At 43.0% G+C, this 137,008-nt stretch overlaps 5 protein-coding genes across 9 annotated transcripts in view; 1 reads left to right on the top strand and 4 right to left on the bottom strand.

Annotated features, from left to right (window-relative positions):
• Nucleotides 1-984, bottom strand: part of STN1 (STN1 subunit of CST complex) — a 7,899-nt gene extending 6,915 nt beyond the window's left edge. Inside the window, exons 1-2 of the mRNA XM_075288242.1 lie at nt 876-984; nt 610-705 (exon numbers count right to left, since the gene is read on the bottom strand). Of these exons, the coding sequence (XP_075144343.1) occupies nt 610-705; nt 876-984 (205 nt within the window). The remainder of the gene's footprint in view (nt 1-609; nt 706-875) is intronic.
• Nucleotides 985-11,803: 10,819 nt separating this feature from the next.
• SLK (STE20 like kinase) lies at nt 11,804-50,043 on the top strand. Of its 4 annotated transcripts, XM_075288238.1 has the most exons (20): nt 11,804-12,846; nt 24,126-24,290; nt 25,949-25,997; nt 26,178-26,327; nt 28,037-28,109; nt 28,856-29,050; nt 31,362-31,443; nt 31,530-31,661; nt 32,059-33,306; nt 33,412-33,542; nt 35,822-35,945; nt 36,875-37,054; nt 39,216-39,308; nt 40,618-40,689; nt 42,714-42,843; nt 43,548-43,672; nt 44,533-44,721; nt 44,911-45,036; nt 45,222-45,335; nt 45,975-50,043. In XM_075288238.1, exons 1-20 carry the CDS (start codon nt 12,697-12,699, stop codon nt 46,119-46,121), a joined length of 3,675 nt encoding a protein of 1,224 aa, XP_075144339.1. In that variant the 5' UTR covers nt 11,804-12,696; the 3' UTR covers nt 46,122-50,043. The 4 variants fall into 4 exon arrangements, with proteins under 4 accessions (XP_075144339.1, XP_075144340.1, XP_075144341.1 ...); XM_075288239.1 differs by lacking the exon at nt 40,618-40,689 and having other exon boundaries at nt 11,805-12,846; XM_075288240.1 differs by lacking the exon at nt 39,216-39,308 and having other exon boundaries at nt 11,805-12,846.
• A 2,627-nt stretch (nt 50,044-52,670) lies between these two features.
• COL17A1 (collagen type XVII alpha 1 chain) lies at nt 52,671-86,005 on the bottom strand. Of its 2 annotated transcripts, none has more exons than XM_075288237.1 (56): nt 85,842-86,005; nt 77,263-77,327; nt 77,125-77,175; nt 76,518-76,658; nt 75,893-76,039; nt 75,728-75,775; nt 75,577-75,612; nt 75,414-75,461; nt 75,123-75,266; nt 74,874-75,032; nt 74,719-74,790; nt 74,177-74,278; nt 73,998-74,075; nt 73,327-73,488; nt 72,723-72,803; nt 72,602-72,640; nt 71,740-71,919; nt 71,422-71,613; nt 70,908-70,946; nt 70,312-70,338; nt 69,715-69,741; nt 68,841-68,903; nt 68,600-68,704; nt 68,246-68,308; nt 68,025-68,060; nt 67,463-67,516; nt 67,177-67,212; nt 67,047-67,082; nt 66,365-66,427; nt 65,590-65,625; nt 65,411-65,482; nt 64,223-64,249; nt 63,037-63,072; nt 62,887-62,919; nt 62,439-62,516; nt 62,146-62,181; nt 61,950-62,009; nt 61,553-61,615; nt 61,250-61,354; nt 60,649-60,762; nt 60,509-60,565; nt 60,336-60,371; nt 60,186-60,239; nt 59,982-60,095; nt 59,536-59,583; nt 58,829-58,972; nt 58,627-58,737; nt 58,066-58,149; nt 57,740-57,838; nt 55,708-55,863; nt 55,372-55,515; nt 54,887-55,213; nt 54,381-54,533; nt 54,220-54,291; nt 54,049-54,111; nt 52,671-53,353 (listed from the first exon to the last, which is right to left on the bottom strand). In XM_075288237.1, exons 2-56 carry the CDS (start codon nt 77,315-77,317, stop codon nt 53,304-53,306), a joined length of 4,656 nt encoding a protein of 1,551 aa, XP_075144338.1. In that variant the 5' UTR covers nt 77,318-77,327; nt 85,842-86,005; the 3' UTR covers nt 52,671-53,303. The 2 variants fall into 2 exon arrangements, with proteins under 2 accessions (XP_075144338.1, XP_075144337.1); XM_075288236.1 differs by having other exon boundaries at nt 58,817-58,972.
• Nucleotides 86,006-112,134: 26,129 nt separating this feature from the next.
• SFR1 (SWI5 dependent homologous recombination repair protein 1) lies at nt 112,135-114,522 on the bottom strand. Its single transcript, XM_075288091.1, has 3 exons — nt 114,448-114,522; nt 112,493-112,858; nt 112,135-112,323 (listed from the first exon to the last, which is right to left on the bottom strand). The coding sequence occupies exons 1-3, from the start codon at nt 114,520-114,522 to the stop codon at nt 112,135-112,137; spliced, it is 630 nt and encodes a 209-aa protein (XP_075144192.1).
• Nucleotides 114,523-128,076: 13,554 nt separating this feature from the next.
• Nucleotides 128,077-131,487, bottom strand: RPL6 (ribosomal protein L6). The gene is made up of 6 exons (XM_075258492.1): nt 131,317-131,487; nt 131,117-131,215; nt 130,862-131,005; nt 129,161-129,209; nt 128,721-128,905; nt 128,077-128,270 (listed from the first exon to the last, which is right to left on the bottom strand). Exons 1-6 carry the CDS (start codon nt 131,464-131,466, stop codon nt 128,118-128,120), a joined length of 780 nt encoding a protein of 259 aa, XP_075114593.1. The 5' UTR covers nt 131,467-131,487; the 3' UTR covers nt 128,077-128,117.
• Nucleotides 131,488-137,008: the final 5,521 nt, after the last annotated feature.

Here is a 137,008-nt window from a genome sequence, read left to right on the forward strand (position 1 = left end):
TGGCCCGAAAACAGGAGGGTAGTAAATGAAATGTAAAATCAGAAAGGGTGTATTGGTTGGGTAGTTAAGCAAACGTGCAAGCGATCTGTTCCCATGTTATTGTCAGGTGCCATTTCTTACAGTAACAGAGATGATATTTTGCAGTTAGACAAGGGATGAAGTTTCTACTTCCAGGGCATTTACTATAATGTTACTCTGGGTATACAATATGGATATTTTAGATCATAGATGCTAATGGCGTGTCCCACATAGAACAATAATCCTGTGATTTGGTTCGTTGTGATAGACATTGATTTGTCCACATATCACCGGTTGTGGGGAGTAAGGTCACAGATTCACGGCAAAGCTGCATGACATATTAAGGGATTGGTTTATAATACAATAAATATACTATCGTTTTGGGATTACTGGGGAATTATCAGCAGACACCAGTCGATAAGGAGTAAGGATTTATAGACGTGTCATAATGTTTACCCTGAGTATTTGCATACGGTGCAGTGATACAATGTAACAGCCAAGCAAACAGGAAGATTATTTGCTATGTGCTTATCTATCCATCCGGAGAAGAATACACAGCCAGGTAAGGCATACAATAAGGAATACACACACCTCCATAGCTGTAGAAAGCCTCCTTCTCTTGGACGCAGACAATGGTTCCTAATATATCTACTTGTCTGATAGGATGTCCATTGTAGAAAAAGATTCCTGTAATGATACAGATATAGGTTACCTGCAGAGATGGATGGCAGGGGACACATGTGCTGGTTATTAGGGAAAAACAAGGAGCATGCCCTATCCTGGCTACACGACTGAAAAAGCAAATAAAACATTAAAAAGGCAGCCAAAAAAAGAGAGGAACAATGTCTAACACTTACCAGGGACTTGATGAGACTCCTTTAGTCCCAAAATGTCTCTAATGTACAACTTGGCAAACACTAGGAACACCGGATCCAATCCCCATAATAGTGATGGTAATTCTTCCATGAAACACGTGGGGGTCTGGGATCTAAAGAGCAAGAGGTACAAAATGAAATGATCTAAGCTGGTGTGGATACAATGCACATATGAGGTCTCTACTGCTATAAATACCCAATATAGTGGCCACCGGTTGCAGAATTATACAGGGAAGCAGAGCTATCTACCACCATGATTGTGCAATCCTTGGTAGCAGCAGGTTTACACCTGTGCTTGGATTTGGGGAATGGAATCCTAGCACAGGTGTGAATCCAGCCTGAATGTGTGCATCATACACACTGAATGACAATCTAATCTGTGTGGGGATCTCCAGATATTGGACCGGCCATGTTAGACTTCAAGACTTTTCTTGTGCGCTATTTTGACACGTGTTCGTTTTCCCTGATGCATTTTGTGCTACGATTGATAAATTGCCTCTTTTGTTGTGTCTGATCTGGCTAGGCCCAAAGAAACAACCCAGAAGGTAATAGGAAGGCAATGAGTACACATGGCTGAACGACTAAATCTGAGGAGAAGTATTTACAAGTAGTCAACGCCCATTTTTAAACATTTTATAAATATCCCAAGCAGTAAGAACTACTAACCAGAGGCGGCCATGGTGGTACTGGTTGTCTCCATGGCACATACTGGTCTATTACACTGCTGTGTTGTTCCCGGAGATATGCCGAGGTATAATTTGATACAATGTCCCCAACATGGACCCCACCTACCATTTGCTAACACTCCTAAAAGCTCCTGAAAAAAGGGTTGACCTCCCGGACATGCTGTCAAATCTCCAGGGCAATCTGGTTGGCAGTCTTTTTGCGCTGTGCTTTGGGCCCTATTCTCCTGGAGTCCCCTATCAAAATGTTGGCAAGTACGATTATATTATTTTTGGGTGGCAGATAGGCCTTTAGATTTCTCAGGTGAGAGGGCCGTAGTGAAATGGCTACCTCCATTTTTTTATAGTTTATTCTTGGGTTATCTGATCAGATAGCGGACTCCCACATGGATAAAGTTTTGGGGCTGCATCTCATCTCTGTATTATACAGTACAGAGATAGCTCTGTATACTGTATAGTGGCCAGGCATTGTTACTACAACTCATCTCCTGTTGACATGTGGTAAGACCAGATCTCATCTTCTTGCAGAGATGACTGTTTAGACCAAAAAATCCATTACTATTGGCAGCTTCCTATATCTGACCCTCTTCTTGACGATGACTCAAGTATTCATGCAGAAAACAAGTGCTCATCAGGAATGTTTTCAGCCAAGATTTGTTTGCTCAAGTTTCTAGAAGAAAAAGAGGCATCCGCAGATTTGCTCAGTAAGCTGCCAATCCGAATATTATGAACAAATGGAAATTGGTTCTAATCCAAAAATGTATTAGAGTAGCTGTGAGCTTACAAATGCTCGGTGTCCATGTGACATGCGCTCTGACTCAACTGGCAACTACTAGGTGTTTGCTCTTAAATCTGTATTGTATATGAACTTGACGTTGGACCTCATGTTTCTCCAACTTGATGACATCTTGCCCTTGAGACTGTTTGCCGGATACCCCTTGTTCTTCCTGGGTATCCCCTGCCTACGATCCCTTCTCATTCTCCGGCCTTTTGCCTCCTTGACCACTTCCCTTGGATCTGTTCTTGACTACCCTACTGCACCTTCAGCAACTGGTGGCTATTGTGGGGACCAAGACCCAAGATTCTCGCTGGAAATGCCCATAAACAAGAAAGGAATAAAAGATCCTTTAGACTCCGCAACCCAGTCCAGGCAGAACCAAACACATGGTGGCTTAGAGGATCCAGATTCTCTTTAAAGGAAACCTGTCAGGACAATTTGGGACACTAGGTTCCTTATTTGGATCTTCCGATTAGGGATCCAAAGATCCTTATGAACCAGGTTTTAGTGTCCCAAACCACCATGGTGTAAAAATCCATCTGTGCCTGCCCTGAAAATAAAAAACCTCACCCCGCTGCTGTGAAGAACCCATCTCTGGTAAATATAAAGGTTTGTTTGGTTGGCTTTACAACAGGGTGACCTTTGAGTGGTTTAGTGTCCCAAATCCACCTGACAGGTCTCCTTTAAGAAGCAGGCTAACATAGAGGTCTGAACACATAGAGGGGCAGAAAACTGGTGTATAGGGATAATATTGAGGCACACATTTGGCACAAGGCCCTTTCTTGTGCCAAATGTTAGACTCAAGCCCCGATGGGCCTCACCCATAAAATGGGCAAATATGGGCAGTACGGGGATGAGGGGCGGGTTTTCTGGTGTGAGTTACGACGGAAACCTACGCTAGCTCCTAACTTCCATTCTGGCGTAGAGACTGTAGACAGATTTATGAAGTGGTCGTAGCTTCTCAGAAATCTCCCGTTCTCTGTGCCACTGAGCCTGCCATATCATACGCTAGTCTTAATAAATTTGACACTGTAGGGAATCAGATGTAAAAGGGGCTGTGCAGCTAGTGCAAGTTATATCCACAGAATGATCATAACTTTCTGATCGGTGGGGGTTTTGACAGCTGGGAACCCCACCGATCCTGAGGAGCAGGGTAAGAGACTGTTAAAAGTTGAAGCTAACATTATATATCTGCCTGGCTTAGCCTGGAGAAGATTAGAAGCTCAGCAGCAGTGTATCTGCATGACATATGTGTGGTTCTCTACAAGAAGCTCATTGTGCTGCAGTCAAGCTCCCTGGTGCATTGCATATATAGAGAATACAGTGTTTCCCGGCTCATCTGAGACTTGTGGTCTGTGCAACCGCTGCTCTTCACCCTTGTCTACAATATAGAAAGGTTGGTAAAAGTTCACTTTATAAAAAGTGACACAGGCACAAAGCTAATAAAATGATATTGTTAAGTATGAAACTGCTCCCAAAAACTTGTGTAACGTCTCAATATTGTCTCAGCGTGAGCACATGGTGGGGTCTACATTCTGTGACGGTAATTCCAAGTCTATAGCCATGATAAAGGTAAAAAGAAACGTACACAAGTACACAATGGCTGCTCTGACCTCGGCATAGGGCTGATGATAAGGTTATGTGGGCTCATTCTGGGCCCAGAAGCCAAAGGGACCCACAAATCAGCCCCAACACACTAGGGCTGGAGAAACTTCTTTGCTCTCCTTTCTGATTTCCTTTGATGGCTGGCAGTCTGTGTATTGTAAAATGTATCCCCCCTCTGGTGCTCTGGAGCGAGACAATGTATGTTACACAGCCCTCCACTGTCAGAAAGGAGAAAATTAACCCTTCCACTGCAAAAATAGCAATTAGAAATAAGCAGATAGTTGAGGAACGAGGATGTGGCACGAAAGAGGGCACTGACATGGGAGAAGTTTGTATGCACAGACTTGTTGTGATAGTTTGGGCCCAGATACAGAAGGAAAGGGAAATGCAAATATGTGTGGACGGGACACAGCTTTTGCATCTGGGCTACTGAAACTTTACACCCTTGATAGTGGTGATGTTTCAGAAAAATGTCCTTCTTCAGGCTTACCGAGAGCAATGGCCGAAATTCTCATTAGGCAGGGACATGGGGTGAGTGGTCACAGGGTTAGTCACATGATGGGGCATTTCAGACCTAGCGCAGGTCATCTTTAAATATGGATGCTGGTAAATGGTGTGAACGCAGTCACAGGCCGCACAGTGGTGTGCATTGTGTATAAATGGGTGTATTTATACTCCAGGAGCCAATGTTCATTGTATATCACCTATTTTTATGACAGGTAATATAATTAACCCTAGTAATTAATCATCCTAGAATATCAGGCAGGGTTAGAACAGGTTGAGCCTCCGTAAACACCTAATGGCGACGGGCACTGCCCTACTCTGCCTAATGATAAGTGTGGCCCTGTGATATACGATGCCCGCTACACTACACTAGAGTTTTGTTAGTAGACACTCCTCTTAATTTTCGGATACAAGTTTAGGTTTGCTTTCCTTGGAAGCGCCTCTTCCTGTTCATGAATCAGTTTTACCTTATTATTTATTTTGCTTACTTATATAACGCCATCCTATTCCTCAGCGCTTTATGGACATTGTCAGTCACTGTCCCATATAGGGCTCACAAGCTGCATTCCCTATCAGTACGGCTTTGGAGGGTCCGAGGAAAGCAGAGTACCCGGAGGAAACCCACACAAACACGGGGAGAACATACAAACGCCCCATGTTGTCCTTGGCTGGATCCAAAGCCATGAACGTAACCACTGAGCCACCGGGATGACCATATATCTATGCTATGATGGATTCGCTAGGCTTGGAGCGTATAACACAATATCTGTCTTATTTAACATTAAGGCACAAGACCAATCCGATTTTCTAGATGAATGTAAATTTGAGTATGATCCGAATTCCTCCCCTCCTCCACTGATGTCAATGGTGGGGGGATTCTGCTCCATTCCATTGTCCTCGAGCTGGTTAGGCGACGTTCCATATTGTATGGAACGGAGCATCGGGACCCCCTTTGGACAGCGCTTTCAGTTGTGTCCATGGGGCCTGTAAATGGGCGGTTATCAGTTTCCATTTTCAACAGTTTTATTGTATCCATAAATCTGATCAATTAAACTGATGATCAAAACGTGATGTGAACAGTCTCTTACTATAGGTCACCCCCAGAAAGCTGGTGCAAGGTGACTTTACACTAGTTCCCGACTGGCGTAGATCTTAATTCTGGCATGGGAGCCCTTTAAGAATTTAGGCAGATCATGGACCCTCTGGGACTCGATTAAGACCTCATGCACATGATCAAGTGCGCATGCTGAGTCTCCGATGCACCGTTTCGATGATTATACAGAAGGTCTTATCCTGCTCCCTGTCACTGGAAAGGAGTGAAATGGAATTTCAATGGGGGGATTGAAATTAGTGGGGGATGGATGACACTCGGGTACGGATGCTTACAGATATGAAATTGGTCTCCCCAGTAGTCCCCTAGTCATGTAGCCCAAGACTGATGTGCAGAACACCAGTCTTAAAAAAACTTTCCCTCCAATGTCTATATTTGTAACCTATAGAGTTCTATTTAGATCAGGACGCTGCGCTGTATATGGCGGCACGCGTGCTCAGAGAGGGTGGTCATTACAGTAACCTTAAAGGATCGTGACTTATATGATCCGGTGACCCAGATGAGAACACAACCACAATAATCCAAAGTGACTTTGATGTAAAGAATGAGGGCTGTGATCTGTAATGGAGTGAATAATCGCACAATTATCACAGATTGGACACTGACATACACAACAAGCCAAAAGTGGTGACCCTCAAAGAGATTCCTCTGCCGGGCGCAAGAATGTAAAGAGGAACGGCTAATTTCAAGTGACACCATGAAGAAGAGGAGAAAAAAAAACATCACAGAAGATAAAGTCAGGCGCCTGTGAGAAATGAGGAAGAAAGCAACATGTAGGCTGTGTAATAATAGATATATATATATATATATATATATATATATATATATATATATATATTATATATAAAATTATATATACAGTACGGTATGGTTTATATTCATACATTGCTCAAAAGTAGCAACTAGGCCGTGTTCACGTCACATTACAATACGGTTTTAGCAGATATGTCAGGTAAGCTCCAGACAGACGTGTGATGTATCCAAGGGGCCTATGACGGAAGCCAAAAGACTATCCCTGAGGCCTAAGCTGGGCCGGTATGTGTCAGCATGGTATGTTCTCTGTATACAATAGATTATGCAGAGCTCAACGTATACAGTTTTTGCAATAAGACCCTAAGGCCAGAAGGTAGGTACAGAAGTTTCTAATATAGTATCATACATGTGGAAATAGTCCTGATGTAAATCTTTGACATGGTGTGAACCATGTACCTGGGTGTCGGACGTTTTTGGATTGCTCGTACATTTTTTAACCTATTGTATGCTAACTTTTTGTGAATATGAGTAATGCGGCGTTCACACTAGCCCCGCTGTCCACCCTTCGTGTTTCCATCTAAGTCCCCGGAACGGCTTGCTGGTGGTCAGTTTAAAAACCCATTCAGACAGACTCTGGGCAGATATGTGCGTACCCTTAGAGAGGTGAAGCTATTCCTATAACGCTGGCAGCTCAGGTCAATGTACTTGAATGGGATCGAGCTTCATATGGGATATGTGACTAATAGATATGATATGACATGGCAGAGAACTGCTGCTGCTTCGACCAGCTGATCTGTGGGAGTCCCAGGTGGCGGACCCCCACTAATCTGTTATGAGTGAAGGATGTTGCAGTTCTGGAAAACCCCTTGAAGTAAGACTGGAAGACTTCTAAGTAGCCAATGAATGGCTTTCTATATATGCTAATAAGCGTACATGATTTCGTTGCAGCTCAAAGTAGGGATTCTTGCTGCAGTTAAGGAGTCTTGGGTAGAAGACAAACCCTTTGGGGTCGAGGGGCATTACTGCTCCTGTATCTCTAATTTTGAGGACATTATAGAGATGTCCCTAAAATAGGGCCAGTACTTTACACAATGACAACCACACCGCACCCTTAAGGGATTACATATCTACGTAATGACATAATATAGAACAAATTCTCAGATTAACATTCCATCGGGTTAATGCTTTAAAGGACTCCAAATGTAATTTTGTGAATTATCGGAGAAGCTCTTAAACTAGACGGAATAAAGATACAAAACCTGCATGAGCAACCTAAGACGGCGGCGAGGTTTATATGACACCCTGGAATCTCCCAGACTTTGCCACGGCTTGCTCTCATGAGTCAGTGAGATGCGGAAGGCGTTTCCTCGATGTGTGAAATGGATGATAATAGACAATCGCTGCCTTATTATTTATGCAAGACACAATGATGTCGGTTGCATAATGTGACATGTAGTGTGATCAGAGTCCCCAAGAACAATGATGGATTCAATACAATTGTGAAAGAGCGGCTGCGTGCAATAAGGGATGAGCACAGCTGTATATACTATATATATACATGACATAGTATGGAGCTGAAGACTCAGAGTCTCCCTACAGGTTCTGTGTATAAGAGTCCTTTGTTTAGCTGTACAATCACATTGTAATGGCGTATTACACAACGGCGGGGGAACATCTGAGGTCACCTAAACCTGTTGGAAAATGTTTACTAAAGATGTAAATGATGTGTGAAGGAAAGGTTGTAGAAATTACATCTGACAATGTGAACATGACCCAGGAAGCAGCCGGTGTACACAACAGCACTGATCTTTATCTGCAGGCTGTGTACATAGGACGTTCTGGTTAGGAATCTCTTATGCTGGTCTCGTGCGGTACTTGGGGGAGGGTAATTGGCCTAAGGAACTACAAGTCTCAGGGGTTTAGTGCCTGAGGAACTACAAGTCCCAGGGGTTTAGTGTCTGAGGAACTACAAGTCCCAGGGGTTTAGTGCCTGAGGAACTACAAGTCCCAGGGGTTTAGTGCCTGAGGAACTACAAGTCCCAGGGGTTTAGTGCCTGAGGAACTACAAGTCCCAGGGGTTTAGTGCCTGAGGAACTACAAGTCCCAGGGGTTTAGTGTCTGAGGAACTACAAGTCCCAGGGGTTTAGTGTCTGAGGAACTACAAGTCCCAGGGGTTTAGTGCCTGAGGAACTACAAGTCCCAGGGGTTTAGTGCCTGAGGAACTACAAGTCCCAGGGGTTTAGTGCCTGAGGAACTACAAGTCCCAGGGGTTTAGTGCCTGAGGAACTACAAGTCCCAGGGGTTTAGTGCCTGAGGAACTACAAGTCCCAGGGGTTTAGTGCCTGAGGAACTACAAATCCCAGGGGTTTAGTGCCTGAGGAACTACAAGTCCCAGGGGTTTAGTGCCTGAGAAACTTCAACTCCCAGGTATTTTGTGCCTGAGGAACTACATGTCATTGTTATTTAGTGTCTGAGGAACCACAAGTCCCAAGTATTGTCTGAGGAACTACGAGTCCAAGGGGTTTATTGCCTGGGGAACTATAAGTCCCAGGTATTTAGTGCCTGAGGTATTTAGTGTCTGAGGAACTACAAGTCCCAGGTATTTAGTGCCTGAGGTATTTAGTGTCTGAGGAACTACAAGTCCCAGGTATTTAGTGCCTGAGGTATTTTGTGTCTGAGAAACTACAAGTCCCAAGTGTTTAGTGCCTGAGAAACTTCAAGTCCAAGGGGTTTAGTGTCTGAGGAACTACAAGTCACCGTTATTTACTGTCTGAGGAACTACAAGTCCCAGGTATTCAGTGCCTGAGGTATTTTTATTGTCTGAGGAACTACAAGTCCCAGGTATTCAGTGTCTGAGGAACTACAAGTCCTAGGTATTTAGTGTCTGAGGAACTACAAGTCACCGTTATTTACTGTCTGAGGAACTACAAGTCCCAGGTATTTTGTGCCTGAGGAACTACAAGTCCCAAGTGTTTAGTGCCTGAGAAACTACAAGTCCCAGGTATTTTTATTGTCTGTGGAACTACAAGTCTCAGGTATTTACTGTCTGAGGAACTACAAGTCCCAGGTATTTAGTGTCTGAGGTATTCAGTGTCTGAGGAACTACAAGTCCCAGGTATTTAGTGTCTGAGGTATTTTTATTGTCTGAGGAACTACAAGTCCCAGGTATTCAGTGTCTGAGGAACTACAAGTCCTAGGGGTTTAGTGTCTGAGGAACTACAAGTCCCAGGTATTTAGTGTCTGAGGAACTACAAGTCCCAGGTATTCAGTGTCTGAGGAACTACAAGTCCTAGGGGTTTAGTGTCTGAGGAACTACAAGTCCTAGGGGTTTAGTGCCTGAGGAACTACAAGTCCCAGGTATTCAGTGTCTGAGGAACTACAAGTCCCAGGTATTTAGTGTCTGAGGTATTCAGTGTCTGAGGAACTACAAGTCCCAGGTATTTAGTGTCTGAGGTATTTTTATTGTCTGAGGAACTACAAGTCCCAGGTATTCAGTGTCTGAGGAACTACAAGTCCTAGGGGTTTAGTGTCTGAGGAACTACAAGTCCCAGGTATTTAGTGTCTGAGGAACTACAAGTCCCAGGTATTCAGTGTCTGAGGAACTACAAGTCCTAGGGGTTTAGTGTCTGAGGAACTACAAGTCCCAGGTATTTAGTGTCTGAGGAACTACAAGTCCCAGGTATTCAGTGTCTGAGGAACTACAAGTCCTAGGGGTTTAGTGTCTGAGGAACTACAAGTCCCAGGTATTTAGTGTCTGAGGAACTACAAGTCCTAGGGGTTTAGTGTCTGAGGAACTACAAGTCCTAGGGGTTTAGTGTCTGAGGAACTACAAGTCCTAGGGGTTTAGTGTCTGAGGAACTACAAGTCCCAGGTATTTAGTGTCTGAGGAACTACAAGTCCTAGGGGTTTAGTGTCTGAGGAACTACAAGTCCTAGGGGTTTAGTGTCTGAGGAACTACAAGTCCTAGGGGTTTAGTGTCTGAGGAACTACAAGTCCTAGGGGTTTAGTGTCTGAGGAACTACAAGTCCTAGGGGTTTAGTGTCTGAGGAACTACAAGTCCCAGGTATTCAGTGTCTGAGGAACTACAAGTCCTAGGGGTTTAGTGTCTGAGGAACTACAAGTCCCAGGTATTTAGTGTCTGAGGAACTACAAGTCCCAGGTATTCAGTGTCTGAGGAACTACAAGTCCTAGGGGTTTAGTGTCTGAGGAACTACAAGTCCTAGGGGTTTAGTGCCTGAGGAACTACAAGTCCCAGGTATTCAGTGTCTGAGGAACTACAAGTCCCAGGTATTTAGTGTCTGAGGAACTACAAGTCCTAGGGGTTTAGTGTCTGAGGAACTACAAGTCCTAGGGGTTTAGTGTCTGAGGAACTACAAGTCCCAGGTATTTAGTGTCTGAGGAACTACAAGTCCTAGGGGTTTAGTGTCTGAGGAACTACAAGTCCTAGGGGTTTAGTGTCTGAGGAACTACAAGTCCTAGGGGTTTAGTGTCTGAGGAACTACAAGTCCTAGGGGTTTAGTGTCTGAGGAACTACAAGTCCTAGGGGTTTAGTGTCTGAGGAACTACAAGTCCCAGGTATTTAGTGTCTGAGGAACTACAAGTCCTAGGGGTTTAGTGCCTGAGGAACTACAAGTCCTAGGGGTTTAGTGTCTGAGGAACTACAAGTCCTAGGGGTTTAGTGTCTGAGGAACTACAAGTCCCAGGGGTTTAGTGTCTGAGGAACTACAAGTCCTAGGGGTTTAGTGTCTGAGGAACTACAAGTCCCAGGGGTTTAGTGTCTGAGGAACTACAAGTCCTAGGGGTTTAGTGTCTGAGGAACTACAAGTCCCAGGGGTTTAGTGTCTGAGGAACTACAAGTCCCAGGGGTTTAGTGTCTGAGGAACTACAAGTCCTAGGGGTTTAGTGTCTGAGGAACTACAAGTCCTAGGGGTTTAGTATCTGAGGAACTACAAGTCCTAGGGGTTTAGTGTCTGAGGAACTCTAGACTGGTCACTTATCAGAAACCCCAAGCACAAGCCCAGCCGTAGGACTGATTCATGGCCATGTCTATGGTGAGATCAGAACAACAACTGTTCTCCACCACAGAACCTCTCCGCATCCTCCCTGCCGCCATGTCACTTCTCCTAAACCTAGTTATAAATAGTCTGGGCGGGAGCAGGACCCTGACTGGACTGGACTGGGCACTGTCCGCTGCGCCTATCATTGCTAATAAAGTTCCTCAAAAAAAAAAAAAAAATGTTGCTACGGAAACGGGCGCGCGCCTAGGCAGAGAGCGAGGCTGCGCAGCCTGCGGCCTAGTACTGAGCCAGTGTCCTCGGCGCCTACACTGAGCGATTACCCGAGAACCCCTCACTGTTCCCCGTCAGCCTGCTGCACTCAGCCCCCTCACATACTGAAAGACAGGAGCTGTGCTGTGTACTGTATCCTTGTTCATAAAGTTTACACAAAAAAAAAAAAAAAGTTGTTGCTAGGGAAACGTTCGCGCTCGCGGCTGAGGCAGTGGAGAGGTGCCGCGTGCACGCGCAGAGCTTGGCCGTGCACGAGACGGGTCGTGGCCAGCGCCGCTCACAGGGTCGCATTGCCAGGTTTTTGTTGCACGTTACCTGCCGCGGTGTGGTTGGGGTATCCGGGTGCTCCGAGTCGCTCGGGTAACTCCCCCTCCTCCGCCCTCTCCGTCCGGGCCGCGTCCCTGTGATGGGCTGGGCCTGACAGTAATGTGTGAGCCACCCGCGGCCTTCGGATAGGACTTACAGCAGGTGTATATCGCTAGGCGCTCCTCCTTATCTCACAGGCGTTATCCCCGGGCTCTGCTGATGAGGAGCCTTCATGTGGATGGGATCTGCTAGACTCAACCCGATCTGATTGGTGCAAGGGTGTACCGGGCGATCCAGGACCGATCAGAGACCACCGAGGATCTAGTCAGTCCTCACAGGGATCAATTACAATCTACAGCTCTGTATGGTCAAAGGAATCAAGTAGGACCTATCATCAGAGGGATCTAGTAGGATCTGCTATCATCAGAGGGATCTAGTAGGATCTGCTATCATCAGAGGGATCTAGTAGGATCTGCCATCATCAGAGGGATCTAGTAGGATCTGCTATCATCAGAGGGATCTAGTAGGATCTGCCATCATCAGAGGGATCTAGTAGGATCTGCCATCATCAGAGGGATCCAGCCTAGTCTGTCATCGGTGGAATTGAGCAGGATCTATCGGTGCATTTACCATCAGAGGGATCAGCTGGATTCCCCACTTGATCCTCAGGGCACCCCCCCATTTCCCTTTAATCGTCTATGAAGCCAGCAGCGCCCCGCTGACCCTCTGCTCCACACGTTACGGTTTGGGGAGCGGCCACCAAAAAGCAAAGGAAATGTCTTTCTTTAACTTTCGTAAGATCTTTAAGCTTGGAGGGGACAAAAAGAAGAAGCAGTACGAACACGTCAAGAGGGATCAAAACCCGGAGGAGATCTGGGAGATCATAGGCGAGCTGGGGGATGGAGCCTTTGGAAAAGTTTATAAGGTGGGTAATGGTTGGGGTGTTATCTGTATATTCAGCAGGCGATTGCTTATAATTCGTGGGTGTTTGGGAACAAGAAAGACCGGTCTGGTCTGTGGGACAGATTTATAGGTCAGAATTGTCCTGGACATCTGGTTTTCATCATTGATCAGTCCCAGTATGGGACAATACCAGTATACACCAGTAATAGCTACTGCCTCAACCAGAGTGATGTCCAGTGAGGTGTTCCTATAAGGAGGTGACTTTGGCCGCAACTCCTCCGTTACATTGTGACGGCGCTGCCACAACAAAAATCCATCACTGCTTGATGTTTATGCGACTAGAAATTGCAGCACCTTTGGGTTCTCAAGGCGCCTTCATTCATTTACATTAGTGAAGGAGTCGGCGCGATCTTGAGTCGTGGCCAAATCCACTGAGCAGCCCCAGTCTAAAATATTGTTGGCTGAGCCGGTCGGCAGCTCTTTGATACCTACATTGTACATTGGTATCTGTAGTTGTGTGTAGTACCTGTTTGTTTGATGACAGACAACTTGCTGGAGAATAGATGGGTTTATGGGGGTTTGCAATGGGCCATTTTGGAAAGGTCAGGAGTACCAATATATATCCAAGGTGTCAGGAGGCTGCAGCACATCAGGGACGTACTGACACTTTGTAGGGTTGTTTTGCTAAAATGTATCATCTTTTCTCTTTATAACTATGTTACTATTTGTGTATATACTCTAAGTATATATTATGTATTTACATCGCTTCTTGAAAGAGAAACATACAATAGAAAATGCTGAATTAGTTTTACCAACTTTGTAAGGCCCTTGTCATGGTCCTAGTACCTGGACATCTCCCCCTTGGAGCCCTATAGAGTTCTCTAGTCACAGGAATTTGGTTCAGAGGAGCCATTGGATGGTCCTGGTGATGCAGTGGGAAGGCCTCATGCACACATCCATTTTTTTCACATGGGTTTCCGTTTGGGGATCCCCCCCCCCTTCCCTGAATGGAATGGAATGGAAACCTAATCTGTGGTTACCTAGGAAAACCCGTGGACTCCATAGACTATAATGGGGTCCGTGTGGTGTCCGAACAAAAAATACGGAGCGAAATGTGGAGAGGGAAACAGAATGGCCCGAATGCAGATGTGAACAGGGCCTGACCCATTTGAGTGTACGGGGTAATGCACACATCAGTTCAGTTTTTGGCTTTTTTTTTTTCCTTTAATTCGTTTTTATAGCATGCACCCTATTTTGACTCAGCCCATTAAAACTTGTAGGATCGGTAAAAAAAAAAAAGCGGACACGCGAATCGGTGAGAAATGGATGAAACTTGGACACTAAAAGCATTTTCCAGAGTAAAAATATCGATGGCCTATCCTAAGGATTAGTTATCAATACCAGATTGCTACTGGGCCGACACTTGACACCCCTGTTTTTCAGGAACAGGAAGCAGACAGTGCTGTTCTCTGTGTTGTGGACAGACCAGATACTGCAGGCCAACACCAAGTCATTTGAAAGGGCCTGGTGTGGCCACTACACAGAGAACAGCGCTGTCTGCTTCCTACTCCATTCTCTGTGTATCAGCTGCTGAGAACAGGGAATGCATGGGGGGGCTCCTGGTGTCAGATCCCCTCCGATCTGATATTGACGACCTTTCTTTAGGTCATCAGTATTTTTAGTCCGGAATACCCTGTTCCAAAAGGAGGGTCAGATCTGTTTGGGGTTTTTTTGTTTGTTTGTTTTTAAACAGAGGAGAAAACTGAAACTGTTGTGTGCCCTACAAAGTCATCATAAACCTAAAAACTGAAAAAAGAAAAGCATTGGAAAAGTGCTTGGCTCGTGATGAGTCTCCAGTATTAACAAGCTTTGCTCCAGGTCTGACCTGTAGGGCTCGATTTTTGTCAGTCAAAATACTATTTTTTTTTTTTTCATACTAACATTACCAAATCGATTGCATGTGTGTGATTAGCAAGCCACGCCCCATTATATTATTGTCACGCCCCCTTTGTAAAAAACGGAAGTGTAGCAAAGGGTCCTATGAAGCAGACGTGTCCCAGCTGTATTATTTGTCAGGATCCCTGTACCCTGCATGGGAATAACCCTATGCTGTGGAGTTGTCAGTAAACCCCATGTGACTGTCAGAAAGTCTCACAGCAGAGTAGAGGGGATGTGACAGCTGTTAGCTTAGTTTCAGACTCTAGAAAGTGACTCCATCTGTAAGGTCTGGCGCTTGTCGGTGGCCACTTCCCTCTAGTGACTGGTCACATACAGATAACAGGCCAGCCGGAGTCTCAGCCACATGAAGGATTGTTTAGCGTCGGCCTCTTCTAAGGGTTACTGACTTGTAATGGACGTCTTTCCATAATGAGTCAGACGACCTCTCCCTTCCTCCTCCTAACACGCCCCAAATGCCAAGATCATACACATGACAGCACAGGAGGTTTCTTCATGTCAGAGATGTTGTGATCCTGCATTAGAGGCCGGGTGGAAACCTTAAAGGGGGTGTCCGGGTTCTAGAAGCAGGGCCACACCTGTCCTTGGCTTGTGTCTGGTGTTACCTTAAAGTGAATAGAGCTGAGCTGCAATACCACATACTACCTGTGGATAGGAGTGGTGCTGTTTTTATAATCCTGGACCCTTAGGACTGGTTTCACATTACAGAGTCTTGGCCATGCAATTCGGCCCGTGTATGTGTCAGATTTGAAAATGGAGCCCTAGTGTTAGTTTTCTATGATGCTATCATGTCTCTTGTCCTGTACGGTAACCATTATGGGACATAGATTTCAATACCGATGCACAAGAGTGCGCCAGGATTAGGAGGCCGCAACGTCTTAATAGTTCAGGCAGTGAGGATATTGATCAGGACTGGCAGAGGAAGTGTCCGGCTTAATAAGTTCCCCCCAGTGTTTCCTGTAAGATCAGGAGGTCACACTCACAGTGCAGGTCTACGGGAGTCACATCGAGGCTTTAACTTACATTGTAAGATTGACCTTCTGCTCATACAGGAAATAGTGTGCGGCAGGGGAGCCCCGAGCCTCGGAGGATATCACCGTACAATAAAGCGGTCACTAAGTTATTCAGTAACGTTGCCATACACAAGGGCTCGTCTTCATTTATTTTTTTTTTTACTGGATGCAAAGAACGAGTTAGTGGAGCAGGGGTCTACGGGTGATACAACCACGTGTTTGTCATGTGGCTCGGGGGCACAATGGAGGGGTCCGAATGAGACTTGTATGATAATATCTTCATTCTTTGAAAAACTCTCCTAAAAATGTTTTTTTCCCCTGTGTATTATTACTTATTGGTTATTCATTCATTCTGCAGCATTTTCCAGACCTTGTCGCCCCTCGCTGTCCCTCGTTGGGATCACGGTGTAAATCCCCTATCGGGAACACTCTTTAGTAATGGCCGTTCTGGGGATTGCTATGTTTTCCTATTCACTTCTGAGTGCACAGACATCCCTGGGGTCCTTTTTAGGTCTTCCAGACTGACTACTATAGGGACTTGAATGAAGGGGAATATCCCCACCTGGTATTATCTGTTGTTGCTGATGATCCTGATGATAAAGGGTTAAATGATTGTCATTTCCACCGATCACAACCTTAGAGGGGTCTGTGACATGGCACGGCGGCGCCTTAACTGCCCTGTAAAATCCATATGGTTGGCTTCTGTGTGAGTTTTATTGCCTATATAGATGCACGGTTTATGTTGTCCCTGTATTTTATAGGTATGATGTCACTTATGTTATGATGTTACTGCTTCCCCAGCGTTGGAGCCGCCATCCTTGTGCAAACCTAAAGCACATCAATGCAGAGGAAATGGCATCTCCCCCCCCCCCCCAGACTGCAGCGTCCTCTCTCATGTGCGCCCACAGCTGATCCCTCGTCTTGGGAGGCGACACTTCCTGAGCGCTGCCCCTGGCACATTATGCAGCACAGCAGCTTGCAGGGGGCTAAGGAAAGTGTGGGAAAGTCATAGAAGTCTGTAGGAAGAAACCAAATCCCCCAAGGAAAGATTGATGTGCTGCGCGGCTCCCCACCCCCTGCTTCCTTTTCACCTCCGCCTGCCTGAGCCTCCAGTTTCAGTCATTCAATCTTCTGGCAGGAGTTCACTTCATGTAGCCATGTGATTGTCTGGAGCCGATCACAGATAGGAACATCATCACGGCGGCGGTGGCGGCGACAGACACGGTTACTGGAAGTCGGAAGGACGGGCCTTCCTGGGAGATGATCCTGTGATCAAGGGGCGACGAAATAGGGTCGGCATTTATTTAAGTGGAGGATATTTTAGGAGGTTCCCTAGAACGTTTTAGGGGTCTTCCATTCTATAAAGGTTGGAATTGCGTTATAAATCACTTAAAGGACGTGATGAAGTAGGGACATATAAGAGATCAGACTCCTGCGTCTGATGTCATAGAAAGTGAGCGCGGATATGTCGCCAGCACATTGGGGAGTCCATGTTTTTATCTTTACATCTACGCTCCCTGTCCCAAGTAGGGGTCGTGTTGTACATTCCCTATTAGTCTGTCTATGGGGTGTGTAAAGATCTGGTAATATACTGTCCATATATAATAAGTAGCCGGACGGCGCTTGCCTGTTCCAGTTGGTGCCAATGACTTTGAATGGAGTGACAGGGCACATACATATCTGTTGTTTCATTCAGTCCCCTCCTAGGTGTGGTCTTGTGGTGGGGGGCCAGCGCTCCCCCAATATGATCATCAATATTCCAGCATTTAGCACCAATCCAGTGAATATGTGATAAATGCATCAGGCTGGAATTCCCCATTGGGGGCACCGCGAAAAAATAAAACCCGTACTGTCAGGGGAGGAGGGGTGAGGGGACGGTAAGTCCCACCAGCTTCCTATTGTCAAGGTACCCCTTCAATTGTTACAGCTATTCTATGCTATCCTCTTCAGAGGAGGGGGGTCAGTGACCATCTTGTAAGTGACATGGCTGAGTAGAGAAAAAAAGAGAGACAAAAGACGGGCGCCCCCTGTGAAGAACCTTTATTACATCTGCACTTCCCCATAAAAGGTTCTGTGTGAGAATCTGGTGACCTGGTCAGTGTTTTAGGCTTTTGATCTTTGCCATTAGTGCTGTGTGCACGCAACCCTGGTTTATATAACACGTGTATGGCCGATCCAAATGAAGACCACGTGTCATTTCGCAGTCTGGTTGGAGCAGGTCCTTGTTGTACATGTGCAGATCATTACGTCTTTGCCACCGCGACATGTTCTGTTTTGATTTTTCTAAACCCGAGCGCGCGCACATGCTGTAGTTTTATTATAGGGCGTGCAAGAGTTAATTAAAGGGTAACTGCAGAACGAAAGTTCCCCATGTAATTAATTGCTAGAGATTCTCTCCGAATGTCTAACGACGGAATTTTACTAGTGCGGTGCTAGCCCCACATAAGGACGGGCGCATTTGGGTATCATCATCGTAGTCTCTGGCGGTGAATCACTAATACGAGTCATGGCAGCGTCCTAAGAGCTGACTGTCCCATAAAGTTTCTGATGCAACTATGTAGATGTAAATCTGATGACACTTTAGGAACAGATGTCCAAAAATATCAGAAAGCTACGTATGACATGGTCCTCCCTCAAAACTATGGCCACCTTATTGTTGTAGAGTCTGTGTTACTTCTGTATATAGCGGATTGTCCTGCTGCTTCTGAAATACATGCGTCAGCACACTGCTCCTGACTAGAGATGAGCGATTACTGTTCGGATCAGCTGATCTGAACAGCACGCTCCATAGAAATGAATGGATACACCTGGTACTTCCGCTTTGACGGCGGCCGGCCGCTTAACCCCCCGTGTGCCGGCTACGTCCATTCATTTCTATGCGAGCGTGCTGTTCAGATTGGCTGATCCAAACAGTACTCGCTCATCTCTACTCCTGACTTTCTTTCTCTATTCTTTAGCCTTCATACACATGAATGTGTGCACAGTTAGTGTGCTCGCCCTACTTTTCACGGCTAGCACTCCGACCCACTCAGTTTCCATGGCCCCGTACATACGACAGTGCAAGGTGCCGTGAGCAAATCTAAGGACATGTCCTATTCCGGCCCATCCAATATATAGCCTGTGTGTTTGGACGGCGTTGTGCAGCCTGCTATGTATTAGAAGACATGTCCGCCTCAGTGACTAAACCCATCAACATGTATAATATAAACCACTTAGAAAAGGTGGATGATACGAGATTGGTAACAATTGTGATCAGCAGTGTACAATACCTTTAACCTAATCTCTTTCTCCGGTCATAAAGCGGTATTTGCATTTTCCCAGCAGTTGCTGATAATTTACTATAATAATCTATTTCCCTTATCACTTTTCTATCACCTTTAGACACGGTTCTGCAGCAGTGCACGACAAGGCTTATAGTGAAGTCTCCTCCAATGAGCGCCGCGTCCAGTTCGTAGGTTTTGGGAAGTTGATTAGTCACATGATCTGTTTGCAGCTCAGTCCCATTCAAGAAAATGGGACTGAGCTGCAGCACCAAGCAGAAAGTATTGGGTACGGTGTGGGCTGCAGCCCCATTACTCTCCTATTTACTCTACATCTGGCCTGCTCCTTGTTAATATGTGACAGGTCCTGGACAATGGATTGCAGTACAGAGGTTGTTTCCAGATGGAGATCAGTGACATGTATAGGGAAATAACCTATATTGTATTACAGAGGGGTCTGTACTGGGTGACTGTCCCTGGTTGGCTGCATACTGGCTGCATCTATATACATGGCGATCACCTACAGTACTATATAAGCATCTTCTACATGTGTAGCTCAGATCTACTACTAGTATAGTTATACCAGGGCGATGTGTCGGCCATGTTTCCCGAGGAGGGCCAACATTTACCCCTAGTCCTCTCTAATGACATTATACAGTAACAGAAGGGCATGTCCAGCAAGAGTTAATAAGCGCCAAAAAAATCAAACAAACCCCCAAAACTTGCTTTGGGAAGTCTACACTGTACATATTTGTCCTGGTATCTCGGAAGGTGTTCATTGAGACTGCATGAGCCAAAAATGGTAAATTAAAAAAAAACAAAAAAAACAAACATGTTTTTGCTATTTATGAGGGACATGCGGACACCCAATAGAAATCAATGGGTCCACTTCTATGTGTATTAGATAATAATTGGCGCTGGATTGTGGCCTATATTTTTATTGTAATGTATAAACCAGCAAGGCTTTGTGTTTTGCCGCTACATGATGGGACGTCGCTGTGACGGGCAGGACTATGATGAATGTGTTATTCATAGGAATGACAGGGACGTCCCCATCTGATGTGTCGCCATACTGTCCCTCTTCCTGCCTAGGCATTTCCTGACAGTCCTTAGTAATGCAGCTTGTAGGATCGGCCACTACTATTACTATTACTTCTATGGCTGGGCTTGGTGACGGCTCAGTCCGCTCACTGTTATCCTGTTTTGTCAAGAAGATGGTTGGATCAGATAAGATGAGCACATCCTGGAATGGTCATGTTAGCATTTGGCTCTCCAGAGTCCGCATGGGGACCCGAAAGATGGAGAGCCTGTCAGCTTAAAAAGCTATTGGCGGGCAGCATAGACTATAATGGGGTCTACTGGGTTTTCCTTGTAGGACCTTTCTTTTCTGCCGATTTTAGGTGGAATCTACTACAGAGACGCCAACGCAGATGTGAACCTAGCCTTAGAGGGGTTGTCCAGGAATTTAGGGCACCCTCCGGGGTGACCATGGTGGGTGGAAAATAAAAGGACATTCTCACCTCTCCCCAGCCCTCCATTATACTGTCCCGCTCCCGTTTCTCTCTCATGTCATGTCCCATTGCATGATCAGAGACCAAACCGTGTCCCCAACGGCTCCTGGTAAGGAACCTATGACGTTTCAGGGACATCACTGGTCCCTCAACGTCCCCTGAGTTCATACGAGCTTCTCCACTTCCAGAGCGACAGGTTCCCAAGTGGGTAAAATCAGGTGCTGCCTGGTATGCCTGTATCCATTAGGGGGCGCTGTCTCCTGTGAGTGTTAGTATGACACACCACCAGCTGTATCCACATCAAACCAGATGGGTTAAGGTTAGTGTTGCATATAGGAGAGGCATAGTCAGCCTCTACTTCCCAAAGCTGAGGCAGCGCCACCTAATGGAGCCACGACACACCTTATTTACACCACTTCATTCTAGACTCAACCCTGGAAATAGCTGAGTGTGTTTTGATTTTTTTTTCTTTTAAACCCACCCTAGCCATCCCTGGGTTTATTCTAAGTCTGGACATCCCCTTTAACTGCTGAACCCTGCTGTTTTGCATTGTGGGAGATGTAGTGTAGGCTTTTCATTATATGTTAATGGTCGCAAAACAAGCGGCATTTCCCACAATGCAATGCAGCACACCTGCTTCTCCTACTCTATATACAAGTCCATTACAAGTCTTCCCTGATCTCTGCGCCGGTCCTCATCCATCCAGACCTGTAATATCCTTATAACTTTCAGCCATGGACTCGTTCTCCCATGTTGGTGTGAGATGATATCATGGAAAATGTTTGCTAGACAGAATGCAGTGAAAAACTGGCATGTGAACGCCGCCCTATAAATAGACAGCTGCATTACATAATGGCTCCTGCCACAGAGATGGCATCTGTTAGCTGGTGTCAGAGGAAAGACTTAGTCATAGTGTACACCCGGCCGTACTGGGGAGATCTATCCGAGCAGGGGGCGCCTGTACCAACCAGTCACATGCCCACCTATGGGTTGGGGGCAATGGATTCACTTATCCCTTTTACTTAAAGGGGTGGCCCAAGTTTTAAAGTCCTGAGCATGGTATTATACTCTGGTCACACTGTGTATAAGACCTATATTTAGGAAGCGCTCCTGGTATATCGTTTATTAAACCTCGCTACCTTTCCCACCGCACTCTACTATGAATCAGGCAGCCCAGGATGAACATTGCGTTGTCCCTCCAGATAGCAGAGGCCATTGACAGCTGGTGGGGGTTTCCTAGGTCTTAAAGGAGAAGTTGTCATGTAGGTGCAACAGTGTGAAAACCAAACAGTTGCTTGTCTTTACTGACACGAGGGCCGACATGTTTTACTAACTCTATAGGAAGCAATGACAAGTAATTGCTAGTATTTGTAGTGCCCTGCTGGGTCACTATGGGGCCGGCCGCCATGACACCTGCCCAAACAGCTTGGTACAAGTCGTCTATTGAGTGTTACATTTGGAGGTGGACAGAGAAGCATGTGAAGGTAGGGAAGGTAACGCCAAGTGTGACCTACCAGTATCTGTCTAACTACTGGTCCCAGAATAACCTTAGGCCCGGTTCACTTCTGCGTTCAGGTTTCCGTTTGGGGAGTCCTCTTCGGGACCCCCCGAATGGAAACCTATCCACATAAAAAAGCAGTTACCTGGGAAACCCATGGACCTCATAGACTATAATGGGGTCCATGTGGTTTCCACACGTAAAATGCAGAGAGAAAATCCACAGTGAAATTGTCCTGTGTGGACATACCCTTAAAGGGGTGATGGAGACTCTGGAAATCTCTGTGACCACTTTATGTATGAGATGTTCAGAGATGTTATACCGTATGCCATTGTACATGTGCTGGGCAGTATTATATCATACTAGATATCTGGACCTACCTCTATGTGCAGTTTGAGGGGAGGATGAGGGGTGCCGGCTGTTTGTTCTACTCGTGTTGCTATGTACATATACACGTATGGGGCCCGGCCTGCAGGTTTCATCACATGTTTACACTGCACTAGACATGACTTCATTGTACCTGCAGGGTATGAGGAAGGCGGCCATCCTGTATGTGAGTCATCTGACTCTAGTCAGTAGTCAGCGCCTCTAGGTTAGTGAATATAGGACGGGCCTTCTGTTAGGCAGCCCCTTCCGAATAGAGATGCGCTCTATATTGGTTTGTTTAGCGGACCGCGGGGCGCCATTCTTGTCTGTAGGTAGGTGGCGACTTCTTTGTGCTATCCGATTTTTTAACAGACCTATGGACATAGAAAAACATAGGAAATGGGCAAAAAATCGGATCAATGGTGAAAAATGGATCAGCACACAATCCGAACATAAGCAGAGCTGTGTGCCGTCTGTAAAATGTCAATGTGTGAATAAGCCCTACCCTTTAACCCTCGGCTCTCCTGCTCTTCTAGAAGGTACAGTGGTCGCTGTAGGTTTTCTTCCGGTCATACAGAGGATTTTATCAATCACCGTGCGGCCCTATGGAGACCCCACATACAGATGTGGCCAGGTTATTAGTACAATAGTATTTCACCGTCTAGGAAACCTCAGATGTGACCGCCATCAGTACAGCACCGCTCCCTGTTACTTACTAATGTACATTCAGTAGGGTCACAACCTCCGGCTGTTGTGGTCGCAGATGATTGACAGGCGGACATGATGACTATACATAACAGATGGTGTCCTGGGGTTACGGCTGAGCTGTATGTGCTGCAGTCAGACGGCTGGTAGAGTCAGGATCGTGTCAGTCTTAGGGCTGCATTCACATTAAGAGGTTTGTTGCTAAGGTGAGAACAGGAGAAATGTTCCCGCCCTATAGAAGAGGCTCCCGCTGTTCTCCGGAATGAGACGTCTCTTCTTATCACCATTTCCAATAATGATCTTGGGGACGGGATGAGGGTACTTTGTATTCAGTGGTGGGAATAGGATGGATGGTTATAATAGAGATTAGGAGGTCCGCTGGGATGTATAAAACCTATAGAGATGAGCACAGGTATGGCGGTAGTATTAGTATATACCTGGCCTGGCCCTCCATAGAGGATATGACTAAGCTGCAGCCACTTGGAACAGAATATTTAGGATCCCTTAAAGATTACTATACAACTACCGTATATTTCTAATTCATGTGACTTGTGATATGATGTAAAGGGGCAAGAGGGGGGAATACATTGGGAGACAATGATATGCTGATAGAGAGGTGATGGTGGAGATGGCGGAGTCACAGGTACTTCAGATACCAGTCTGATCTGTAAGTGGGTGTATGTGAATAAGAAGAGCATTGTGTCCTATACAAACACTTCAGACGCTCATTCCTCTCCGCCAGCTATACGTGAACACATGTACTCTGTATATCATACCGTAGTGCACTCTCTCTGTATATCCTAGTACTCTCTATATCCTAGTACACTCTCTGTATATCATAGTACACTCTTTCTGTATACCATAGTACTCTGTATATCCTAATACACTCTATATATTATAGTACACTCTCTCTATATCCTAGTACTCTCTATATTACAGTACACTCTCTCTCTGTGCTATGCTAATATGACATATATTTCTGTATATTTCAGGCCCAGAATAAAGAGACTGGCATATTGGCCGCAGCCAAAGTCATCGATACCAAATCTGAAGATGAACTTGAAGATTATATGGTGGAGATTGACATCTTGGCGTCTTGTGACCACCCACATATTGTTAAACTGCTGGATGCTTTTTATTATGAGAATAACCTGTGGGTAAGTGGCGCTGCTCTGGGGTTATATATGACCACTGTAGTGGGATATACTGGTGACTTGTGGGTAAGTGGCGCTGCTCTGGGGTTATATATGACCACTGTGGTGGGGTATACTGGTGACTTATGGGTAAGTGGCGCTGCTCTGGGGTTATATATGACCACTGTGGTGGGATATACTGGTGACTTATGGGTAAGTGGCACTGCTCTGGGGTTATATATGACCACTGTAGTGGGATATACTGGTGACTTATGGGTAAGTGGCGCTGCTCTGGGGTTATATATGACCACTGTGGTGGGCTATACTGGTGACTTGTGGGTAAGTGGTGCTGTTATGGGGTTATATATGACCACTGTGGTGGGCTATACTGGTGACTTATGGGTAAGTGGCACTGCTCTGGGGTTATATATGACCACTGTGGTGGGGTATACTGGTGACTTATGGATAAGTGGCACTGCTCTGGGGTTATATATGACCACTGTGGTGGGGTATACTGGTGACTTGTGGGTAAGTGGCACTGCTCTGGGGTTATATATGACCACTGTGGTGGGGTATACTGGTGACTTGTGGGTAAGTGGCGCTGTTATGGGGTTATATATGACCACTGTAGTGGGATATACTGGTGACTTGTGGGTAAGTGGCGCTGTTATGGGGTTATATATGACCACTGTGGTGGGGTATACTGGTGACTTGTGGGTAAGTGGCGCTGCTCTGGGGTTATATATGACCGCTGTGGTGGGCTATACTGGTGACTTATGGGTAAGTGGCACTGCTCTGGGGTTATATATGACCACTGTAGTGGGATATACTGGTGACTTGTGGGTAAGTGGCACTGCTCTGGGGTTATATATGACCGCTGTGGTGGGGTATACTGGTGACTTATGGGTAAGTGGCACTGCTCTGGGGTTATATATGACCGCTGTGGTGGGGTATACTGGTGACTTATGGGTAAGTGGCGCTGCTCTGGGGTTATATATGACCACTGTGGTGGGGTATACTGGTGACTTATGGGTAAGTGGCGCTGCTCTGGGGTTATATATGACCACTGTGGTGGGGTATACTGGTGACTCAGTGTATGATGAGTGGGATCATTTCCTCTACTCTTAGATCAGGATGGCAGATGTTATACGTGTGGTCAACGAGTCCTCTGCAAGTCACATTGACAAGTTAAAGGGATATTCTAGACTCTAGGCCATACGTGCCCATACGTCACCTCTGAGACCCTTTACTCCCACTCTCCTGTTCGGTGCTGCAGCCACTTCTCCATTTATAGTATTTGTGGCACCAGGTACCTCTTTACTTGCCAACAAATGGAAATGTCTTCCTGTGCCGGTCCTGTTCTTAGGATAGGTCATCAATAGAGGATCCGTGGGGGTCTAATGCTTGCTTCACAGGCCATGTGACACCACGTTCATCGGTCACAAGGCCTGACCGCAGCTCAGTCCCTCAGTCGGGGTATTAAACCCTGCCAATCTTTGATTATCTATCCTAAGGATTGGTCATCAAATCAATAAGTCCTAAAAACCCCTTTAAGCTTGTCATAAGAATCCTCTAATAGGAGGCGCTCTTTTCTTACCATTCCCTGCACTGGTTAATAGACAAGGGTTAGACATTATTTCCTTATGTAACTTGTTGTCTCTACTTCTTTGTGTTCTTCACAGATTCTTATAGAGTTTTGTGCTGGAGGAGCCGTAGACGCTGTTATGCTCGGTAAGTCTCTTACTCAAGAAACTGTAAGGAATGGGACAGTCCTGTAATACCAGACATTGTCCATGAACAGGAAGGGGCGCTGTTTGGGTCAGAATCCAATACCAGGCCCAGCCTTTAGTGTTCTTTCAGTCTATAATTCGTTGCTTGTTCCACATAGTTATATTGCCTTTCCACCTGCAGAGCTGGAGCGCCCATTGACAGAGCCTCAGATCCGTGTGGTTTGTAAGCAGACCCTGGAAGCCCTGGTGTACTTACACGACAACAAAATTATCCACCGAGACCTTAAAGCAGGAAACATCCTCCTGACCCTTGATGGAGACGTCAAGCTGGGTGAGTGTACATTACAGGATATATTAAAAACCTCTATATTGGTGAACGTTACTTCGCGGCCCATTTAGCGGACTTAGTTTCGCCTCTCCACTGCGAACACTGTGCTGGGCCCCGTTGGTCTCTGTTTACTGACGTACGGCAGTGACATTCTGTACATGCGCACTTGACCGCTACAGATAACCACTGGCCGCTGCAAGAGGTTATATATATATATATATATATATATATATATATATATATATATATATATATATATATATAGCATGGGATCACTTTTTTTTTTTTTCCTACAAATTTTGTGAAGCATACCACCAATTATAAAATCGCTTGTCATAAGTGAATAGTGCAGGTGAATATAAGAAACTCTGTAATATATCTTATTAAAGGGGTATTCCATTCCCATAGTTCTTGTTCTGCAGCCTGAAGGCTCTGTACTCTCTTCACTTCCTGGATTTCTCGCACATTGGTGGGCAGGGTTTCACTTGCTCTGCTATCTGCTATGATCCACAGTATGACGCTGATGTGGAAACTGATGTAGCAGATCTGGATTTGAGTCAGCTTGTATTACATACAGAGGTAATGGAATCCTTATCTCAGCCCTTATCAGCCAAATTAAATTAAACCGGCTGATAAGTGGAAAAGCTGAAGATAGGCAGCACAGTAATCTCTGAGCTCTCACCTCCCCCTTCCCCTTTATGAGGAGCTCTGTTGCTTGTCAGCCCCTCTCTCCCCCCCTGAGAGCAGGCAGCTAAGTCACTTGACAAAGGAGCAGATAATCCCAAGGGCCATTGTCAACAATGAAGTGAATAAATTAAGATAGCGGCCAAACAAAGCAGTTTTGATAAAGCAATGTATTTAGGAAATGTCTTATATCCACATAAATTAGCAGTATAGATAGGATCCTTGTTACGGGACAACCCCTTTAAAGAAATGTCTTTACTTCTCCCTTTATCAAGCCGCTCTCCTCCTCCTTCATACCATCATTCAGACTATCTGTATGGAATCTGTTTTCATACTTGCATCACAAACAGAAGTCTATGGAAAAGGGAAGGGGGGAAAAGTGGCTGCTGCAAGCTAGTTATTTGCTTCATTGCCTTATTCTGTGCAATATTAGCTTGAGTGAGTGTTAAAAGGGGTTATCTCACTCACAGTGCAGCTGTCTTTTCCAGCAGCCTCCCTCCTCCCCTCTCCATAGACGTCTATGTAAAGAGTAACTCTGCTTAATAAATAGAGAAGGAGACAGATTTGTTTAATAAGATATATTAGAAAGTTCCTTATATTCACCTGTACTATGCCTTTATGTTTTATAATTGGAGGTACACGTTAAGATTTTGGACAGTTCCTGTAAAGAGGCTATGTTTGTTTTAATTGTAATGTAACTTTAAGGCTAATGCACCCAAATGGACAAATGATTTTGGACACTTTTAGTTTGGTAGAACACAATGGATTACTCATATTAACTTTGTTCATGCTACCGAGAGGTGACACTGTGGTAACCACGGACAAAGAAAATAGCAGACGACACGACGCGTACCTTGCTTGTGTATAGGCCTAAGGGCTATGGTGGAAAGTGACGTTAATCTGGCCTGATACTGTCCTGAATGTCTTGTGGACTTGGTTTCTAGTCCATTAACCCCAAAGAACCTTCAGAAACTGTTTGTTATGTGAAGGTATCATAAATAGCTTATATGGCTTCTATTTTCTTACAGCGGACTTTGGAGTGTCTGCTAAGAACACCAGAACATTACAGAGAAGAGACTCTTTCATCGGCACACCATACTGGTATGTGTATTATATTACGTATTTTATTCCTTCTGTGTCTTACATTGTGGAACGAAATGCATTTAAAGAGGTTTCCAAAAGGTTCTACTTTTTGTTTCCAAAAACCGCGCCGCTCTAGACCTCCGGTAGTATTTTGGTATTACAGCTCCATCACATTTAGTCTATTAGGATTGAGCTGCATTACCAAACACAGTCAAATGGGGCTGAGCTGCAATACCAAACAGAACCCATTAACTAAAGTGGTGCTGTTTTTAGAAAAAAAAACAAAATACCCATACTCTCCTGCCCCAGTGCTCTGGTGTCTCCCACTACGGTCCGGTCCTGTTGCTCCTGGTGTCTTGTTCTGGCAGAAGTCTTCGCCATAGGTGACTACAGCATATAAGGGGTAAATGGCAAGCATGCTTCTGATTGATAATGGGGGATGATATCATGTGCAGTGTCCCTGGTCCCCCCTCTCCTGGGGTTATCGGAAGTCAGGACAGGAAAACATATAATATAATAAGGCAGCTGGATCTGGTCCCTGTATAGTGGCCAGGTGTTGGTACTGCAGCTCAGCTCCCGAATGGACAGGAGCATTGAAGCTGGGGACACCGGAGGGCTGGGGACAGTTGAGACAACCCATTTAACTCTTTTTCAATGTGTGTCAATTTTTTTCTAAACCCGTGTTCAGTATGTGCAAAAAATACGCCGCTTCTTGCAGTTTGTGTGCTATAAACACATTTTCTTTCTGTCTCGGTGCTCAATAGGATGGCCCCAGAAGTGGTGATGTGTGAGACCTCTAAGGACAGGCCATATGACTTCAAAGCTGACGTTTGGTCTTTGGGCGTTACTTTAATCGAGATGGCTCAGATTGAGCCCCCTCATCACGAGTTAAACCCTATGCGTGTCTTGTTAAAGATTGCTAAATCCGAGCCTCCGACATTAGCACAGCCATCGAGATGGTAAGTGTCATGTGATTGTGGAACAGCATTGACTAGGGCCAGGGCTACACTGCCACATTTTGGAGTTCTATACTTATTACTTTTATCTGTTTACTTACACCAGTCGTCTACAATTTTGCATACAGCTCCATGCATTTATTTGGAACGTAGACTCAATAGTTAAAATCCATTAGTTGCACTTTAGAAAGTCACAGCATAGCCCTGTCTGCAAACCTTGTGATAAACTCTGCACAGCAAGTTAAGGGCAGTGTTTAGGATTTAATGTGCACCTCCAGTTATAAACACCCTTTCAGAAATGAATAGTACAGGTGACTATAAGACATTTTTTAATATATCTTATTAAAGAAATCTGTCTCCTTCTCCACTTATTAAGCCATTCTCATCCTCCTCATCTTCAGTCAGACTGTATATTTACATGGAGTTGTGTCTCTGTATCCAGTTCACTGATAGAACTCTATGGAGAAGGAAAGATGGAGGAGAAAAGACTGCTATCGGCTGCTTAATTGATTCTTTGCACCAGCAGCCTCTTATCTACAAGCATAGCAGACTCTGAGTCACAGAGAGGAGCAGCAGATATTATTTAACTGCGTTCTCCTCCCCCCCCCCCCTCTTCATAGACTAACGTATTGAAAGTAATTCAGCCTGAAAAGAAGGAAGCACACTTCCTTAATAAGATATTACAAAGTTTCTTGCATTCTTTTCTGTACTACTGCTATTCTTGGAACTACTGCAGTACGGCTCCTATAACTTGAATAGGAGTTGAGTGCAGCTGGTGCTAAGAGGAAGCCACATCAGCGGATCTGTGCAGTGCCTAGGTGTCGGACCCCATATTTGGGGCTGGAAAACCCCTTTTAAGTGTAACTCTAGGTATATTTTTATGATTAGTCACAGCAGATTTACCAGGGAAACTTAAAGGGGTTGTCCCATGAAAAGCATCCTATCTATACTGCTAGTTTATGTGGATTTAAGACATTTCCTAAATACATTGCTTTATCAAAACTGCTTTGTTTGGCCGCAATCTTAATTTATTCACTTCATTGTTGACACTGCGTTTCTATGGCCACTGGGCTTATCTGCTCATTTCCCAAGTGAGTAGCTGCCTGCTCTCAGGGAGGGAGGGGCTGACAAGCAACAAAGCTCCTCAGATAGGGGAGGGGGAAGGTGAGAGCTCCGGGATTACTGTGCTGTCTATCTTCAGCTCTTCTACTTATCAGCCGGTTTAATTGAATTTAGCTGATAAGGGATGAGATAAGGAGTCCGTTACCTCTGTATGTAATGTAAGCTGACTCAAATCCAGCTCTGCTACATCAGTTTCCATATCAGCTTTATACTGTGGTAATGCATTTACAACCAATCCCTCATTACTGACTGCAAACATAGCAGAGCAAGTGAAACCCCGTCCACCAATGTGCCGAGAAATCCAGGAAGTGAAGAGAGCACGCAGCCTGCAGGCTGCAGAACAAGAGTTATGGGAATGCCCCTTTAACGTACATGCAATATTATATCTAATTCTAAGGTGCTCTGTAAAATTTAGGATCTTAAAACCGCCAGTAACAACAAACACCTCTGCATGATACTGGGCTGTACAGCAGTTCTCAAAACCACAGGCACTCTGTGACCCAGCGCTGTGCAGCCATTGGCTGAGATGGCACTACACTCACTTCCTGTTCTGCCGGCCCCCTGTATACACTCTGCACGTATTATGATGAGATCTATTCCCTTTCATCCCAGTAACAAAAGCTGCTTTTACCTGTACGAATATGGACCTAAACTGTAGAGTGAACTTAATAAATCAGCATTTTGGATCCCAGTGTGAAATATACGGTAGAACAGCCCTGATATCTTACGCGCTTGCATTTTACTTATTGCAGAAAACCTACCCTTTTACATAGGATCACTCATGTGCAGCCGAGGTCTTGTACCTCTGGGAGCTTTGAGAATTTGTATTCTAGAAGAAGGCCTCATGTCCATGCCGCCTGCAGAGACTGTGTCCTGAACGTCCTGAGAGACCGTCACTTATTAGTTATGCAAATTACAATTTCACACATTCCCATGTGATGAGAAAATCTGTTTGTCTTGGCAGAACTAGAGAACCCCTTATGGTTTCCATAACAATAGTCACACATCCGTGATTTGGTTAGATAAAGGGGATGGGGAATGAGATGGAGAAAGATAAAGGTAGAGAGGTGCAGATTGGTAAGGAAAGGGATTGAATATACAGTTTGATGCGATATGTGTGCAAATATGGGACGCTGCAAGGTTTGTGTTTCTTCTTTAAGATCACTGCCAACATAAAATCTGTCTTCTCTAGGTCAAGAGATTTTAATGATTTTCTGAGAAAATGCTTGGAGAAGAATCTGGACGCCCGATGGACTACGGTGCAGTTGCTGCAGGTAATACAGACCCCAGTTACAGTTTGTTGAACCATCAGGATCTCGCAGGGATCGAATATAAATGTCACTCTGCTCTTCCCCTACAGCATCCATTCGTATCAGTGGTGCACAACAACAAACCATTGCGAGAGCTGATCGCAGAGGCCAAGGCTGAGGTCTTAGAAGAAGTGGAAGAAAGTAAAGAGGATGAAGAGGAGGAGGAGACTGAGAGCTCCTTGGTTAGTGGTCTTGTTATATTTTGTGCATCAATCCTCTAGTTACAAATGCGTCTTGGCTTATCCTTCCTCTTGATCTGGCCGGTCAATCCGGCTCCCCATGGACCAAGTTTGACCCAACAGATAACACCTGAACATAAATGGAGATCTATGGTCTGTTTAGTGTACGCGCCAGTAAATTTCCTGGTATAGATGATATACAGACACATGTAAGTGTAGCCATGTTTGGTTGGAATTGGTCTGGACTCTTAGAATTGAGATTCCTAAGTGAGAAGACAATGCTTGGCTCGCACCCGCGTCTCTCTCGTTGTACGAGGTGCTGCCGTTCCTTTCGGTAATGATGGATGTGATATAAATAACACTATTCTAATATATTTCTATATTTATCTCTTTCCTTTAGCCTGTTCCAGACAGTAAAAGGGCTTCCTCAGACCTCAGCATTGCTAGCTTGGAAGATGATAAACTTTCCCAAAATGCCTCAACACTTGAAACAGTTTCTGAGGCAATCGTGCCTCCTTCAGTAGACAACAAAGTCTCCGAACCAGAACCCAAGAAGGAGAAAGTTGAGGAACCTCTTGAAGTTAAGAAACCAGTTAGTCCAGTTGTCTGCAAAAAAGACGTTGAAGTTCCAAATGCTGACGAGAAAGTCGTACCAGAAAACAAAGATGTGGCTGCTGTACCGGTGCCGGAACCATCTATTGAGGCTAAAGAACCAGAAACGGTGCCCTCACACCCTGAAGAGGTGGCTGAGGAGAAGCCAGAAAAGAAGGATGATGTCCTTCCATCTGAAGTTAAAGATAATGTTGTTGAAACACCTGATGAGAAGGAAATACAAAGTGAAGAGGAAAATAAGAAACCTGATACTGTATGTGAACCAGAAGAGGGTACGAGCTCCAACACCAAGGATGAGCTGCCTCAGGAGCAGGCTCCAGAAGAGCCGAAAGAAGAGTCCGAAACACAAGTTAAAGAAAACGGTACAAGCGAAGAACCAGTTGCTGAAGTTTTGGTTTCTTTGGCGGACACAAATGTTTCTGGTGAGGAAGTTTCTGAAGCTCCCAAAATATCAGAAGAGATAAAGGTCTCTGAGCAAGAACCTATTGAGAAACCAGAATCTTCAGAAAGTCCTTCTGTAGAAGATATTAGCCAGGAAAAGAAAGAGGAAGCTTCAGCAGATGACACACAAACTGTCAATGAAGATAAGAAAGTACTAGAAACCCCCGATCAAGTAAATCATATCGCTAAAGATGAAGTTGTTGTGACTCCATCACCGGTGGTGGTAGAAGACAAGACACCTGAGAACGACAACCAAGTTCCTACTGACTCTGAGAAAGAAACATCCACGGTTCCTGATAAAGAACCAGTGCAAAATCAGCCTGAGGACAAGGCTGTCATCTCAGGTGAAGGTGCCGCCACCTCAGAGAAGGAACCTCAAGGCAGTGTGCCCAGTATCAGTGTTATCTCTGCCGAAGGGGAACAGAAGGACAATGTGAAGACTGAGACCTCTTCTTCAGGAGAGACTGAGATTTCAAAGGAAGGCGATTCAGATTCTGGAACAGGGTCTACAGCTGACAGCGGAAGCATGGACCTCAACTTATCTATATCCAGCTTCCTGAGCAAGGGTAAGGAGTCCGGCTCCATCTCATTACAGGTAAGGTTTCTTTCCGAGCCTTGGCTTTTTATGAGCAACGCCTTTGATGTTTTTTATTTATTGCAGTATTTTACATCAGTTCTCGCTTTGTGACTTGTTCACTAGGATACCAGAAGGCAGAAAAAGACACTGAAGAAGACTCGTAAGTTCATGGTCGATGGTGTGGAAGTGAGCGTCACAACCTCTAAGATAGTGACCGATAACGATGCCAAGAGCGAAGAGATGAGATTCCTCAGGTAGGGACTTGAAGGAAATTGGTTTGCTCCAGGATAACCCAAGACCTTGTTGTAGTTCATATTATATTTTGCTCCACTTTTACTCTACAGTTACTATACTGAGTCACCTGACGTGGCCAAGCACAGAGACCGCTACAGCCAATGGTGCACCTTACCAGTGCACCAGTCTCCTGAGCCTCATCAGTCAAATACACTGTCTAGTTGATACATACAAGGCTTTCCCATGAATATAACCATATCTACATTTGTAGACCACTTCTGGTTAACCTCCTTGCTAATATAATTCATAAAAAATTTTCTCCGACCATCTTGGTGGTGACATCTGTTGTCTTGATCAGTCACGTATGGATACAATCATGAATGCAGGAAGTTTCTATTCTCTGAAACCCGGCCATGACTTCCTTATTGTGGCCGGGTTATCTTCTCATACATGTAGTGTCCTCCTGATCACCTGTCCACAATAAGGACATCATGGTTGGGTGTCTAACAAGTTCCAGACCAAAGAAAGTTCCTGCATTCGTATTGGTAACTGCTTAAGACAACAGAGGTCACCATTAAGATGTTTAGAGGAAACGTTTTAAATTCTACAAAATTGTTAATTTTTCATATTTACAAAAATATTTTTACGTGGCTACAAATTTATATATAGTTGTGTTCATGGCAAAAGCTCTTTAAGCGTGTGGTGGTCACTGGGGCACATTTGGGGCAAGTTTGAAGCCCTCTCCTCTCTTCCTGATACAATGTTTTTCACTGCATTTAACCTGCAAATGAGTGCAAATACATTGGTAAATTTGCCCTAATATTCTGCTTGGAGCAATGGGATTTTCCAGAGTATCTCCAGGGTGCGCCATGTTGCCATTCTGTGCAGACTCCAACCATTTGGTTCCTTAGTGCCCATGTGTCGTCCATGTGACAGATAAGGAGTGGCACATGGGCAGAATCTGAGTTATTACTAATGGTGCACTGTGTGCGGCCACCCCTTGGATCCCCATACTTTAGCAGAATGGTGGACTCCTGTCCTGTGCGACACTCCAGAAAAACTTGGCTCCTTCAACAACTCATAAAGACTATGATGGAGAGAACCATGTTTTTGGTTTCTTCCTTTTTGGAGTGTGAATAGGGGAAAGGGCGACCCCCGTTTTCTTGTTAAGTCCTGGTTCAACTTCCAGGACTCTCTCCTATCAGATATTTATGATATTGACTGAACTTTTAAAGGGATTTTTTGTCTTGAAATGCATTTCTGATATTGATGGCCTACAGACTAGGTTATCAGTATTTGATCTGCCATGATCCAGCACTTGGACCCCGCACAGATCCGATTATACATCTGCCTCTGAGTGCTGAAACCTACAGGAGCGGAAACAGAGTCTTCTATTATAGTCCTCTCTACATCGGGCTGACGAGATGCAACAACATCGAAACGGCCGTCCTCGATTGAGAGACTATACCTGGTAATAATCCCAGCGTCATTGCAAAACAAAGGCCTCTTGGAAGATCGAGCATGATGCTGAAGGGAGCAGCCTTTATTGGGTTGTTTCACTGAAATCCTGTCTTCCTAACTAAATCAGGGAAGACAGGCTTGCACATTCCAGTGAGCGCCCTCTATTGGTTTGCAACACTGAGGCAGCAACTGACTTCCTAATTACATCATGGAAGACAGATTTGCATATTCTTCCCATAGTCTTCTATTCAAGTAATAGAAGCAGAGATGCAGTTCCCCAGCACCGCCACTAGACTGTGGATGGCGCTGTATCTTTGCTCCTATTACTTAATAAGGAGCAGAGCTGCTTCTGCTCACCATGCACTGCTGTATCCTTCAGCGCCCAGAAGGCAGCCATATTAGCAGATCTGTGCAGGGTTCTGGATGTCAGACATGTACTTATGACCTATCTGTCAATAAGTTATCAATATAAAACATGAATTTGAGGCTGGAAGATCCCTTTAAGGAGCCATAAATGATGGGAATACTTTATTTCGGCCCTTGGGATTGCTTCAGTCCTGCAGTGTGACCCTGGGAATAGAAAAGGTAGCGGATCCCGGTGCCAGAAGTGACGCCTATAACATATTGTACATCAGAGCGTGTTACATGTTGTAGCCTTGTGGTTTAACCGACAGCTTCCTGCTTCTTTACATTGCAAAATGGGAGAAAAACTGCTCGGCAGTAGCAGACGGCCTGATCTGACAAAGAAGAGGAAATTGTACAATATTTGGCAGTGATTAGAACATGGCTAGGTTTCCTGGCGGAGAGTCTTTGATTCATTGCTTTTGTTTTCCTGTAGGCGACAAGAGCTGCGGGAACTCCGACTGCTGCAGAAAGAAGAACAGAGAGCTCAGCAAACCCTTAGTAACAAATTGCTGCAACAGAGAGAACAGATCTTCCGAAGATTTGAGCAGGAAATGACGGTGATTACCCGAAAATAAGCCATTTATAAGCCGTGCACATACGCCGGGAATATTCTTACCTAAAACTAAGCATATGCTCCGGGGGGAAGCGGAAGCAAAACCAGGGAACGCACTCGCACATCAATGTATTAATATTAGATTGTCATACATAGTCACATGTAAAGGAAATCATTCACAATAAGCCGATGTGGCTAAAACAAGTGTCGCAATGACCCGGTGGCTGACACTGTATTGTTTGTTCCGAGCCCAGCGTGGCGAAAAGAGTTGCAAAGGGGCTTCATATCATCCAGGAGTATTGTCCTCTACATCAAAAAATTGCAATACATGCCTTATCACTAGAGCTTTGTTTTAACTGTTACATAACGCCAAATTCCCTATAACAACCACTAGGGGGCAGTTGACTATGGATTTACTTTATACAGCTCCCATTGAATTCAATAGTAAATTCACATTTAGTAAGCACCCCGCCAGTAATGGCAGCAGGATTCGGAGCTACCCATCTGAAAAACAGAGCTCCAAGGATATTCCTGAAATCAATCTGCACAGAATTCGGACATTCACTTTAAAGGGGGCTACAGCTTACACAACTGGTGACCAATCCTTAGGATAGGTCATCTATTAAAGATTGGCAAGAGTCTGACACCCAGGACCCTGGCTGATCAGCTGTTTGAGGAGGCCGCAGGGTTGAGTTAGGTGGAGCATCTACTTCAGTACATACTGTTTGATTCAGTAACCTAACTAGGATAGACTGGGCTCTGGTGGCAGACTCTCTGTAAATAGACAATACATGGTGACATGTCTCAATGACTCCTTTGGATAGTAAAACATTTCCAGGGTCATTTGGCACGGTCTGGGTTGGAGTCTTTTGCTTTAAAGAGTTAAACATAATTTTAGAACAATAAAACAAATAAGTTGTATTCTCCTCTTAGAATAAAAAGCGACAGTATGATCAGGACATAGAAAACCTGGAGAAGCAGCAGAAGCAGACCATAGAGCGGCTGGAGCTGGAGCACACGGTGCGCTTGAGAGACGAGGCAAAGAGGATCAAGGGCGAGCAGGAGAGGGAGCTGTCCAAATTTCAGAATGTCCTAAAAAACAAAAAGAAAGAGGTAAGAGAGTCGCTGACTTTATGGATCGGACATTTCACTAATCTCTAGAGGTTTCTATGGCTGGGGCCATGAATTTGCAGTCTAGTCTGCAGGCGGCATGTTATAGAGCAGGAGGAGCTGAGCAGATCCATGTATAGCTTTGTGGGAAAAGCTTCCATATAACCTGTAACATACTCCTTTATATCTCTGCTCTGTCTAGGCTTAGGACCGCCCCTATGACTAGATGACTATTTCTATCAGTGACTGACAGCTATCCATATGCACAGTCCTACACGGAGATCTGGCATTCACTGAGCGGACCATACCCATGCCTAGAAGAGCAAAGATATAAATGAATAAAACACAAGACATACTGAATATTTTCCCACTAAGTCCGTTCACCTGTCCTATGACTCTCTGTCAGCAGACGGCCCAGCACTTTCATAGTGACAGGCTGCCTTTACACATGGTTGGGTCTCTGCAGCTTTTATTACCTCTTATATATGTCCACATTGGATCTATAGTGCGGTATTCATCTGTAAACCCCCACACTGGACACTCTTCTGGTGATCAGCTGATCGCTACTGGTCAAATTGTGGACAGCCGTTCATTTAAACTATAGTGACCTCTGCAGGGGAAACCTGGTATTACATGGTTTAAATGAATAATCGAGTAATGCAAAGTTGTGCTGGGTCCTCCAGAGAATCTTTTGCAGTGTCTCTCCACTTTTACTAAGGGCTCATTCACATCATAGGGTTCCTCGCCTAGCACAGGGCCCCATGACTTCTAATGGATCTATCAAACGTCCGTGTGAATGATTTGAGAAAATATGGAACATACGATGAGCGATCCATGAAATTGAACTACCCGTGAGGGTGCCATGACAAGGAACTTATGACCAATTTCAGGAACCTGTCTTGTGACTGTAGCCCAATGTTGTATCTTTTGAACAGTGGGTGTCCATACGTCCCAATAATACACACACAAAATGTCATATTAGACTCCCTTTGATCTCTTACATAGCCATGTGCTCCTACTTTACAAGCAGTATACGTTTCGCTATGTTAGTATTTATTCCATTGAACTCCATGTATTTTATTGCTGTATGTTTGTAGACCTGTAATAATCTGATATTTTATCTTCCTCTCCATTGTTTGACTTGTGTATGAGTCTTTTTATGCTTTTACCTTGGTGGTTGGGCTTTATGCTCTGGTGACAGCTGCCATGATGGATACTGGTACTGACAGGGGGCCTCGGCCGGGGGCTCTATATGGTGAATGGTTATCGTTCTGCTGCTGTTTCTGGTGCACAAGTTTAACACGTCCTAGAGATTTATCCTTGTCTATGCAGAATACGGATGTGTGTTTTTCCAATTCTGCATATTTCTTGTGTTAAACTTTGTGGACGGGTCCATTCCTATCACTGGTCTCTTTCTGCCATCGCACAAGCATTTCTTCAGCTTTGCACTTGGTTCTTTGTTACTTGGGTTTCAGCAGTTGTTTCCCACATTACACATTGCACTATAAGTGAATATTTAACATACAAAGCTTGGTAAAGGTGCCTGTGAATGAAATCACAACGCACAATCCGGGCTCAGTTGCGGTTATATATTTGTAACCCTTTCTCGATCTGGCAACCACCAGACCGGATTTCTGCCCCACCCTGTGAGCGACGAGATTACACAATCTCCTATGAAATCCCTCCTGGCAGTTTTTTGATGCCTTTCATCCCTACCAAGCACCGCCCTGCTTGGGCCTTTTTATATACCTCTGTTCATAAAGGGGCACTGAAAATATTTCTTCCCTAAGAGACCCGGAGTGCAGTGATATAGTAGATGGGTCCATACAGTACTTAGCTATAGAGTTCTTAAACTCCTCACACTCTTTATACCATCTGTGAGTGCTGTTTGCAGAGGTTGCAGTGTATCTTATGAGATGCGGCTTAACCTTAAAACAGAATTAACTTCATATTAAAAGTGTCCTCTTGACATGACAAAGACTGCACGTAGGTATATGTAACATTTTCATGATCACTCCTTGATTAACAGCATGAGCCTATCTGATATGTGACATGTAACCGGTAACCGCCTGGGGCATCTATCACATGGTGGCTTTGCTCTTCCTCATGCGCTTGCTCTTAAGAAACGGGTCACATTTCCCCACCTTCTGCATGCTTATACCAGGTAATAAATGAAGTGGAGAAAGCACCTAAGGAGCTGCGAAAAGAGCTTCTGAAACGCAGGAGAGAGGAGCTCTCACAAAGCCAGCACGCGCAGGTAACCGCAGAACGCTTCGTGCTACTAAACCTAGAGAAGTCGCCTAATGCTTTCCACGTAGGACATCAACTAACCCGTCGTATTGCACTAACACAGCCGATTTCTGATCTATTAACACCTAGTGACATCATTCCATGTAGACATATGTTGTACTCCTCTATAGCAGGTTGCACCGACATGTTGATGTTGATCTGCTACATGTTTGACTTCTACAGTATTTAAAGGTAACAGGTAGGTTGTCCTAAAGTGCAGTGACACCGTGATAGTTCTTATTGTTGATTGATTTCTATGTCCGGTCACCCTATGAGAGTATGATGGGATTCCACTCTGAAACAAGGGATCACAGCTTGCAGAAATGTAGGTGAAAACACTTAAGGGGTACACCAGTAATAATGGTAGGGGGAGCCAGTGCTGGGACCTCCGACCTCCCATTCATAAGAACTGCATATACATGACTGCCGCTACATTCAGATGGATGGGGAAGGGGGGGACTCACGCTCTCTATTATTGTAATTGGGTGTCCCTGCAGATGGACCCTCATCGATCTAGCATTATCCCCTATCCATACAGGATAAGTTACTATTGCCAGAACACCCTTTTGGTTTATCTTGTGCCCGTCTTCAGTGACATCATGTCCTAAAGCCCGAGATCATCCAGAGCTGTATTCAGAGTTCTGTCTTTTCCATAGCACTGAGCTCTCTTTTTCTTCGCCAGTCCAAGGTCTTTAATAGCATTATTGCTGTGGAGCGCTATTGGGGATCTGTTAAGCACGTATATAGCAGGGTAGAAGAGCCTGATGGAGAAAAAGGAATGTTTTTCCAAATCTGATTCCACCCCAAACTTGCCCCAACTCCTCAATTCCAACTTAGACTCCACAGACCTGGTCGGAAAGCCTCATAGGGCCTCATATTACCTTGTAGGATCCTGACCAGCAGAATATAAAATCAGGTCAGAACAATATAAATAAGCAGCTTCAATTTCCAGGTTACTCAACATTATATCCAGAATATATACCGCAAATAATTCGATATTCCATTTATTTTGGATCAGTCTCAATAAAGAACAATGGTACATGGATTCACATCTTCTTTGTATTGCACCAGACGCTCTCCCTCTATAGCGATGGGCATATGGGTCTCACCCAACCGTGCGTCAGTGATATATACTGAACTATGTGTCTGGAATAAGTGAAGGGGTGAAGTTTGTGAAAGCTATGACATTTAGTTATGGTTTATTTCCTATGTGCCAGCAGCAGTCTCTGGGTGACGCTTGGCCTCTCACTCTGTGGCTATTATATTCTGATCCGCAGGGTGTTGCCCAGGTTATGATTCAGTCTTTTCAGCTTTCGTCTTGTACTCTTTTCAACGCACAAATGCAAGATGTAAGTGCCGCATGGCAGGTGTATTGAGAATGAAGGTTTGCAGTTGATTTTTGCATGTGAGAGTGCAGTGCGGATATATAGACATGAGATACTTTCTATGCATTCTCAATAATGGATTCTGTTCAATGGAAATCTAACAAGTGCTGATACTTCCTGCTGGGATAGGGAAAGAGAGCTGCTTTTTATGAATTCTTACCATTTTCAATTAACTACTGTGCAGACAATACAATGGGAATTTTTACTTAGGTTTAAAGGGGACCTGTCACATGGAAAAGCACATGGGAAAAGATTGACAGTGTTCTAAACTATGTATTATAGATAGGTTCCTAGGAGCCCTGACAGCGTTATACACTATGTTTTATATATAGGTTCCTAGGAGCCCTGGCAGTGTTATACACTATGTATTATAGATAGGTTCCTAGGAGCCCTGATAGCGTTATACACTATGTTTTATATATAGGTTCCTAGGAGCCCTGGCAGTGTTATACACTATGTATTATAGATAGGTTCCTAGGAGCCCTGACAGTGTCATACACTATGTATTATAGATAGGTTCCTAGGATTCCTGACAGTGTCATACACTATGTTTTATAGATAGGCTCCTAGGAGCCCTGACAGTGTTATACACTATGTATTATAGATAGGTTCCTAGGAGCCCTGACAGTGTTATACGCTATGTATTATAGATAGGTTCCTAGGAGCCCTGACAGTGTTCTACACTATGTATTATAGATAGGTTCCTAGGAGCCCTGACAGTGTCATACACTATGTTTTATAGATAGGTTCCTAGGAGCCCTGGTTTTGTTTTGTTTTTAATATTCAATGTCAGTCTTGGCCTTCAATTGAACACATTATGAATCAGATTCAGGACAGAATATAGAACTGATGTAGAGCAGGAATCGACCTCAAAATCAGCTGCAGATTCCTCCATGTGAACTTGCCCTTAGTGGAACCATAGCTGTTACAGAGACCTCACAATGAAAAATATTGGTCACATAACAGAAGAAACGGTGGGTATTTTTTCCTCTTCACAACCCCTTTCAGTGTAGTATTAGCATATAAATAATATATTAGTCTTTATAGCAGTGAATATACAGCGGTTTCAGCCGTATTGAGCTCCTGATCCTTTCTGTACATAACCAGGGTTTAGTGCTATTCTAAGCTTGATCCATTCTTTGGGTTGTCATATAGATTGTCATTGCTTCTGCCCACTGTACAATGAGATTGTGACAAGTCAGAAATCTCCATGATGGCAGGCTCACTGTAGGAACATGTGGGTGGAAGCGATTGGGGAGTAGCTATAGCGTGTATGGCTCGGAGCCTGTTATTACACCGCCTTGACATTTCCATTGAATAGACGCCACGCTGGAGATGCCATTTGCATTCTCTCTCTGAACAAGGTACGTTTCTTCACATGTAGCGTGAAGTGATTCATGTGTGCTGTGGGGTTTTGTGTTATAGATACCCTCTGGGCTATATTAATGAATATCTCTCCTTAAAGAGGCAGTCATTGTATTATAATAGTGCAGGAATCGGCAAATTGCAACCATGACGCTCACCAGCACTCCGAAATCTTCATTGACATCCTTAGAAATACATTGTGTCAGGGCTCAACAGCAAAAGAGACATGAATGCAGGTGCAATATAAAAGGAACTTTGTGCAAATTTTGGACCCCAAAACACCCACCTGTACTATGAACCGTCCCTAAATACCTCTTTAGAAAGTTCCGGATTGTACAGTATATTGCTCTTATCCAAAGGGGAAAAACACTGCTGTGTGAGGTCTGTCAGCGACTTATTCTCCTCTCCACATTGAAATTCATGCTCAGCCAAGTGTGCATGTGTAGGTGGAGTTGGGAGGAGTAGCTGTCAGATGAACCACCTACACAATTCCTTACATGGTTCCCAATGGTTTGATGAGTTTTGAGTGTGCGGCACCTGGTGTGGTGTACGGCTGACCTATATATCCTATAGCTGCGACCTCTAATGTTATTCCATATTAATAGTGTCATGGTTTACTCTAGGAACAAGAGTTTGTACTAAAGCAGCAGCAAGAGTTGGACGGATCCCTGAAGAAGATCATTCACCAGCAGAAGATGGAACTCGCCACCATCGAGAGGGACTGCTTGAGTCGCAAACAGCAGCTCATGAGAGGTAAGTACGTCACGTTAGTGCATTCACTTCGGGGTCTTAAGATCTATCTAGTTTTTGACCCACCCTTTAAAAAGTGAGTGAATTTGTACATGGCCAAAGATGTGGAACAGAATATGTCTTTGAGCATTAAAGGGGTTAAGTGGGCATTTACCTGATTGTCCACTGCCCGATATGAGCAGTCTTACTGATATACAGGACGTTCTTGCACCTTGTTACACCATTTGATAAATTTGCAGAGTACTGCAGGGGTCAGATGTCTCTGCTGTTGACAATCTCTAGGCCATGTGACCATCGCAACGCTACTTATTCTGCCCAGAGACTTCTGTCTACCCACATCACTCTGCAAATCTAAGAATGGAATTGCTCATTACCCCTCCACCGTTTGTCAGGGAGATATCAGTGCCTCTACAGTAGTATGATAGTACAACCGAGAAGACTAGTTCTGCTGGAGAAGTAAGTAGGGACTGTCAGAGGGGGAAGGAGACTGATTCTGAACTGAACCTGCCCTCAGCATCACAGATAATCAGCAGCACCAAAGGGACACATGGAAGAAAACATGATGTATCTGTGGTCTCCTTCCTGCGGCTGTCAGTGCATGTTGTAGTCTTGCCAAGGAATGGATAAAGACTAAGACTGATCATAAATATTCTATATATACTTAAATAACTGAATACTACCTAAATAATACATGTGTTTCCCTACAGCACGAGAGGCTGCTATTTGGGAACTTGAAGAACGTCATCTCCAGGAGAAGCATCAGCTACTGAAGCAGCAGCTGAAGGATCAGTATTTCATGCAGAGACATCAGCTTCTGAAGCGGCATGAGAAGGTACGGTTCTCTCATAGGAAGAGATGTTTCGGTACATTTGCCTAATATAAATATACTAGCAATACCCGCGACTTCGTCCGCGACCCCCTCCCTCCTTGCGCGACCCACCTGCAGCGCGGCTCTGGCCCCTCCTCTATTGCTTTGCGGTTGCCACTACCCCGGCCTCCCTTTTCTACCCCTGGCGCGAAACCCTGCCCCCCCTGACACCCCGGCCTTCTCTCCCACTTCCCCTTCCCCACCTCTACCCGCGACCCTGTGCTCCTCACCCCCGCCACTCCGGTCTCCCCTTCCTCCCCCCGACTCGTACCGCGACTACAGCCTCCCCCTCCTAATTGCTCCCAGCCGCAACCCTGGTGGCCCCCCCACCCCCCCCACCCCCCGCCCCCCAAAGCCCACTCCCGTGGTGCGACCTTGCTTCTCCCCGGGCGGCGCCCCGGGTAACCTGATGTAGCTCCGCCCCCTGTATCGGCCGGTCCAATGTCATATTGGCGTGAAGGGTCCGCGGCCAGCCTCCACAGTACCGCCCCCTCCGTCGCATGGTCCAATGGGGGTAACAGCACGCATGGCGGCAATGATGTCATCGCAGGTCCTTCAGCCTCCGCTGGCCGTGCTTTGTGGGCTTGCTGTTGGAAAACCCGCCATCCTATGGTGATGTTAATGCACCTATCTTTCTTTCCGGGTGCCATTGGAGGTATGTGTGAAATTTCACTGTAATCCGTTGGGGCACTTCAGCGTGATTCAGGAACAAACATCCAAACAAACTTTCACGTTTATAATATTAGTAGGATTCTATCTTGAGGTTCACTACAAATGTTGCAGTTTATCCGATTTTCATGTGGGTCTTCCATCCTGCCCTGTAGGAAATGGAGCAGATGCAGCGGTATAACCAGAGGCTGATCGAGGAACTGAAGAACAAGCAAACACAAGAGAGGGCCCGGCTGCCCAAGATTCAGCGCAGCGACGCCAAGACCCGTATGGCCATGTTCAAGAAGAGTTTGAGGATTAATTCTGCCGGGTCTCCAGAGCAAGACAGAGAAAAGATTAAGCAGGTAGAGACATCTGAAGGCATACATGCTTTGTCGTCTTAGTCTTCATTTACCATATACAAGTATAATATACAGTATATACACATAGATACTAGAAGAGATTGCAGCCCCGTAAATTTGTGTTGTGGCCATACTTTATATCACAGCTCAGCCCAAATACTTGTGATCAGTGAATTTGTCCTTGTTTTTCAGTTTGCTGTCCAAGAAGAGAAAAGACAGAAGAATGAAAGATTAGCCCAGCACCAGAAGCATGAGAACCAGATGCGGGATCTGCAGCTTCAATGTGACGCCAACATCCGGGAGTTACAACAGCTACAGGTATATATGAAGTATCCCGCTGATATAGACGGTGTACCGTGCTTAGAAGGGATGCTCATGTATCTGCTCTATGTACAGTAGACCTATGATCTGCCCTTGTCCCAGAAGACCCCAGAGATGTATGTCATATCCAATCCATATGCTACACGTATGTGACATTGTCCATTGTCTGAATGTCTTCTTAGAATGAGAAATGTCACCTGTTAATTGAACATGAAACCCAGAAGCTGAAGGAGCTGGATGAAGAGCATGCGCAGGAGCTGAAGGAATGGCGGGAGAAGCTAAGACCACGAAAAAAGGTATCCTATGTCCGGTGCCTTTTGTCATGTTATTGGCCCCGTATCACAGGCTACCCCTTGTTCCGGAATAGTGGGGAGTCCCTTACACTGTATAATTAACTGTTTACTGTCGGGATCAGTGGTTTTCCAATGCAGTGCTATTGAGTTGTCAGAGATTACAGTCCTTGCATCAATTATGCAAATACTCATTCAGTCCCCCATTTTCCTCATAGCTGGTGCTTCGATATCCAGCAAAGTAACTCTTAGGCAGCATTCACACTGAGTAACGCTGGCGTTTTTTGTGCTTATTTTGGCATGTAGCGCCGCGTTTTGCAAAAAATACGTGCTAAAATAAGCACAAAAAACGCCAGCGTTACTCAGTGTGAATGCTGCCTAAGACCCTATTCTTTAACTTTCAGAAGCCTATAGCCTTGACTTTTCCTATAGGCACTCGATATATTCTCCTTCATGTCCCAAAAACTTTTGTAACATAGTAAATGGGTGGTGGCTAGGGGTATGCAGCTGCAGTATGCTGTGAGAGGGAGGGAAGAGCAGAGGGAATACAGTGCACAACTCTTATATCACATCCACCCGGAAAACATGGATTAGCTTTAAGCAGGAGTATTTTTCCTATTTTCTGACCTCACATTTTATCGACAGGCACTTGAGGAAGAATTTGCAAGAAAACTTCAAGAACAAGAACTTTTCTTCAAAATGAGCGGCGAGTCCGAATGCCTTAACCCCACAACACAGAGCCGGATCTCCAAATTCTATCCTATACCAAGCATGCATTCAACCGGGTCTTAACCCCGTCTGTTTTACCGCTTGTTTTATATGCTTTTATCTCGGCCATGTCACTTTTGGAACTTTTAGAGAAAAAAAAAAGCATGGGTAGATTTTTATTTTATTTTTTTCTTAAAAAAAATGTTTTTAGGCTGTTTTTGTTTTTGTTTTGTTTTTATACTACATAAATATATAAGTTGCTTAATCTAAATTAAATGAAATGTTTGTACAGCGAGGACTCCAGGTCTGTAGGGGGCGCTATGCAGACGTGTGTTTTTAAAAAGAAAAAAAAAATGGCCATAACTTGTATAATATTTAATATGCAAAAATGAGATTTTTTTCATATGGAGGTTGCTCTCACGGGTTTTGCTCAATTCTCATATCTAATTTTTTGGACCCTGGGCCTCAGGGAGGGCGGCATTTTTGCTAACCTAAGCCAGCTTAGCACGGAGCGGTGGTTTGGGGAGGCCACTGGAGCAGCACTGCTCCGGCAGCCTCCCCGCACGCTCAGGCAGAGCGCAGGCAGTCTCCGGGCCTGCTCTCTGCCGGCGAACGGCGCTAAGCCCCACCCCCTCTGCTAAGCCACGCTCCCGCTCCGCCCCCTCCCCCTGCGGGGGGGGGGGGGGGGCGGCTTTCTGCACTTCGCCTCGGGTGGCGAAAGGGGCAGGTTCACCCCTGAAACCAGGATTTGATTTCTTGTAAGTTTCAGTTTCACACTTTTTTAATTTTTTGCCCCTGACTATTCTACTGTAGGACCATTCACTGCTGATCTCAATGTTATGCTGGATTATGCTGACCTGGAGAATATTCTTATGGATCAAAGGGGTTTACTGGGGATTATGACTTGATGACCTATCCTTTAGACTGATCATCCATTGAAGATCAGCAGAGGGTTGACACCAGAACCCACGCAGATCAGCTGCTTGAAGCTTCTCAGGCATCATGCTCATTGGCCACATGGTCTGTTCACAGCTTAGCCCTATTCAAGTGAATGGGCTGAGCTGTACTACCAAGCCACTATACTACTGTACGACGCTGTGCTTCTTCAAACACCACATCTGCGGGAGCCCGGACTTTGGACCGCTGTTGATCTTCAGTAGATGACCTATCCTAAGGATAGGTCATCGATTAGTAAGCCTGGAAAGTTCCTTTAACCAATCAACCTAGGCAGATAAGCAAGACTGAAAGGGCATTCTCCCCTTGTCACACACATACTCATACTTGTCATACAGTAATGGCTCACACAGGCCTATTGCCGCATGTATAACTAGGCAGATTTGCTAGGCGGGGCCCTAGATGAAAGCAATTTTTTTTTAGATCAGATTTTGCATAGCTTTTATGCAATTATTGCAGTTTGCGATCGCGCTAGATTGCAGTAACATAGCACATTATTGCTGCTAAGGCTTACCAATGGGGGGGGTCTTGTTCAGTTTCAGAAGTTGCTAAAATTTAAGCAATTTTAGATATTTTGCACTTGACAGTCATGTCCGTAGGACGGCATGTACATATGAAGTTTCATGCACCTCCATTGCTAAATATTAGTGCAAGATCCCACACCAAATAGAATCTGTCTCGCATTGTCTTCAATGGGAGGCTGAGATCAAAGCAATACGCTGAAAAAAAATAAGCCTCCTGCTCCATCTTGCCGCAGATTCTGTAGCTGAGCAGCCACAGAACCCGTGGGGCAAGAGAGTGAGCTGATTGGCTAGTGAAAGGCAGAGGGCTGGAAATGAAGAGGAATCGGAGGCGGAAGTCTGTCTTAATTCTTGTTCATTTTCCATAGTCTAGGAGCGGTACAATGGGGACAATGCTCTTTCTAGGACTTGCTTCTTTGTGCTCTGACCATACTAAGTGACTTCTATGGGGTGCAGCACATTTGTTTCCTTGTATTGTGTTTTTGGGGGGATTTAGATATAAAGTAATTGGGTAAGGGGGAGGTATTTTGTACACGGCTTCCATAGGGAGCATTGCATTTCATTCAGATTGCTTCTATGAGAGCATATTTAGCATAGCAGCATATTTATGATATTAAATCCGCTAAACACTGTTATTTCCGGTGCGGGCATACAGACGGGGGTGCCTGAAATGCAAACTGTGTCATGGGGGCAGTCTTTATGCTGCTAAGCCCCGTTTATAAAGCTCTCCTCAAAGTATTTTGCACTAAACGTTAGGTTTAAGGAACACTCCATACTTCTGCCCCTTGAAATTGTGCTCGGCACCTATACCAGGTGGTCGCTGTGGTGGGTACGGACTAGTGATGTGGGCATACGCTGTATGTGGGGGACAGGTGGGCTTTGGTTCATGATCTACATCTCCTATAACCCTATAGATCTTTATTATATGTCCTATATAGAAGACGTGTGTGTATATGTCACCTGCAGTCCATCTGACCACGTTACACAATAGATTTTCTAGTCCTTTTTTGTCAGTATTATTCTTCTTATTCTCTATCCTATAGTTATGGTCTTCATGACTCAAATGAAGCTCAGATTAGAATACAAAGACCCCAGACTTGTGTAAGAAAAGATGATCTCTCCAGTTTCGTCAGGATCAGGTACCTATTTTATGTGTATGGAGCGTCCCCAATGGGAAAGATCAGGCATGTTCAAATTCAACACCCAATCCTAATGTCAATTTTATAGGGCTGCCGGGACTGTAATATCCCTCAACCCCATAGAAGTGACTGGGACAACCTCTCTAGGACCAGTTCATTGTGCGCTATTCTTAATATTGGGAATGCTGGTGTGAATGTAGCCGAGTTATTAAGATCCTCACAGCAGAAGGTCCTGTGCACCAGAATTGAAAACAAGGCCAACCAGCTATATGGTAACTCGCACCAGTTTTCTGCTGCGAGTTATAGTAAATCTGTGGGGCCAAGGCGTCCCCAGCCTGATCCCCGTCCAAACACTTGGCATCCATTTACCAGCTATGTTTTTCTCAGACCCATACACCTTGAATGAATAAGTCTGAACCTTAAAACAGACCGGAAGGGGGATCTGCCCCGCGCTCTGTGACCCAGGGTTACAGCCATGAAAATCACCATTGTGTGCATGAGGCCATAGAACCGGTCAGTGTCACACTAATGGAAAATATGGCTGCGTGCATGAGGTCTAAAACAGACCTCACTTTCCTGGACATAAGTCCGTCTCGGAAATGTAGTTAGACTAGACCATAACATGCTCTCCCTGATTTTCCATATTTCTAATGCCCCCCCTAGTTGCCCATATATAACAGTTTGCAGTTGTGTTTTAGCTTGATGTCCCCTCATAAGTGTAAGTTGTGTTGCAGTTTACCCTCCTTCAAGGTGACCCCATAGATCCACTGGAGCATTTATTACACGTTGGAAGATATTTCTGTAGTCATGTGACCAACGCGGCCAATCTGATACTTACTTATACTTCCCAAAAAGTGTTAAAGTGACTAAAAAACTTGGTATTTTCTGCCGTTTTCAGAAATGTCTGCAAATATATTGTGAAAAAAAAGCTTTGGTTGATCTGTTAAGAATTGGTTGTCCAAGGTTACCCAGCATTCATCCTGTGTAATTCCTATTTTTAAGTATTTTTAGGTATTGTAGATACAGCAACAATTATTACTCTCAGGACCTTGATTTTTTTTTTTCTTAAAGGAGGTGCCCAGGATTAGAGAATCTGCCGCTTCCTTCCAAGAACGGCGTCCTACCTGTCCACCTACAGGGAAGTGAATGGGGATGAGCTGTAATATTCAACACAACCTGTGGACAGGTGGGGGCGCCGTATTTGGAAGACAGCAGCCATGTTTTTCTAATCTCGTAAAACCCGTTCTATTTGCCCAATATTTCCCTTTTGTAGCTCGTACAATATTTTTGGCCAGTAATTGATGTCGAAAGCTTTACTGCCATTATGAAGCACATCTGAAGAAAAGCTTACTGTAAATGGAATTATCCTGTAAATAAATCACATATACTGTACATACCTCTGACCTCATGTTCTTTTTTTATGTGTATGGTTTATATATATATATATATATATATATATATATATATATATATGTGTGTGTGTGATTATCTGTGACCAATCATAATGCATGGGTGGGGTATATACGGCCTGATAAAGGGCACCTTGAAAAACTCTATTGTGCTTGTGACTGTTCACACAAGTGTAAGTGCAAAAACTGCTCCAGTAACCTTAATCTCATGTCAATCAGTAATCTGTTATCTGTATGTTGTATGTGAACAGCTCCGGGTCCAAAGACTGTACAAAACAGCTCTCTCTCCATCTCTCCCAGCAGGAAATAACAGCACTGCCTCCTACACCAATAGGAATGAGCTGAAGCTAAACATTTAAAGGGGTAAACCCTAAAACGTACATCAGCTTGTTTCGGCACTAAAACCCTCCCGCTCTATTATTTGCATGAAATCGTCGCTGATCCTCGTAAAGAAAGACGGTACAAAATCAAAAACAATGTAAAAAAGTTCTTTATTCCGTTTTACACAAAGTGCACACGTGTCTGTTGTCACCATAAGTTTCACACAGCGTAAGCATCAGACCCAGGATGAGCGCTGTGGTCATTCAGGGGTGTATTTGCTCACTACTTGCCCCCATTTGTTCACCAGTTGCCCCCCCTTAGCTGAGCAATCTGGAACCAAAAGTGTAAAACTACGATTTACAATGTTGTGACTGGACTCTCATGGTATATAGTTAAAGGGGCTGTCCAGGATTGGGAAAACATGGCTGCTTTCTTCCAGAAACCATGTCACAACTGTCCATGGTATTGCAGTTCTGAGTAGGGCTAAGGCTATGTTCACATCCGTTCCATTGTTCTAGTCCTCTGATGGACCTGAACAATGGAGAGTCAGCGCTAGTGTGAACCTAGCGTAAGCGGCCATGCCACCCCTGTGGACAGGTGTTCCATTTTTGTACAAAAGTAACCTATTTTAGTAAACCATGTACAACCCCTTTAGTGCTTTCCCTTCTGGATTGCTCAGCTTGGTGGTGGGACTATTACATGGCTGATGCATGGCCTAGATATGTCGGGGACACTTTCAGGCCAGGGAAACTTGAAGACTTTGGGCACCTACTAGCACACAGAATCCAATTTCACATCAGCCATTCATAAAGAGGACCTTTCACTTCCTCCGGTGGTATTTTATACCATGAGAAAGCGGACATCCTTTCCCGGTGCGGAGATATTGGTACTGTTATTTTCGGCACCAATATCTCTCCACTGTCAGAAGGCCTAGTGTCATCGCTGGGCAGTAAGGAACGCCTCTCCTGACACTACTCTTCAGTAACTTTCTACTGTCAGGGTGGACGTTCCTTACCATGCAGAGATGATGCGGAGCAGTAGGCCCACCTTTCTGACGGTAAAGGGATATAGTTACCGGCACCCGCATTGTCAGCTATCTAGCGAGGACGTGAAAGATCCTCCTTAAGATGGAAATATGGTGTAGCCCTGGCCTAATAGTTTGTCACAAACCACCTGTTGTCCTAAGAACCGGCTTTATTCCCAATCTTTCACATGAAGAACCAGGTAATAACTTACTAGATGTGTCGTCTTCTATTCAATAACATGGTACATGATACAGGATTAGTAAAAAAAAATACACAGTAACAGAGCGCATAAAAGGTAGGGGGTATGCAATAAGATGAAGTCTGTAAACACGGGGTCAGTTTCTATATATCAGTGATCTGTACGCCAACCGGTCACACAAAATGATCCACCATTTTATTTCATTAGCTGTCACGGAACGTAATACATAGGCAGTGATCTAAGACATCTTATGTAGCGGTACATTAGGCCTATTGTATCAAACCAAAAACTTGGCCATGGTTTAAAAGCATAAAGTGGAGGCTTAAAGTGTAAATTTTTTTCTCTCCATTGGGTGGAAATGAATGTTTCCGTACCATAATGCAAAGTAATATTGAAAAGAAGTAACATTTTGGTATGATGCATATTAGACCCATGACCTAGCAGGCATCTTGTATTTAAAGGGGTTGTAGAGGATTAGAAAACATCCTGAAACTGCGCCACACCTGTCCACTGGTTGTGTGTGGTATTGCAGCTCTATAGAAGCGAATGGGGATGAGCTGCAATACCTATAAAACCTATGGACAGGAAAGGAAGCAGCCATGTTCTAACTTTGGACAACCCCTTTAATCCAATCAGATTGCTACTTTTATATCCCAAGCTCTAATACATAAATAAAGCAGCAATCTGATTGGTCACTATTGGCCAACACTTTTTTTTTTGGCTTGGACTAGTTACCCTAAAGAGACCCAGATGGTATATTATATTATTTGACATTGTGGCTGTACACATGGCGAGCCGTGAATTGTCACATTTGGAGAATAGATATCTCCTTGTTCCCATGTGGCTTTTCTTATAAATTCTCTCAAGAAAGTAGTAGTAATCCCTAGGGCATCAATAAATACAAAAAGTTCTCCCGACACGCCCCACCATGTCACTGTGTGCCAATATTCTGCCCATTATCCCAATAATTCTCTCTTATGGGGGTTGTAAACATGCCCAGGGGGTTGCAATCTATCCTAAGATATTTGATAGGTGATAAAATAAAAAATTTTGAGAATTTTTGTAAAAATAATAAAAAAAATCTTAATGTTTAATAAAAAAAAAACAAAACATAATGACAAATGTATAGAAGGCGAGAGATAAATAAAACGATAGAGATGAGATAATCGATAGGACAAGGTCATATACAAAAATTTGGTCCAATTTCCACAGTCAGTACAATTTTACCAATTCTACCATTATAGAAAACCCCCAAATCCTTAGACTTTTGGGTTTTCCGGCTTGGTTTAGGATATTGCCATTTATTGGTCACCGTAATTTTGACCCCTCTCCCTCCCCACCTTACCCAACATTTCTTTACATGTCTTTATTTGCAGTCACCGGTTATGACTCTTAATGCCCCGTGGATGTTTCTATGGCATAAGCGACTCAAAGACCAATTCGCCGAATTAAACCTTATCTTTACACATCTTTATTTTTCCTCCAAATTCTTGAGAGACTTCTGACTAATGGAAGCGGTGATGTGGAAAATCACTTGGACATATTGCTCGATCTGTACCCATCGAGAGGTGCCAAATCCTAATAGTTAGGGAAAGCCAGTGCAGAAGAGCAAAGATGATGTAGTCTCAGCTCCGGTGAATGGTTCTCAACGTATCAAGCAATATGGGCTGATGAGTCAATGGCGATGAGATGAAGGCTTCAGGCGCCCAGGCTTCGTCTTTTTCGTTTTCCTAGAACTACTTGTTCTCCTATTGGCAAAATAATAGGATGTGGAATTAGTTATTGGCATTGGAAGATGGTTACACGACCAAAAAATTGTGGCTTGGTAGACCAGAAAATCCGTACACCACCATCTCCCTTGTCCAGGCTTAAGGACGACAATGCTGTAGGTTTCGGCTATCAGAGTAAATCCCACCATCAATATTAAGAACTCCCTCATTTTTGCCTTCCCCTGGATCAACACTGTAGGTGACTGTAGGGTTATAGGTTGGACTTGATGGACTGATGTCTTCATCCAACCTCATCTACTATGTAACTATCATGGGGGCAGCTCAAATGTTAAAAAAAAGGACGCAAAGATTGGCTCACTCATGATCAGCCAAAAGCAGCTGAAGGCCAAAGACTGGTATTTTCGTCCAACAACTGGCCAAAAATATCCAACCATGGGCCAGCTACTTCATGGCATCTCCATGTCCAATACCCAGCCGTTCGTTGGCCGGTCCATCCGATGACAATCCCTTGTGTATTGCCTGACCTAACAGGGTCATTCAAGCATCTTGGACAATTTTTAACATGCACATGGTGGTCTACCATAAAATCCAACCCTTGAGAACCAATCTACAGTGTTCCCAAGACTAGGTTGTTTGGAAATGCGTACAACATACAATATCTGTGTATATGATATGAATACTATGTAATAAATCAACATTTTTAGATACTGCACCTTTCTCTCCTCTTGGACCTCTGGGTCCTTGTGGTCCAACTAAGCCTGGCTCGCCTCTGTCACCTGTAGACTCATAATACACGTGTAAGTTGATATAGACTATGCCAGATTATACTATGTGTATCCTCCATTTAAAATGGTAGCCACAATGTTCTCCTGTAGGTGACTCACCTCTGGGACCAGGGAATCCTCTCTCTCCCTTCTGTCCTTGTATACCAGGTGGTCCAGGAATGGTCCCGTGAACTGTTGAATAGAATAGGTGGTTGTTAGTTGTGTTGGTGGCCAATTATGGTTCTAAATAATAATAATAAGAAATAAAATGTCTTCCTTACGTCTGAAAATTTCCATGAGATCGGTGGTGATGTTTGCATGGGTTGCATATACTTGACAGATTCCAGGAGGTCCAGGTGGTCCTGGAGGCCCTTGAGGACCAGGTACATAAGATCTCTGAAGACCATATGACATATCTCCAAGGAGACCTTGGCCTAAGAGACAGATATCAAAAATATTACAATATTGCTCTGGAATCAGAGACGTGGGAAATATGTAATATGTCACATATAAGAAACTGAACATTCTTCTTGGCTGTACATTCATCCCATTACATTGGGTGATATTATCAAAAACACATCTTGGAAGGGGCTCTTATGATTGGCCAAATTGACTCCCACCATAGAGTTACCCAAAGGGCTTTCCCACCATATTAAGTGATAACGTAATGTTTGAGTGGAGAAGAGATAACCTTTGGGTCTTCTACAGATCCCCAGAAAGGAGCAGCCTCATCACATACTTAAGCTCTGCGGCTCCTTCACAATTTTGGCCTGCACCATATACTTACTCTGAATCTGTTCTGCCACACGGGATGCAACTTCACCATAATCTAATGTGAATGAAGATGAGGATGAATAGTAGGTTGATCCCGAAGATGATCCTGAAGACGACCCTGATGATGATCCTGAAGACGATCCTGATGATGATCCTGAAGACGATCCTGATGATGAGCCTGAAGATGACCCTGATGATGATCCTAAAGATGATCCTGAGCTTGATGATAACAGGGATGCAGATATCACTCCACTGTCTCCTTTAGGACCTCTTAAACCTTGAGGCCCAGGAGGACCTGGTGGTCCTGGTGGTCCAGAGATGTATCTACGAATATTGTCACCTGTGGAGGAATTCATAGTTTTTAGTGGATCAGTGACTATATGGGTATACTGATCACATACAAGGCATACATCTTTGAAGGTATGGATGTTTCTTATTTGACATAGGTCTGTGTGTAGTAGAATATTTTGTGTTTTAGAATAATAAATGTATATTTACTTGTCAGGTACTCCATAAGCTCAGTCCTTAAGCGATCGCTCCTGCTGTCCTCAGCATAAGAGACAAAGCTACCTCCATTGCCTGGTGGCCCTTGTGGTCCTGGAGGTCCTGGTGGGCCTGGAGGCCCTGAAACGAATCCAGTCCCTAAAGAAATGAAATTTGGTTTATATAATCTGTATGACTTTACCTTGGTTTTCTAATTATTTCTCATTTCCTTTTGTTTTTAGCTTTATCCGAGTGAGATGTGCTTCCTTAGGGTCACAAGGACAGTTTGAGTTGCAAGAACTTAGACAACGATAACATATTACTATGGGCCCGTCTTTGTACTGAACGTACTTTGCAGGTAGGTGGAGAGTTCTTCGTTATTGTAGCTAGTCAGGCTAACTCCTGGTGGTCCTGGAGGTCCCATGGGTCCTGGAGTGCCAGGGCGACCTGGACGTCCTGGTTGACCTGGTGGTCCAGGTTGGCCGATAACTCCTCTAAACTCAGATGCTGGATTCATAAACACAAAGCACATTATCAGTGATAGAATTGGTATTCCATTATATAAGCAGCTATATCAGATAATTCAACTTTGTGTCCTTGGTGATTGCTAAGTAGAAAAGTCTAAGACCTCATATGCACCAGTGTAGGCAGAGCTAGGGTACCAGACACAGCGGCTACGATGGGCCCAATAATTAAGGGGCTTATCATTTCCATTGAGACCTAGGGTGCAATTAGTGATAACACACACACAGTGTACACAGTGATCTTTTTATGTTTCTATGATGTCATAGAGGGCATTAGCCTGTTCTGTGACATCACTGTGTTTATTACTCCTGTACTGTGACATCACTGTGTGTATTATCTCTGTACTGTGACATCACTGTGTGTATTATCTCCGTACTGTGACATCACTGTGTGTATTATCTCTGTACTGTGACATCACTGTGTGTATTATCCCTGTACTGTGACATCACTGTGTGTATTATCCCTGTACTGTGACATCACTGTGTGTATTATCCCTGTACTGTGACATCACTGTGTGTAGTATCCTGTATTGTGACATCACTGTGTGTATTATCTCTGTACTGTGACATCACTGTGTGTATTATCTCTGTACTGTGACATCACTGTGTGTATTATCTCTGTACTGTGACATCACTGTGTGTATTATTCCTGTACTGTGACATCACTGTGTGTATTATCCCTGTACTGTGACATCACTGTGTGTATTATCCTGTACTGTGACATCACTGTGTGTATTATCCCTGTACTGTGACATCACTGTGTGTATTATCCTGTACTGTGACATCACTGTGTGTATTATCCCTGTACTGTGACATCACTGTGTGTATTATCCTGTACTGTGACATCACTGTGTGTATTATCCCTGTACTGTGACATCACTGTGTGTATTATCCTGTACTGTGACATCACTGTGTGTATTATCCCTGTACTGTGACATCACTGTGTGTATTATCCTGTACTGTGACATCACTGTGTGTATTATCCCTGTACTGTGACATCACTGTGTGTATTATCCTGTACTGTGACATCACTGTGTGTATTATCCCTGTACTGTGACATCACTGTGTGTAGTATCCTGTATTGTGACAACACTGTGTGTATTATCTCTGTACTGTGACATCACTGTGTGTATTATCTCTGTACTGTGACATCACTGTGTGTATTATTCCTGTACTGTGACATCACTGTGTGTATTATCCCTGTACTGTGACATCACTGTGTGTATTATCCTGTACTGTGACATCACTGTGTGTATTATCCTGTACTGTGACATCACTGTGTGTATTATCCCTGTACTGTGACATCACTGTGTGTATTATCCCTGTACTGTGACATCAGTGTGTGTATTATCCCTGTACTGTGACATCACTGTGTGTATTATCCTGTACTGTGACATCACTGTGTATTATCCTGTACTGTGACATCACTGTGTGTATTATCCCTGTACTGTGACATCACTGTGTGTATTATCCCTGTACTGTGACATCACTGTGTGTATTATTCCTGTACTGTGACATCACTGTGTGTATTATCTCTGTACTGTGACATCACTGTGTGTATTATCTCTGTACTGTGACATCACTGTGTGTATTATCCCTGTACTGTGACATCACTGTGTGCATTGTCCCTGTACTGTGACGTCGCTGTGTGTATTATCCCTGTACTATGACATCACTGTGTGTATTATCCCTGTACTGTGACATCACTGTGTGTATTATCCCTGTACTGTGACATCACTGTGTGTATTATCCCTGTACTGTGACATCACTGTGTGTATTATCCTTGTACTGTGACATCACTGTGTGTATTATCCCAACACTGTTACATAAAGAATCACAACATGATATAAATCTCTTACTTTGAAGTAAAGCCGCTATGTCGCCATACTGCGATCCTGGTAATCCTGGCAGTCCTGGTGGACCAGGGGGTCCGGGAAGGCCAATTGTCAGTCCAGACCCTAGAAAACATCAAATACTTTATTATTCTGCTTATTTTTTATATTTTCAGCATTCTTTATCATTAGATATAGTGGTTATATTGTCCTGGATTAAAAACAAGGGGTCTAGGTTTTCCAGACACAGCGCCACTCTTGCCCGTAGGCTTTGTCTGGTATTGCAAAACCCCTTTTTTCAATCCTGAAGGACCCCTCCTAGAGTAATAATATAATACAGATAAAATACTGACTCTGCAGGGTGGATAAGATTTCTTCATATGTGAATGGAGGTCCTGGGATTGTTAATCCACCATCGGTTGAAGTTGATCCTGTGCCTAGTAACAGAAGAATCAATGATGTCAGAATCAATGGCAGCTGTATATAATGTGTAGTAGGGTCCATATATAATCATTAAAGGGGTTTTCTTGGATATATTGTTATGGCCCATAAATATCTTATTGATGGGGGCCGACACGGATCAGCTTTACAGGGCCACTTTCAACATCCGAGTTCATAAGCAGTTGGCTCCACGTCCCTTCTAGTGGCCAGGCGCCGGTACTGCAGCTCTGCTCCCACTGACTTAAATAAGAGCCGAGCTACAGTACTGGTGTCCAGCCACTATAGCGGGACCAGAGACAACTGTTTCTGGCTCCATGCCGGTGCATTAGAAGCAACCCCCAAACAGGGTCCTCCTGTCAGCCCCTCACTGATCAGATCCCAAGAATAAGCCATAAAAATATATATCCTGGACAACCCCTTTAATTGTCCATATAGACCCAGTTACAAATACTTAGAATTATGTATCATTGTACCTCTAATGTAACTCATAACCCGGCTGGCCAGTTCTGCATAGTCCACTTCTTGTCCACCTGGTGGTCCTGGTGGTCCCTGAGGTCCAATCAAGTAATTTCTGACATTTTCACCTAAATTAGAAATATATATTATAAGTAACCCAATAACAATAGTTAAGATTAAAACTAAATTTAGAATATGTTTCCTTACTTAGTTCCTTACTTTGGAGGTATTGTGCTATGTATTGTTGAACTTCTTCTGCTCCACGACCATCACCAGGAGATCCAGGGGGACCAGGAGGACCTGGAGGACCTGGTGGGCCAGGTGGTCCAGGTGGACCTGTGCCAGGTCTTGCTCCAGGTGGACCTAAATGTGGATAAAACAAATTATATACTGTAGAGTGTCCTCTTGAATAAATATGGCAAAATGTGTATTGTGTAGAGAAAAAATGGAAGTAGAGAATCTAGAGTTCATCTAGACCTTCTTCTTACTGGATCCCACCAGAGTGACAACGAATCCTTTGGTGGTCCCAGGCTTCTAACACAATGGTCTAGCAGAAGACACTCAAATTGAAGGGTACTATGGTCTGTTTCCTTGGGATTATTGCATGTTAGACTCCCAGAATCATTTTATCTGGTGGGCCCAAGAAACCTTTGCCCAATACTGGCTATGGTTGTAGGGCCACGTTGGCCTGCACAATCCGCTCTGTGCCAAAGCAATCCTCTAAAATGACCACGAAAAACAGATGCAATATCCATTTTTATTTCATGGCCGTTTTGCATCTGTGGGGCAGCCATTTGGATTCATGGATCCCCATAGACTTGAGTCTATTGACACATGTCCATGAAAACGGACAAAAATTGGACCGTGTGCATGAGGCCTAAGTGATACATGTCAGTGTACAGAGCAATATATGAATTAGTTCTCACCTCTAGAACTTCCTGGTATACCGGGAGCGCCTGGGATTCCAGCTTCACCTGCAAGTAGCGAGCAATGATATTATTAGTATTAGGTATTATTAGTTTTGTTATGACAGTGAGGAACCTCACATCCACTCATAATAAGAGACGGGGCGCTGGGCTAACACATTCACCTCCACCACTTTTTTGCATCCTTAAATAGGTGCCCCTTCACTTATTCCGGCACAGTTGGAATTTTTTCTCTAGCCCCCACTATTCCTGAGAAATCAGGAATGGTAGGAGGTAGAGTAAACATTTCCAACTGTGTTGGAATCAGTGGAGAGGACCCTAGTAAAGAATGAAGAACGGTCAAGTTGATGTAATTGGTGAAAGGTCCTCTTTACATGTCCATTACATTATGATGTGGATGATCTCTATAAAACTGTGATATAAGATGTGCCGACTACGTAGTATACCTTTCTCTCCTGGTGGTCCTTGTGGTCCTGGTTGGCCAGGATTTCCAGGTGCTCCTGGTGATCCGGGTGATCCTGGGTTGCCTGGAGGTCCAGATGGTCCAACAGTTGAAGCTCCTACAAGGTTATTTGTGAGATGTTATTGTGTGACCATCAGAACATGTCTAAATATCTCATAATGATAATGATAGTTGTGAGTGAACTGACCATCACGGCCTGGTGGTCCTTGAACACCTGGAGAACCTGGATCACCTGGTTGGCCTACAGCAGAAAGAAGACATTTATAAATAATTGTGTAACCATAAAATTGCATTTCTAATATAAATATGGTGAAAGTATGATCCATATCTATCTTACCTGGTTGTCCTGGAATGCCTCTTTGACCTGGATCACCTTAAGAAGAAAACAAAGGGGTGGTTAAAAAGCATGAAGAGTCCACATTTAATCTAGAACATAGACATGTTATGTTAGATATGAGATCTTCTTCTTGGGCATAGAACATGTCAGAGATTTTTTTTCGTAATTCTTACCTGGGTCGCCTTTAGTTCCTGGTGGACCAGGAGGTCCAGGGGGACCGGCAGCTCCATCTGTAGAAACAACATGACGATAGTCTTAACTATGATCAGTTCAGATTGTTTCCAGACAATTTTTTAAAAGAATGTTCTCGTACCTGTTGCTGAGACAGTTCCTGCTGGACCTGGTGGGCCTGCGACGCCTGCTGGACCTGCTGGGCCTGGTGGACCAGCTGGGCCTGTTGGACCTGGAGGTCCTTGTTTAGCTTCTCCTATTGACCACAGAAAAAAAAAAGAATATGATTTACACAAAGTTAGACGACTATGTATTCTAGAGGTGTAACCAAAATTGCAATTGGATTTTTTTCTCTCACCCACACCGTTCAGTGCTGATAGTTTTGGTGCCCGATTTGCTACTGAGGCTCTTTACTGTCAGGTGGGCGGTGTCAGACAGGAGCAGACAAGGATGTATGACTCAGAGCTCCAATCAGAGGCAGCCAGTTTCACGGCTCAGAATCACATTCCTTGTCTGCTCCTCCCTGACACCGCCCCCTGACACCGCCTAAAAAGTATATCAGGCACCAAAACTTACAGCATTGATTGCTCAGGAATGGTGGGGGCTAGAGAAAAAAATTCCAACTGTACTAGAATCAGTGGAGCAGTAGCTATTAAATGATGCTAAAATCTGGACTTGTTGGAGGTTGTGAAAGGTCATCTTTAAGGTTGCTTTATTTTATCATTTTATGAACAATATCTTACCTGGTGGTCCTGCAGGACCAACTGAGCCGGGTGGACCTGCTGCACCCTGGGGACCAGCTGGACCTTGAGCACCTGCTTGTCCTGGTGGACCTTGAATTGAGGCTCCTATATAATATAAACCAGAATATAACGTTAGTTCCTGTTTTTTCTCATAGTCAGGTGTAAACGTTTTCTCAGGTTTTAAGTTTTTTGTATTCTATTATACTACTTATTAATCTGTTGTATTTAGGTTTGATGCTATTGGAATCCCTCAAATTTTTGGCTGGAGTAGGAAATTTTGGACAATAAAGGATGACTGGTTACCTGGGGGTCCTGGTGGCCCTGGTGGTCCAGGGGGTCCTGCAATTTGCTGTGCTGCGTAGTTACCTGTGAAGAAAAAAAACATTTTTTCAATTTTCAAAACTAATTTTATTTATTGTCTACATGTCAATATTTCTTAAAGGAATTCTGCCAGTAAGATCATGATGCCCCAAACATGGGTAGCACGAGTGATAGGCGCCCTGCTACTTATGACGCTGGTACATGTTTTACGTCCCGGGTTTGGGGTGGTGTCTATCTTACCCCAGTCTGTTGAGGGAGACATGTCAGCATATGTTGGTGGAAGATATATGCCAAGCCATATATACCAAGCCAAGTGTGCATGTCTATGGGGCAAAGCCTTAGAGGTAAGACAAGAGATAGTGAGCATTCCACTACTTACTTTCAGATCTTGAGTATGATATTCCGGGCTCTCCCATCTCTCCTCTGGCTCCTTTGGCACCTAAAAAATGAGATAAATTATGTATAAAGAGCCAACTATATCATTCAACCAATTTATCAAACTCTGGCATATTTATTACAGACCCAGGATCATAAAGCCCTGACGGACAATCCCGGCTTTACATATAAATCCTTACCTGGTGTTCCTGGAAGACCGGATGGACCGACGGGACCTATAAAGTGACAAAAAAAGTATTAACTCTACACTGATATGGACCATACAGTAACACCTCATCCAGCCAGTGGCCCCATAAATAAGAATTATAGGAGAACTTTGTAACTGTTTGGGATAATCCATCACATTCCTACATCCCAACATAGTAGCGCTTGTGGAAATGGAATCACAGCGATTTCTTCTATGGTAAGTACTCCCTTACATCCAGTCTATGAAGACCATATGAGAATCCTGTACTGTGAATTGTGAATATACCTGGAATTCCTGGTGATCCTGGTGGTCCCACAGGTCCTGGTGGCCCTGGTGGTCCAGGGATAGCATAAGAGACGCCATCTGTAAAAAAAATGTATATACAATGGTTAATACACACAAGAGGACTAAGAAAACCATATTATAAAAAGAGAATATTTGTAGAAAAATGTGTATGACCATTAAGACAGATTTCTATCTCTCTAATCTCTCTCTCTCTAGTCTCTAATCTCTATCTCTCTAATCTCTCTCTCTCTCTCTCTCTAGTCTCTATCTCTCTAATCTCTCTCTCTCTCTCTCTCTCTAGTCTCTAATCTTTATCTCTCTAATCTCTATCTCTCTAATCTCTATCAATCTGTTATAGCCATTTTTGTATAGCCCTGCATTACCCCATTAAGGACTTGACACCACGGGGCCTATATTTACAGCTAACACTCTTATCACTATTACCCACCTGTAGAGACTCTTCCGGGATCGCCAGGATCACCTATAAAACAAACAGGATACAAATAAGTAATGCAATGTACTGTTACAATGTACAAGGGTCCAGTTCCATTACAGCTATACGTTCTATGGTATGGGACACATTTGTGTTTTTAGTTACCTTTAGCTCCTCCTCGTCCTGGGTTTCCGGGTGGTCCTAAAATTACCAGAAATGTCAAGTTAGTAGAGCAAATTTGAGAAACAATGACATACTGATAGCTTAGCATAACCATCTATCGTGGAAGAAGTTACAGAAGTTGTCTGGTTTAAAAATCTATTTTCAGATTTTATATTAGGGGCTCCCGAGTTTATTTGAGATGGGTCCTTTATTTAGGACCCTCAGAAAGTGAGGAATTTCCAAGAAAATCTTTGTTTCTGCAGAGCCTGAGTCATTTGTGCATTCAGCAGACAGCACATTGATTTAAATGGAAACTGTGTAATGTTTCACTTCTCCTGAGGGGGCGCTGCAGGAACAGTAAATATCTGCTGCCCCATAAATTACATTGGATCTAATAGGGACTTTCAGTTGCAGAAAGGTTACAAGCAACTGATCTTACATATCTGGGGTTCTGGATACCTTAAGACACTTTTAAAAGGAACTTTTCACCACCTACTCCAACTCTTTTCATCCTTTAATAGGCACCACTTCACTGATTCCATCGCAGTTGGAATTTTTCTTCTAGCTCATTCCATTGGGGAGCAATCAGTGCTGTTAGCTTCAGCACCCAATAAGATAGTTAAGCTCCCTACTATCTGGTGGGCGGACCTGGGCTGGAGCAAGTAGTCTAGGACCGCCCCCTAACAGTAGGGAACTTGATTAGAATATTGGGTGTTGAAACTAACAATAGTGATTGCTCAGGAATGGTGTGGGCTAGAAAAAAAATTCCAACAGCGTCAGAATCAGTGGAATGGCACCTATTGAAGGATACTAAGAGTTGGAATTGGTAGAGGAGGTGAAAGAACCCCTATAAGCACATTATATATTTTTTTTACTTTAGGCTTTTTTTTTTTATTTTTTAAAGGGGTTAACCCTTTTCACACTGAGGTCATCTTGCCGATTAGATGAGTTCTGCATATCTGGTTTCAGAATGCTCCCAACTGGCCAGGTCCTCGAGCAGGATCCCAAGTAGTGGGCCACCTCTATGACATTCTTATGCCCTCAGTGCATTATTTAGGGTATAGGGTAGTCTATAACATTACCCAATACATTGCACTGCCTTTGGGTGAGCATGTTATGGGTGTCGGAGACTGTATGTTTGTGTTAACAGCGATATCTCTTCTTACCACAATAGACTGAGTTATATTACCTGGTGGGCCTTGTGCTCCGGGTAGTCCTAAAAATAAAGCATAAACAAGGTAATTGAATCTATTAGTTTCTGTAACTACATAGAAGCGTAGCCATTGTGCCAGGAGAACCGGCTTTCTAAGAGGATTTGCTTTCACTTTATGAATAATACAAGAGACAACTAAACTGAAAGGATTATGTGGAACTGGATATGTTGTGTTTTGTGACTCTCGGCTCGAAGTGAATTATTTATACTCTAAACTTTCTGTGACATTTTATGCAGCGTGTGCCCATCCCAAGGCTTGTATGGAAGGTCCAAGCAAATAACCACAAATGCCATGTGTCTATGAGAGGCCATCATGCCTAGTATTGATGCCAACTTAACCTTCACTGTCCTCCATCCTTCAAGGGATTGTCCACTTTTGGATTATTGAACTGGTGAACACATGGGATTTGTTATCAGACTATTTCTATTATCTTATAACATTCTTATTTGATTTATTTTCTGTGCATTATAAGGTCAAAATTGTGTCCAGTCTCTAGTCTATGCTTTTCTGCCCTCAGAAAGTGGGCGGAGACCGAATAACCTAAAGGGAGGAGTGGTCTGAACTTGTTGAAACTTGTCATTGGTTAGTGTCATGATGTGAGGACGGAAGAGGCAGGAACTATGAGGTGACAGTCAGAGATGAAGTATTTTCCTTTAAAGATTACCTATTATTTTAAAGGGTAGGTACATTTTTATTCATTTTTTCATAAATCCATGGTGCAGGTGAAGGGAACAAACTTTACAATATACTTCACTAAAAAAAAGTTCCTGTTTTTTTTAACTATTATTCCTGTATTTACTTCTCTTTTGGGGGGTTTTGGTCTGTACTTCATACACAAGCAGATAATTTACAAGGAAGTCTATAGAGAAGGATGGGGGAGGAGGAAGCGAGAGATAGAAATATGTGGCTGTTTACAGCATTAAATGAGTCATTTCTGACAAAACCCAGCTTCGTTGTGAATGAGAACTGTCTCTATAGTACACGTGTGTCTCTTCTCTTCTACTTCCTCCCCTCTCCATAGACTTCTGTAGCACAGATTTCAATGGCAGAAGGAGACAAATAGTGTGTAATATTTGCACTACGGATTTATGAAAAAAAATAAAAGTTTAATTACGCCATAATAAAATTCTGACTTGTCATTGTGACAGTGCACAGAACTTTACCTGGCAGGCCTGGATCTCCTGATGGTCCTGGAGGTCCTCTTGCTCCTGGTTGTCCAATTGGTCCTTGTTCACCTAAAATTACAATGGTACTTAATAGTGTTTTTATTTTAATGAATCCTGACTCATATTCTATGATCTCTATTACATGGTTATAGTCGTGTGTGTGGTTTATCGCTTACCTCGTTGACCTTGAAGTCCATCTGGTCCAGGAGGTCCTGTAAGGAAAGATAGTAAAGACATTAGGCACCACCTTATTTCCACGCCCCATCCTGAGACTGATAGTATTTGGCACCACCCCGTGTCCACGCCCCCTCCTGTGACAGTTACTATTAGACACCACCCTCTGTGTCCACGCCCCCTCCTGTGACAGTTACTATTAGGCACCACCCCGTGTCCACGCCCCCTCCTGTGACAGTTACTATTAGACACCACCCTCTGTGTCCACGCCCCCTCCTGTGACAGTTACTATTAGGCACCACCCCGTGTCCACGCCCCCTCCTGTGACAGTTACTATTAGACACCACCCTCTGTGTCCACGCCCCCTCCTGTGACAGTTACTATTAGGCACCACCCCGTGTCCACGCCCCCTCCTGTGACAGTTACTATTAGACACCACCCTCTGTGTCCACGGCCCTCCTAACACACCCAGATCCAAAGCACCACCATCTGCTGGGTCCATGTCATGTAGGCGGGACTTTTGCTATTGAGCAACTTGCTAAAGGCAATCCAATGCACTGACATCTAATGGCTCATATGAGAACTGCAGTTTTTCAGAAATTATTTTTATATGTCTAGTCTGTATATACATCATATAATATATACAGTCTCAAATCACAAAAACGTAGTTTAAGAGTATATAACTCATACTGGCCATCGTATGGCCTCGTATTGGCCATATAGGGGACATCTACTTATTACAAGTCACCATGCTTCTACATAAGTGAGAGATCTCACCTGCTGAACCTTTAGCTCCTGGTTCTCCGGTGGGTCCTGGTAATCCTCTTGGTCCTGGATCTCCTGTAAATAAAAAAATGTAAGGAAGGGTTATAGGGATTCAACTGAAAATTCAAGGAAAAATGGCGGTCTGTTCATTCATCATTTGCACCAGTTTTTGATGGAGTTTTGTTTCCTTTATACCTCCCATTCCATCTAAATCCAACTATGGATTTCTGACTTCAGCTCAAAAAAACCCCAACATTTTTTTAAAACAGTGGGCGGAGTAGGGGAGGGGATCAAGGTGGGCCGGGGCGGAGACACCTCAGCCCATCAAATTTACTATAACTCACTGCAAAAAACTTTTGTGAGTCAGGGGGGTGTTCATACATAGGAATGTGACGCAGAATTTATCAAGCAGAAAATTTCCGCATCAAGAATTTGAAGCAGATTTTTTCTGCTTGTCAAAAACAGACAAGGATTTTGACGCGAAACTTGAAGCAGAATTTGACGCAGAATTGGAAACAAAATTGGATGCAATGGCTCTATGTCCATTTGATGGCCAAATATAGGGCATGTCCATTTTTTTGACAGCAATTAAAAAAACGGACACGTGAATGGACACAAAGGATTCAATCTACAAGGTAAGTGTATAACAAAGACCATAATTCCTTGGTATAATGGACTGGCATTTGTTACTGACCTGTGAGTCCCCGAGCTCCTTTGTCGCCTGTGTCACCTAGAATACACAATCATTACACAATATTACAATCTATGTGAGGAGGAAGCCACAGTCTAACACTGCTGTACAACAGGCGGTGCGACAGCTCTACCTTTATTTCCGGGTGGTCCGACTGATCCTTTGTCACCTAAATAGACAAAAAGATGCTTGAAAAATCCATCAAATTGACTGGACTATGTTTCATATTAATATAGCCAAAAGATGGCGCTATTCTATTCTAAGTAATAGAAAACAAACATAGATCAGACATGCAAACATAGATCAGGGTCGATCCCTTAGATGTGAAATTACTTATTTACAATTGCTTTTCTATATCCTTATGATGAAAACCATACACACCTCGTATATCTCGATGGTCTACTTGAATACAATCTTACCTTTAGGCCCTGGTGATCCAGATTCTCCTCTGAAACCTTGCTGACCTGGGGTTCCTGATTAAAAAAAAAAAAAAAATTTTTTTTGAATTCTACAAAATGTAGGACACTAAGTAATAGTTGACGGATGGTTTTATGGTGCTATGAATTGGATTACTTTATATGAGTGATCTAATATTGGGAATCTGATGCTTACAATGTATATAAAGGAGTATTCCAAGAGTGTAATACTAATATAGGTAAGGATAAGTCATCAATATCTAATCGGTCGGACACCAAAGACTCCCCTTGATCATCGTTCAAGGGAGCACGGCGGTCTCTTCCATGACTACCAAACACAGCGCCATACATTGCATAGTGGTTGTGATAGGTATTGCAGCTCAACTCAGTTCACATGACGAGGGCGCCACTACCATGTTGAGTAACTGACCAAATAGGGAATTTACAGCGCTGTATCATAAAAATAAGGTTTCAACTAAGAAACCTAAATTTAACATGGCGTCGATGGAAATCTATAGTATAGCGTTGGGGCTCCCTATATACTATAACCAACATGGCTACGTACCTGGAAGACCCTGAGGACCTTGAGGACCCATCGCACCTGCAGATGACAAATAATCATGGTAAAACAAACTATTTATACAACTAATTTCATGATGAAACTTCCTAAGTATTACTTCTACCCTACGTACCATATATACCCAACCACCAAAAGTGTGCCGTAATGGCTTCTATGGGTCACTAACCTGGACTAGTTAAGTAACAGTCTAGAGATACAGCCCGTACCTTTAAGTCCCATTTGTCCTGGTATGCCTGGCATTCCTGGTACACCTGCTTCACCTTGCAAACCTGTTAAATGGATTAGACTTGAGATGAAATTTCGGAAATTTGAAAAATTTTAAATTTGAAAAATTTACAAAAATGTAGCGTATATAGTAGGTATAGTGTCAGTAACACATGGTAAGACACCTATGAGTTATCAATTGACCAACTAATCTCTGCTCTACTGTATATCCGTGAGCCTTCTCGATACGGTATTTACAATCTGGAGCTCGCCATTAGAAACTAAGGCGCCACATGTACAAGTGCGACATCTGCTAATACTCCATCTGTACTTATTATAAGTGCTGAACATTATACCTCTGTCTCCCTTCTCTCCAACTCCAGCAGGACCAGGTTCACCACGAGGTCCAGCTGAACCATCTCTTCCTCTCTGTCCAGGTGGACCTTCAAGACCAGGATCACCTATGGAAGCAATGGTTAGGGTTCATCAGTATATCCATATATATATAATAGCCCCACACCCAAACTTGGTAGAGATAACCTATCATGATTAATTTTTCACAATTCGGTGTTAATATTCTTAGTCCATGTATCTCACCTGGGTTGCCTTTCTGTCCTTTTGGTCCTTCAGATCCTGGATGACCAATAAGACCTGGAGTTCCTGTAAGAAAAGATACAGAAATACTAAGAACAACTCAATATCTTATGTCAAGCCTGATCTGTAGCTAAGAAGCCAACGTCAACATTTTGTCCCACCTGACTATACCTAAAACTTCAAAAATAACCACCGCTTGCCCTGAACATGACACCGACATGGAAGTCTGCCCATGAAATCCAGGGACCAATTTACCCTCATATTTTACTCTTACAATAAAGCCATTCCATAGCTGGCCAAAACTAGCATTGAGAGTCCAAATAATAGCACCATATAATGCCAAAATAATCCACAAAATACCGCCATAAAAGCTGGAAATTCAGGGGGTTGTGCCATCAGTACAAATGGCAATAGGTAAACTGAACATGTATTTTAGAATAACTTTGTAACTTGTATTCAGAATATATAGGTTTGTGTATGTTCTAAAAGTGAGGACCTTCTATCCATGTATACTCTATATGGAATACAGTACAGCTTCTGCGGTATCCTCAGAGAAAGAAGCTGCAATATCATTTAGACTTGACATAGGCTTTCATTTTGCTTTTCTTTTGCATATTGACGTAACCCCCAACATCTCAACAATGGAGGCAGCGATTCACAAGGGGATAAACCTAACCTATCTACCTGTAGTGATTGATCTGGATAGATATTCTGGTGACAGACTCCCTTTAAGGAGTGCTTTGCTGTGCATGGTATTTTCCAGGCCCTAAATAGTACTATATACAGATATTGCCCCTATTAAATACTGAGAATACCCCATTATTCAATAATTACACATCCCTATACACCATCCCTGTCCTCTATGTTTGTTCCTTACCTTGGGGTCCTGGATATCCTCTGTCACCTGTGTGAGTGGTGTAAAAATGAACATATTAATGATTGTAAAATGTTAATTAACCCTATATCTACACCAAAATCTTCTATATTTGGAAATATCAAGCAGGGATAAACTGAGTGACCTTGGCCCACTTGGGCATTCAAGGCCATGGGCCCCTTACTAACCACTATAGTCATGATATAATTGGTTTGTATTAACTAATGTTGGCCAAGAAGATGTGGACTCCGACCAAAGACCCTCAAGCACCTACTACCAAAATGGTCACCCATATGGATATTAAACTCAAATGCAAAAATAATAATAATAATAATAATAATAATAATAATAATAATAATAATAATAATAATATAAAATAATAATAAATAATAATAATAATAATAATAATAATAAAAATAATTAATAATATAAAATAATAATTGATAATAATAATAATTAATAATATAAAATAATTGATGATAATAATAATTGCTAACAATAATTAATAATTCTAATAATAATAATATAAAATAATAATTGATGGTAATAATAATAATTGATATCAATAATAATTAATAATTCTAATAATAATAATCCAACCTTTTTCTCCATGTAGTCCAGGGTCACCTGAAAACCAACACAATGCAAAAGTTAATCAGAAGAAATACATGCAGCGACAAACATAATAATGTCTCATTGTCTTAAAGGGATAGTCCAGTCTTCATAAATGAAGGTTAGTGACTACTTTACTACACTTTGCATGTTAGTCCTCCATTACTTTATTATGACTACTTGCTGCCGGTGAAATTCTATGTCTCTATTCACACCTAAACATAAAATATAGCCAAAAATGTCAACAGATTACAAAGAATGTATCAATTGTATACAAATTCTACTATAATTTTTCACAACGGTGATATTGGGTTACTGAAGACTACGCTCTATATCTGCATGATCATTTGGGATGATGTGCTCCAATAGCCCCACCCAGTGGTTTCATTGTAAATAGTCGCACAAGGACCTATTGTACTTGCTTCATGAGATTTAACCATTGAGTTTTGTACATGGTCCTTGTTGATATCTCTATTATTATGGTATTAACTAGGGAAAACATAGAATACGCTTCCACCTCCTCCTCTACTGAAAAATAATTCATGTATTTGCCACATTGAGTTAGAAGATTTAACATGTTGTACCTTTCGCTCCGGGTTCACCCTTCGGGCCAATGAACGATCCTGGAACAAAACAAAAACCCAAAATCAGTAAGATCTGACATCAGAATAATAAGTAGTATCATGTTCAAGTGATGAAAAGCTTTGATCAGTCTTTCCTTACGTTCCTTAAACTCGAAATCCAAATTTCACCTTTGTGTTCTTTGGGAGCTTAGATAAGGTTGAAAGTAAGATTGTCCCAGTTGTCCCTCTACCCCACCCCATGCTGACATTACATTGCAGAGCACGTCCCTAAGAAGGTTACCACCACTTATTAAAATAGGGGTAAGACCAATTGGGATGGACCCTTTCTTTCCAGGGGCCCCATAGCATTCACTCATGTTGTATCTATGGTGTTACTAATATGATCTATGATTATGATTCTATAGTCTATATTGACCTGTCATCAAATGGGAAAGCAAAGAAAACAAATTGTTACAGCAGATTCTACTTCAATGTACGTTCCAATGCCTGGTCAGGATTACAGATAATACATTACCTCTTTCAGATGCTATCCTGTCCTTGAAGTATAACCATAGCGCCTCCCTTTGGTCACCGTCTATAACATTTAATGGTCCGGCGTAGTTAAGGCTTGTACCCGAGCGTACTTCAGGGCCAGCCTCCAAGCGAGCCAACTTGGCCTGGCCTTGTAGGTTGTCCACACGTTCCTTCAAATTCTTCACGTCCTGCCCTGTATTACAAAGTATCATTCATATTTACAGATCTGGATTGTATGACATAAATGACAGGCTTCAATCTTCAAAAACACAGGCCCCTTAACTACCATGAACACCAGAGCTCAGACTGGATCACTTACACAAGGAGATCAGACCAAAGAGCAATCCCAGGAGGAAGAGTAAGCCCAGGATCAGACCAAGTGTCCACATCCACCATTTGCAGCAAGAACCACATGGTCCACAGGCACCGCCAGCTCCACTGTCGCTTCTCTCCTCGTATCGATCAGCTCCCGCCTTCAAGCCATCAACGCGATGTATTTCTGCGGAGAGTATAGAATTATAGTTCACATTACAGAGGAATACCATTGAAATATTCCATTACTAACCAATATGGCCGCCATTATAGCTCTGAAAGGAAAATACAGCACTGCACCAAGTTGTATGTGGCCAAAAAAAACTCTATATGGAGCTCAGCTATTCCTCCGAATGTCCATGACTTCATACAAATATCATAAAACCAGGCCATGTTTTATGAGATGTCATACAGGGAGAATATCTCAGTAACAGTGTATCTTTGGCTCCATAGTAGGAAGCCATTGGGACTCCATGCTCAGCCATATGAGCTCCTAATGGGCTAATGAAATTGATATTAGACTACATTCACACGGCCGAATGTACACCTGGGGGTAATCTGTGTTCACCAATCTCTCATGGACATGAGTCTGGCTGTTCATACAATGGCCAATACATGGACATGGAATCCTGTTGTGTGAGCCCAACTGAGTGTACATGTGTTCTCAATAAGGAGAGGAGAAGGTGGCTTATCGGTGCTCAACATGTCCAATCCTTCCTTTCCCCAACATCTGTTGGGAAGAGTCGGAAGTCTTACACATGAGATGATCCCACCAAAACTGGCAGGTTCCGTAGACTTGACCCTTGTGTGATGTCTAAAGAAGGATGATAATAATTTCCATTTCAACCACCATGGTTGGATTTCTTTACCTGCATATGTGGCCTTCTCTTTTGTTGCCTTGAAACCACCTAAAAAAGTACAGAATAATATTAGAGTGTGCACTATTTATGCCGCGCTCTCTAAGATGATTTCCATGACGGTACTTTTTACCATTGGCTTCTGATCTGTACGTGCTTTCCATACTGGTTGCTGCTTGTTTTTCTTTCTTGAGAACTTCATCACCGTATGAACCTATACGAGCAAACCATACATCAGGTGACTTGCCCATACCCAGAACACTCAATTTGGACAGGGTACTAGAGCTTCCTCTAAATTGTACAGGTTTCCCCAAAACATATGTTATCATTACATTCAGATATAGAAAGTTTCATTCCATCCCAACAACTCCATCTTGGTGAGTAGATGATCGTTGGCCATATTGGGCATTAGTTTTGGTCTCCCGTCGGAATATGTGATCTTATCTTGAATAAGGCTACACGTAGAAGGGACAGTGGCAAACCAAAGTTGCCATTTGACTAGAAATTCATCACATCAATTGGACAAGCTACAGCGTAGCTTTAGTCCTACTACTGGGAATGTAGAATGTGAGATCGTCAACTGAGGCCACCCAAAGCAATGGTGGATTCTCCTGCCTCTCCAACAAGACTGGATCCTAAAGGCCTAAACCAAAACTTTCTTCTAAATTATATTAACGTTCATATCTCAATTTCAAGACGACTGAGCCACACTGGATTGGTAGGACACAGATAGGTACCTGAGCTGCCACCAGAGGAGGCGGTGAAGACCTTGCCACTGTCCTTAGACATAATCAGCACGTCTCCTTCCTTCTTAGCTGGGGCCTTTTCTTTCTCCAGCAGAAGGAACTTGTAGTCTTTGCTGAGGATATCGTCACCTTGGGTTTTTGTGGTGGTGGTAACTGAAAAAAATAACAAAACAAATACAATGACATATAGAAATGTAGAACATTTTCCCATTGTGTCTTCCATATGTAAGTAATTGGACTGCCAGATTGGTACTGAAGTCATCAAATGTCTCTGACCATACCTACGTGACATATATCCAGTTCGACAGAATAGGCGATGTCACCCTGAACGTTTTTTTTCCAAATCTGTTCAGCTATTCCAAAGATATAAGTCCTGTTAGTGTTGGAAAGTAGAATCTACTGGCCAAGTGGGCAATAACATTGTGGTTTCTTTGGCGGCAGGGTCTCTGTGCGCTGTATGTCATGCAGTGTTACCACCCACTTGGCTAGTACACCCTAGTTTGCACCAACATGAAAAGAGTTTATATCTTTGGAATAACTGAATGGATTCAGATAACTGAAACTCCAAAATTCTCAGGGTGACAGCGCCAATCAGATGAGGAATGTTACTGGCCTTTTCAGACCTGGCGATAGGACCTCTTTAAGACTGCATCAGTGCTCACCAGTTGTAGAGGAGCTTCCACCGGTTACTCCGCCTGCGCTCTGGGTGTTCTGTGTGACATTTTTCTGTACTCCATACCCTGAAAGACATACAAATATAACATTCTAAATCTGATCAGATTTTGTTCTTCAGTGTCCATTGTATTGGGAATAAGGTTTTGATCATAATCTATATACTGACCTGAAGAGTGTGTAGCTCCTGCTGAGCTATTGACAATAGGGGCCGGAGCTGCCGCTGTCATATGGGAGGATAATGGGGCCAAATTGTTTTGCATACCAAATACTGTAAGGAAAGCAAAAACATATTCTTTAATTTTATTCATATTCAGATAAAAATCATAAAAATCGTATACTTTGATTATGAGATTTCCGGTGATATCCATATGTACCAAGAAATCAGCAGCTATGGAGGTTGTCTGCTTTGGACAGGACATTTTTATTAGAATGGACCTAGAAAATACTCTGATCACAGGGTGTCTTGTTGCATTGACCTTTAGTGATCGACTCTGGTCTGTGGAGGAACCTAACAGCAAGCGCTCAGTTTCCCTGCAGCACCACCACAGGAAAGATGGGGTATTACATGGTGCACATAGAAGGAATAAGGCATACTGAGTCCTCCAGAGAGAGACACTCTTTGTAGCTGTTGATGAAGGTCTTAATAAATAACCCATTAATACAAAATTTGTAAAGTTGAATAGTATATAAGGTTATATCTTTTTTTACCAGCAGAGGAGGAATTCAGTCCTGAATGTAGTGAAGGAGAGCTGGGGGCCAGATTGTTAGGGATGCCAAATACTAAGGAAGAAAACAAAATCAAGTAAGATATAAAATAGAGTTATAACGATAAATGTCTCGTATATTATGTGCTTGGGGCTTACCTGATCCTGAGGAGTGGGCATTCATCATGGAGGAGCCGTAACCCATGCCGCCCATGTTGTTGTGATAGCCAGCCATGGAGGATCCAGCGGGAAGTGTGGAGGACCACATATAGGATGGGAGAGCAGATTCCATTATGGATGTGTCATAAGACCCCGAAACTGTATGAGAGAGGGGGTGATTATATCAATGTGAAATAATATTAGATATACTGTAATAGTATAAAGAGAGCTTCTCTGGAAGACACTTACCTGACTGTGAGCTCTCAGTTACGACTTTTGTCTCTATAGTTGCTTTTTTGGGAATGGGAAGGGTACTAGTTGGGGACCTGCTGGGGCTCACGCTGGTGGAGCGGCCTCCTTTCAGCAGTTTCTTCACATCATCAAGTTCTGTCCCTGAAGATAAGACACATGTATAGGTTTAACCAGATGTAGCATTATGAGATATTTCATGTGTTATGTTATATGGCAGATTTATCTATATCCCTGATGTACAGAAAAACGGATACATTCTGACAAATATGGGACAAGGGCCTGACTTACATCGTGTGGAGGGCGATGCACTTTGGAGGCGAGTGCGGATTTCAGTTTCTGTAAAAAATAAGCAAAAGAAGTGATGATTATACAATTCGATTTTTACCCAAAAAAGGATTCCTTTTTGTTATTATTTGCCGACCCCCTATTACAAATCACAAGTTTTTCTCACCTCTGCTTTGAGTACGACCTCTAGTAGCGGAAGACGCTGCAAAAAGAGACAAAGATAGTTTTTGATGAAAAGGACCCCTACCTGTTTAACACATATACCCAACACAAAGCCCACTATATAAGTCCGCTTTATAGAACATGTGAGTACTCACCCATTTCTTTTCTAGTGTATTCTGGTGATGAGTTACCGCTAGAACTTCCTAAAATACAGGAAGGACACGGATACATCAGATACATATAGTACAGAAGACACATCATTTTGGCGGGTCTATATGGTAATACAGATTTACTAGACATAGCTATAGGGCAGTATCTACCTTCATAACCCGCCTGGCGGGAGCTGGAATTGTAGGCTTTCCTCTCAAAGGTGGAGCCGGGTGATACTGATAGGGTAGATGTGGGGGACTGGGCAAATCCGCGTGACCCAGAAGTGCTAAGATTGCCTCTTGAGCTGCCGCCTGTGGCTAAAGAATCAATATCATTTGTCAGGAGATATTCCTTATCGAGATGTCAGAATTATATTCTTGTGGTTTATTGGGCTTATCTATTGGTCGCGCTATAATTCAGTTTTATGCTGCTATAAGGCTGTCAACTTTCAAAGGCTGAACATCTGTCATTTCCATTATTTTCCAAGGCACAAAGCTTTCATTAGGTTTTAACTCAACAAAGGGATATGATGATCTATCTATATAAATTTTCATATACATAAATGAATACATATATATATATATATATATATATATATATATATATATATAAATTAATACATATAAATTTCTATATATAAATGAATACGTATAAATTTATACATATATACTGTATATATGTATACATTTCTGTATTTACAGATGTATATATATATATATATATATATATATATATATATATATATATATATTTAAAAATAAATAACCTGATAAATAATGCCGATATACTACTCACTTTGTGTGACGTAACTACTGCTGCTCTGTACAAAGCTCTTCTTTTCGCCGCCGCTGATGCCGCCTCCTCCGCCGCCTCCTCCTCCGCCGCCGCCTCCTCCCAACTGATACGAAACTTTTGTGGCACTGGAGTTTGCGCCCTCTGTTAATAAAGAATACACAGATCAGATCCAATCAATCATATAATAATAATCAATCATTTGTCTATATTTATTAGCTATAATAATCAGATTATTTTATTATCTTTCAAGTATTCCACTACATTATGTTTTTAATTTACAGTTGATCTGTTTATTAGAATATTTTGTTGCAACTAATCCCATGGGATCAATTGAAAGACCAAGCTCCACCCCCCACCCCCGAGACTACGAAAACGCTGAAGTCTGGTGAGAGGAGCTTGGACTTTTATGGTTTTCCAGCAGTGATTGTGAGGTTATCTGACCATCCATGTGACATCTTTATACCAATCTGTCACGTCCGTATATTCTGATAGGGTATATACACAATGATTGTTTCTATCTCTTTTGACTCTTGGCTTTCAAAAATAGTACAGAAGTTCCTACCAACTATATATGACATTTATTATGAATATTACATAATATACTTACTTGGTGGTAGTGATACAAGTCTTGATGAAGATGACACTGTTTCCGTAAAGGCTGTAAAACAAGAGAATTATCATATACTGCTGATTTATAAAAACATCAAATAGAATGTAGTTTATTGAATTCAATATATCAACGTACTTCTTCCTGTGACTTCGCCGCCGTCCCAGTAACCTTTTCTATTTAGACTATCCATTCCATAGTCACTGAAAAGTAAAAGAGGGGAATGTGATTATGAGTAAATGGAGGTGAATAATAATAATAATAATAATAATAATAATAATAATAATAATAAAAAATGATATAGTAATAATAAAATTAATAATATTAATAATAATAATAATAATAATAATAATAGTAAATTAACAAAATAAAATACTACTAATAATAAATAATATAGTAATAATAAAATGATTATGACTAATAATAATAATGTAATAAAAATACTATTAATAATACTAATAAAAAAATAAATAATAGACAATAATATATTCATAATAAAATAAATAAAAAAAATATTAAAATAATAATAATCACTGAAAATGATTATATATTACAGAATTTGTAGTGGTAATGAATATTCACCAATGATACAAAACAGACACATCTCATATACTGTATTACACTGTGGTGCAATATACTTCTTCACCACTAGGGGTGGTTGGTGCGTCACGTTTCCCAATTTCAATGGCTGGCGTTTCATTTCTAGACTTCATTTATTAAAGTCGAAGTAATATTGAAGATTTTGATGTAATTTTTGGACTATTTGTATATTTAGAGGGCTGAAAATAGAGCCTGCTCTAAGTGCCATATTGTGCTCTCATAATACTTGTATAAAACTCATATAATAGTGCCACATGGTAACCAAATAACACGCTATAGAGAGTAATAGTAGCATAAAGCACCCAAATAACTGAGCCATATAGTGCCCACATCAGCAGCCATGACAGTACAGTTAAGGTTGAATGCTAAGCTTCACTATAGGGGGCTCCTTGGCCTTTGAACTCCTCATTTTGGGTGCCTGTGTTATAGTCACACATGATGGAATAGAAGAAGATCTTAAAGGGGTTTGACCAGGATATTTTCATGGTCTATTTTTAGGATAGGTCATCCATATCTTATCATATCTTATCGTTACCAGCTGTTGCACCAATCAGCTATTACTACTGCCAGGTCTTGTACTGTACAGTCTATGGAGCTGGAAGCAGATTGCTCTGTACACTGTATAGTGGCCAAACTGAGCTGTTACAGCTTCCATATGCTTCAATGAGAGTCAAGCTGGAGAAATGTCACATGGCCATTACACAATGTAAGACGCCTGCTTCTGGCTCCATACACTGTATAGTATCAGTCTCGACTAGGTGCAGGACTATGTGTCAGTACCCAATGATAAAATATTGATGGTCTATCGTTAAGAAAAAAAAAATCCCACAAAACCCATTTCATTCGATCATGTGTGACGTTAACCCAGGCACACAGATATAAGGGTGCAAGGGCCAAGGATCCTAAAGTCCAAGCTACTAAAGGACTCTTCCAACTTCTACATGCACTGAAGGCGTAGCAAGGTAAAAAAAAAACAGCTACTGTAATTCTCAGTCCCTTTTACCCCGAAGCACATAATAAACTTAAGCACACAAAATCATCCATAGTTACTGTAACCCACTACCTGGCTCTACATGGTCCTAAATCTACCCACTGTATTGGGGTAAAACTTATGCCTTGGGGTACTGTTTCTCCTTGTGGAGACGCCAGCTGGTGCAGAGTGCCAGGCAATGCTCCATGGGAAAGAAGGTATGCAAATTAGATCTCCTCTGGTATTAAAAATAAACTGTCTCTCTAGTGCCACCTATTGGAGGTAGACTGATATGATAGTTTAATAATTACCAAGATGACCACCAAATTTCCCCCAATGTAGCCTCATTTATAAATATAGGTCCTCAAGGTGACCTTGTTGTCAATGAAAATTCAGCTTTCACTAGTTTTGGGGGCTTCTGTATCAAAACTTCCAGGTTATGGGTTTGAGATTTTTGGAGCAGTAAGGGTTGTAGACCTATTTCCCAATTTGGAGTCATGATATGGGGCAATTGGCATCAGCTTCATGGGGTATTTTTGCCTTCTTCAGGACACTGTAGGGTTATAGGTAATACTTGATGTGTCTTCATCCAACCTCATCTTCTATATTGTATGAGAATAGACAAGTTGTGACAGTTCAGCTCTCCATAGATGGCGTACACAGCCTCCTATTTATCCGGGGTTTATCAGGCTTACGTGGAACATTTTTGAGGAGTGAAGACATTTTTTCAATACTGAAAGCGTCGGTGATCTCAGACACGTTGCGTGATTATAATAATCTACACAATATACTGTTCCTGCAGGCAGCATACATGCAAACACATGAGTATAATATTACGATGCAACACCCCTAGTTATTCTGTAGCGAGCATAGTCATTTACATCCATATAAAGCATAGCTCCGAGCAAAGAAGACTGAAAGTTGATATTATACGGGAGGGGACGGCGGTTTTCATGGAAGACAAAGGTATAGCCTGAGTGACACACCAAAGCCCTACTTTATAGAAAGCCGTATATCTTCTTGGATTAGTGATGGGGACTGCTATGTAGGGGTAATAAAGATGAAGAATGGACATGATCCCTTTAAGTCAGGGGTTCCTTTTATGTTTTATAAGGCCAAATTAGTACAGAAGGTAAAGAATATTCCGTGTCAGTCAAAGAGCGAGTATATAGAACAACATGTCTAGATGCGGAAGGGACGACTTTACTTTTTTAGAAGGCTTTTGACAATAAAAATCTGATTAATATTTTAATATTTCAGATGTCATTATTAATAAAGAAAACATTTCAAAAAAATTTTTATCGTCCAAGAAAATTCCCTATGCGTGATACAACGTAATACTACAATAACGTGCTAAAGTCAAACTCAGCTTATGCTATCAGGTCGGAGGAGTCGGTAAGCCAAACCACTGACTCCGACTCTGACCCCCTTATTGTTCCACAGCCTGACTTCGACTCCTTTATAAATGGTGGACCAACATGGTCAGTCAGAAGCGGCAAAGATACAGGAACGTTGTAGTAAATAATTTTGTATATTTCATAAGTGTCCTCCTTGGCCAGCGGTGGCACACGATGGATGGCGTCATTCTGAGGCTAGGAGGAACTGGATTGGTAAATCTTTCTCCATCTTCCCTAGCCCCATAAGAGAATTTATTAAGACTGGCGTATCTTATGCCAGTCTTAATTCACTACCTGGCAGGTGAGCGGGGCAAAGGAGCTGAGATTTGCCAAGTTGAGACAAATTTTTGGCCAATTTCTAGGCACATCCGAGATCGTAAACCTGGGCCATGGTGTTTGCGGGTGAATTGGTGATGGTCACACAGGTCAGGCAATCTTTCACATAACTTCTCTGATACAATGACTCAACATAATACAATATTTGTCCCAACATTGGAAAGAAATTCTCCAAGAAAATGTAAATATTATATAAAATAGAAAACTAAATTTCTATTTCCTTAACTCTCCATAGACTTGTTACTTCTAAGGATTCATTATTGGACTTCTTCAATAAATAACACAAAATACTGCAATTTCCAACACATACCTGATGGAGATGTTGTAAATATGGGATAACAATGTTCAGGAGAAGAACCTGAAGGTACTGAGCATCAATGCAAAATATGTAACTGTAGTGTTAAGTCCCTTTAGTCAATCCTGATGCTATATTAAGATCAGAAAAACCTAATGATGTCCATCATCTGATCGGTGCTGTCCCTCTGAGCATTTTGATGCCTCATTTATCCAAATCTGTTCAGCCGTTCCAAAGATATAAGCCCTTTTAGTGTTGCTGCAGATTAGTGTATACTAGCCAAGTGGGTGGTAACAATACATGACATATAAACCCCGCCCACAAGGAACCCACAATGTTACCACCCACTAGGCTAGTAGACTCTAATCCATATCAACAATAAAAAGGCTTATATCTTTGGAATGGCTGAACAGATTTTGATAAATGAAACACCAAAATGTTCAGTGTGACAGTGCCGATCAGACAATGTATGGCATAAGTATTTTCAGACTTGGTGAAAGGTTTTCTTTAAGTCACCTTTATATTATAAAGTTTTCTTAAATAGATTCCTGTAGACTAAAATATGGCCTCCTTTTAGAATCAGTAGAACCAGTATCATTGTACGATACCAACAAAGTATCCTCATGACCTTGGTCATTCTATACATGCAGTTAAAAACTGATCTTGTCTCTTATCTCTATATCACCCCTACCATTGTTGGTTAATTCTACATCATTGTATGTAAAACCTCTACACTCCTCCCACCAAAATTTCCAGTTTTACACATTTCTCATTTTTTTTATTAAATGTCCCTATAACTCCAGCATTAGTAGGCTCTAGTGCTTGGCAGGCACAGCCATATATAAACCCACAAATATTTGACTTGTCTGAACAGTACATCCCCTCGGCCTTGTCTTCTTGCTTTGGTATGTTACTTTGTAAATAGTTCCGATCGACTTTTATGGCCAAATATTTTTTGCTGATTCATTTTTTAATATAAATTTGTTCTGAATGTCAGATGATCTGCATAGCCACAGAGTGAAATCAGATTCCAGCTGCCACTAGAGGGAGCTTACTGCATACTAGGTTACCATGTACTTAGCTCCCCCCAGTGGCAGCAGCAGATGGACAGAATTATATCACTTAAAGTGGACTTTTATTATAAAACAACTTTTTATAAATGAATAGTGCAGGTGAATATAAGAAACTTTCTAATATATCTTATTAAAGAAATCTGTTTCCTTCTCCACCTATTAGGCTGTTCTCCTCCTTATCATTTCTGTACTAGACTCACACACAAAGAAGTCTATGGAGGGGAAGGCTGCCACTTAGTTAATTTAATTATTGCCTCATATTTTAAGATATAGCAGTGTCAGAAGAGCTTTTGGTGTAGAAGTGTCTTTTTCAACAGATTCCCCCTCCCCTTTCCATAGATTTCTATGTAAAACATAACTCGGCCTGACAAGTGAAGAAGGAAACAGATTTCTTGAATAAGATATATTACAAAGTATCTGATATTCACCTGTACTATTCATTTATGATGAGTTGTTTTATATTTGGAGGTACACTTTAACTGTATGACTAGTAAAAAACTGGGGTGCAAAGAAGAGCCCTCATATAGATCCGAATTTCTCAATAGAAATAATGATAATCTTCAGAACACTATCAGATGATTATGCAACAAATAATGGCATTGCATATAATAAGATAATAGGAGCCATAATGCTTGGGAAAACAAGGGATTGGCGGTACTTTATCAGTGCCATGTATCTATACAACGTACCAGTGTTCTATGAGGCATAAACTAATTCTAGCTAAAATCCTACTCGCCCATCCCTCTAGCAATATGTAAGCATCAGGAATGTAGCTTGTTATTATTTGTGTTGCTTATTTTTATATTAGTATTGGAACTAGTTCACATATACACTGTCTGAGCAAGCACTCACTAGTCTACTGGAATGTAGTAGGATTTCATGACCTACTTAAAGAGTACCTTTCACCACCTCCACCAACTCCAACGTATTGCCTCCGTGAATAGGCACCGCTCCAATGATTCAAGGTGCAGTTGGAATTTTTTCTCTAGCCCTCATCGTTCCTGAGCAATCATCTCTGTTAGTTATCCTTTACTGTCAAGTGGGCGGTCCTTGTGATATGGCAGACAATCTAGGACTGCCCACCTGACAGTTAATAGATTAATTATGCTGAAACTAACAGAAACGATTGCTCAGGAATGGTGGGGACTAGGGAAAAAATTCCAACTGTGCTGGAATCAGCAGAGCGGCGCCTATTGGAAGGTAGAAAGAGTTATGGTTGGTGGAGGTGGTGAAGGGTCCTGTTTAAAGGGCTATTGTTCAATACAGGACTCATCCGGGGATTTTAAATACTGTCAAATTCACCATTCTTTTTTACTTATTTTGTATACTAGCCTAGTGACCTCAGTACTAATGTGTATGGAGTATTAGCAATAGTCAATATCGACCGCAGGCAAACATAGATGGTGTTCAGGACTGATACTGCAAATCTAAAAGGATAAAACTGGTTGAAAGGTTATACATTGGTTGTAGTACCTTTAATGGCCTGTCGTTGTGGGGGGCGCTGTTATTCCATTCAGTACATAGCTTATTGTATTTGTTTCTAGAAGTCTATATTTCTAACACCCTTCCCTATGTGGTGCATGTTTGGTTCAGTAGATCTTTAAGGCTATGGGTGTTAAATTTGCAGTAAGAATTGTTTAGAGATTACCCTACAGGAGACATCACCTGTCCATGATCTCTAGAAGGGGGTTCAAGAGCCTCCATTCTTGAATGGAGTGGTGGTCGCACATCTAATGATAGCCGAGTGCTGAACTTCACTATGTCCATAAGTTCTCCATGATGGAAAAGGAAAACTTGCTCTAGCACCACATTTTGGTAACAAATTCCCCCAAGATCAATGCCTGGTTGTCTAGAAACCTAGAATAGAAATCAGAATATCTCCTCCAAAATGAAGAAAGACCCATCCACAGTCAGCTGTTTTAGGGTTATCGCCCCATCAGTGAGAAGAAGGGGACTGGTAACAAGACGTGAGTCAGGAGGACCTCCATCAGGAGCAAAGACAAGGACCTCCATCAGTCCTGGAGCAGTAGGGTACATGTGTGACCACCGCTCTATACAAATATCTCCAGAATGAACGGCTTTGGTCAGACCTCAAGCCTATGTAGATCAGTAAAATGCATGGGTCATGGATAACCCAGTCTTGGACATCTGAGATTGTGGTTGTTGCTCCTTGGAGAACACATTACATCTATTACACCTTCATTTTAGTCATGTTTGTGTCTTATCTACAGCATAATGGGTTGCTAGGATGAAACAGAAGCCTTACAGTTTCCCAATGTAGAATGTGGTTTTCAAGGAGTGACATAACTCTTCAAACCTTTAGCACGTCTTGCAAGCCTCGCGTAGCGGAATCTGGTAAATACATCTCTCAGGCTGAATCCTCTAACATGTCCATGTGCTTTATGAGTACGCTTTAAGTCATACAGATATAATGTACAAAAAGAGAACTTTGTAGGAAGAAGATTCCAAAAAGTTTGGGTTCGGTACCCACTAGTGCCAAGATCCCAAGCTTTCATCATGATCCCATAGTTAAAGGGGTATTCAAGCCTGAAACATCTCTGTACTGGATCAGTGCTAGATTTGTGGGGGTCCAAAGATTCTGATCTTCACTTTGTCAGAACAGAAGACCCCACTCCCCAGTTATTACCAAAGGCTGTGGCTAGGAAGAGGTTGAATATAACAAAAGTTGAGCAAGCCCCATTAAAAGTCTATGTCACTGCTCCAAAGTGACTAGCACTGATCTTGAAACGAGTGGGGATCCCAACAGTAGAACCCCCACTCTCTGTCATTGATCACCTATCCAGTAGATAGGTGGTATCTGCTCGAGATCGGCAAAACACCACAATATCCGGGGTAACAGCACTGATCAGATGATGTTTTGGGCTTTTCAGATCTGGTGAGAGGTCCTCTTTAGGTTACAATATTCTGGACAACAGAAGTCTCCACTAGAGGGAGCTTAGCAGCTTACTGTATATTGATCTGATATATAAGCAGTATGTAATAAGTCCCTTCTAGTGATGGCAGGAAGCAGACAGAATTTTATTACGTCTTTGGATCTTTGTCTCTACTTAGATAACATAAGACAATACGGTGTTCTAGGGTGGACATTCCCTTTAAAAAACCTGGTCACCAAATACTGTGGATACTGAGGATTGTATAGTCTGGTCATATAGTGAACCCAAACATTGACTCTGACTAAGGAGTAATAAGAGTCAGCCATACATATTGACTTATCATATCAGGTATGACTGAGACTTGACATCAAACATGATATGACATATCGAAGCCAAATGATAGGGATCCGTTTCCTACAAGTCTGACAAGTATAATGGCATCTATAGGACATAGAACAAAGACCTAGGTAAGTTCACCTTTATCCAGAACAAAAATTCATTGTCCTAATCCTTGTATCCAAATACTCTGACCAAAGCAGCATGGCTTGTTTACGAGTCCAAGGAACCTACAGACTCCACCAGCTCCCCCACAAACTATGGCTATAACGCAATATACCTGGATGGATCCCCCAGTACCTGCAGTGCTACCGACCAATTACACATCACAAACTAAAAGTTCTGTTCCCAAGAGCTTACACTCTTACCCTACATATAACAAGAGAAACCACATCAATATAAAAGCTCGTGCAACCTGAACAAGTTAGCAAAAATCTCTCCGTCATAACAAAGCACGGCAATCCTGTGCAGAAAAGAGCAAGTTCTAAAGTCCAGAATCACTGACTCACTCCCATTGATAGCAACACCTTAGTAAATAGTCAAGAATATGGAGAAGAATACAAATAAGTTCTTAGGCTGTAAAAAGGAACTTAGTTCTGAGAACTTATACTATGTGTCGTAATGTAACAAGTGCACAAAGATACCACAATAAGATAAGAAGAGGTTTCCAGGTCGGTGGTGACTCCTCCAATGCTTGGAACCATTGAAGTCCAATGGATACAAATAGAAAGTTCCTTGAAATCCATCAAAATCTACTGTAAATGCATCTAAGAGCCTAGATAATCTGTATACATACATTGTATCCAGTCTACATACCTTGTGTATGATGATGATAGATGAACCCTTGGAAACAGGTGAGGCCGAATTAATGTCTGCCTCCCCAAAAACTTTTCCTTTTTATAACTGTTTGCCCTCCTACACTTGTTTATCCGTCCTCTGAGGTGTGTTGAGGCTGACTGATGCTTCAAGAATGTTCACTTTTTCTCTTATTCAATCTCTGTCTCCCAGTTTCCCAGGTCCCTTCACTTCCAGGCAAGTCCTGACAAAGGTGTGGCATGGTTTTAGGTTTTTTTTTCTTGGTCCCACCCTTCGACTCAGCCCAATAATCTGTAAGAGGAGAGAGAAAAAAAATCTCTGCCTTCAGGATGTAAACTCTGAGCGAAGCTACACCTGCCTGTGATTCAGGGCTCGGGAAATGGCAGAAGAAGAAAAGAAACATTATACAGAACTTGGAAGATGAGACCTTTCTGTGTCAGGATACTCAAGTGGAATAATCGGATTCCACATAGATAGAGCTAAAGACATATATTACCTGGGACACCTATGTACATGTCCAGGTATAGGGGTATGGGGTGTAAGGGTACTAGTCATATGGGGGACCTGTTTAAAGAGTAGAGAGATCTCAACAAAAATTGTATCTCCTATACTGTACTCCTATCTGAGCTAGATATTATCAGGTAGTTAGAGTGATGAATACATATGTATCTCAGACAGATAGATAGATAGATAGATAGATAGATAGATAGATAGATAGATAGATAGATAGATAGATGGGAGATAGATAGAGAGATAGATAGGAAGGAAGGAAGGAAGGAAGGAAGGAAGGAAGGAAGGAAGGAAGGAAGGAAGGAAGGAAGGAAGGAAGGAAGGAAGGAAAAAAAGAGCACTGCACAGAAGTTGCATCCAATAATTTGCTTATTTACAGATAGATAGATAGATGAAAAAAGAAAGAAAGAAGGGATGGATAGAAGAAAGGAAGGAAGGAACATTGCACAGAAGTTGCATCCAATTAATCACAGATGGATGGATGGATGGATAGATAGATAGATAGATAGATAGATAGATAGATAGATAGATAGATAGGAGATAGATAGATAGATAGATAGATAGATAGATAGATAGATAGATAGATAGATAATTCTTCTTCTCTGGTTCCACTACATTCATTTTGGTGTGCTGTCTTTTTTACGTTTACCATGAAACCTTGGTGAGGAACCAAATGAGTTCTCATATGATATAAGACACGTACAATATAATAGATAAACCATATCTATCTATCTATCTATCTATCTATCTATCTATCTATCTATCTCCTATCTATCTATCTATCTATCTCCTATCTATCTATCTATCTATCTATCTATCTATCTATCTATCTATCTATCTCCTATCTATCTATCTTCTATCTATCTATCTTCTATCTATCTATCTATCTATCTATCTATCTATCTATCTTCTATCTATCTATCTCCTATCTATCTATCTATCTATCTATCTATCTTCTATCTATCTATCTATCTATCTATCTATCTATCTATCTATCATCTATCTATCTATCTATCTATCTATCTCCTATCTATCTATCTATCTATCTATCTATCTATCTATCTATCTATCTATCTATCTATCTCCTATCTATCTATCTATCTATCTATCTATCTCCTATCTATCTATCTCCTATCTATCTATCTATCTATCTATCTATCTTCTATCTATCTCCTATCTATCTATCTATCTATCTATCATTCATTCATTTATTTACCTAAAAATATCATATGAAGTATAAGATCCGTGTTTTCTTGCTACACACATGCAGCTTATACTCTTTAAGGTCTGATCCGCCCTTGTAACATATTCTCTCGGACATTGCCATCCCCATACCAGGCACCACCCTATACACCTATACGTTGCCTCATAGATACTTTGCTGAGGTTCTTCAGATTCTACTACATGCTTAGAAAGGATAAAGCGGAAGCTGGTTGCTATAGCAATGGTTTATTTAAACCAAAAAATCTGTGCGTTATCTTGGGATGATCCAGCCTTAGGGGCTGAACCTACGGTTTGTGGACTAGTGATGTAGAAGGAGTTCTGCGCACTTCCTGATCAAACAAGTTTCAGCAAATCAGATTCTCATCAGGGGTGCATAATGTGAGCTAATACCATGACAAGCATCCAGATACGGATTGGCTGCTGATTTTTTATATGGTTTGTGGTATTTTTTTGAACATGAATAATAAAAAGGAAATTAGACACACCTTGTGAGAAGGAGCTAATGTCTGATCACGATGCTGTAGAGGAACTGGATGACCTAACAAAGGCTGCAATCCAATGGGTTCCTTCTCTCAACCTTGATTTAAGATTATTACAATGGATACATTACATAAGGGAACTTCAATACCCTATAAGAAGGAGAACATGTTCTTGAGTTTAGAAGATTGGTGACCAGATTACAGTACTGCAACATCTACTGTTCATGGTCAACCAATACATCACGAGGTCAGTGATCAGACAGAAGACTGAGATCTCCGCTACTGGTAGTCCTATGATTAAGAACCAGTGGATCATGATCAACCAATAAACATTTCAGCTGGACGTGGCCAGATAGTATCTTGTGATCTATTGGGAGACCTCAGATTGAGAATCAGTAGATCATGGTCGACCGATACATGTCTAAGTCAATGGTAGACTTTCAGTAGATGACCGACTGGTAGACCTCAGATTGACAAGTTAGATCCAATGCTTATTGCTTATCTAATGGACAGACAGATCTTGATATCTACTAGGGTGTTCTCTTGCCGGTTTCAACAGTAGAAATGTAATATATTCGTAAAGAGAGAATCTACAGCAGATGGAACAAAGCCAATACGTTATTATCCATCACTATTGTGGACACTGGAGCTTCAGTAATCGAGCCATGTAAAACCAAAATTGTAGCAGCATCCTCTTCATATCGCACAGGCCTGTTCCTGGGTCCCCTAGCAAATCCGTTAACATGGGCTCCAAAAACAGTATATCCTAGACTGAAAAGTTTGGCTATTCCTTCTCTAGGTCAACTGGACTTGTTGGTTTGCAAGTTGTGGACCTACTGCGCCACCAAACCAGTTTGATTTTAGGACACCTCTAAGAGCATTGTCTAAGCATTGTCTGCAGAATTCACCATCTAAACCCTGTACAAAGATCTGGATTTTGCTGCATGGAAAATTGTCAGGTCACAACCTCATCAGGTGGTTCCAGTATTGGTTGCAGGTGGTCCAGTGAGCATTGGAGTCTCTTGGACAAACTACAGGGATAAGGTAATAGAGGGGTCAGATACAAGCTGGTAGTCTGAGTAGATGGCAAGGTTCAGAGGTCCAAGTAGGTGGTCAGGGCCTGCGGTAAGGTTCAGAAATCAGGTACAAGACAAAGGTTAGGTGCAGGTAACAGGTAGAACAGGAGCAACAGGTGCAAAGTTGGGAACAAGCCAGGGGTCAGATCAGATGTCAAATCAGGTCAGATACAGGAACATCTTACAGCAGGTCTAGTTAGTGAGGAACTTTGTTAGGAAGGAGCCCTGCTCATGGACAAGGGAGAGGACTTTTAAATGGTAGAAACAACAGGAATTGGCAGGGGACAACATTGCTTATACATTTGCTTGCCCTTTAAGACACAGAGACCAGAGGAGGGAAGGATGCTAAGGCAATTGGAACATGGGCGCTTATGGCTTGGGCTCCAGCTTGCCTGTCCTGTCCTGAACAATCTTCTAAGCCTATTTATTACAAAACCAATGATGCGGACATGGACATCACTATGCAGTGTCATGCATCTAATATTCTGAGATGTCCTAGTCCGTAAATATCCTGAAAGTAGCCAATAGTCTACAGATGACCTTACAGGGACTATCACAGGACAGTCCTAGGAGACTTTGTCATGTCCACAACTGTCTAATGGCCAACAATATTATGACCCAACATCTAACACTGACTCTGCACCAATTGTTTCTTATCACTTTGGTGCCAACAATGTCTGGAGCGGAGTCATCTTAGATTGACTGTATACGCCGTACTGCCGGGGGACACCCCATTGAAAACACAGCAATTGTACAGTATTTTTAGTACATAACTACCAACCAGACAGTCAGATATGACTCAACTGTATAGAAGGGAGAAGCAGTGGACAGCTCTGATCCTTGTCATCCTTCATACCAGGGTGCTCCCATTCTAGTTGTTTCTGTTGCCCCTGATGGGTACAAGAGCAGAACCTGGCAAAAAACTCAGATGGACCTCTTTACAAGTCAATGGGTTCTCCAGTGCAAGAGAACAAAACAATTCTATCAAATCCTGGTACACCATAAAGCCACAATGGAAACAAAACAGAACCTTATTCACACTTGGCTCTCATTGAAGTGACTAGGAGCTAAGCTGCAGTTACTTGGTCTGGCCACTACATAGAGAACAGCGCTGTCTGCTTCCTGCTCCATTCTCTGTGTATCAGTCCCAAACACCATATTGGTGGGAGTTCTGTACTAGGACATAAAACAGACCCGTAACAGACTGAAGACAACTGCGGCCGAACCTCAGAGTACTCGTATACCGTATGTATACAGAACATGAGGTCAGCTGGTAAAGGTCACAGACTTCTAAGGTTCAGCGTGTAATGTACAGACATCCCACACAATGTTACATAATTTCCTAATTCTTTTATATTCCTATGAAACGTATTTGGTGAAGCCGGAAATACTTTACTCTCCCTCGGGATAATTTAGTCACTTACAATTTTGTAGGTGTTGATTTTTTTTGACGTGTTAAAGGGACGGTTTCTTTAAAAAAAATGAGATATTTGCATTGCCATACATGGAAGCAGGAAACTCGGCGAATAGACTGACATTATATGTTCACACTTGTCTGGCTTGGCATGAAGCTTGTCATTCATTTCAAATATGCCTAAAATGCGGAATCCATAAAAAAAAAAAATCAATGAGTTTATAAAATGTTAGAAAAATATTACTGTGAAACTTAAATTGATTTATGTCTATAGCAGAGAATTGTGAAATCTGTCACTGTATCCAAGAGGGAAATAAACCTAAATCTCTTCCTGCACCCACATGTTATAGTACTTGGCACACGGTGAACCTGTCACCAATGGGAAGATAGCCGTAATACAGCCAAGGTTAGAGAAAACTCAGATACCTCCAGTTAAAGGGATTTTTCAGGACTATAATACTGACCTCTACTACGTCTTCTATATCATGTCCGTTGCTCACATGGCCATGCTGCAGCTCAATCCCATTCAAATGTAGCACAGCCATGTAACCAACAGAACGTGATGTCATTTCCAACCAACAGGAAGTGGAGCTCAGTACCCTAGTTCTGGATAACCCCTTTAAATGTCAAGTCTGAACACAGCCCTATACAAGTGGATGGATCCACTTGCAGCCATAAACACTAGCGCCTGCTGTATGATCCCCAGTGCCTGCAATATGATCCCCAGCACATGCAATATGATCCCCAGTACCAGCAACATGATCCCCAGCACGTGCAACATGATCTCCATGGCAGGCATTGATATGGACTCAGCTTGAGTATATTGGATTGTATAATTATATTGTAATAAATATGATGTTATAAAAAAAATTTCTGGGATGAGGAAAGTGACATACATATACAATATGATAGCCCCACATATTTAGTATCCCAATAATCCACGCCACGCACCAGTGTCTCATTGACCCTCGCCAGCTGCCAAATACACAGAACCACCCTGAGAAGTACTAACTTGGTCGTCCTGCCGCAATAAAGTCCAGATACCTGCACATGGGTTAAAGGGTGAACAAAGTGGGGGGTGCTTAGACAATACCCTTGGGAGCAGAGGTGAACTTAACCCCTATAGAGAGGCGTCTGTCGGGAGAACCAAACAATCGAGAGGTGGACCGTTAAAGCAGCGATTACACATAGAGCCCGTGCTAATTTTTTTTCTCCACCGATTTGCGTCAGACTCTGCAATGGAGTCTCCAACTCCGACGCAGATGTGAACCTAGCCTTAGCATGTTTTTCTTTCCTTTTATCATATATATGTTAGTTATTTGTTCAAAGACAAGGGGGTATTATATTATATGCTTTATAGTCTCTATGATATGACTACGGGATCAGACTGGTGAAGAAGATGCAGCATGTCTAATATATACATATATATTAGACATGTGTGTGTGGGTACTGTACATAAATGTGTGCGCTGTCAGCTTGATAATTATCATACAGACCATACCATGTTGACTGTGACACGTGCCTCTCATGTGAACAAGCCGCAACATGACATAACAAGCTATCACTTTAAGTTGTTATTTTTCAGACAGGACCTTATCACTATAGACAGATAACTCCACAGGGATTCACTTACTATAAGTTTTCTACAATTAGATCTCAGGTTACAGATGTAGGCTCTGTTCACACTACCATTATTAATGTCTGTTGCTGTCATTCACAACAGGACATTAAATGACAGATACAGACGGAGCATTCACCCCAATGTAAGACACATGACGGAAGCTTTCCTACATGTGTGTCTCCACCTGTTTGTTACTCTGCCATCTCCTATGACAGATGAGCACAACGGACATTAATAATGGTAGTGTGCCCTACACAGATTCTAGATGGCTGCATAGAGCAGGTTTAGGGGGATATCGTCACTCCTTGGGGAGAGACCACTATTTAGGTGTGTGGAGACTTATTAAGCCTTTAGCACTCCACTGTGCAAGGGACCATGGGAAGAATATGCAAATCTGTCTTCCATGATGTAATTAGGAAGTCAGGTGCCTCAGTGTTGCAAACCAATAGAGGGCGCTCACTGGAACGTGCAAGCCTGTCTTCCCTGATGTAATTAGGAAGACAGAATCTCAGAGATATAGCCCAATAAAGGCTGCTCCCTTTAACATCATGCCCAACCTTCCAAGAAGCCTTTGTTTTGCAATGATGCTGAGATTATTACCAGGTATAGTCTCTCAACCAAGGACAGCTGTTTCAGTGTTATTGCATCACGTCAGCCAATGTAGAGAAGACTAACCTGGTAGAGGTTAGAGGCTTAGACAGGGTTAGGGTGATATCATCACTCCTTGGGGAGACACCACCATTTAGGTGTGTGGAGACTTATTAAGCCTTTAGCACTCCACTGTGTAAGGGACCATGGGAAGAATATGCAAATCTGCCTTCCATGATGTAATTAGGAAGTCAGGTGCCTCAGTGTTGCAAACCAATAGAGGGCGCTCACTGGAATGTCCTCGGTTGAGAGACTATATCTGGTAATAATCCCAGCATCATTGCAAAACAAAGGCCTCTTGGAAGGTCGAGCATGATGTTAAAGGGAGCAGCCTTTATTGGGCCATATCACTGAGAGTCTGTCTTCCTAATTACATCAGGGAAGACAGGCTTGCACATTCCAGTGAGCACCCTCTATTGGTTTGCAACACTGAGGCACCTGACTTCCTAATTACATCATGGAAGACAGATTTGCATATTCTTCCCATAGAGCTCAGGTGTGAAAGTATTGATATTACAGTCAAGATGAGGATCTTTACTGCAAAAGTAAAGTAAGAGCAAACACTCAGAAGCCATAGCCAGCAGCTATAAGGGGTCAAAAAAAAACAGTTTCCAACAGTTCTAAAAAAAACTGGGCACTTGGGCATGAATGATACATAGTCACTGAGGGCAATGATTGGCTTAGCAGTCACATGAGCGGTGAACATGACATCATCACTTATGGACCCGAAGCTCCAAAGTAGGGGAATAAATCAGTCAATATTTGAGCAAAAAAGTGTCTTTGCTGCTCTACAATGCACACACCACTTTCTAAAAACTGGCTAGGGCATAGGTGGGGTTTATCTGGCTGAGACAACTCCTTCACACCAAGACGGATTCTCACCAGATCTTCTGTTAAGACTAGCATAAAAAAATTCCAGTCTTAATATATTCTTCCCAAAGTTTTTCCCAATGGGAACAAATGGACTCCATTTGGACATCCACAGATATAAACGGCCAAAATCTCCTACAGACAACAAAACCCTTTGTATCCATTGTTACTCTGCAAGTCAAAAAACAAAGGAAACTATCCTGATGGCAATTTTCAAAGTTAGGTTTGCCTAAATGTTAATAATTTATACATTAGGCCCATCCTTCTATGTCAGCCCCTTATTGGGTGACGTTGCAACAATTTTGTGAATTTTTAAAGTTACACTTGATTCCATATACATGCAAGGAATGTTTTACTTAATCCATCCAGGTTCTGGGGATATTATCACTCCTTAAGGAGAGATCACCTTCACAGGCATATGGACACTTACAAAAGCCTTTTTCACCCTACTGGGGGAATTATGGGAAAAATATGCAAATATGTTTCCCAAGATGTAAATAGGAAATCAGTGCCTCAGTTTGCTGCCCTCTAGGGGTAGCTCCCTTGAACATCATGCCTGACTTTTTTGACAAACCTTTACTGCTATGATGCAGGATTTAGCTGAATCAATATCCCAGCTGTGGACAGTACTGATTGCATCTGGTTGGATCTCCTCAGCACAGCGTAGGGAAAACTGATGTGGCAGAGCTGAGAGACTGCTAGACCAGGTTCTGGGGATATTATCACTCCTTAAGGAGAGATCACCTTCACAGGCTTATGGAGACTTACAAAAGCCTTTTTCACCCTACTGGGGGAATTATGGGAAAAATATGCAAATCTGTTTCCCAAGATGTAAATCGGAAACCAGTGCCTCTGTTTGCTGCCCTCTAGGGGTAGCTTCCTTGAACATCATGCCCTACTGGGGAAATTATGGGAAAAAGTATGGAAATCTGTTTCCCAAGATGTAAATAGGAAAACAGTGTCTCGGTTTGCTGTCCTTTCTGGGTAGTTCCTTTGAACATCCTGACCAACTTTTTCAACATTACTGCTATGATGCAGGATTTAGCCAAATCAATATCCAGGCTGTGGCCAGCGCTGTTTCGATCTAGTTGGATCTTCTCCCCACAGCGTAGAGAAAACTGATGTGGCAGAGATGAGAGACTTCTAGACCAGGTTCTGGGGATACTAACACTCCTTAAGGAGAGATCATCTCACAGGTGTATGGAGATTTATAAAAGCCTTTTACACTCCACTGGGGGAATTATGGGGAAAATATGCAAATCTGTTTTCCAAGCTGTAAATAGGAAATCAGTGCCTCTGTTTGCTGCCCTCTAGGGGTAGCTCCCTTGAACATCATGCCCTACTGGGGGAATTATGGGAAAAAGAATGGAAATCAGTGCCTTGGTTTGCTGCCCTATATGGGTATTTCGCTTGAACATCATGCACAACTTTTTCAACAAGCCTTTACTGCTATGATGCAGGATTTAACGAAATCAATATCCCAGCTACGGACAGCACTGTTTTGATCTGGTTGGATCTCTTTGGCATAGCGTAGGGAAAACTGATTTGGCAGAGATGAGAGACTGCTAGACCAGGTTCTGGGGATATTATCACTCCTTAAGGAGAGATCACCTTCACAGGCATATGGAGGCTTCCAAAAGCCGTTTTCGCCTTACTGGGGGAATTATGGGAAAAATATGCAAATCTGTTTTCCAAGATGTAAATAGGAAATCAGTGCCTCTGTTTGCTGCCCTCTAGGGGTAGCTCCCTTGAACATCATGCCCTACTGGGGAAATTATGGGGAAAAGTATAGAAATCTGTTTCTCAAAATGTAAATAGGAAAACAGTGCCTTGGTTTGCTGCCCTATAGGGGTACTTCCCTCACACATCATAGCCAACTTTTTCAAAAAGCCTTTACTGCTGTGATGCAGGATTTAACCAAATCAATATCCCAGCTATGGACAGCACTGTTTCAATCTAGTTGGATCTTCACAGCACATCATAGGTAAAACTGATTTGGCAGAGATGAGAGACTTCTAGACCAAGTTCTGGGGATATTATCACTCCTTAAGGAGAGATCACCTTCACAGGCGTATAGAGACTTACAAAAGCCTTTTTCGCCCTACTGGGGGAATTATGGGAAAAATATGCAAATCTGTTTCCCAAGATGTAAATAGAAAAACAGTGCCTCTGTTTGCTGCCCTCTAGGGGTAGCTCCCTTGAACATCATGCCCTACTGGGAGAATTATGGGAAAAAAGTATGGAAATCTGTTTCCCAAAATGTAAATAGGAAAACAGTGCCTTGGTTTGCCCCCCTATAGGGGTAGTTCCCTTGAACATCATGCTTGACTTTTTCAACAAGTCTTCACTTTCTATGATGCAGGATTTAACCAAATCAATATTCCAGCTGTGGACAGCACTGTTTTGATCTGGTTGGATCCCTTCAGCACAGCGTAGGGAAAACTGATTTAGCAGAGATGAGAGACTTCTAGACCAGGTTCTGGGGATATTAACACTCCTTAAGGAGAGATCACCTTCACAGGCATATGGAGACTTACAAAAGCCTTTTTCGCCCTACTGGGGGAATTATGGGAAAAATATGCAAATCTGTTTCCCAATATGTAAATAGGAAAACAGTGCCTCTGTTTGCTGCCCTACTGGGGGAATTATGGGAAAAAGTATAGAAATCTGTTTCCCAAGATGTAAATAGGAAAACAGTGCCTCAGTTTGCTGCCTTATAGGGGTACTTCCCTTGAACATCATGCCCATCTTTTTCAACAAGCTTTTACTGCTGTGATGCAGGATTTAGCCAAATCAATAGCCAACTGTGGACAGCACGGTTTCCATCTAGTTGGATCTTCTCAGCACATCATAGGCAAAACTGATGTGGCAGAGATGAGAGACTGCTAGACCAGGTTCTGGGGATACTAACACTCCTTAAGGAGAGATCACCTTCACAGGCGTATGGAGACTTACAAAAGCCTTTTTCACCCTGCTGGGGGAATTATGGGAAAAATATGCAAATCCCAAGATGTAAATAGGAAAACTGTGCCTCTGTTTGCTGCCCTCTAGGGGTAGCTCCCTTGAACATCATGCCCTACTGGGGGAATTATGGAAAAAAGTATGGAAATCTGTTTCCCAAGATGTAAATAGGAAAACAGTGTCTCAGTTTGTTGTCCTTTCTGGGTAGTTCCTTTGAACATTCTGACCAACTTTCTCAACAAGCCTTTACTGCTATGATGCAGGATTTAACCAAATCAATATCCCAGCTATGGACAGCACTGTTTCAATCTAGTTGGATCTTCTCAGCACAGCATAGGGAGAACTACTTTGGCAAAGATGAGAGACTTCTAGACCAGGTTCTGGGGATACTAACACTCCTTATGGAGAGATCACCTTCACAGGCGTATGGAGACTTACAAAAGCCTTTTTCACCCTACTGGGGGAATTATGGGAAAAATATGCAAATCTGTTTCCCAAGATGTAAATCGGAAACCAGTGCCTCTGTTTCCTGCCCTCTAGGGGTAGCTTCCTTGAACATCATGCCCTACTGGGGGAATTATGGGAAAAACATGCAAATCTGTTCCCCAAGCTGTAAATAGAAAAACAGTGCCTCAGTTTGCTGCCGTCTAGGGGTAGCTCCCTTGAACAGCATGAATCCATCCATAAATTTGAGGATGAAACTAAATGGCCCCGTTTTATACAGACAACACACACTTTTGGGGTCAAGTCTCCTAAATGTACATATGGGTGTCAGGGCTACATCTAATGATGTGTATCCAAGCACCATACACATGTCCACTAAAGGCTTTGACTGTTCCTGAGAGATTTTCCAACATTTCTTGTGGGTTTGAACATCTCCCCTTTATGCCTCCAGGATAGTCTTGTTGCGTATGGTTTCCTTCTCCCCTCCACCTCATAGATAAGACTTTGGTGGGTCTTAAGATATGCATGTATGCAAGATGAAACCCAAATGGACTTCCCAAATTAGAATTGTATCCAACATTGTAACTATCAGGGTTTTTTTTTTTTACTAAACCAGTCTATTAGTGCAACTGACTTATATTTGCATTACATTTGATAGTCCTTAAAGGGAGTGTCAGCAAGAAATGGGGATATAAACTAGTCATAGCACAGTTTACAATGATGTATTTCTTATTCAAGACCGCTTCTCCATTCTTGTAAAAATTGTACCTTTAGCCCTATGCAAATGAGCAGAAAGGTCTTTAGGGACATGGAGTTCCTCAGTGGGCTTCACTATCTGCTGCTGCTAACTCCTTGTTGCTCCGAAGGGCTCACTTGCATATTGACAAAAAAGCTATGTCTCAGTAATAGAGTCTTCGATTCACAAGGGGAAAACACCATTTGATTCCGGTGACCTTAACCTATCTATCTGGAAGGCTAGGTTAATATGCTGAGTTATAGTGATAGACTCCCTCTAATGTAGTGAGGGCAAGAAAACATCACCATAGACTCCTCCACTCCGGTGTATACAATGAAAATTAAAATTGGGGTTCAACATAAACACAAACTTCTTCCCCATAGCAGAGGGTCACCTGTACCCCAAAAGAGATAGTAGCGCTGTAAACAATGTCATCTGCAATGTTCTATCAGCTTGAAGATGAACACACATGTCAGGTCTTCTCCTAACCAGGGGCAGGTAGGGACATCTTCTCTTAGTCACTTCATGTAGTCACAGTATATTTGGTATACAGTGGTTATCATGATTCATGACTATTGCTAAAATCCACACTTAGATCGTATGGCCGAAGGGGATATTCTGAGAAATACCACAAAAAGTCCTAGGACTCGAATGAATCATCAGTCCAATTATTCAATCAATGTAAAAAGAATTCATAAAGAAGAGGAATGAGTAATAAAATGTCAGGGTGATAGGTGAGCACGCTCTTAGGGGCAGGGGAGGATGTTGTAAAACTATTAATTGTACAAGGTGTAGATTTAACTTACACATCATAGATGACTGGGTATAGGCTGGGCACCGATTTATCCAGACGTAGACAAGGGTATTGGCCTTTCACATAACTAGTTCTGGATTGCCCATAGACTATATACATCCAGGCGGTTCACGCTTTCCCCTACAAGGACGCCTATTAGAGATGAGCGAACACCGTTCAATCGAATAGATATTCGATCAAATATCAGGCCGTTCGAGGTATTCGATTCCGATCGAATACCACGAGGCAAACACAGTAAAAATTTGTATCCCCTCCCACCTTTCCTGGCACTTTTTTTGCGCCAATAACTGTGCAGGGGAGGTGGGACAGGAACTACGATAACGGAGGCAGTGAAAAAAAATTGGAAAAAGTAATTGGCCGGCTAATTCAGGTGACCAATTTAGACGAACAGTGGATTTAACATTCAATTAATTTGAGACTGTGAACTATGTGACTGTGAGACAGGGATCTACAGGCAGGGTTAGCTAGGGATTACCTTTATTTAGGGGGGGATATTACTCGCCCAGCTCTTTGGAGCTCTATCTGGTCAGGATCCCTGTCAGCTTACGATATGCGCAAGCTGACTTTTTCCCATAGGAATGCATTGACCAGCGTTGATTAGCCAAATGCCATACAGACTACAGCATTCGGCCAATCAACGCTGTTTCTGCCGGAGTCTAAGATCGGTCCACAGCAGTTTCCATTGTGGTCTGATCTCAGATGTAGCAGTGCTGACACAGCTCTGCTACACGGAGAAGCAGCAGAGCTCAGCCCACACAAAGATGCAGCAGAGTTGAGTGTGCAGCAGTGTTCAGCGCACACTCAACACTGCTACATCTGAGATGCAGCAGAGCTGAGTGTGCAACAGGGTTCAACGTACACTCAGCACTGCTACATCTGAATTGAATTGAGATGTAGCAGTGCTGAGTGTGCGTTGAACCCTGCTGCACACTCAGCTCTGCTGCATCTGAGATGTAGCAGTGCTAGGTGTGCGTTGAACCCTGCTGCACACTCAGCTCGGCTGCATCTTCGGAGTAGTCGAGTTCAGCACACGGCCAGCTCTGATTCATCTCCGATGTAGCAGTGCTGGCCGTGTGCTGAACTCGGCTGCATCTTCGGAGTAATCGAGCTGAGCGCACGGCCAGCACTGCTTCATCTCCGATGTAGCAATGATGGTTGTGCGCTGAGCTCGGCTGCATCTTTGGAGTAGCCGAACGCATGGCCAGCTCTGCTACATCTCGGCATAGGAATGCATTGACCAGCGTTGGTTGGCCAAATGCCATAGAGTATAGCATTCGGCCAATCAACACTGGTTCTGCCGGCGGAGGCGGAGTCTAAGATCGGTCCACAGCAGTCTCCATTCTGGTCCAATATATTAGACTCCGCCTCCTCACAGACAAGCGTCCGGCAGAACCAGCGTTGATTGGCCAAATGCTGTACTCTGTATTGCATTCGGCCAATCAATGCTGGTCAATGCATTCCTATGGGAAAAAGTCAGTTCCCACGTATCGCAAGCTGACAGGGATCCCGACATAATACAGTGACTTGGGCATGTTAGATGCCCCCAGACATGCTTCCCTTTCTGTCCCAGTTGCATTGCAGAGGTGTTGGCATCATTTCCTGGGGTGTCATAGTGGACTTGGTGACTCTCCTGGATGGAATGGTGGGATCCCCTGAAACGAAGAATTTTTCCCCATAGACTATAATGGGGTTCGATATTCGTTCGAATAGTCAAATATTGAATGGCTATTCGAAACGAATATTGAATATTTTACTGTTCGCTCATCTCTAACGCCTATATATGTTCTGGCAAGGGTAGGTTGCTGAAGCTGAATGATCTCTTTATAGAGAAATTCTAGTGAAAATATTTGGTTCAAGACTCCGTCCAATGTTCTTAAATTCTTTTTGGAAGCGTTCGCAACGTTTATCATTTCCTCTACGGTCTATGCACTAATAATACTGCGGTATCCTGGGTACAATAATGAGCACATTGTATAGTGAATTCTCTGTGTGGTTTCCTTTTAAATTCTTGCCAATATCTTCATGTTGTTGTGTACTCACCTGTGCTCATCGAGACTTTCTGTGCTTTGATCATCGTCCTTCATCATATTTATACGTAACAATAACCTAAATAGGATAAATGGGCTATAGCATGAGAGATGTGTCTACAGATCCAGTTACTGGGACTGTGCAGTCAAGGGCTCACTATTGCTATGCATGTCAGCAGTAACCATAGGGGGCGATATCCTGCCATTTGTTGGTCTTCAGACCTTGTTTGCTACTTTTTAGTTCAGCTCCATTATGGCAGACCTGCGATCTTTGACTACAGTTTATCTATGGGAATCTGTAGTAGTCTTGGACAATCCCCTATTTTGATGATTGATTCAGGCTGCCACTATCTACCTACAGCTCTTTCTTTTCAGATTGGCTCCTGCATATTAGCACAAGCCCTCCCCAAACTCACCGTGAAGAGCAGAATAATTATACAATAGAGATCACTAAACCAGCGGTGAGAAAAGATGGTTATCAGGGAACTACATATAATGTACTGAGGGGAATAAGCCGTAGTCAGGGGCAGCCTGGAGGGACGCTATAAATTAGGATTTATGCTCTGAAGTCAATTGCAAAATTGAATTAATTAAAACTAGTTTATCGACAATCTGAGCTCTGCTCAGTGTTTATCCTCTGTGGCTTTATGCATGAAATATTTGTGGATACAAAGTGATACTATGGGATGTATAGTGTCCCTGTTACCTCTGAAGAGGACAGATATGAAAAGGTAGGTTAGCTGCAATAGCCCAACACAACCACTGCACAGTGTACTGAGCTGCCTGCATCTGGCTCTGTACACTGTGTAGTTCAAGCTTCTGATATTGGCAGATCAATGCCTACTGTTGGACCTCACCGATCGGATATTGATGACCTATCCTACTGATAGGCCAACTAAATCTTAAGTTTGGAAAATCTCTTTAAGGATTAAAATGGAAACTCCAATTAAAATGGAGCTAAGAACTTCAGTCTTCACTAAAAAATCTCCTAGTTTTCGTATCTAAAACTTCGGCAAGTCTATGGGTGTTTATGGTTTTAGGGTGTAAAGTAAATCATTTCCCTGGAGTGGCTGAAACGCATATGCAGGACCTCAAAATGTCTATTGTAGACCATCCAGTGGTTACTTCTGGCTATACAGTGTTCTCTGGTAATGCCCATGAAGATAACAACAGTCCATTTGACTTGTTAGGACATTTGGACACCATAGAAGGTCTTCTGCTCAGGACTCCAGTTTGGTGAGCCAGACTTGACAGCCTCTTCGTTCGAGGAGCTCATGCTTTGGTTATGCATTACATGGACAACCATTTACCTGTCTGACTTCTATATGAAGCTGCATTTTGTCTAATGATGAACAAAACAATTTCATCTTCATCTTTCACGATTAACATGTCAGGGACCTTATAACGAAAGACTTGGACAACAGTTTTAAATTGGGTCTTCTATGGGACATATGTTACTAGGTGTTACCAGACTCATTGTCGTGGACGCATTGGTAGCCAGAGATTGTTTTGGAGACCATCTGGGCAACCATGAAGATGCCCTCACAATGGATCAATACACTAGTCCTATTCCCAGGATTATGGTGCAGTAGCTTTCATTTCCGGTATACTAACAGCTTGGCATGACATTGATTTGGTCGTGGAACCAGTGTTACGTCCATTTCTCTAAAATATTTCGAGAGATGTTTTTAAACAGGACAAAGACAGACTTTATGTTGCCCATACCACTATGAACAACCTATAGGGTCTAAAGATACTACCATGGTCTGTAGGGTCTCCCACCAACCCCATTTGGGACGTCATTGGTCAACAATTTCAGAGGGAGCTGCCGGGAACCAATCTTTGCAATTTATTTTCCCATGTGCATTCAGGGTGGCATAACATTCCTCAGACACCCATTAATAACCTCTTTAGCATGCCAAGGCGTGTCAGTCTTGGGATTCCTCCACATGGTGCTCATACTTGATAATAAATTAAGATGTTTGATCATTAACATGTCTATCAGTTCTGAGATTTCCATCATTCCAAGACATTTGTTTCTTGGTGTAGAACAAGAATGAGAAAAAAGCATTTGTCACGGCACCTAGAAAGTAAGGATGGGTAACTCAGTCGTAAACAGTCTCAGTTGGTGGATGATCAGACGATGTGGCTGCCATTTATAAGAGGCAGTAGCCAACTGAGGGATTCCACTGGAGGAGGATTAAATATCACAAGACGTTTCTTTCTTGGTGTAGAACAAGAATGAGAAATGGACATTTGTCCATCGTGGAATCCAATAGGTAGGGATGGGTAACGCAGTCATAAACAGTCTCGGTTGGTGGATGATCAGACGATGTGGCTGCCATTTATAAGAGGCAGTAGCCAACTGAGGGATTCCACTGGAGGAGGACTAAATATCACAAGACGTTTCTTTCTTGGTGTAGAACAAGAATGAGAAATGGGCATTTGTCCATCGTGGAACCTAATAGGTAGGGATGGGTAACGCAGTCATAAACAGTCTCGGTTGGTGGATGATCAGACAAAGTGCTTGCCATTTATAAGAGGTAGTAGCCAACTGAGAGATTCTAGTGGAGGAGAACTTAATATCTCAAGACAGATCTTTATTTTGATCACACGTGTGTAAAAGTAATAGCTCGGAAGTAATCTCTATCTACAACCGCTCAATACTAACTGTATTATAACCCGTGTTGACATTGTTGCGTGTGGCCCGGTATTTCCATGTATAACATTGGGGTTTTTAGTCCGGCAGCTGCAATATTAGTGGTGACTAACAGAAAATATGCATTTTTTTAAAAACATTACAGATAGAAATGAAGATAGCCACTCTATCTCGTACGATTCTTAGAATATTTTACATGTTGCCATAGTTTTCACCTGCTTTCCTCAGGCGTTCCATCGATGTCTAGTAGAGACTTGCTAGTGAAAAGAGTGACCCGTCCCCAAACACAAAATATACATTCCGAAAATATACAGTATCATAGTAGAGGCTTTAAAGTGTTTTCTAAGAAACCAGTGCTTATGTGATTTTTCTCGGAATTACGTTATTTGAAACCGAAATGTTGACTATTGAGGTTAGGAAGGGACACCATGTAGAAAAAGGGGTTGTCCGATGGAACTGAATTTAAAATAAACTCATAAGGGGTTAAAAATATAAATGAATTATTAATCACCGATCCGCCACCACTACCATTCCAATGCTCACCGGGGCCCCTATCTTCTGGACCCATCTCAGTAGACCAGAAATGTCCACTCAGTCAATAACTGGCTAGGGGCAGGTTACTGTGATCACTAGTGATTGACTAAGGTCTTGTTCACACAACCGATCTAACAGCCATTAAAAACAGTTGAACATGTCCATCTTAAATGGCCATTTTGCATCCACTCGGGTTCCGTTTTTCCATTTTTGATGGCCAAGTATCATCCATTTTGCTTCAGTTTTTAACGGTTATTGAACAAATGGATGAATTTTATTGGTCTTTCTTTTTTGACCCAGTTTGCACCGTCTTCCACCATGATGGCAGAAGTCACTGGCCATGGGTCACAGCTGTGGCCCAATTACATGGACCATGGTTTTTCCGCACCTCCTCTAGGATTCTGTTTCTAATGCTCTGGGGTCTAAAGAGACTCTACAAGAAAATTGGGATTCATTGGTGTTTTGGACCCTATAAATCTCAGATTTGGCTGAACTTGAGAGTTTTGGAAAATTCATAATAGGCCCTGGACCCTACACAACTACACATGTATGCGTACTGCCGTTCCTTTTATCCTCTATGGGGCTGAGTGCGGTACTGAGTTGTCTCCAGCAGCCAAAGTATCAGTGAATGGGGCAAAATCTTCAAAACACAATCTTAAAAGGGTCTAACTATTACCATATGTGTATAGGATCTGCTGTTTTTGTAGGTGTTGCTCCTCCTAATTGTTGATATGTACACCATAACAATCCCACAAGCACAAAAGATATGGTTTGCCTAAAATCTTGTTCTTGATACCTCTCCTCCTTCTGCGTGTAAAGGCTTACATATGCCCTAAGGGAACATTATATCTCTTTAAACAAAACTTGTTTTCCCTTCTACAGGAGACCAAAAATAAAGATGCTTCTAGAGGCTAAGAAGATTGTTTATTCTGCGTCACCACATTAAAGGGGAACAGGCTTTGAGCGGGTTGACTTCTTTGTTGGCACAATGACATCATAGGAACACACCCAGCCTAATAAACAATTGGAGACCGTACATGGATTGAAATTTTGTTCCCATTTGAATTCAGTAGTTAAGTCACACCAGATATATGTCACAGTCATTATAATACTGTGTGTGATTTAGCGTTGTCTTGCTGAAATATTTAAGGCCATAAGATAGACCTTGTTGGGGTGGGAGCAAATGTTATTCTAAAATGTCTATATACTGCATAGTATTGATAATACATTATGTAAGTTACCAATGCCATAGGTGCTAATGTAGTCCCATACCATCAGAGATGCAGACTATTGAACAGTGCACAGATAACAAAGGAGATGGTTAGCCAGGATATGGAGGCCTTGGTTTCCATAAAATTCTGATTCTTCTGACTACAGAACAGTTTTTCATTTTTGCTTGGCCCCATTTTAAATGAGTTTTGGCCGTGTTCCAGGTTTGTGTTGCTATATGGCTTTTTCTTGGCATTATACAGTTTTAACTTGCATTTGTGGATTGCACAACGAACCTTCTAATATGTTTTCTATTGCATAAAATATGGTAAGACGAGATTTCCCAATCATTACATTCTTATTTTCTTATACAGCGTCCCAACTTTTCTGAGCTTGTAATGGGAAAGATAAAGCCTTAGTATCTCCATGGCCACAGACAACAAACAAAACCTGTGTAGTCGGACTCTATTTATACTCATAGTAAGGTGTATATGCAGAATCAGACTACATAGATATGGACATAGGAGCCGTAGACACAACATAAGAGAATGTTGCTTTATTTTTAATTTAGATCCATCGAAAGAAATGTTATACGTCTTACTGTCAAATTAATCTCTTAATAATGGGGCAATTAACATTTTTACTTTTTCTTCTGGGCATTTTGCCAGGGCAATTTTTGGTTCTTACCTTTATTATATTGTCTGGAAATGCGAACATGGAAAGAAAGAGTTAACCCACTATTGACAAGGAGACTCCATAGCCACCACCTGACAAAGCTTAGAGGGCATGGCTCGCAACGTCCTAGTCACATCCTTTAAGACATATGAATAATATCTGCCATCTTAGTAATCCTTAAGGATATAAGGAGGAGTAAGGTCCATGCTATGTTTTTGCATTAGTCTTTCGCGTTGCCCGCAGCTGGCAAAACACCCTTCAGATAATTTTATGACAAGAAACATCATGCCAGGGCATTGTTTAGTATTAATCAGCAAAGGAGACTCAAACTTGTAACTGCAGGTATAGAATAAAATGGGCTTGTGATAGACCGGAGCCGGTGCCAGCATCAGTGAGCGTGCCAAAATGCTACAAAGACTTCCTGGCAGTTGTGTCTTCGCACTGTACTGCTAAAGTCCTTTCTTGGTATTCTCACCCCCTGATGACATCGATATAGAAATGACGATGTTAAAGGGACACAAACGATTATATTAAAGGGACAGCAACAGTGTCTCAAAATCCTGTGCATGGAATCCAGGTTTCCTGAAATGCGTGTGTGAAGGTAGCTTTAAGCCATGTATATGACCTTGTTTCTGTATGTTACTAGTTTATGGTATTTTGCCCTCAAACCATTTTATTCTTTTCAAAAGCTAAGACAGAAGATTTACAAAGTTCTAATAAAAATGTATCGACTAACACAGTCATATGGGATTATGTGTTTTATCATATCTCACTTGTTCCTGTTCACCTACATAAGTCAGAAAATTTGAGGATGATCGAGTCTAAGGCCCGGTTCACATCAGCGTTCGGGTTTCCGCTTGGGGACCCCCCAAATGGAATCTTATATGTATTAAAAAGCAATTACCTAAGAAACCACACGGAACCCATAGACTATAATGGGTCCGTTTGCTTTCTGCATGAAACATGCGGAGAGAAAAGTGATGCTTGCAGTACCGTTTCGTGCGGAAACTGAGCAGAAACCACACAGACCTCATTATAGTCTATGGAGTCCGTGTGGTTTCCATTCGGGAGTCCGCGTCAGGAAACCCAAGCGAGCCTTGGTCTAAAGCCTTATCTATATTCTGGCTCTATTTCTACAGTCCAGTGTCTGATGAAGGTCATACTGACCGAAACGTGTTTTTGGACGACAATAAAATTTGGAGGTATTTTGTCACGCAAATCGAGAGTACCGGATTCTTCTTATATTTGTATTGATGGGTTGAGCCCCTGTCCGAGCACCTCAATGTATCCAATACTGAGTGTCAAAGCATTAATATTTATAGCCCCATACACACCACAGTGAACATGTAAACAAGAGAGATGTAGGACTTTTTTTTTAACTTCCATCATGCGTTCCATTTTAGAACAATGGAAGTTAACAAAAACAGAGTATGACTAGAAGATGAGACTACACATTTTTAATGTCCTCTCTAAGTGCATGCTCATGGGACCTAATTTTTTCTTCCGACTTAAGTTCGCATCACTAGAATCACTGGAGGTCTAGGTCTTGGGGCTGAAAGAACTTCAAAAAGTTCTCATAAGATGTGCATTTGAAAGCTTGCATGTAAATAGATATATGATGATGTAGATGACCACTAGGGGAAACATTACATGTTTTAGTATTATAATGCCCATGCCATATTTAATTGGTGGCACTCTTCCGCTAAAATCCAGTGACTTTTCTAAACATTTTATTTTAGATTTACATGAGCAGAAACATATACCGTACAGTTGAATATGTACTAATTCACAACAACCTGACCTCTTGAGTCTCACATCCTTAGTTTGACTGGCATGGTGGTCGAGCATGTGCACTGAGACTTCATTCAAAGTCTATGGATGTATCCATCAGTCTCTTTGACATGTGCCACTGCCGCTCCAATCTACTATGCTGGAGGACTTTGGACCATTGTGATCAGTGGGGTCCACGCTCTGGGTAGGTGGTAAGCGTCGCTTGTAAGAGAACCAAATGGAAAACCCAAAGGGGCTGGTGTAAAATAAAAACAAAAGTAATACTGACCCTCCCTCAGTTGGGAACCAATTATGTCACTCATATGTCACGAGTACACCACATGGTGGCCAACCTGACCAGTCCAGGTACCAACCGAATAGAGGACTGGGGGTGAGTATCACTTTTTAATGATTCACCAACCCCGGCCACTTAAGGGTTGAACCATTTAATCCAGACAATCCCTTTAAATTTAGTGTTTCACACTTAAGAAGCAAAACATTGTTGTATGTCTATGGTACTTCCATCAAGAGAGAGCAGGACACGCTTTTCTTGATCGTATCTTTTTTTTTTTTGAAGGGCTACGGACTTGTCTGAACATCGCTTTAGCAAGTTGTTTGGTTGGAAGTAATCTGCCAGCAATAACTCTGCCTTAGGTGATACACAGCAGCTCCACGATGACCGCAGCAGCTGGTGAGGCATCAGCAACGCTCCACCTTTAGCCTCCAGCACTGAAAATGTGCAGACTACGCACTATACTGTAAGCAGGAAGATATATCACATCACATGCCATTCAGCGCATCCACAAGTTCACGGTGAGAAAGACTGTGTATTGGGATATGAAACAAGACACCTTCTATGCTTCACGTTCTCTGGCTCCATATCTATATTCTACACATCAGACTGACTCTGGACTAGATACCAAATCCAGAGCAATATATATTAGGGTGGTGGAAAGGAAAAGCAGATCTTATAAGACAGCCTACTATTACTGAGAGGCGAGAAATGGGCGTCCATAAGCAAATGAGTGTTATAGGACGGCCAATTGTCAAGTAAGAAATAAGTCTGGGCGATATTTGGTAAATGCATTGAAACCTGTTCACATGGGATTTCAATATCTCCACGTGATGGTTGCATCAATTATACCATTATTCATCCGCTAATCTGCAGACATGTTACAACGTAACCATAACAGAACGCGTAGGTCTCTCTGACACTGGAAATGATCAGACTAAACTATCTATCTATCTATCTATCTAATCTATCTAATCTATCTAATCTATCTAATCTATCTATCTATCTATCTAATCTATCTATCTATCTATCTAATCTATCTATCTATCTATCTATCTCCAGCACCGGGGCACATACTGGCAGTGCACTGAATTCAATGCTTTATATCCAGGCATTAATAGGGTGCAACCTTCCAAAAGGTGGCGCTAGAGCATATTCCCCTTTACATCAAGGATAGCATATCACTTTGTGATGTCATGAAACCATGTTGTTCTTAGAAAAGCTCCTTAAAGAGGATCTTCCACCATTTCCACCTACTACAATTCTTTGCCTTCCTCAATAGGCTCCACACCACTGATTCCGGCACAGTTGGCATTTTTGCTTTAGCCCCCACCATTCCTGAGCAATCACTGCTGTTATTTTCAGCACTATTATGCTCTCTATGATAATAATAATGTACCATCACTCGGTTTTAGGTATATGGTGCCAGGAAAAGGCTTCTCACAGCCATGATATGCAATAAAAATGAATTTCCGGCATTCAAAATTAATGCTTCCAGAAGTGTATATTTTTATTTACATCCGACAAAAAGTGAACAGACGTTTCGGTCTGATATAGACCTTCTTCTGTTTGTCGGTATGCTGGTGCAAAGTGGAAGCCAAAAGGTACGGGGTAAAGGTGTCTCATCTGACCTGGACACCTTTACCCCTTACCTTTTGGCTTCCACTTCCTTTGCACCAGCATACCGACAAACTGAAGAAGGTGTATATCAGACCGAAACGTCTGTTCACTTTTTGTCGGATGTAAATAAAAATATACACTTCTGGAAGCATTAATTTTGAGTGCCGGAAATTCATTTTTATTTTATATTATGCTCTCTAGTGTCGAGTGTCCTGGGCTGGATCAAAAAGACAGGAACCTCCCACCAAAGGACATAATTGTGACAAAAATAACATGGCCACCATGTCCCAACAAGACTGCGATGTCTGCTAGAAGGTGGTGTAGTCATGTTTTCGGCCACAATTATTGGGGGAGAGTTGGCAAGTCCCTTTAGAGTCCCTGAGTGGGTATAAATGACTTCAAAGTAAATAGCGTTTTTGACTGACCACTTTCTTCCCGGGTACAAAAAGATGACCTGTGCCTTCCATATCAACATCACCTTCATGCAGGACAACTCAAGTCTCACCTCACATGACTACTGAGGCCAATTAGTGGCTTCAGGAAAGGATGGGGTCACATGGGACATCACAGGTGACATATGCGAGTGACAGCCTGGTTCCTTTACTTAAGCCAGTGATTGACCTAAGCAGTCACTTGTGGTGAAAACTTCCACCAAAACAAGACCCCGAAGCAACAGGACCAGATCGTAGTGGGAGAAATCGTACATTGAGAACATTGTACCTTTCGTAAAACAGTGGACGCCATATTTACGTTTAGTATAAAAAAAAATTCTTAAAACCAACGGTAATTACAAGAATGTAAAATATGACTTTATTAAGCTTTAAAAAATGCTATTAGACATTGAAAGTATTCGCCTAAAGTCAGAATGCAAAGCTCTGGTTTAAACTTGATATTTTTTCTTAAAGGTCTATGGGAAAGTATTTGCTCCAGGGCTGTGTTTTATGATTAATACACTTCAGAATTCCCACTGCTTTTTGTCCATTCTCGAAACAGACCCTCAACCGTCGGAGAAAAACACAGGCGTCATGTGTATTGTATGACACACTCCATCCTGGAACCGATACTACACCCGAACTGTCCCCGTCTATGACGAGCCTTGTTTAGTAGGACATGGCCAGCGATGGGGCGGACGACAAATAATTTGCAACAAAACCATAAAGCAATAGATAGATTTAATAACATAAATCATTTATTTGACATTTGTTAGGAGCAGATCTCACATTTTGGTACATTTCCACTTCTTTTAAGGCTTTGGCACATCTGAGACGCCAGTAGTTCATCTTGTCTCATAGTAATGGAAATCCTTCGTCTCCATACACATGGGGCAATCCATACATTGGCCACTTGTATCATAGTGATCTACAGTGAAGCCAGAGGAGTCCTGTCTCCTGTATTTGGGCCAATTTATGGATTGGGTAGTGCCAATCCATGGGTACCCTTACCAGTCACTACCCTTACACCTTGGTGGAAGTGTATAGATGTGTATGGATGGCTTGTGTACTGCTTTCATACAACCCAGTGTGCAGATTTCAAGGTTTTTACACCATGTTTAAGACATGCTGTACATTTTTCTATTTTACTTTTTAAATAAAAAATAAATCCAGATCTGGCTAAGGGTGAGATGTTGCCAAAAAATAAAAACTCAATTTTATATTTATATATATTTTAGTCACCCAATTCCAAAACCTGTAACGTTTCTCATGTTTCTGACTACGTGTGGAGCTCTGTAGGGCGTTTTTGTTTGCAGCATAAGATATAGTTTTAACTCATACCATTTCGCAAAATCTTCTTTTTTTTGGTAGGGTGAAGGCAAAAAAAAAAAAAAAAAGATTTTTTTTTCCCACCATGGTGTACATTGTATGGGATGAGCATTTTATAGTTTGGGAATCTTTGGATGTGGGGTGCCTAACGTGGATATTTTTATGGAAAGGGGGTCATTTGAAATTTGAGACTTTTTTTTCTATGGGGATTATGATTATGCTGTGAGAAATAGAGGTTAAGTTGGGGATTTGTGGGGGTAGTGAGCGAGTACCATAATGAAAGACCTGCAAAGGGGGGGGGGGGGGGCAGGAAGGGCAGTATTCGATTGGATGATTCTGCTAAAAAAACTGTCAAACTTTTCAAGGGCAGATTAATCAAATTAATTTACATAGACCCTAATTTCTTATCATGTACATAGGGGTTCTTTTTGGTAATCCCCCTTTAGGAAATATTTCCCTTTGTGCTGCGATTTATTCCTATGTTCTACTAAATTGAGTATCCTACAATATCCATTTTTACTTTTATAACAGTTGACAAAAATAAGTTAGGTAGGGATCCGACCTTTGGGTTTGCTACAGGACAGCTATATGTAGCAGTACAATGTGGTGGTACGATGTGCTCACTATATGTTACTGCTGATTAGAGATGAGCGAGTACTATTCGGATCAGCCGATCCGAACAGCACACTCGCATAGAAATGAATGGACGTAGCCGGCAAGCAGGGGGTTAAGCGGCCGGCCGCCGTCAAAGCGGAAGTACCAGGTGCATCCATTCATTTCTATGGAGCGTGCTGTTCGGATCGACTGATCCGAACAGTACTCGCTCATCTCTACTGCTGATCTATGTCACGTATCACACAACAGAGAGGCAGGATGCCGGCTCACAATCCTCCAGAATAAATAAATATATTTGGGAATTTTCACAGACAAATTCCATTTCTTTGCAGCAATTACGTATCAAAGTCCTCCTCGGCTCTGTTGTAGCGCAGTAACTTCTCGTCCAGGCCACAGCTTTCTATCAGCTGTGTTAACCCGACCTTCTTGTTCTCTGCAGACAATGCTCTCTGGATCTCGTACAGGACGACTTGGCTGCTTTCCCTCCACTTGTCTATGAGAGACTGGAGCTCTGTCAGATTGTTCTGCATGAGAAAGAACAGAAACATGGAAAGTGTTGGACCCCACAAATGTAATGTTGGTGGCCTATCTTATGGATGACCCCTTTAATGCACTATACACCACCCTAAAACCCAGTTAGAAAGCAGCCATTTATAAAAGGTTTTCCCATAGATGAAGGTGGTACAAATTTACCTTGGCTCTGTACAACTTAACCATCTTCAGTCTCCTAAGACGTTCTTCCTTGTCTTGCACTTGCTTCAGCAATCTCTTTTTCTCCTGAAGCATTTCCTGGTGGTTGTTCCCAGTGGAATTCTCTTGTCTGGAAGAAGCTTCGCCTTGTGTCCCATCTCCTGTGGGTTCAGGCGTGAGGAGGCCATGTGTAGATCCCGTCTCCGCAGGGTCAGTCTGTGAGTCTTTCGAGGTGGGAGAATCACTGGAGCGTCGTTCAGTAACGTCACTCTCATCGTCGTCCACCTTCAGCCGCTTGGCCACGGTACATGTTGAACTAAAAGACCTCCGACATTTCTTCAGACGTTCTCGAAGACTCGAACTCATGGGCTACAGAAACAGAAACCCAATAATGATATTATTTAGTCTGGAGATGCTCATGGTCCTAGAATTATAACCTCTATTGCACTTTGTTAGGTAGATAACCTTTAGTATGGGCCCTATAAGTTCCTGCAGGATAGTCTAAAGGGAGCCTTAGGGAGCAGAATTAATTTAGAAAGTGACCCTTTTTATTTTAGCCGTGCTCCATTATGAAATAACTAGGACTGGGAGTTGGTAGGTCAAACGACTCCTAAATTTTTCCACAGCCTGACTCCAACTCCTGATCCTTCATGAATGGCTGACAACCCTGGTAAGCTGCTAAGCTCTTGTTCCTGAGAATGAAGGGCACAGCCCTGGTGTATGCTGTGTTTTACCCTTGTATAGCAGCACCCTGGCCAGGGAAAGGTCCTGCAAATCTGACAGGCACCCCACAGGTCCCATTATGGTTAATGGGGCCCGTCTGATTCTGTATGTGACCGCTGTTGTATTGGTCCGCCTATCCGTTGTTCTGGTCTTTCCACTGACCGTAACAACAGAAAGGCTGATGTCAGTGTGAACCTACAAGAGCAGTGTTTGGGTTGGGCTGTGGAAAATTAGAGTAGTCAGAGTTGGTGGTTTAACCTACTGACACCACAGCCCTGACCCTGGCCATGCACCGTCTAGGGAACACCTATAAATGGGGCTGGTTGCAGTTTCTGATATGCTATCACTTCACAGGACGGTGTCGCCCCCTTGGCCTAAGGCCGATACAGCAAAGCTGCTTTTTTTGTTTTAGATTTTGATGCATTTTTTGAGCCAAACTCAGGACTGACCACCAAAGGAACGGGAAATTTAACAGGCACTCTTATACTTCTTCCTTAGGCATCCAGTTCTGGCTTTGGCTCAGAAAACAGCAGAAAAAAAACGAATTGCGTCTTTGGTGCAATGTGTGGCCTTAAGTTGGCTCCTGGAGTGGTCTCTGATCATCCCTGAGATGCTTCATTACTAACAAGATGGAAGAGTCTCGAGTTCAATAACCTACAGCAGGTGAGGACTACGTCCGTGTCTCTTTAAAAGCTGGTATGAAACTATTTTTTCATTACAGTCTGCCTAAGGCGTCATGTGACATAGCTAGAGGCCCCCTGAAAAAGTGAAAACAAGATGACTATTTCAGGACAGAATCAGGCAGTAAATGTGACTCATCAGAGAAATTCTCCGATACCTGAAATAAAAGCGTGTATCGAGATGCATGTACGTTACACAGATACCTACGTGTTTAGTCAATGTCATCTATCAGTGTGTGGGGCAATGGATCCTGCCCCCCCATCCTCCCCCCAGGGATCAAGAACATATTTTTATGTCAACATGTTTTATGGAAGAAAAAACACAAAAAATGTGTTTTAGAAATATTAGTTTTTCACAATTGTGCTTTGCTTTGTCAGTGGGCTCGCTGTGTTTGTAACTGCTACAACCTGACCCATTATTTTCTGTGGCACACAGGTAACTGAGCCCAGAGGCAAAGCTCAAATCATCCTCATCATCATCATGGATCAGTGTTTCCTAATCTATGGCTTTTCAGCACTGGATTGTAAGGTAGTATTAGGGTGGAAACATCTTACTTGTTTGACTGACACGTTGTTCTCAGGATCCGGAGAGCTGATATAGGTCGGTGATGGAGAAGACAAATCGGCCATTTCTACTTAACAAGAGTCTTCCTGTTACTGCAATGGAAAAGATTACATATCTTCCTGTTTCCCCTAAAATAAGACACCCCCCCCATTCACCTCCTGGACCACCTACAACCAGCAGTCATGCAGGCGCTCCACTAGGGAAGCGCCGGCATGACTGCCGATTGTCACCTGGTCCAGCCGCTGCATAAGACATCCCCCGAAAATAAGAAAGGTCATATATTTTGGAAGAGAACTTAATATAAGACACTGTCTTATTTTCGGGGAAACAGGGTATATACAAAGGGTAAAACCGATAGGGGAGGAGAGCAAGTCAGCATGTAAACGTGCAATATACAGGGGGATCTCTGTATGTGACTGGTGCACACAACTATCCCTTGATACAAGATTAGATGTACACTTTTGAGGTCACTCGTGGAAAAACTTATTTTTTTCTAGCAGATTTTGGTGTGATTTTTTTTTAATCCAAAACCAGGAATGGATTCAGTAGAAGAGAGACTTAGGGTAAGTTCACACGGGGTTTTTAGGACCGGAACCTGAAGCAGAGACCGACCGCCTCAGATTCCAGTCTAAAATACGGGTAGCAGCGACTGGATGTCGGTGCACTGCACTGGCATCCAGTCGCGCACTCTGCTCCGGGATTAGGCTCAATGAATGGGCCTAGTCGAGAGAAGGGAGTGTTTTCAGGCCGAATCGAGAGGCGAAACAGCCTGAAAGAATGAGCACCTCACTCCCGGGAAAAAAAGACCTGAGCGGCTCTGATTGATTTCAATGGGAGCCGACTTTTTGGTCAGGATTTTGAGGTGGATATGGCCTCAAAATCCTGACGGAAAAACTCCATGTGAATTTACCCTTATAAGTGATTCCTGAACCCCTCGGTGTCGCAGCCAGTTTTGGACAATATGACACGACCCCATTTTTCATATACGACCTGTGACACTTTACGTGGTGATAACTTTGGAACAGTTTAACTTCTCCAGGAGATTTTGAGAGTATTTTTTGGTGAGACGTTTCACTTTGTGTTTGTTGCAAATTCGGGTCAATAGGTTTTGTGTTTATTTATGAAAAAATAGGAAATTTGGTGAAAATTTAGAAAAAAAAAAAAGTCCTCTTTTCCTATATAGAGTTATATCACTCCAATGAGCTAATAAACATCATTTACCAGATCTCGGCTTTAGGTTGACGTCAAATTTTAAACGTTCCTTTCATATTTTTTGGGGACGTTATAAGGCTTTACAGTCTGAGGGCCCGTGCACACGGAGTTAACGTGAGCGCATTTTAGCATAATACACGTGTATAGACTACATGTGTAAAAATAACACTCCCATTGACTTCATTGAAATTTTTTACACGTGTAAAAAAAAAAAAAGGTTAAAAAACGGGCCAAAAAACCGTGATGCGTATTTTGACGCTTTTTTTACGTGTGTAAAAAATTTCATTGAAGTCAATAGGAGTGTTATTTTTACACGTGTAGTCTATACACGTGTATTATGCTAAAATGCGCTCGAGTTAACTCCGTGTGCACGGGCCCTAACAAGAATTTTCAAGAGAATTTCCGCAAATTTTTTTTAAGGGACTAAGGGTTGGTTCACACTAGCGCTTGTATTCCATCCGCAAGGAATCCGCATGGAGACTCCCCCGGATGGAATGCAATCGCAAGCGATGTGCTTGCAAAACACATGGAGCCCATAGACTATAATGGGGTCCGTGTGCTTGCCGCGCACTGCCCGCATGAATGAATTGTGCGGGCAGTGCGTGGCAAGCCCACAGAGCCCATTATAGTCTATGGGCTCCGTGGGCTTAACTGCACAGCACTTGCATTAGCATTGGTATTCCGTCCGTCCGGGGTATTCCGTCCTACACGTGAATAAAAGCGCTAGTGTGAACCAACCCTAATTCAGTTACCAAGGGGATTGCAAGGGTCTTTGTATTAGAACCCCCCATAAATCACCCCATTTTCAAAACTGCACCCCTCAAATAATTCAGTACAGCATTTGGGAAGTTTGTTAACCCTTTAAGCATTTCACAGGAATTAAAACAATATGAAAACTAGATGTTTAATTTTTTTTTTTTCAAAAATACATTCATTTAGCCCTAAAATGAAAGCAATAAGGGGTTAAAGGAGAAAATGCACATTACAGTTTGTTATGCAATTTCTCCCGAGTACAGACATCCCCCATATGTGGGGTGCAGATGTGAAGGAGCGCTATGTGACTTTTGGGGCGCAGATTGCTGATGTTTGGGATCTGCAGGGAGACCTGAGTGTGATTTCTCCCTTTTTTACACCCCCATAGGTCGCTTCACCCCTCCCCCTTTAATTGCATTACATTACATGCAATGTGTCCAGCTGGCTGATAACAGAGAACAATACACTGAATTCATCTGTACAATTAGAATAAATGAGATGTATCAGTGTCTCTTTAAATGTCCATTACCCAACAATACATAGATTGAATAAACAGAATGGTGTGGCACTACAAGTACCAGCAACCCTGGCAGTCTATTGGGACTGACCATAACGTAGCTGTACGTGTCCTAGTAACCTGTGATCGCACCGATTACATCCCCTAAGCCTCATATACAACCCGATATACTGACCTGATCCGGAGCCTGCAATCAAATCTCCCGCCGTCCTAAACCCCGCCCATCTAGAAGCGACATCCTATCACAGAGCCTAGCCAATCACGGAACACTTCTCTTGCACGTGATATGAGACCGGACACCTGATTGGATGTGGAGATTTGCTGATCTTTAGCGTTATTGTGAAGCGCGTCGCTTGAAACTCACTTGGGGTAGAAAGATGGCGGGAGGCGGACGGGGAGGGCGCGGAGTGTGCAAAGGACAGGCCTGGGAGTGTTACATATACAGCAAACTGAGAGAAATCATGTCTAAAACATGTTCACAGGGAGGGTATGAGGGACCCCGTGTGTATATATAGACCTACACATGTATATACTATATATACCTACACATAAGGGGCAGAATAATAAGCTACTGAGAAACTGAATCAAATTTTGAGGGAAAACCAGTCTCCCAAGCCTGCAGAGTGAAGAGCTTAGTAACCAGTGTGTGCCAGACAAATCACAAGGCACCTGCTTAATATATTTACCTCAGAAAATCCGCCACCCCGAGGTCAGACAGTGTCTGGTGGCATAACATTACCCTGGATGGTCGCCATAAGCAGACATGGCGTGTAGGGGGGCATTCACACTGTGGCATCTCAATAAACTGCATGTAGTTAGTGCAGTGTCTTAAAGGGGTTGTCCAGGATTTGGGCAGCTGGGGTGGGTGTAAATGAACTAAAATATAAATACCTATCCCCGGGCTCCATTATCCAGTCAGTCAGTGGAAGACCAATGATGTCACTCACATACATAGATGATGTCACTCACATACATAGATGATGTCACTCACGTACATAGATGATGTCACGTACATAGATGATGTCACTCACGTCACCGGTTCCTCACCAGCGACCACTAAGGCCACTGACTGGTCTCTGTAACCGTGGGGGTCTCGTGGGTGAGGGAAACGGGAGCAAGTTTAAACAATGAAATACTGCAGATAGGTCGGTCTATTTTTCTTTTAATCCCATCATGGCCACCCCTGAGGTTGCTCCAAATCCTGGACAACCCCTTTAATTTTACAATTGAAGCAAACACCAGGTCTGTGGAGTCAGTAGAGTAAAGCACCAACACTGACTCCTATTATCCTATTAAGATTATTGTTTGGATGTTTGTTCTTCAATCACGCAAAACCCGCTCCACCAATTTGGCTGAAAGTTTCCACAAACGTAGTTACTACACAGGATTGCGCAATAGGCTACTTTTCGTCACAATAGCGCAAATATGTTTGTGCCAGGACCCCCACAAAACCCAAACTCACATCACCATCTCTGCAATCTCACACACTTTGGACCATAGCAAGCCACAAAATTCATATTGCCCTCTACAGCCTCGCCCCTAACCCCACACAATCACATATACATATACTTTACCACTTTGCCCCTCACCTTAACGATACTCCAGGAGGCTCTCTTTAACACTCCGGAGCAGCCATGTTTGCCAATTTCCACCGCTCTGACAATCCGCGACACCACCCACCCATGTCAATACCCTTAGGCGGTCTAATAAGTGCAAAAACAAAAAAAGGACAAAAAATTTTTAAAAACCCCATAAAAAGTATTACAAATTCTAATCACCCCCTTTCCCTAGAACACATATAAAAGTAGTTAAATACTGTAAAACACATACATGTTAGGTATCCCTGTGTCCGAAATCGCCCGCTCTACAAAGCTAGACAAATATTTTGCCTGGACGCTTAACGCCGTAGCGGCAAACATACTGAAAACTCCAAAACCGCTGTTTTTTCACTATTTTCATTATCTTACAAATATCAATCAAAAGTGATCAAACCAATAGCATTTCCCGAAAATGCAACAACTAAAAACTACACCCGGCCCTGCAAAAAAAGACATCTGCCAACACAGACAAATAAAAAAGTGACTGCTGTCAGAATATGGCGACTTTTACAAACAAAAAAATGTCAGCACACTACTGGCAGAAAATAACAAAGCATACAATGTCGTATATCGAAGTATATTAACTTGAAATCCCTCTGTCCCAAAGTCACTATGTACAGTTTCTCACAACACCGTATATATAGCAGCTCAAATACAAATTAGCTTCAACACAAAAGTCTAATGTGTTATCAGAATTACAGCAAAAACAAGATACACAGTTACATTTCATATCCCATACCTTATACACAGTACAAAAACCTCACCCGCGCCTGTATTTACCCACTTCTACAATCACCGCAGACGAAGTCGCGGGTACCAGCTAGTTCTCCATAAATGGCTGACAGCCAAGGTCAGGCTGATGCAGTGAAATCCGCTCATTATAGAAAAGACACTGAATATCTTTTTTCTGACTCCATCCTAAACTGTTCTTGACCCCCATGTTTAAGGCTGGGTGCAAAATTCAGTCCAAAAGAACGGACACCTGGCAGTACCCATTATAGTCAATAGGGTGCGTCGGTGATTGTCGTGGTCTGTCCCTTGTTCTTGTCCTCCAATAGACCCGGCCAATACAAACAGTAGCATAAGCCGCATCTTCAGTTACCTCCTACACTCCAAAGACAGACTAATAGGCTCATTGCCCTAACACATATATAAGAGATACAGAAATTAGACAGAGGTGAGCGATGCTAATCTCTGTACAACGCTGCACAATATGTTGGTGCTACAGCATCAGGTTTGGTTTTCACACCTAAGTGGATGCCGCCCGGGGCCAAGGTCAAGTGTAAATAGTATGTTGCGGAGCTGAGATGACAGAGACGACGCAGCTCAGCCGTGTGTTTTACTAGATCGCCCAAGGCTGTACTTCACACCGGACAGTGATGCCTTGTGTGAACTTGTGCATGTAAATGGAGGAATGTACTTCTTGTATTTTTAGCCTCCATTAGGTCGACCACAGAATAGAACAGGCTTCACTTTTTGTCAGTGATCCGTCTCATTAGCTCCATTATGGTTTCAAGAAATCTCAAGAACTTCCGACTTATTGTTTTCTCACCAGCACTTCCTGTAGGTTCTCACTGACATCTTATATACATCTTATACATCCTCTATAGGTAACTGTCTACAAGCATTCTATAGCAGCCCCTGCATCCTTACATTGATGGCCTGTCCATAAAATAGGCAATGGATATCAGATCTCTGGTGGACTTCACCCCAGTATCTGATAATGGGGCTCCAGCAAGTGTCCTCCAGGGCTGTTTTAATACATTAGTGGACCCTGTTCAAACTTTTTGTAAGTAATGTTCCCACAACTAGCTCCCTGATAAGGTCCCCTGTCAGCCAGCACAGAAAAATGAAGAATACTCACCTAACCATGTTCCCATGGACCTACAAGCTCTGGTTACAGTGATGTCTGCACATGGGGCTCATTGCACTTTCGTGCTGCAGACTGGGAAGGGGTTAAAAAGACGTTTTTGCCTATGAGCAAGTTATCTTCTATGCATAGGGTAGGAAATAATTTGCAGCCTGGTGGGGGCCTGACCTCACAATCTATAGTTCCTATAAGTATGTCATTGAAGGATGGTAGAAAACCCACCCAAACACGGGGAGAACATACAAACTACTTGCAGATGTTGTCTTTGGTTTGATTCAAATCTAGGATTTCAGCACTACAACGCCTGGTGCCAAATGCCCCCAAATACTGTACTGCAGAAATATTAGTGCCACGTAGATAGTCCCACTTATTAGTGCCACACATACTGTCCTACAAGTGAATAGTGCCACAAACATAGTGTGCTCAGAAATAATTGTGCCCAACTGATCGTTCTCTTGACATTAATAATGCTCACTATTTTCCCCTAATTTTTTTTTTTAGGAAAGTAGTTCCCCAAAAGTAATAGGGCTGCCAGGCAAATTGCCCCCAGCAGTAATAGTGCTGGTCTACAATGCCCCTAAAAGTAAGTACGCCAACCAGGCAGCACCGAGCAATGATAGTGATATTCAAGAATGTTTTCAAAGGTAATTGTGCCAAAATTCCCCCTCTAGGAATAGGGCCCCATAGTAATAATGCAACCGCGAAAGTGCCCCCATAAGTAATAGTGCCCCTAAAAGTAATAATGCTCCCCAAAGTCAAGCAAAATTAAATATACAGTCATGGAGGGATTACAAGATATCCAATCCAACACTGACCTAACTCCCATTCTCAGGCGCCTTCCGAGCTTCGCTCACAAGGTATATACTTACCGTACATCTATTCTCCTAGTGTTAAAGTAATAGATATTCACTAGAAAGTAAGACAGACTAAAGGCATCCTTCTTACCATGGCTACTGTCCTACAGGGATGGCACGGATTCATGACACTAGTGCAGACTATGTGTTTCCACATTAGCACATAACCTTTATGGACACTAGGATTGGGACTCTGTTCTTGTCATTTAAGTCCGATATTTCACCCAGTCCCATTGCCACCAGTATATAAAGTCTAGTGGGATGTTATAAAAGCTCTTATAGATGAAATGTATACGTGTTCCACTACTTTTGTCCATGTAGTGTCACATGTGGCTCATTTTATTTTACTATTGTTGTAATGTTCTGGGTGACCACTAGAGGGCATTTAAATGTTCAAAAATATTCTGCATGTAGGTGTATTCCTGCGATTGTCACCATACTGCAGTATACTGTATAAGGAAGCTTGTCAGTCCATATGACTGTCACCCATACACGGGGAGTATATGTAGGTGCTAACTGAAGCCACCTAATCATAAATTTGGGGGTTACTCTAATGTAACACAGGAGCTACTTCACAAAGGACCTTGTTTGTCTCTGGGCTCAGTTATGTAAAATAAGTTATTTGGTGGATGAGTAACATAAAGCACTAGCAGTGTGCAGACTCCTAACACAGCAACTGGTTTCACCTTCACCTGATGACTTTGTCTAAGTGTCCCCTGATTTTCGCCCTTTTGTACAAAGCTCTGGCCTTCACTGCAGGGAGTCACGAAGTTGCTAGCTCTCAGAGTAGTCAGGGCAGGTGGAGCACGCTTGTCAGGGTGCACAGGCAGGGACAGGGCAAGCAGCACAGGGTCAATACGATACTCAGGGGAGAGTAGGTGGAGCACGCTTGTCATAGTGCACAGGCAGGGACAGGGCATGCGGCACAGGGTCAATACAATCAGGCAAAGGTCAGGGCAGGTGGAATCGGTTTAGAGGATGGGCAATGAGCAAACAGAACAAGCTAATAGCAAAACCTATTTACAGAACACTAGCAAGCATTTCCCCATGCCAAAAATAACCCTGGGGCACTGAGGATTAGCTGAGGGGCAGAAACAGGGCATGCACCCTAATCGCAAACACTGAAGGTAGTACCCGGCGCCTGCCACAGGGAGAAGGGAGGATGGCAGAGTAGAATTGACAGTGGGAAGAGTGAGTAGTGGTTACCGGGACCCTCCGGCCATCAGCACTAAAAAAATACAGGGACAAAAGCTGTGCACATTACAAAGTTCTTTAACCCTTTCAGAACGGGGCATTTTTTAGCTTCTTTCATCGTCGCATACATGTATAATTTTCCATTTGATGTTTCCCTATGAGGGCTTGTCTTTAGCAGGACGACTTATATTTTTCAGTGGTAACTTTGGGACAAGTACAGCTCATTGGTTCATTTTACTTCAATTCTGCTAGTTTGTTTCTTGTTTTATTTTTACACCGCTCATTGTAAGGTATAAATAATAATAATAATAATTGTATGCTGCGGATTGTTATCTGTACACCAGTAGCGGATGTGCCACAGGGATACCAGCTGTAGGACACAGTACATGTGGTGACCGATGTGACATTATGGCTTCTATAAAGTCAATGTGAGTTTGTATAGTATACCTACGGAGTTACATAATATAATAAAGGAATCCTATAACATACTATATAACTGTGCTGCCACCTGGTGCCTGAAAGGAGATATAGCACTTACATATTCATATGGGGAATTCTGGAAGACTTCATAGCAAAATTATTCCAGCCTGGAACATTGTCCTGGTCAACACAAGGACAGAACCCCAAAGAACCTCATTATAAGTCCGAAGTATCTGTCAGCTGTTGTTGGATTCATTGTATGCACCACTTCTCTGGAATACTCTACCCCAGACAATCAGATTAACTCCCAATTTCTACAGTTTCAAACGCAAACTAAAGACACATCTTTTCAGAAAGGCAGATAATCAGATCATTTTTATTAACAAATTTTTCTTTACATAAAATCAAACAATCGACAAAACAACAGCAACACAATAACAATTCAAAGTAAATATGGAGACACAATCCGACATATAAAGAGGGAGGGGGGGAAGTCCATTAGGACCCCCCGCTAAATCTCCCGAACCTCCTTTGATTTCCATGTAAAGAATAGCACTCAGGGGATCAAGGAAACAGAGAAAGTTGAAGTGAGAGATCTATTCCTAATCAGAGACGGGGAGGGAAGGCCAGGTGTGTCCAACCATGCTCCCCAAATGTTTTCAAATGTAGTTTGGGCCTTTCTCTGTATATATACGCCCCTCTCCAGCCTAATAGTATTATTAACTCTAGATATCAATTCCACCAGAGAAGGAGGACTTGGGTCCAACCAATGATAAGCAATCAATTTTCTTGCCTGGTATAAAACCCTGGACAACCCTATAAAATCCGGGCTTTCCGTGTCCACACCCTCCCCCAAAAGACCTAGCAGGCAAACTAATGGTGATCACAGAAGTGCAACAGAATACACCCGGCCAAGCAAGGACAGTACCTGACTCCAGTAATTGCCTATCACAATTTCTAACGTAAACCCCTAACCCTCCTCTGTCCCCGCTCCCACATTTCCCCACATGATAACTTTATAGGTCCAAGCTCCATCCACATGTTACAGGACACGACTGGTGACGGCTCATAAAGTCTTATGTTTGTTTAATGACAGTCACCTCTATTACAGAAGTGTCTGACCTCTGCATATGCAATGCCGCCCCTGCTACCTCTTGTGTCACCTCCTCTACCTCATAGATTGTAAGCTCTTGCGAGCAGGGCCCTCAGTCCCATTGTGTGAAATGACTTTCTTTGTAATGTATCTTTCTGTCTGTATTTGAACCCTACAAATTGTACAGCGCTGCGGAATATGTTGGTGCTATAGAAATAAAATTTATTATTATTATTTTATATATGATGGATCCAGCACCGTGGTGTGATTTGTCAGGTTTCGTGGGTTACGCCATATGGGAATTACAGCTCCAACTCTGCCATAGCTATAGGTGCTCATGCACACCACTGTTAGGACGGTGCACGACTACATACAAAGCATGTATTGTTTTTGTGACCTGTTTGTACAAGGAGATTTATTCCTATAAAATGTTTCTTTCAATAGAAAAATTTCTCCATGCTTCTGTATGGCATTAGTGGTATATACAGAGGTACAGTAGAGGTCCCGTGTACCTGTAATATAGTTCTGTACAGGAACCTTTAAATAACACCGTTATTTCAACACACTTTGCCTAAATGAGTAGTACAGACAATAATAAGACATTTTGTAATATTGTCAGGCAAATTTGCCTAAATCTAATGATAGAATCCCTTTAAATTATAGAATGACCAGAAAAATAATAAAACATAAAATCACATTGCAAAGAATAGTCGGGGGTCACTGCTCATATAAGGAATATACAATAACATAGAATTCTGCCGATAACATTGTATTCCTTACTGCACAATATTGTTCTATTCTATGTAATGTCCACTGTATGGAGCAGATCTACAGATGGAGGGGCTGATATTTTATAGGATCCTCTCTATCAATATTGGAGCATCGGGATCAAGCTTGGGCTGCGTTCGGACTACACTTGGCTGTGTGCATAGGACCTTACTTTGCTATCGGTGATGTCTATTGCTCTCATCCTATAATGGGAACACATCTTAATACTACAGCCATTTAGCTAGCTGAACCTCCACCATATTTGTTGCTTGTTCAGGGTCTCAAGGATCAGATCCTCTCTTATTCTGCTGGTATACATTTGAAAGCCATTAATGGGGTTATCCAGTTTTTAAAACATATACCTCAGCTGTGACTTTTCATTTGCAAGCTCACTACCACCTCCCCGTGAGCAGCTCAGCCAGCAAACAATACATCACAGCAGCACATGACCTCAGATGTGGGAGATATTTATTACCTGATTTATAATTGTACAAAAGGAACAATTCTGTTTTCCTACTAAAAATAAATACATTTTTATAGTAATCACCCAGACCCCTTTCTTAGATCAGAATCTGAGCAATTGAATGAAGGTGAAGAAGTTTCTGTAGGTTTTGCTGTAGTTCCTGTTGCATATAAAGACTTGGAGTGTTGGTAATCACACTGAGAACTCTTATTTTGTAGCCGCTCTTGACAGCATGGTAAGAGACAAGCACTCATAGTCATTGTTTCCCATTTTGTGATGACGTATGAGTTCCCCCTCCCGATGTTGTGTCATTGTTTGTCTTTTGACCGGCATTTCTTGCAGATTTTGTGGCGTTTTTTTAAGCCAAAGCCAGAAGGGAGAAGTATAAGAACTTCTTATATATTTCTCAATACTTTTGTAGCCATTCTTGGCGGGTGACACCAGGGACGGAGAGGTACCCACACAGAAGTTGCCATGAGCTGCCACACCCCAGCTTTTCGACCCACAAGCTTTACACCTGGTTCAGGGATTTTCTCCCTAGTTCTGCCAATAAAATGGATCAGCAGAACCAGGGAGAAGGCAGCAGCTCGATGTGGCCGATGCGTTTGACATCCCTGGCCTAGAGGTTGTGTGTGTCTTACTCATTTCCTATAACCTCAGATTTACATTGACCCAATGGGATAAAATACCAACCCATAAGACATGGGCAATTTGGATTATTCTGTTCCATAGGCTTCCAACAGCACATAGCTTTATTATGACCCAGTGCCAAGTAATTTTAGCTTTTTTTTTTTTTGTCCAAATAGGATCCCCAAGTGCTATATGGGGCATTCACTCCATTAAAGTGTCTTTGTGTTTTTTTTTGGGGGGGGCAAGGCAAGCTAGTTTTTGTTGGTACCATATTGAAGTACATACAATTGTGTAATGTAATATTTTGGAGACAATGTATTGGGGAACTGTAAAATTTGTGAGGTAAAAAAAAAAACCTGCATTCCTAAAGTAATAACACTATTAGACTCTGGATATCTTAACATAATGGTTATTTCCCCATCCTCCATTGCATTAATAAAATCATGCAAATTAGCACATTGAAGCACCAACTCCTCCAGACTCCACCTGCAACATAATGGCCGCCTTGTGAGTGACAGGGCCAGCAGAGATCCCAGGATTTTCATGGTTGCACCAGGACTTATTTTGATTACTTATATAGCGCCACCTATTCCACATCACTTTACAGTCATGTTTTGTACTATTGACGTATTCAGAAGTGTAAGTCACAACATGACCGTAAGAATACCGAGCCGGGTGAGACTTGAGTGTCTTTGCCCTGTCACTTTCAATCACAATGCAGCAGACAAGCAAAGTCTGGAGGAGTCAGTGCCCTGCAGCGAAGGCCAGATTAAGAAATGAAACCGCCATTACATTCAGGTGACGAGAATCTAACAGTGATTTTACTTGTGTGAAGGATACCAACATGGGCCTGTAGCCATCTTACCTTCATTTCTTGGGCACTGCCCAGAAGAAAGTTATTCACTATTGGAGAAGGCATGGAAGTTACATCCTCTTCTAGATGTGTGACAAACGTTAGGGAGCCTTCACACAGAGTTTACGCTCTGCTCATTCTGAACGTAAACTCATTCAGAGTGAGCGGCGTTAAAACAGATCCCATTGACTTCTATGGGTGCCGGCATACGTGCACTCCCTATTGAAATCAATGGGAAGTTTTTTTTACCTATTGCTTCTAATGTGATACGCGCGTATGCCGGCACCCATAAAAGTCAATGGGATTTGTTTTAACGTCGCTCAATCTGATAAGAGTTTACATTCAGAATGAGCGGAGTGTAAACTCCATGTGAAGGTTCCCTTAGGTCACAACTTTACACCCAGTCATGTTACGTTACTTACGCCTCTTTGTCTGTGTGCATCAATGTACCTAAACTACAACCTTTCCTCCATTCAACTCAGCACCCGCTTAATGCACTAGGATGCTGTGTGCTGTCAATTCTGACCTAGCTCATAACAATTTGGACCTCAATACAGTGGTTTGCACTCATACTTATGTGTACTAATCCCTTTAAGAGTGTACCTTACCTTTGATTTGCTGTCAAAAGATGTCTATTTTTTGTTGTAATTACACCTAATTAATAAATTGTCTCTTCCCTGAAATCTCATGTATCCCCTCTATATTCTCTCCAGTTATCCTCCCCCGTGTGTATGGGTGTATAACACAAACCACTTAGGCAGCTGCATATTGTTCTCCAGCACAATTCACAAAAAGGAGGCAAAAAACCTCTAAGGCGAAGGCCCCATGGGACAATATGCAGGGCTTTGAAAAGAAAGTTCACGCGAGTTTTCCTCCGTGGACTTTGTTATTATTATATCTACGGGAAAGCCATCGGCGTTTCCGTAGATATAAGTGACATGCTGCGATTTCCAACACCGCGCCTATTGGGAGACTTTTTTGGAGGCCGATTTTGAGGCAGATTCAGCACCAAAAAACTCAGTGTGCACTGACCCTTACAGGATTTACCCGATACCACATTGACCACCTTCTATAGTCACATCTCTGCCAGACTTAGAAGCCTCCAACAGCTAAGACTATAGACTGGAATGTCCTGTACTGAAGACTTAGCCTGCCACAGTAACAGACACTCATACCCAGCTATGGCATTTTTCTGACCCATTTTCATCATTCATTCTATATTCTGTTCCTGTGATGGACCAGAAGTACAGAACAAGGAGACTGATGTTTTATGATGGTAATGTTATCTAATGACTACCTTGCTATGCTATTAAACAACATTTGGCTTTCGCCAGTCACAGCAGTGCAAGGAAACGGCCTCCATGACATAAGAGATTTCAGAAGACAACACTCAGTTAGAAGATTTACATCTTTTAATAACCCTTTGTGAAGTTTCTTAGAAGACCAGTTTGTGTGGATACATTCCATTGGACAGACAAAACGCTGAGCGCAGGTATCCACGAAGTTGGGGCTCTTTCTTGATGATGGGCAGGAGCTGTGAGTCGACAAACTTCTGGTCTGCTTTGCGCTGTTGTGTAACTGCGTATTTCTAGGGAACAAACGGAAAGACAAAAGTCACAATCTATCCCGGAGGCTGGATGCTCGGACATTCATATATGGGGGTTAGGTCAACTATGGCCACAAAACATTGCAAAAGATCTCGCAACATGTGGAGTTGTATATCGAAATATAATATAGAAATATAAGCAATCCAATTCTTGGAAATACGAGGTGGTCCAGGCTATTGGACTCCTAATTCATCTCTCATCACAGAGGACACACGCACACTCGGCCCAGCTAAGCATGCACATGGGTGGTGGGGGGTGAGGGCTCTACTGAAGGCGAGTGGTCACCTTATAAGTATACCGCTGGAACACAAGCCTTCCAAGTTCTATAATGCCCCCTCAGGCAATCTATGTGCCAGTCTTACAGATGAACACTACAATGAACTGTAACCATGAAGGAAGTCTAACTACATCCTCAATATTCTGCTACTTACTTCCTTCTCTGTGTCAAAGATCTCTCCCTCCTGGTGTTTGGGTTTACGCAGCTTCTTCTTCTTGAAGTAGGAGTCAGATAAGTGTTTTGGGACCTTGACCTTAGAGATATCAATTTTGGTGGATGTTGCAATGACAAATTTCTGGTGAGCTCTTCTCAGAGGAACTCTGTTGATGACCAGAGGACCTGATAAGAGATACGCAGGTTAAGAAAAAGCAATATATGATTTGAAGTCAGTCCAAGCACACCAATAACATAATATAAGATGCACATTATTAAATCAAGCTTTAATAGGCCCCGTTTCAGACCTTGAGATCCAAACTCTTTGTAACATTTGTCACTGACACATTTTAAGGTTAATTTTTCAAAATAGCTGCACATGGGTCTGTTTTTTGTGATATCAGGATCACAGTGACCAGAGCTCAGATCATTGACATTTACCTGTTACCAGCAGGAGACCAGTTGGAAGTTGCTTCAGGAAGACAACACGCTGCAAAACAGAAGGAACTCTATTAATATCCAACACGAATACATTTATAATATCTGCTGTCTAAACTTGCTGAAATTCTCAAGTCTCAGTTTCTTATACGTATATGAAGGAAGATATTTCTCTGTTTGGAGGTGGTCACATATAGGGAAGCTAAAATAAAACCTTTCCTCTCATCTGTTCCTCAGAGGCCTCTTCACTAACAGAATGTCACCAATGAGGACAGTCATTGACATATAAGAGAACACTGCGGTCAAACTGGACGCTACTACAAGAATGAAGCTGAAACCCCCCCATGTAGAAAAACATGTTTTCCTGCAGCATTTCCCCCTTTGGACTTTCTGCCCCTAACGTGCGGATCAGATTAGCCACAATCTCATCCACTCTGTAGGTGATGTGAAACACTGTTTTTGCACGTTGCAGAAAAGCTGCTGTGTTTCAGATTTCGCTGCCTAGGAGCGGCTACAAAAGGGATGGGAAATACCAACACATATGCAGGACACCAAAAATGCTTCAGCGTCTCTCACATGTGATTCTAAATAGTATACAAAGTCACGTACATTAAGATATAGTAAAAAGTAAGTTATGCTGGAGCTGTAATAAAACCTGTAATTGCCAATTAAGAGAGTGAATTCAGCAGCAGTCTAGATAGAGTCACTGAATAACTACACTAAGGGTATCCACTGGGGGGCCACTACAAGGGGCCCCACCTATCACCTGTATGCAGAGACTGCAGATTTAGGTCTGTGTCCTGCCCACTGAACACCAAGCACTGTGCCATACCCTGTGTAGCAGCCATGCTTAGTATTACAGCTCATTCACTTGGATGGGACTTGAATGCAAAATGTTACAGATCTACAAGATGTCGCTTGGCTTCAGAGTCAAGTCAAGCAAATGGATAGTGGGGTCTCAGGAACTGGACCAAAACTGTTTAGATACTGATAACATAGCCCAAGGTAGAGGTCAAATATTTCATTTCAACGCTATGATCATGGATGACAGATGGACAAGACCGAATAGAGACAATCTGCAGACAGCGGGCCATTGGTATACTGTAAGGTATCTGCAAATACAAGCCTGCAGCCCGACAGGGGTGTGTGAAAGTTATCAATCTGTCCTTCAGTTACCCATGAGGGCATGGTCTACCATTACAGAGATAGGACATTAGTGTAGAGACAGCAGCTTAGATTTAAGATACAGAATGTAAAAAAATCCCACAACCATGAGGCAACTGTGGCCCCGCTACAAGATGTATTGTGTGTACATGCCACATATACACCCATCATGCAGAGACTGTTCCTTTTGGCCTCCAACAAGCCGGAATACATTAGGATATTTTTAAGGGTCTCTCCCCAACACCACCACTCACAGTATACAGTGGCACATGTCCAAGTCCTTAGTCAGAAATGTTACTCGTAAGCCAACAGGTGTGTGTGCGTATATGTGTATATATATATATATATATATATATATATATATATATATATATATATATATATATTCACACATATACATTGTGTGGGGTTGACAGCTCCTTCTATCTCATTCCCATTTTGTACAAAGATGACAGTGTAAAAAATGGGCAACAGAAGACCCACGGCCATCATTTGCCTTTAGGCTAGTGTCAGCCCATGAATATCCGGGGTGGTCCTTACCTTTCCCCTGTGACGTCCATTAAGAAGGATCAGCACGGTTCCGGGAGTGATGCTGGAGCGCAGATGGCGCTTGTGTTGGCTGAAGGGTTTCTTGCCATGGCTCAGCAGCTTGCGTGGGACATCTTCAGTGGGATAGTAACGGGGCTGAGGAATGGGAACACCATAAAGTTAAGTAACCCTCCGTAGCTTGTACCCGCAAGGTCCGACACCCAATAGACTTGTATTACAGCAGAGTGCACCCGTTTGAGGACTTACCATTTTGCGCAGCTTCACCACACGGGTGCCTCCATTCTTATCTCCGCCGACTGTCTTGCTCACGGTAGCCCTGGGCTTCTCCCGCTTCTTCTTCTCGATCTACATAAGTAACAATTACAGGACTGAAACCATTAAGGACTCCCCACCTATGACACACACTGGCACCGCCACCTATGACACACACTGGCACCACCACCTACCTTAGTTACAGGGGCCTTGTACTTGCGCTTGTACAAAGCCTTCCTGGCAAACATGGCAGATCGGGAATACTTCCCAATGCCACGGGCCAGCACTGGGTTGCGACTGGCATGATGCTTTCGGACCTTCTTCTCAGCCTGTTCTCCTGCCATCTGCAATGAGGTTATATATTAGGGATGACACTTAGGGTAGCACCAAATCAGTCATATATATATATATATATATATCTCCGGTGCACAACTATGGCCGGGGTCACATCTGCATTGGGGTCTCCTCTGATCCCATAGACTATGAAGGGGGCTGAGTGATTTCTACCCAAAAATTGCAACAAATGCAGAGACTAAAGCAATGCTGGGAACACTAATCATGCAGGGAGCGGAGTCCCCAAATATAATGCAGGGGCTGGGGGGAGCAGACAGCAAAGGCAGCAACAGAAGAGTGTCAGCAGATCCCAAAATACATAAGAGCGCCCTGCCATGTATACACAATACAGCAGCCACACAGTATATAGGAAGCGTCACATAGTCATATATAATATAATGCTGGGAACACTTCATGCAGGGAGAGGAGCCGAGTCCCCAAACATAATGCAGGGGCTGGGGGGGAGCAGCAAAGGCAGCAGATCCCACAATACCAGAGAGCGCCCTGCCATGTATACACAATACCAGAGAGCGCCCTGCCATGTATACACACTACAGTAGCCACACAGTATAGGAAGAGTCACATAGCCATATATTACATTACACGGGCAGCCTGGGATCCGCCATGTACTAAGCGCCAGGCCGGGCATCACAACCCGGCCCTATAACCCCCAACCCGGCCGCCATCAGCCCCATATCCTCACCACAGCACCGGCCGGGACACCAATAACAACCCTCAGTAACCTTAGCGAAGGCCGGAGCCCGCCCGGGACAGGATTACACCGGATTATAAGCCAAGGCCCCGCTCTGACTACACGACACCCGCCATATTCTTACCTTGGCTGAAAGGAAAAAGGGTTAACATCCGGGCAGTGCACGTATAAGAGCCCGGCTGTGCGATGTCACTTCCGGCGCGCGGGCGTCTGGGAGATGTAGTCCTAAGGGAAAGGACCTGCATGACGTCAGGCGGTCACATGACATCCTCTAGTCATGGGGCTGGAGGGGCGTGTCTGCGCGTGTGAGCGTTCCACAGGAAGAGAAGTATCCAGTGCAATGGAGGGAACATGGAGGGAACATGGGGGAAAGAGTGTACTGTGGTGGGGAGAGAGATGTGGGGGAAAGAGTGTACTGTGGTGGGGAGAGGTGTGAGGGAAAGAGTGTACTGTTGTGGGGAGAGGTGTGAGGGAAAGAGTGTACTGTGGTGGGGAGAGGTGTGAGGGAAAGAGTGTACTGTGGTGGGGAGAGGTGTGAGGGAAAGAGTGTACTGTGGTGGGGAGAGGTGTGAGGGAAAGAGTGTACTGTGGTGGGGAGAGGTGTGAGGGAAAGAGTGTACTGTGGTGGGGAGAGAGATGTGAGGGAAAGAGTGTACTGTGGTGGGGAGAGAGATGTGGGGGAAAGAGTGTACTGTGGTGGGGAGAGAGATGTGGGGGAAAGAGTGTACTGTGGTGGGGAGAGAGATGTGGGGGAAAGAGTGTACTGTGGTGGGGAGAGAGATGTGGGGGAAAGAGTGTACTGTGGTGGGGAGAGGTGTGAGGGAAAGAGTGTACTGTTGTGGGGAGAGGTGTGAGGGAAAGAGTGTACTGTGGTGGGGAGAGGTGTGAGGGAAAGAGTGTACTGTGGTGGGGAGAGAGATGTGAGGGAAAGAGTGTACTGTGGTGGGGAGAGGTGTGAGGGAAAGAGTGTACTGTGGTGGGGAGAGAGATGTGGGGGAAAGAGTGTACTGTGGTGGGGAGAGAGATGTGAGGGAAAGAGTGTACTGTGGTGGGGAGAGAGATGTGAGGGAAAGAGTGTACTGTGGTGGGGAGAGAGATGTGAGGGAAAGAGTGTACTGTGGTGGGGAGAGAGATGTGGGGGAAAGAGTGTACTGTGGTGGGGAGAGGTGTGAGGGAAAGAGTGTACTGTGGTGGGGAGAGGTGTGAGGGAAAGAGTGTACTGTGGTGGGGAGAGAGATGTGAGGGAAAGAGTGTACTGTGGTGGGGAGAGAGATGTGGGGGAAAGAGTGTACTGTGGTGGAGAGAGAGATGTGGGGGAAAGAGTGTACTGTGGTGGGGAGAGAGATGTGGGGGAAAGAGTGTACTGTGGTGGGGAGAGAGATGTGGGGGAAAGAGTGTACTGTGGTGGGGAGAGGTGTGAGGGAAAGAGTGTACTGTTGTGGGGAGAGGTGTGAGGGAAAGAGTGTACTGTGGTGGGGAGAGGTGTGAGGGAAAGAGTGTACTGTGGTGGGGAGAGAGATGTGAGGGAAAGAGTGTACTGTGGTGGGGAGAGGTGTGAGGGAAAGAGTGTACTGTGGTGGGGAGAGAGATGTGGGGGAAAGAGTGTACTGTGGTGGGGAGAGAGATGTGAGGGAAAGAGTGTACTGTGGTGGGGAGAGAGATGTGAGGGAAAGAGTGTACTGTGGTGGGGAGAGAGATGTGAGGGAAAGAGTGTACTGTGGTGGGGAGAGAGATGTGGGGGAAAGAGTGTACTGTGGTGGGGAGAGAGATGTGGGGGAAAGAGTGTACTGTGGTGGGGAGAGAGATGTGGGGGAAAGAGTGTACTGTGGTGGGGAGAGAGATGTGGGGGAAAGAGTGTACTGTGGTGGGGAGAGAGATGTGGGGGAAAGAGTGTACTGTGGTGGGGAGAGAGATGTGGGGGAAAGAGTGTACTGTGGTGGGGAGAGAGATGTGGGGGAAAGAGTGTACTGTGGTGGGGAGAGAGATGTGGGGGAAAGAGTGTACTGTGGTGGGGAGAGAGATGTGGGGGAAAGAGTGTACTGTGGTGGGGAGAGAGATGTGGGGGAAAGAGTGTACTGTGGTGGGGAGAGAGATGTGGGGGAAAGAGTGTACTGTGGTGGGGAGAGAGATGTGGGGGAAAGAGTGTACTGTGGTGGGGAGAGGTATGGGGGTACACAGTGCATTGTGGTGGGGAGAGATAAGGGGGTACACAGGGATATTCGACCAGAGAACAGGAATGACACTGTACTGACTCTGAGAGTGTTTAATTAAAATAAAACTCTTTATTGGATTTCCAACACACTATGGGGGTACACAGAGCACTGTGGTGGAGAGAGATGTGGGGTACACAGAGCACTGTGGTGGAGAGAGAGGGGGGGTACAGGATGGACTGTTTTATGTAATGGTTAGTCATTTTTTATGCTTACTTCTATAGCACCATCATATCACACAGCACTTTACAAACATTGTCCCATACAGGGCTCACAATCTACATTCCCTGTCAGGATGTCTTTGGAGTGTGGACGGAAACAGAGTACCCAGAGGAAACCCACAATCCTCCTTCACAGGATTCGAGCCCAGGACTCCAGCGCTAATCACTGAGCCACCGTGCTGCCTTTAGTCATGCTGTTTCCTGCTCTAGTTGGGAAGTTTACATAGAAATCCTCATCACACCTGTCAGTACATCCCTTACATATAACACACAAGTACAATGTATGATATGTGATGTCAGGCACAATAGGATGGCACTTATTTTTTCTTTCCTAAAACCAGGTATGAGAAGAGACAGAACGAGACAATAGGCTAGTGATAAAAAGCAGGGGGAGCGTTCATGTTCCAAAGTGAAGTGCTTGGGGTCCTGTGGTAGTGGGGGGAGGTGCTCCAACCCATCAGCATCCTTCTATGTGATAACTATTAGAAATAAAGTATTCTCCCCATAAATAACAGGCCGCTGAGATCCATTCTCCTGTATTAGATAATAACAGGCCGCTGAGACCAGTCACCTGTGTTAGATGTTCAGTCACTGTAGTGGAATATTATTGTTAGTACAAACCTCCGTTGTTTATTTTTTTTTCCAGCGTGTACAAATCTTCCATATTGTATATATTCTAGGGTGTCCTGTTTACTACATACATTTCTATACATCCTATAATGAAATTAGATTAGTAGAAATCTCGGTTTTCTTCTGTATGTAAATGAGTTTTCTCGCAGCACTGGGGGCGGTCCTCGGCGCTCAAACAGCAGGGGACCGCCAGCGACAGCCTCTGCCTTCTGGCACGCATCTCCGCGACGTCTTCTTCGATGGCTTCTTCTGGATATAAATGTCACGCATGTGCAGTCGGCTCTGCCATCGGAAATATGGGAATACCATATGGCTATGTTCTGTATGGCCTACCCAATATGGTTGTGATGTGAGGCGTCTTCTAACAATACAGTGGTACTTTGGTGACTACGTTGGTCGTGCGGACATTACATTAGTACCTGAGAACAATCTCAGTGATAATTACATGGACGATCCCTGGCCTGCTCTGAATGACTATAATTGTAACACAATAACCCAATAGTCACTACCTTTGTCCATATAGTGTCACTTTCATATGGCGCAGTTCATAGATTGTCAGCCCTTGCGGTCAGGGCCCTCTATCCCGCTGTGCCAGTTGGTCACTGTTATACATTATTTGTATATTTTGTGTACCGTATATAAACCCTCAAATATAAAGCACCATAGAATTAATAATCATTTTATTTTACGATCATTGCAATGTTCTGTGTGACCACTAGAGGGCATTTAAATGTTCAAAAATATTCTGCAGCTGTTTCATTGTTGTGAGAGACCTATGACTGGTACCGCACACTTCTGCTGAAAAAAATGCTATTGTAGATCACAAAATTGCAAGGTTTTGGTCATATAGACCTTCGTCTGGCTAGATCTATATCCATTGTGTAGGAGGAGGTTGATACCAACGTCATTAAACCTCCTACACACTGGATATGGATCTATGTAAATAGTAAAAGAATCTCATCTTCATTTTTGTAGATTTTGCTGAAAAGCATTAGATCAGTGTTGGGATGTGCGGGCCGTGTGTTTTATTCCTATAAAATAGTAAAAGAACCCTATAACATAATATATAACTGTGCTGCCGCCTAGTGCCTGAAAGGAGATATAGCAGTTATATATTAATGTGGGGAATTCTACCAGAAACATCTCTCTATGCCTCTGTATAGCATTAGTGGTATATACAGAGGTACAGTAGAGGTCCCATGTATCTGTAATATAGTTCTGTGCAGGAACCCTTAAATAACACCGTTAGTCCAACAAACTTTACATAAATGAGTAATACAGACACTAGTAGGAATTATAGAATATTTCTTACCGGAGAGAAACGTCTCTGCTCTTATCAGCAGGCGAGTAACAAGTAACCACAGGGCCCCATAACTCGTAACAAGGCCCCAATCTAACCATGACCACCATAGACAGCAAGTTCAGAACTTGAAAAGTGTGCAATTATTTTGGTTTCCTATATACACAGGGATAGCGTACATCATGTTTTTACAGTAGGGATAATACACACAGTGATGTCACAGTACAGGGATAGCATAGGGTTAATACACACACATAAAGATCACTACGTACAATGTGACATCAATGTATATGAAGAAAGTAATGATGTTACATACAGGCCTTATGATGCTCCAGTAATGGCGGCGCAGTCTCTGTTTCCACATCCCCTTCCATTATCTATAGTTATCACTAATCGTACCCTAGGTCTCAGTGGAGTAGGGGTCTCCTTAGTTGCTGGGCTCCATAGCAGCTGCTATATTTGCTACCCTGTTAGTGACCC

The sequence above is a fragment of the Leptodactylus fuscus genome, chromosome 10, assembly GCF_031893055.1.
Source record: "Leptodactylus fuscus isolate aLepFus1 chromosome 10, aLepFus1.hap2, whole genome shotgun sequence".
Lineage (NCBI taxonomy): Eukaryota > Metazoa > Chordata > Amphibia > Anura > Leptodactylidae > Leptodactylus > Leptodactylus fuscus.

Excerpts from the sequence above, each read along its gene's own strand:
- SLK (XM_075288238.1), top strand. The coding sequence starts at position 12,697 with ATGTCTTTCTTTAACTTTCGTAAGATCTTTAAGCTTGGAGGGGACAAA. Across the intron at positions 40,690-42,713 it reads TCAACGCACAAATGCAAGAT|GAACAAGAGTTTGTACTAAA; the intron begins GTAAGTGCCGCA and ends GGTTTACTCTAG. Across the intron at positions 43,673-44,532 it reads TTCTGAAGCGGCATGAGAAG|GAAATGGAGCAGATGCAGCG; the intron begins GTACGGTTCTCT and ends CCTGCCCTGTAG.
- COL17A1 (XM_075288236.1), bottom strand. The coding sequence starts at position 77,317 with ATGGATAGTCTAAATAGAAAAGGTTACTGGGACGGCGGCGAAGTCACA. Across the intron at positions 73,489-73,997 it reads TGGAAGCTCCTCTACAACTG|TTACCACCACCACAAAAACC; the intron begins GTGAGCACTGAT and ends TATTTTTTTCAG. Across the intron at positions 70,947-71,421 it reads CAGGATAGCATCTGAAAGAG|GATCGTTCATTGGCCCGAAG; the intron begins GTAATGTATTAT and ends GTTTTGTTCCAG.
- SFR1 (XM_075288091.1), bottom strand. The coding sequence starts at position 114,522 with ATGGCCGATTTGTCTTCTCCATCACCGACCTATATCAGCTCTCCGGAT. Across the intron at positions 112,859-114,447 it reads ACAACGTGTCAGTCAAACAA|CCCATGAGTTCGAGTCTTCG; the intron begins GTAAGATGTTTC and ends CTGTTTCTGTAG. Across the intron at positions 112,324-112,492 it reads TTAAGTTGTACAGAGCCAAG|AACAATCTGACAGAGCTCCA; the intron begins GTAAATTTGTAC and ends TTTCTCATGCAG.
- RPL6 (XM_075258492.1), bottom strand. The coding sequence starts at position 131,466 with ATGGCAGGAGAACAGGCTGAGAAGAAGGTCCGAAAGCATCATGCCAGT. Across the intron at positions 129,210-130,861 it reads ATGGACGTCACAGGGGAAAG|CGTGTTGTCTTCCTGAAGCA; the intron begins GTAAGGACCACC and ends TCTGTTTTGCAG. Across the intron at positions 128,906-129,160 it reads TGGTCTCCTGCTGGTAACAG|GTCCTCTGGTCATCAACAGA; the intron begins GTAAATGTCAAT and ends ATCTCTTATCAG.